General features: G+C 40.0%; 1 protein-coding gene and 1 long non-coding RNA gene across 2 annotated transcripts; one reads left to right on the forward strand and one right to left on the reverse strand.

Annotated features, from left to right (window-relative positions):
* Window positions 1-6,462: 6,462 nt before the first annotated feature.
* LOC128657036 (uncharacterized) lies at window positions 6,463-9,170 on the reverse strand. Its single transcript, XR_008402080.1, has 2 exons — window positions 8,948-9,170; window positions 6,463-6,807 (listed from the first exon to the last, which is right to left on the reverse strand). It is a non-coding gene; the product is annotated as an uncharacterized LOC128657036 (long non-coding RNA).
* Window positions 9,171-9,550: 380 nt separating this feature from the next.
* On the forward strand, window positions 9,551-63,540 carry LOC128657035 (zinc finger protein OZF-like). The gene is made up of 9 exons (XM_053711261.1): window positions 9,551-9,659; window positions 19,003-19,125; window positions 22,890-22,949; window positions 23,141-23,288; window positions 23,618-23,716; window positions 23,853-23,936; window positions 35,269-35,376; window positions 47,015-47,122; window positions 61,060-63,540. Exons 2-9 carry the CDS (start codon window positions 19,048-19,050, stop codon window positions 62,076-62,078), a joined length of 1,704 nt encoding a protein of 567 aa, XP_053567236.1. The 5' UTR covers window positions 9,551-9,659; window positions 19,003-19,047; the 3' UTR covers window positions 62,079-63,540.
* Window positions 63,541-144,179: the final 80,639 nt, after the last annotated feature.

Genomic DNA, 144,179 nt, shown 5'->3' on the forward strand with positions numbered 1-144,179 from the left:
ACAATCTGGGGCCAACTTTGCCACTTCATATATTTTATTTTATCTTATAAATTAAAAGTATTTAAAAAGAGTTAAAATCATTTGGGCCACTAATTTATGTGTGGATATATAGAGGGCATGAACCCCATTATAGAATAGACATGTTATCAACCTGGCCCAACGCTTTTTATAGCCAAAAAATTGCAGGCAACCTTGCCATTTCATATATTTTACCTTTTCTAAATAAGTAATTGGTATTTAAAAACTTTTAAAATCCTTTGGGACGCTCATTAATGTGTGCTTATATACATGGCATAAGCCTCTCTATAGGATATACATGTTTTCAGCCTGTCACAATGCTTTTTATATCAAACAATCTGGTGCCAACCTTGCCACTTCATATATTTTACCTTTTCTGAATAAGTAACTGGTATTTTAAGTGTTAAAATCCTTTTGGTCACTTATTTCTGTGATGATATATACTCGGCATGAACATCTTCATAGAATATACATATTTTCAGCCATGCCCAATGCTTATTATAGCAATTTTTTTGTGCCAACCTGGCCACTTCATATATTTTACCTTTTCTGAATAAGTAACTGGTATTTAAACTGGTATATAAAAAGGGTTGAAATCCGATGAGTCACTCATTTCTGTGTGCATATATACAGGGCATGAACCACTTCATATTTTTAAAGGGACAGTCTACACCATAATTTTTATTGTTTTAAAAGATAGATAATCCCTTTATTACCCATTTCCCCAGTTTTGCATAACTAACACATTTATAATAATATACTTTTAACCTCTGTGATTATCTTGTATCTAAGCCTCTGCAAACTGCCCCTTTTTCAGTTATTTTGACAGACTTGCAGTCTAGCCAATCAGTGCCTGCTCCCAGATAACTTCTCGTGCACGAGCACAGTGTTATCTATATGAAATACATGAACTAACACCCTCTAGTGGTGAAAAACTGTTAAAATGCAATCTGAAAGAGGTGGGCTTCAAGGTCTAAGAAATTGAGAACAAAGCAAAATTGGTGATAAAAGTAAATTGGAAAATTGTTTAAAATTACATGCTCTATCTGAATCATGAAAGTTTATTTTGGCCTAGACTGTCCCTTTAAGTTCTAAGCCTGACCCAATGCTTTATATGGCAAACAAACTTGTGCCAACCTTGCCACTGAATATATTTTACCTTTTTTAAAAGTAACTTGTATTTAAAAAGGTTTAAAATTATTTGCGACACTCATTTCTGTGTGGATATATGTTCTAAGCCTGAACCAACGCTTTATATGGCAAACAAACTTGTGCCAAACTGGAGCTCCACTCAAGATAGGAAACATTTGACCTCCACTCAATATTTTTTTTTATTTTTTAAATGGACTTTAACGTTTCAATAAATAGACACAATAATTCAGAAAACTAAATATTTTGCTTTCCTGTTCTTAATGTTCATTCACAGTGGTTTATGCTGATTGTTATTAATAAGGTTAAATAAGCACATTCTTTACATTAACTTATGTTCTGTTAGGGCAAAAGTATAAGCAAAAGTAATGATTATTGTAAGTTATAAATACATCATCTCCATAAATCACACCTGGCTGCCATCAGGGGGTTACAGGGGTGACTCCTGTCAGGGGCCAAATGGGCCAGGGTGCCCCATGAGGCAAGAACAACTATTATTTTCTTTAAACAATTTTGGCAGCCACCAGAGGGTACTACAGCAGAGTGCTACTGAGTGTGGTCAATTTTATTAAAATGAGTAAAGCATTAGCATTTGAGAGGATTTTTGAGTGTGCACTAAACCACTATGCGTAATGAGACAGACTTGGCACTTAAAAGGATACTAAACACAATTTTTTTCATTCTAGAATCAGATAGAGCATGCAATTTTAAGTAGCTTTTTAATTTACTTCTATTATCAAATTTTCTTTGTTCTCTTCCTATATTTATCTGAAAAAGAAGAAATAAAAGCGTTTGAGCCGGCCCATGTTAGTTTGAGAACCTGGGTTACCCTTGCTTATTGGATGGCTAAATGAAGGCACCTATTAGCAAGCTCTATCCAGGGTACTGAACAAAAAATAGTCATGCTCCAAAGCTTTCATTCCTAACTTTTCAAATAAAGATAGCAAGAGAACGAATAAAAAATTATAATAAGAATAAATTATAAAGCTGCCTAAAATTGCATGCTCTATCTGAATCATGAAAGAAAAAATGTGGGTCCAGTAGCCCTTTAAGTTTGTACAGTGTGTGTCTGAGTCAGATGGCAGAGCACTTTCATTTGCAGAGGAGGTAGGACTTACATAGTAATTTTTGTATTTCTTTGTGCAATTTTGGATTGTAACTTCAGTGTGGTAGTAGTATGGTGGGGCCAGGGGTCCATAAAAAAAAAACATTTTTTTTTTAGCAATCTGCAGCAGTGTATTTATGATTATTTGACAATGCTGTAGAAATTCTATATTTAAAGCCATGCATAAAGGTTTCCTCCTTAATACACAAATGATAGTTGCCCTTTTGAAAGATTTTTTTTTTTTGTAACATATACATTTCAACTACATTTCAGTTTACTGCCCCTTTATGCAAGGACTTTACAGATGCAAGGAGGCATTTTATCTATGATTTTTACATATGCATAAAAAGTTATACTTTCAAACTAAGATTTCTCAGTGTTTCAAATGATACAGGTTAACTTAACACTGTTCAGTTTACACTACAGCTGACTTAATTTTGAAATACATACAAACGAGCCTAAATCATGCATTTAACCAGACAGTGTGTGTCTGAGTCAGATGGCAGAGCACTTTCATTTGCAGAGGAGGTAGGACTTACATAGTAATTTTTTTTTTATTTCTTTGTGGAATTTTGGATTGTAACTTCAGTGTGGTAGTAGTATGGTGGGGACAGGGGTCCATAAAAAAAACTTTTTTTTTAGCAATCTGCAGCAGTGTATTTATGATTATTTGACAATGCTGTAGAAATTCTATATTTAAAGCCATGCATAAAGGTTTCCTCCTTAATACACAAATGGTAGTTGCCCTTTTGAAAGATTTTTTTTTTTTTGTAACATATACATTTCAACTACATTTCAGTTTACTGCCCCTTTATGCAAGGACTTTACAGATGCAAGGAGGCATTTTATCTATGATTTTTACATATGCATAAAAAGTTATACTTTCAAACTAAGATTTCTCAGTGTTTCAAATGATACAGGTTAACTTAACACTGTTCAGTTTACACTACAGCTGACTTAATTTTGAAATACATACAAACGAGCCTAAATCATGCATTTAACCAGACAGTGTGTGTCTGAGTCAGATGGCAGAGCACTTTCATTTGCAGAGGAGGTAGGACTTACATAGTAATTTTTTTTTTATTTCTTTGTGGAATTTTGGATTGTAACTTCAGTGTGGTAGTAGTATGGTGGGGACAGGGGTCCATAAAAAAAACTTTTTTTTTAGCAATCTGCAGCAGTGTATTTATGATTATTTGACAATGCTGTAGAAATTCTATATTTAAAGCCATGCATAAAGGTTTCCTCCTTAATACACAAATGGTAGTTGCCCTTTTGAAAGATATTTTTTTTAGTAATATATACATTTTAACTACATTTCAGTTTACTGCCCCTTTATGTAAGGACTTTACAGATGCAAGGATGCATTTTATCTATGATTTTTACATATGCATAAAAAGTTATACTTTCAAACTAAGATTTCTCAGTGTTTCAAATGATACAGGTTAACTTAACACTGTGCAGTTTACACTACAGCTGACTTAATTTTGAAATACATACAAACGAGCCTAAATCATGCATTTAACCAGATCTAATGGTATGAGACCTAGTGCCACGGCTTATGGTTCCACCAAGACCATATAGAGTACAGCATTTTCAAAATCCATAAGTACAGCTGACAGATGGGAACATGTTTACACCATAATTGAAGTGTTGCTCTTGTTTGGGGGACAAAACACAAACATATGTTAACCTTTTAAAAGTACTTTTCTTCATCTAGCCATCTACCGATAACATTAATCTACAATTTTGAATTCATAGTTTATTTTTTGTTTGCACATTTGCAAATCTGATTGTTTAAAAAGTGATCTCTTAATTTCTGCAATTTTTTATCATGCATGTCACACACTGTTTTGTTGTTGTTGTTTTTGTTGGTCTCTCTGTGAGAGTGGGTGTATATGTCTTTGTGCATTTTCTGTGTATGTCTGTGAGGGTGTGTGCGTATGTCTTTGTGCTTTTTCTATTTGTGTCCCTGTGAGGGTGTGTGTATGTATGTCTTTGTGTATTTCCTCTTGATGCCTCTGTGAGGGTGGATGTGGATGACTTTTTTTTAAATGTGGATGTCTCTTTGAGGGTGGGTGTGTGTATGTATGTATGTATGCGTTTTCTGTGGATGTCTCTCTGAGGGTGTGCGAGTATGTCTGTGTGTTTTCTTTGGTTGTCTCTGTGAGGGTGTGTGTATGTATGTGCAGTTTCTGTGGGTGTCTCTTTGAGAGTGTATGTCTCTGTTTTCTCTGGATGTCTCGGTGAGGGTGTGTGTCATACTTGCCAACTGTCCCGTTTTTGCCGGGACAGTCCCGGAATTTGGAACCCTGTCACGGCCATTTTAATGTCCCGGACTGTCCCGGCAAGTTAGTAACAGGCTGCAGCTTTGCTAAGCTAGCGCGATCATGTGCCACTCCTGACATCTCCTCCTCATTGAATTTATGATCTCTCTTGACTATTGCACATCAGGCAGCGTTGTCAGCACCTCCTCTACGTCACCATCACGTGACCACCCTCACCCTGCTTTGCCGCTCACTACAGTGGCACCAGCCCTTCTCACAGACATGCGGCGACAGGAGGACAGAGAGTGTCTCTCTGTTATCACACACCCTAAGTAAAGTTTCTCAGAATATAAGAGCCGATCATCAGTCACATCAGTGTGGACCAGCAGACAGAGGTGAGTCACTCTCAGCCGTAACTAAACCGGCAGGCTCCGGAGTCCTGCAAATAAAATATAATGTGCTGCTCACTCTGTTTTGTTAAGAGGTGACCGTGAATCACCAATGATTATTTTTTTTAAAAATGCAGCTAGCAGCCTGTGACTCTTTCTTGACTTGTCACAGTCTAGCCGATCAGTGGACCCAGCAATGCGGTGAGACTCAGGCTCAGCCCATAATTGAACCGGAGCTCCTGCAGTAAAAAATGTGCTCACTGCTCAGCTGTTGTTGTTAAGGTGACCAGACTGTGAATCACCTCTTTAAAAAAAATGCTGTGACTCAGACTGACTCCATCTTGACTTGTCACTCAGTCAGTGTTTATAAGGTAATTAAAAAAATATTATATAATACAATTTATAATAACTTATAAACTGTATATAATAACAGCACACATTGGTGCATCATTTGCTAATATCAGGGGTAATTAAAAAATGAAGCTTTACTGCAAAATGTACTACTACTTACATACAGTTTATTTGTTATTATAATTATCTGTTGGTTTTATAACAGTGCCAGATCATTTGTTACTATATCTGGGGTAATTCAAAAATGAAGAAGCTTTACTTAAAAATATCTGAAACTTATACAACCAGCAGCAGATATAATAACAAATAAACTGTATATAACACAGTGGTAGTGGTGGGGTTAAATGACAGTCACTTACAGTCATGACACATGTATACATGTCTCATGTGTCACCTGTCCCTGGGAAAGGTCAAATTGATCTTTAGACTGATAGAACTGTGTTATATGACTTCTAATTGGAATCTCTGATTAGTTTGCCTCAACATCCGATTGGGACCTCTCAGGGATATTTGGGATATGTGGTGCTTTTACCTATAATTAATTTGCAATAAAAAAACAATTCCATAAATGCAATACATGGGACATTTACACATGGGACAGCACATTACAACCAATGTCATCAGATTACAGACTAATTAATACCGCCCTCTAGGCACTATAGACTTCCTAATTTTTTTCTAAGGGAAAATAGAAACTCAGCAATGAACACACCATTTAGCTTTCTTGCAGATCTGATGCCCAAAGCTAATGCCCTTGATGGGCATATATATATATATATAATTATATTCAGAACCATTAAAAATAGGCGGAGCTAAATTATGCTAATTATGTGAGTTTGGCAAAGTGGGCGGGACTTTAGGGCAGGGGGTGTGGTTAAAAATTTCATGCAGGTAATTGATAGCTGCAAAGTGTCCCTGGAAATTTTTTTCAAATGTTGGCAACTATGGTGTGTGTGTCTCTATGTCTTTGTGTGTTTTATGTGTCTGTGTGTTGATGGGTATATTATGTTAGTGGGTGACTTGTAACCGACACATGAGGGCATTTTGAAACTCATATGATTGTCTGTAATACAGCAAACAACACCCACAACTTCCTTTAACATGTTTCTTATATACTGTTAACTATAATTATCTTGTACCTTCATACTTGTGGTAGTGTGTTATTAAAGCAATGACTCAGAAATGGTGTTAATTATCTTATTTTTTTATTATTATCAATAATTTAAACAGAAACACACCACCGCCCCTTGTCCATCAGTCATTTGTTGAACATGGCATTAACTTGGAGGCCCTGTTGGTCAAGACATGCCTGCAAAAACAACTCCATATCTTCTCTGTGCTGAAATACAAAGAGGAATGGCTCCCTTGCTTCTGGTTCTTCTCTTTACATCACGTTATCTATGGCCTTTTGGCGGTCATCTTCATTCATTGACCCATAACTTGGCATGGTTATGCGCCCACAGAACAGTGCCTCATTCTTGACAACCCATTGTATAGCAATGTGTAGATCTTTAATGATTGCTGGCTCCTGTGTCAAGCACATGGGAAACTTAGTCATAGTCAGAATCAAAACTGTTATTTCCATAATAAATAAAAAATCATTTAAGGGACACTCAAGTCAAAAACAGACTTTTATAAATCAGAAAGAACATGCAGTTTCCAATTTACTTTCATTATAAAAACTGCTTCGTTCTCTTATTATCCTTTGCTGAAGGAAAACATTGCACTACTGGCAGCAAGATGAACACATATAGGCCACGTTCGGGCAGCGCTCAGGAGCTAGTGGAGGCGCTTCACTTCCAGCGATGACGTGGCGCTAGGTGACGTCACAAGCAAGGGAGCTTAGAGAAAACGAACGTTTTTAAATAAGCTCCCTTGTAGCTGACTGTAAAAATGTTTAAATTGTGTCTCTCTTTATTAGTGGAGGATTATTTTTATTTAAGCTGTTTACACAACACCGTTGTTCGAGAATAGTTTCCCCTGCCTCTCGGCAAACATTGGAACTCTGACCCACCTTCATTCAGCTGTTCTTAGCTCAGCCCCTGTAGCTTATCCTGCCACATTAAGCTAATAATAGTACGGGTGCTGAGCTGAGAGGAGCTGACTGGAGGTGGGTCAGAGTTCCGATGTTTGCCGAGAGGCAGGGGAAACCAGAGACACTGGGGAAACAATTCTCAGCATAACACCAGATAAGCATGACAGCAGCATTTAGTACAGGGCAAATTGGAGATAGGTTACTTAACCTATCTCCAATTTTCCCTGTACTAAATGCTGCTGTCAGACTTATCTGCCTCACCTGTCCCTCCTCTGCTGCTTATACAAACAAGGCAGCCTCCACAGCAAAACGTGTGTGGAGGCTGCCATGTTGCCAAGCATCTGAGCTTGCTCTGAAAAGTGACAGCTTTTCCAGCACGATGGAAGCGCTGGGACTTACGTCATCAGAGCACTCAAAAAACGCCAGGCATCTCACTTGCAAATGTGAGGAAAACGCTTGGAGCGCTGCCCGAACGGAGCCATAGTCATCCAATCTCAAAAGACAAATGTGTGCAGGCAAAAATCAGCAGCTAGCTCCCACTAGTGTTGAATATGTGCTTATTCTCTTTCAGCAAGGGATAACAAGAGAACAAAGCACATTTAAAAATAGATGTGAATTTATAAGTGTCTTAAAATGACAGGTTCTATCTGAATCATGCAAGTTAAATTTTGAATTTACTATCCCTTTATCTCCTTAAGGACCTCAGCTGTAACAGATGAAAAAAAAATTAAATAGTAAAAATCTTAAAAATAAATAGTTATGTAGGGTCTAGGCTTAGTGGTAGATCTAGGAGGAGGGTTAGATCTAGGCTTAGTGGTAGATCTAGGGGGAGGGTTAGATCTAGGGTTGGGGTTAAAAGGTCACTGAAGGAGAAAAAGGTTAAATCGTAAAAATTGAAAATTGGGTATTTCAAAACTCAGGACAAAATGAAGAAACTGTTTAGCCATGTTGTTTTCTCGGGGGTTGTAGATGCGTAACAGATTTTGGGGGTAAAAGTAAAAAAAAAAGTGTGGTTTTTAATATTTTTAATCATAATTTATAAAAATATTTAGTAAAAATTATATGATATGATGAAAATAATGGTATCTGTAGAAAGTCAATCTTATGGCGAGAAAAACAGTATATAATATGTGTGGGTACAGTAAAGGAGTAAGAGGAAAAATACAGCTAAACACAAACACCGCAGCAATGTAAAAACAGCCTTGGTCGCTAACGCTAAAAAATTGGTACAACAGTCAGGTCACTACGGGGTTAAATATGGTAAAAAAAAAAATTAAGAGGGAAATTACAGATAAACACAAACACCGCAGCAATGTAAAAACAGCCTTGGTCGCTAACGCTAAAAAATTGGTACAACAGTCAGGTCACTACGGGGTTAAATATGGTAAAAAAAAATTAAGAGGGAAATTACAGATAAACACAAACACCGCAGCAATGTAAAAACAGCCTTGGTCGCTAACGCTAAAAAATTGGTACAACAGTCAGGTCACTACGGGGTTAAATATGGTAAAAAAAAATTAAGAGGGAAATTACAGATAAACACAAACACCGCAGCAATGTAAAAACAGCCTTGGTCGCTAATGCTAAAGGTCTCTACGGGGATAAATACGGTAAAAAAAAGAAAGCAGCAAACCTTCTTCTTGTTTAAAGAGAACTTCCCCATGGAGGTTCTGGATGTCACATTTTTGTTGTGTAGAGTGGAGCTTTAAATAGTTCAATATTGTTAATTTAAAACAGTAGATAATACATGAAAACTAAAGAATTAGTCCTGTGATTTCCTGAGATGATCTATTTATAACTTAGAATAATCATTACATTTGCTCATACTTTGCCTAATATAGAACAAAATAATAGAACGTTTTCTAAATGATTGTGCATAAAGTTTATTTTAAAAAAAAAAGTTTTCTGAATGATTGTGCATATTGGTTGTGTGCTACATTAAAGTTTTATTGAAAAAAAAAAAATTGCAGTGGAGGTCACATGTTTCCTGTCTAGAGTGGAGCTCCACTCTGCAGATAGACTACTTTGGTAAAAGAGGCGGTGTCCCAAGGTTGATACTTTTGTTCAATATAAACCTAGTACCTTATCTACAGGTATATAATATTATATAGATATTCCCATTGCCTCACATACAAATACCTCACCAGTGCATTATTTACAGACAAATATTATTATAAAGAGGATCCCTCTGCCTCACACACACAGCCTCCTTCCAGAAGTTCCAATACTTTATCTTCGAGTAGCAGCTAGATCCCTTGCAGCAAAAGGACCGTAAACTGCCAGAAGCCACGTGACTGCAGTGACCTCATCTGTCCTTTTACCGGACTGGATCTAGCTACTACCAGGTAATATATATGTGATTTAAGGAAGCGTGACAACTAATATTAAAGTGAAGGTCAATTCTGCCGTCCAGGATCGCATATTTCAATGTATACTAAAAAATCAATATGATGTTCATTCACCAAAATATATTAAAAAACAATAATAACCTTTATTTTTCACTTGTTGTACCCGCTCCGTTGATGCTTCACAATCCGCCCGCCATACAACATTCTGTGATTGACATATTTGATGTCCTATTGGTATTTTAACCCCATGGCGTCCAGCCCCTTTTCCCTTTTGTCATCGTTACCCTATGCGCATGCGTTTATAGAAACAGCGCATCATCATCGGCATGCTCGTTCATGTAACGCGCATGCGTTTTCTGTTCTAACACTATTTACATTGATTCGTCAGCATTGGTCTCGTTTAGGAATACATACAAACCGCTTGCAAACCTAATACTTGGTAATTAAATAGCACGGCACATCTCACATACTTATTGAATTGTATATAATTATTTTCAAGTTATTTATCTTGATTCTTGCTATAAATTATTTTATTAGTCCTGCACAGTGTCGGTGCTCATTGTTGCTGACAGTATACCTGCTCCCATGCCACTGCAGCTGTCAGTCGTGCCCAGAATTTGGAACGTTATTTATGGCACCTATGGAACGCATGCGCCGTGGATCGGAGGATACGCATGCGCAGTGCAAAACGATTGCGGGTGGACGAGCGTAGTCCTCTTCGAAACTACAAAGCAACGTCAACACAATCGAATAAGGAAGTGTGGAGGGGGCGGAGGATAAGGCAAAAACGGAGGTATAATAAATAAACTATTTATATGTATAGGAATATTTTTTGGGACATATGAAATAAGCGATTAAAATAAATTAAACATTCTTTATTAAAATAAGTATAGTATATAAGAAAAATTGACCTTCACTTTAACCTCCTATAGGTGAGGAGGGGGCTGTGGGTGCGGAGAGAGAGGGGTTACGTGGAGGAGGAGGGGTTTATGTGCCAGACAGAGGGGAGCTGAGTACTTGTACAGGCTGAGGCTGGCTGACAGCGGTGCTGTGGTTCTGTACAGGGGCTGGAGTGTAAGACAGAGAGGGACTGATGTTTGACCCAGAGGTGGCTAATTGTCTGTACAGGGGCTTAGGTGTGGGGCAGAGGAGAACTGTGAACCAGTATAGAATGGGCGGGATGTGAGAGAGAGGGGGGCTGATAATCTGTATAGGGGCTGGGGTGTGAGGAGGGCTTAACATGGGCTGGAATGTGATACAGAGGGGAGGGCTGAAAGTCTGTATAGAGGCTGGGGGGTGAGACAGGTGTGTGTGAGACAGAGGGGATTGTGTGAGGCAGAGGAGAGTGTGTGAAACAGAGGGGGGGAGTGAGACAGGGTGGGGTGGGTGAGACAGAGGGGGGGGGGGTGAGAGACTGTACATGTGCTTAGGTGGGAGGCAGAGGGGGACTGAGAACCAATATAGGGACTGGTGTGTTTGTGTGTAAGACAGAGGGGGGGGGGGGGTTAAGAGACTGTACAGGGGCTTATGTGTGAGGCAGAGGGGGACTGAGAACCAATACAGGGACTGGTGTATATGTGAGAGAGGTATCTGAGTCTCTACAGGAGCTAATGTGTGAGAGGGACTGAGAGTTGGTACAGGGGCAGGGGTGTGTGAGACAGAGGGGACTGAGAGTCTATAAAGGGACTGGGATGTGAGGAGGGCTGAGCATCTGTACAGTGGCTGGAGTGTGAGACAGAGGGGGCTAATATTTTTTATAGGTGTGAGGCAGAAGTTGACTGAGAACCAATACCGAGGCGTACGTGTGTGTGTGTGTGTGAGAGAGAGAGGTCTGTGAGTCTCTACAGGGGCTGTGGTGTGATTGGGGCTGACGGTCCCTACAGGAGCTGAGTTGTGAGATGGTGGGAGGCTGAGCGTCTCTACAGGGGCTTGGGTGTGAGACTGAGGAGGAGCTGAGAATCTAAACAGGGGCTGAGTTGTGAGGGTGGCTTAATGTCTCTACAGGAGCTGGGATGTGAGATGGAGGGAGGCTAAGAGTCTGTACAGGGACTTGGGTGTGAGATAGGGGGGCTGAAAATCTATGAAGGGGCTGAGCTGTTCGGGGTGCTGAGGGTCTGTACAGGGCTGGGGTGTAGGGGGGGGCTGATGGTCTGTACAGGTGCTGGAGTGTGATACAGAGGGGAGGGCTGAGATTCTGTACAGGGGCTGGGGTGTGAGACAAAAGAGGCTGAGAGTCTATAGAGGAGCTGGAGTATGAGACAGAGGTGGCTGAGAGTCTGCACAGGGACTGGGGTGTGAAACAGAGGGGGTTTAGAACTTTTACAGGGTATGAGGTGTGAAACAGAGGGGGATGAGAACCAGTACAAGACTGGGCTGTGAGAGAGAGTGGGACTGAGCTTCTTGTACAGGGTATGAGGTGTAAAACAGAGGGGGCTGAGAGTGTGCACATGTATTAGACTGTGAGACAGAGGGGACTGAGATTGTGTACAAGGGCTTAGGTGTGAGGCAGAGGAGGACTTAGAACCAGTACAGGACTGGGGTGTGTGAGAGAGAGGGTCTGAGAATCTGTACAGGGGCTGGGGTGTTAGACAGAGGGGAGCTAAGAGTCTGTACAGGGCTGGGGTGTGAGGGGGTCTGTGGGTATGTACAGGGGCTGGGGTGTGAGACAGAGGAGAGCTGAGATCTTGTACAGGGGCTAGGTGTGAGGCAGAGGGGGGCTTTGAACCATTATAGGAGTGCAGTGTGGGAGAGATACAGAGAGAGGGGTTGAGAGTTTGTACAGGGGCTGAGGTGTGAGACAGAGGGGGGCTGAAAGCATGTACAAGGGATGGGGTGTGAGACAGATGGGTTGAGAGTCTGTATAGGGGCTGGGGTGTGAGTCAGAGGAGGCTGAGAGTCTACACAGGGACTGGGGTGTGAGACAGAGGGGTTGAGAGTCTGTATAGGGGCTGGATTATAAAACAGAGGGGGCTGAGAACCTGTACTGGAATTGAGGTGTGAGAGAGAGCGAGAGGCTAAGAACCTGTACAGGGCTGAGACAGAGGGGGCAGAGAGACTTCAAAGGGACTGGGGACTGAATCAGAGGGGGAGGATACAGGGACTGTACAGGCCAGTACAGGAGCTAGGCGGTGAAACAGTGGGGTCTGAGAGCTTGTACAGGGGCAAGCTGTATTTTAGGGAGTGAGGACTTGATGACGCACAGTCTGTGTGTTAGGGTGATGAGTACAAGTCTGACCTGTTTATAATAATTGTATATTTATTACTTGTTTATGTGATGGGGTCACAGGAAGTCAGTCTGCATGGTTGCCCAAAACAGGATGTGACATAACTGGGAAAAAGTTTGTAAAAAAATGTTTCTTATTGCTATTAGATATTATTATTATTATTATTACTGTTGCTATAATTGACCATTTATGACTATCTCAATGGTTTTAAGAGAGGAGAAAAGTAAAGGGTGACATGAAGCCATTTAACTAACTATGAAGAGGAAACCACATCCCAGAGTAATGCAATATATATATATATATATATATATAATAAAATGAAGCACAAGCACAGCTGTTCAGTGGGTAGTAGGTAGAATATGGAACCAGTCTAACAGCACATGTAGTACGGCAAATACTTACTTGGTGCACAGTATTTGTTGCGTCCTAACCTTAGCAGCCTCACATAATTTGTAATTGTATCCTATGATCAAGGTAATATGTGGGTTATATGATTTGGGGCAGATTCCGGTGTGAGCATAAACAGCAGATGAAAAACTAGGGTGCAGCAGGACAGAGCTACCAGTTTGGTATAATTCCATAAATTACAGGATGCCTGGTAACCAGGGAGCTGAGGCACCTACGGCTAGATTTAGAGTTTTGTTGGTAACGACCCGCGTAGCTAACGCTGGCTTTTTTTCCCCCGCACATTTTAATTACTGCTGGTATTTAGAGTCCACAGAAGGGCTGCGTTAGGCTCCAAAAAGGGAGCGTATAGCATATTTACCGCCACTGCAACTCTCAATACCAGCGGTGCTTACGGACGCGGCCAGCTTCAAAAACGTGCTCGTGCACGATTCCACCATAGAAAACAATGGGGCAGTTTGAGCTGAAAAAAAACCTAACACCTGCAAAAAAGCAGCGTTCAGCTCCTAACACAGCCCCATTGTTTCCTATGGGGAAACACTTCCTATGTCTGCACCTAACACCCTAACATGTACCCAGAGTCTAAACACCCCTAACCTTACACTTATTAACCCCTAATCCGCCGCCCCCGCTATCGCTGACCCCTGCATATATTTTTTAACCCCTAATCTGCCGCTCCGTACACCGCTGCAACCTACGTTATCCCTATGTACCCCTAATCTGCTGCCCCTAACACCGCCGACCCCTATATTATATTTATTAACCCCTAATCTGCCGCCCCCAACGTCGCCTCCACCTACCTACAATTATTAACCCCTAATCTGCCGACCGGACCTCACCGCTACTATAATAAATGTATTAACCCCTAATCCGCCTCACTCCTGCCTCAAAAACCCTATAATGAATAGTATTAACCCCTAATCTGCCCTCCCTAACATCGCTGACACCTAACTTCAAGTATTAACCCCTAATCTGCCGACCGGACCTCACCGCTACTCTAATAAATGTATTAACCCCTAAAGCTAAGTCTAACCCTAACACTAACACCCCCCTAAATTAAATATAATTTTAATCTAACAAAATAAATTAACTCTTATTAAATAAATTATTCCTATTTAAAGTGAAGGTTAAGTTTAGTGGTTTCGTCGCCTGTAATATATTATATAAGTCCTAAATAACATGATCGCTATTTTTTTTTTAAATATAAGTATATAGATTATAGTGTTATAAACATGTTATATTTACTCTCCCGGCCGTTTGTTGCTCCTCCCTCCATTGATTTCCGGATTATTCATTACATTATGTACAGAGCAGTCCCACCCGCTCTGTACGTCATTCAAAAGCTCGTTCACGTTTTCATGAGCAATTGCGCATGCGCACCACTCGCCGTAATTTGTATTTGCGCCTGCGTGACCTATTTTGACAAAATACAAGACATATCCGGAGGAATCGAGGAAAGCGCATGCGCAAAACTAGAACGCGCGTTGAGCCTAACACATAGGAAGTAAATACAACGCATGCGCATTAGTTAGAGTTTTGCAGTGACGTAATTTGACGGCCGCCTAACGGCCAGTGTCTCTATTGGCTTAGAAAAAAACGTGACCAGGAAAAAAAAAAAAAAAAAACGGGCTGTTTAAACAGTCTAATGAATCGGATAAAGAAGAGGTAATAAATACATTAATATAGCGAAACGAAAATTTTGATGAATTAAACTCACATTTATTTGGATACTATTTAAAGGGAAAGAAGTTTAATAACTAAAACTTTACCTTCACTTTAAAGCTAAATACTTACCTGTAAAATAAACCCTAATATAGCTACAATATAAATTATAATTATATTGTAGCTATTTTAGGATTAATATTTATTTTACAGGCAACTTTTTAATTATTTTAACCAGGTACAATAGCTATTAAATAGTTCATAACTATTTAATAGCTACCTAGTTAAAATAATTACAAAATTACCTGTAAAATAAATCCTAACCTAAGTTACAATTAAACCTAACACTACACTATCAATAAATTAATTAAATAAAATACCTACAATTATCTACAATTAAACCTAACACTACACTATCAATAAATTAATTAAATAAAATACCTACAATTATCTACAATTAAACCTAACACTACACTATAAATAAATTACTTAAATACAATACCTACAATTATCTACAATTAAACCTAACACTACACTATCAATAAATTAATTAAATACAATACCTACAATTATTTACAATTAAACCTAACACTACACTATCAATAAATTAATTAAATACAATACCTACAAATAAATACAATTAAATAAACTAACTAAAGTACAAAAAATAAAAAAGAACTAAGTTACAAAAAATAAAAAAATATTTACAAACATTAGAAAAATATTACAACAATTTTAAACTAATTACACCTACTCTAAGCCCCCTAATAAAATAACAAAGCCCCCCAAAATAAAAAAATGCCCTACCCTATTCTAAAATTAAAATAGAAAAGCTCTTTTACCTTATCAGCCCTTAAAAGGGCCATTTGCGGGGCATGCCCCAAAGAATTCAGCTCTTTTGCCTGTAAAAAAAAACATACAATACCCCCCCAACATTAAAACCCACCACCCACATACCCCTAATCTAACCCAAACCCCCCTTAAATAAACCTAACACTAAGCCCCTGAAGATCTCCCTACCTTGTCTTCACCACACCGGGTCCCGATCGTTCCAGAAGAGACTCCGAAGTCTTCATCCAAGCCCAAGCGGGGGCTGAAGAGTGGCGTCCATCCTCCGGCTGAAGTCTTGATCCAAGCGGCGGCTAAAGAATTCCATCTTCGGCAGAAGTCTTCATCCTATCCGGGCAGAAGAGTAGATCCGATCTGTTCCGATCAGCCAATAGAATGCGAGCTCAATCTGATTGGCTGATAGAATCCTATCAGCCAATCGGAATTTGAGGGACACCATCTTGGATGACGTCCCTTAAAGGAACCTTCATTCTGTTTTAGGACGTCGGAAGAAGAGGATGGATCCGCGCTGGAGGTCTTGAAGATGGAGCCGTTCGTCATCGGATGGAAGAACATAGAAGATGCGGCTTGGATGAAGATGTTTGCCGGTCCGGATCTACTCTTCTGCCCGGATAGGATGAAGACTTCTGCCCGAAGATGGAATTCTTTAGCCGCCGCTTGGATCAAGACTTCAGCCGGAGGATGGACGTCACTCTTCAGCCCCCGCTTGGGCTTGGATGAAGACTTCGGAGGCTCTTCTGGACCGATCGGGACCCGGTGTGGTGAAGACAAGGTAGGGAGATCTTCAGGGGCTTAGTGTTAGGCTTATTTAAGGGGGGTTTGGGTTAGATTAGGGGTATGTGGGTGATGGGTTGTAATGTTGGGGGGGGGTATTGTATGGTTTTTTTTTACAGGCAAAAGAGCTGAATTCTTTGGGGCATGCCCTGCAAAGGGCCCTTTTAAGGGCTGGTAAGGTAAAATAGCTTTTCTATTTTAATTTTGGAATAGGGTAGGGCCTTTTTTTTATTTTGGAGGGCTTTGTTATTTTATTAGGGGGCTTAGAGTAGGTGTAATTAGTTTAAAATTGTTGTAATATTTTTCTAATGTTTGTAAATATTTTTTAATTTTTTGTAACTTAGTTCTTTTTTTATTTTTTGTACTTTAGTTAATTTAATTGTATTTATTTGTAGGTATTGTATTTAATTAATTTATTGATAATGTAGTGTTAGGTTTAATTGTAACTTAGGTTAGGATTTATTTTACAGCTAATTTTGTAATTATTTTAACTAGGTAGCTATTAAATAGTTATGAACTATTTAATAGCTATTGTACCTGGTTAAAATAATTACAAAGTTGCCTGTAAAATAAATATTAATCCTAAAATAGCTACAATATAATTATAATTTATATTGTAGCTATATTAGGGTTTATTTTACAGGTAAGTATTTAGCTTTAAATAGGAATAATTTATTTAATAAGAGTTAATTTATTTAGTTAGATTTAAATTATATTTAATTTAGGGGGGTGTTAGGGTTAAGGTTAGACTTAGCTTTAGGGGTTTATAAATTTATTAGAGTAGCGGTGAGGTCCGGTCGGCAGATTAGGGGTTAATACTTGAAGTTAGGTGTCGGCGATGTTAGGGAGGGCGGATTAGGGGTTAATACATTTATTATAGTGGCGGTGAGGTCCGGTCGGCAGATTAGGGGTTAATAAGTGTAGGTAGGTAGCAGCGACGTTGGGGGGGCAGATTAGGGGTTAATAAATATAATATAGGGGTCGGCGGTGTTAGGGGCAGCAGATTAGGGGTTCATAGGGATAATGTAGGTTGCGGCGGTGTGCGGTCGGCAGATTAGGGGTTAAAATTTTTTATTAGAGTGGCGGCGATGTGTGGGGGCCTCAGTTTAGGGGTACATAGGTAGTTTATGGGTGTTAGTGTACTTTAGAGCACAGTAGTTAAGAGCTTTATGCCCAGAAAGCTCTTAACTCCTGACTTTTTTTCTGCGGCTGGAGTTTTGTCGTTAGATTTCTAACGCTCACTTCAGCCAAGACTCTAAATACCGGCATTAGAAAGATCCCATTGAAAAGATAGGATACGCAAATGGTGTAGGGGGATCTGCGGTATGGAAAAGTCGCGGCTGCAAAGTGAGCGTTAGACCCTTTCCTGACTGACTCTAAATACCAGCAGTAGCCCAAAACCAGCGTTAGGAGCTTCTAACGCTGGTTTTGACGGCTAACGCCAAACTCTAAATCTAGACGCTAGTGTTTTAATTCTGCTTCCTGATTTATCAGATAACCGTGCATATTCCTGTGTACAGTCACCTTATTTTGCTTCTAATGAACTTAAAGGGACACTAAAATCAAAATTAAACATTCATGATTCAGATAGAGCATTCAGTTTTAAACACCTTAGCAATTTACTTTGATTAACAAAATGTGCACCGTCTTTTTATATTTACACTTCTGAGCATGTGCAAGAAGTCACAAAATATATGTATATGCTTTTGTGATTGGCTGATGGCTCTCACATGGTATGGGGGGAGTGGAAATAGATATAGCTTTGACATTTGTCAGAAAAAAATCTACTACTCATTTGAAATTCAGACTAAGTGCTATTGCATTGTCTTGTTATCATGCAAATTTACTGGCCCTTTAAAGGGACATGAAACCCAACTTTTTTCTTTCATTATTTAGAAAGAGCAAGCAATTATAAACAACTTTCCAATTTACGTCTATTAGCTAATTTGCTTCATTTTCTTGATATAATTTGTTGAAAAGCATATCTAAATAGGCTCACTAGCTGCTGATTGGTGGCTGCACATAGATGCCTTGTGTGATTCGTTCACCGATGTGCATTGCAATTTCTTTAACAAAGGATATCTAAAGAATAAAGCAAATTAGATAATAAAATTAAATTGGAATGTTGTTAAAAATTAGATTCTCTATTTGAATCATGAAATAAAAAATTTGTGTTTCATGTCCCTTTAATATTAAATAAATGTGTCGTCCCATAATGTCAAACATGCTATATAAAGATTGTTACATTTTATCACTTTATGTTATCTGCGGCATATGCAGCTAGTCACATGTGTACTATTAGATTGCTCATAAGTGAAATAAACATGTTTAATATCACATAATCATCTCTTTACCATAATATAAATACAGGAAGATTTTGGATTATTTCTGATCTCTCAAGCTGCCGTATTTCTTTCTTCTCACAGGTGTCACATTTATAGCATCTGACTCAGTCACTGACAAAGAACAAGATGAACACATGCAGGAAGCTGATGGCAGAGCAGTTCCTGAGTCAGGCCCTGGGCATCATCTGCCTGCTGACCGGAGAGGTAAGAGCTGCTGGGTAATGTCATGTGACACTGGTCCTATTTACTGTGCTGCTTCTGATACACCGGACCTATCTTACTAACTCTAGCTTCAGCTTACCCAGACCATCTCACTTAACCTCACCGACCGACCATCTCCTAACCCTAACTTTATCTCACCCAGACCGTCTCACTAACCCTAACTTTATCTCACCCAGACCGTCTCACTAACCCTAACTTTATCTCACCCAGACCATCTCACTAACCCTAACTTTATCTCACCCAGACTGTCTCACTAACCCTAACTTTATCTCACACAGACCGTCTCACTAACCCTAACTTTATCTCACCCAGACCGTCTCACTAACCCTAACTTCATCTCACCCAGACCGTCTCACTAACCCCAACTTCATCTCATCGAGACCAACCATCTCCTAACCCTAACTTCATCTCACCCAGACCGTCTCACTAACCCTAACTTCATCTCACCGAGACCGACAATCTCACCAACCCTAACTTCAGCTCACCCAGACCATCTCACTAACCCCAACTTCATCTCACCCAGACCGACCGTCTCCTAACCCTAACTTCAGCTCACCCGACCATCTTACTTAACCTCACCGAGACTATCTGACTAACCCCAACTTCAGTTCACCCAGACCATCTCACTAACCTTAACTTCATTTTTTTTAAATTTATTTATTTATCAGTTTTTCAGCATTACATAAAAAAGGCAACACAAATCAAACCAACAAAAAAAGAAAATGATAAATTGTGGAAGCGCAGCTCCTAGTCATATTGTAACTTCCATGGAGACACAGCTCCACATCAAAAAGGAAATAGAGATACAACAATCTACTCTACTGCATAGCCATTATCTTAACTTGTGTCACTTTTTCTATGTGCTGAGATTCAACTTTAGCTTCCCTTCAAGCAACCTTCTCTTATCTTAATTTTTGGACATAGCTAAACAGTGCGTTACCTTATTCTGTGTTACAATTTTAAGCTTTTCCTAACTAAACATCAATATAAACCTAAATTAAGGAGTTACTGCTCCAATTCACAATATCACATTCTTGAAGACGCAGCTCCACATCAAAAAAAATACAAAGCCAACCTTGATTAGCTCTCCTAGAAAACTATTGTCATAGATTACATTGCTTTTTCTGTCAACTAAAATTAATCCTCATATTACCATTTTCTTTGGAACTTGCGGCATGCCTTAAAAATAAATCAAAACCAAAGGAAACATAATATATCTATAGCAATACATAGAAAAGTAGTGTGTATCAACCTATCCTACTTGGGCCCTAAGTCAGATACAATGTAAGTCATTATATATTTATTAATACAATCCAAACGTAGGATACAAAAGTTAAGAAAAAAATGAACATGCGTTTTTTAAGTAAAAAATCTTAGACATCAGAGGTTTAACAAACAAAAAAATAAAAAATAAAAATAGGGGGGGAAGCAAAAAACACAAAACCTAAAAATAAAATAGAATCCCTACCCCCCTGTCTCCCCTAACATTGACCCCAGATTATGTCACGCTACTCCAGAACATGAGTTAGCTTACTGATTTTATAACTATTAGTATATTTCTCTATATAGAGAGATCCATGATGCAGGGAATTCATCTAATAACACCAATTCGGCAAAACTATTAGAACTCAAAAAAGGATTCAATATACGTTTTTGGATTTGGTGAGGGTAAGTTTTAATTATAGGGAGCCATCCTACTAAAAAAAAATATTTTTTGTTCCCCTAACAATTGTGTGTGGAATGATTCAAAAATGATCTGATTCTGTATTTCTCTAATAAAAAGTGAGAAACTAGGAGCTGTTCTACTCTTCCAGGCTTTCAATATTAGATGTCTGGACAACAAGATTACTGTATTCAGTATATTTCTATAAGGATTTTGATTATCTATTTGGGCTTCAAGAAATATAATCTCTTCAAGCCCAATAGAGACATCAACCCCATAGTTTTTATTAAACCAATAGGTGACCTTGTTCCAAAATTGGAAGATCTTTGGGCAAAGACCAAACATATGTAGAATGTCTGCATTTAAATATGAACAGCGTGGGCATAGAAATGATTGTACTAAAAACATTCTTTTCAATCTAGCGGGGGTAAAATAATAATTGTTCAGTAATTTCATGTGAGATTCTTTCCAATTTATTGAAACCCTGTATTTACCTAATACAGAGAAACTTGTCTTAATCTTCTCATGGTTCATACCTGGGAAATAAGGTGTACATGTATTACATATTTTATCTAAAAAAATTTGGCTCTGTTTAGCCAGCATAATGTTATATATCAAAGATATAGATGTAGTTCCCCCAACAGATTTTTGAATACATGTTCTAATATCTGACCATGAACCACTACTATCAGGTACCCAATCCTTACTATTAATAAAATGACGTATTTGCAAATAGGCAAACAGACTGTTTCTCGGGAGATCAAATTGCTTTATAAGAGAATCAAATCTTACTATCTGACCCGTATCCAGTGAAAATTGGTGTAAATATTTCAGGCCCTTCTCTTCCCATGTCTTAAATATTTTCTGGGTATTTCCACTATATTATTAATGGTAATTAGGTAATTAGGCTGGCAACATTACCAGGAATTTTACTTGGTGGATTATGTAAGATAGTTTTTAAAGAGAAGGGATAGATAATATGACTTTCAATATCATTTGAGGAAAACCAATTAGATTCTGCTAGCCAGTCAATTGCAATTTTGACTAAGGCTGCCAGATTGTAGAAATTAATATTGGGTAAGGCAAGACCAGCTGTATTACGTTTTTGAGTTAGCTTATCAATAGAAATACGTGACACTAACCTTAACTTCAGTTCAGCCAGACCATAACACTAACTTAAAGGTACGTTCTACTTGAAAATTGCTATTGTTTTAACATATTCACCAGTTTTGCATAACCATCACTGTTATACAAATATCCTTTTTGCTTTATTATTACCTGTATCTAAGCCTCTGCAGACTGCCACTTATCTCAGTGCTTTTTACAAACTTGCGGTTTCACCAACTAGTGCTGGTTCCTGCATAACTCCATAGGAGTGAGCACAATGATATCTATATGTCACGCATGGAATAGCACTGTCTTGCTGTGAAAAGCTAATAAAAAGCACTGAGATAAGAGGCGACCTGCAGGGGCTTAGACACAGGCAGAGATTTAGAGTTTTAGTGGTTATAAAGTATATTACATTGTTAGTTATGCAAAGATGGGGAATTGGTAGTAAAGGTGTTATCTATCTATCTTTTTAAATAGTAAAAAAAATCAAGTAGACTGTCCATTTAAGCTCACTCATCTGCACAACCCTCCTATACAAATCCTCTTCCAGCAAAAAAAAATATATATATACTAATCCTAGCATCCAAGACCCCTCCCACCATAAAGAAAAAGCCCACTCATACAAAGCCCTACTACATGACCTCTATTGCAAAAACTCACCCCAGACCCTAAAGGCCCCTCTGCATGACCCCAACTACAAAAAGGCTTAAAACCCAAGGGACCCTAGCACCAATGGAACCTTCTATCAACCAAGGGCTCAACATTTTGCCCCCCCATCACACCCTCTCAAATGTTCCAGCAATGTTGATGTTCTTGGGCTCATGTCCTCAGTCTTTAGCCGCTTTTATCCATATAGGCCACACAGAATTATCCACTATATTTTATTTATGTTTTGTGATGATCGAGAGAAGTAAGCAAGAACTTGTTAGTCCAGGCAAATGGAGTCTGATGAGCTTTCTCATACATATTATAGGAATACATTATTGTGAAGAAGAGGCCCTCCCACAGCAGCATACAACAGCTGAGCGGAGAGGTGAGTACTGCTGGGGAATGTGACATTATACACAGTGACTCACTTTACTGACCCATCTGGCCCTGTGTGTATTTCCTACCAGCTGTCTGTGTCTCTGTATGTTCTCAGTAACATTATCCTGGCTCTGTCAGTAAAAGTGTGTGACAGAACCAGTCCCTGTGTCAGTACTGAATGAGTTGTGTGTGTTTCAGGTTCCTATAAAGTCTGATGATGTTGCTGTGTATTTCTCTATGAAGGAGTGGGAGTATATAGAGGGACACAAGGAGCTTTACAAGGACGTCATGATGGAGACTCACCAAGCACTAAGGACTATGGAGATCCCAGGAAATGAGAGCTCAGGTAACGCTGTGTAGTAATAAATATCTCACTCGGGAAGTGCTCATACACTACTGACGTGACTGACACAGAGCAAATCTACAGTGAATCTGTCACATGTGATCTAATAAGCTGTCTGATTATAAACTAATGTTATACCCAACAAAAATAATAAAAACACAGTTAAAGGGTCAAGAGGAATTACTGCTAAAGCAATTTGTATATTCATTTATATATGTAAATGTTTAAGTGCAAAACAGATGCTTTGTTTTGTTCTTAATTGAATACATTTAAATATATATAAATTGTTTCATATCCATTTAACAAAATAAACTCATTTTATTCTTTATTAGAACTAACAGGTCACAGAGATGAAAATCTAGACACAGGAGCACATAGAGAACTTGTACAGAATATTCAGCCAGTGGAGACCCCATCAGACGTCTCTGCAGGTAACAGATCTATGGCAGAAGCTACTAGTAATGTTTTCTAATATTGATGTGTTGTGTAATATTACTGTATAATCAGTTTGTGTGAGATAACTGCACTTAAATCCATTTATTCAAAAAAACTCATTTTATTTATTAGAACTAACAGGACACAGAGATGAAAATCTAGACACAGGAGCTACTGAACTTGTACAGATTATTCAGCCATCAGATGTCTCTGCAGGTGAGTGATCTATGGTATAAGGTTCACAGTTAGAAAACTCAGATTATAAAATGTTTTCCTCCTATGTTAATGATGAGCCTCAGTACAGACAGATTGTAATAATAAAATCTATTTGGTTCACACCCCTACCTTGTCCTTTCTTCTCTCTCACCCTCTGCTTCATGTAAATTGTACACACACATGCTCTCTATTCTCTTCACTCTCACCCTCTGATTCATGTAAATGGTACAGATATGTCCTCTCTTCCCTTCTCTCTCACCCTCTTATTTATGTAAATGATACACACACATGCCCTCTCTTCCTTCTCTCTCACACTCTGCTTCATGTAAATGATACACACACACATGCCCTCTCTTCCTTCTCTCTCACCCTCTGCTTCATGTAAATGATACACACACACATGCCTTCTCTTCCTTCTCTCTCACCCTCTGCTTCATGTAAATGATACACACACATGCTCTCTCTTCCTTCTCTCTCACCCTCTGCTTCATGTAAATGATACACACACATGCCCTCTCTTCCTTCTCTCTTACCCTCTGATTTATGTAAATGATACACACACATTCCCTCTCTTCCCTTCTCTCTCACCCTCTGATTTATGTAAATGGTACACACATATGCCCTCTCCCTTCTCTCTCACCCTCTGCTTCATGTAAATGATACACACACATGCCCTCTCTTCCTTCTCTCTTACCCTCTGATTTATGTAAATGATACACACACATTCCCTCTCTTCTCTTCTCTCTCACCCTCTGATTTATGTAAATGGTACACACACATGCCCTCTCTTCCCTTCTCTCTCACCCTCTGCTTCATGTAAATGATACACACACATGCCCCCTCTCTTCCTTCTCTCTCACCCTCTGCTTCATGTAAATGGTACACACACATGCCCTCTCTTCCCTTCTCTCTCACCCTCTGCTTCATGTAAATGGTACACACACACATGCCCTCTCTTCCCTTCTCTCTCACCCTCTGCTTCATGTAAATGGTACACACACACATGCCCTCTCTTCCCTTCTCTCTCACCCTCTGCTTCATGTAAATGGTACACACACACATGCCCTCTCTTCCCTTCTCTCTCACCCTCTGCTTCATGTAAATGGTACACACACACAAGCCCTCTCTTCCCTTCTCTCTCACCCTCTGCGTCATGTAAATGGTACACACACACATGCCCTCTCTTCCCTTCTCTCTCACCCTCTGCTTCATGTAAATGGTACACACACACATGCCCTCTCTTCCCTTCTCTCTCACCCTCTGCTTCATGTAAATGGTACACACACACATGCCCTCTCTTCCCTTCTCTCTCACCCTCTGCTTCATGTAAATGGTACACACACATGCCCTCTCTTCCCTTCTCTCTCACCCTCTGCTTCATGTAAATGGTACACACACACATGCCCTCTCTTCCCTTCTCTCTCACCCTCTGCTTCATGTAAATGATACACACACATGCCCTCTCTTCACTTCTCTCTCACCCTCCGCTTCATGTAAATAATACACACACACATGCCCTCTCTTCTCTTCTCTCTCACCCTCTGCTTCATGTAAATGATACACACACATGCCCTCTCTTCCCTTCTCTCTTACCCACTGCTTCATGTAAATGATACACACACATGCCCTCTCTTCCCTTCTCTCTCACCCTCCGCTTCATGTAAATAATACACACACACACGCCCTCTCTTCCTTCTCTCTCACCCTCTGATTCATGTAAATGATACACACACATGCCCTCTCTTCCTTCTCTCTCACCCTCTGCTTCATGTAAATGATACACACACATGCCCTCTCTTCCCTTCTCTCTCACCCTCTGCTTCATGTAAATGATACACACACATGCCCTCTCTTCCTTCTCTCTCACCCTCTGCTTCATGTAAATGATACACACACATGCCCTCTCTTCCCTTCTCTCTCACCCTCTGCTTCATGTAAATGATACACACACATGCCCTCTCTTCCCTTCACTCTCACCCTCTGCTTCATGTAAATGGTACACACACATGCCCTCTCTTCCTTCTCTCTTATCCTCTGCTTCATGTAAATGATACACACACATGCCCTCTCTTCCCTTCACTCTCACCCTCTGCTTCATGTAAATGGTACACACACATGCCCTCTCTTCCTTCTCTCTTATCCTCTGCTTCATGTAAATGATACACACACATGCCCTCTCTTCCTTCTCTCTCACCCTCTGCTTCATGTAAATGATACACACACACATGCCCTCTCTTCTCTTCTCTCTCTCACCCTCTGCTTCATGTAAATGATACACACACATGCCCTCTCTTCCCTTCTCTCTTATCCTCTGATTCATGTAAATGCTACACACACATGCCCTCTCTTCCCTTCTCTCTCACCCTCTGCTTCATGTAAATGATACACACACACATGCCCTCTCTTCCTTCTCTCTTATCCTCTGCTTCATGTAAATGGTACACGCACACGCCCTCTCTTCCTTCTCTCTCACCCTCTGCTTCATGTGAATGATACACACACATGCCCTCTCTTCCCTTCTCTCTCACCCTCTGCTTCATGTAAATGATACACACACATGCCCTCTCTTCCCTTCTCTCTCACCCTCTGATTCATGTAAATGGCACACACACATGCCCTCTCTCACCCTCTGCGTCATGTGAATGGTACACACGCATTCCCTCTCTCACCCTCTGCTTCATGTGAATAGTACACATGCATGCCCTCTGTCACCCTCTGCGTCATGTGAATGGTACACACGCATGCCCTCTGTCACCCTCTGCGTCATGTGAATGGTACACACGCATGTCCTCTCTCAGCCTCTGCATCATGTGAATGGTACACACGCATGCCCTCTCTCACCCTCTGCATCATGTGAATGGTACACACACATGCCCTCTCTCACCCTCTGCGTCATGTGAATGGTACACACGCATGCCCTCTCACACCCTCTGCATCATGTGAATGGTACACACACATGCCCTCTCACACCCTCTGCTTCATGTGAATAGTACACACGCATGCTCTCTGTCACCCTCTGCTTCATGTAAATGGTACACACGCATGCCCTATCTTCCCTTTTTCTTTCTTCACCCTCTGCTTCATGTAAATGATACACACATGCCCTCTCTCTTCTAGTTCATTAAATGGTATTCTTGAAACTTTTATTTTATTGTGAACTCAGACATTTGGGCCATTAATAAAGATTAAATATAGGAATAAATTGGCATCTGGTACTTTGTAATATACTGTAAATATCCTTTTAATACAATGACAGTAGTGGAACAATATTTAATCTATAGACTATTATATATAAATTTAAAGGGACATTCCGGTCAAAATTTAAATGCTCATAGATTAATTAAATCTCTGAATTGAAACATTTTTGCGCTATACAAGAATAAGCAAAAATACTTATAGTAAAAGTTTTCACTGTTTTAGTGTTATTATTTTTTTCTGCACGTGCATGTGAAGCATAGCTGGATTTTCATTGTGCACCAGCATTTTAAATTCTACAGCTGCTCAGAGCACCTGCGGGAATTGTATCATGTCAGCAATTAACAAATTGAGTCATTACCAGATGGTAAAAGCACTTTAGGCTGTGTTTAAAATGCTGGTGCACAGTGCATACTGAAATACATGTTTGAAACAGCAATAGCTTTTATTAGAAGCATTTTCGCTAATACATCTATATTACAAAAATGTTTCTATTCAAAATGCATCCATGTGGATTCTAATTTTGGCTGGAATGTTCCTTTTAAGTTATGAAATATGTTTTGGGTGTGTATGCCTCATACTCATACCTTCAAATTTGCAATATATTTTAAATATTTAACGTAACATCTAAATTTACAAATCTAATAAAATTACATTTTTGATGTTATTGATCAACCTCAATATGCCCTAAATATTAAAGGGACAATCTACTTTATTTATTTTTTTTGTTTAAAAGCTATATAATGCCTTTACTACTTTGCTAGACATTTCCTAACATGTCATAACTCTAATACAAAAAGTTTTAAATGTTGGGGTCTAGAAAGAGCAGGAAACATAGAACCAATTCTGTTACAAAAGGAGACTAAATGGATATTCCCACTATATTCAATGATACTGTATGGCATGAATAGGAATAATAATTATTGGGTATATTTATGAATACTAAATAATTGGGGATTATATCTCAATCTAGTGTTTTTATAAATGATACCCATCTAGGTCACTAGCGTACAAAATACAATATGAATTAGTACCTCATTATTAGTCTTATAGGCAGGCTAAATATGCCTTTGGAATTGTAAAATTATGGAAGACTGTGCTGATTTGAATCATCAGGCCATTATAAACATTTTGTGAATATAAACCTTTATTTATAAATATGACAAATCCGCATTGAGGTATAATAAGGAAAATAAATTAGAGCTATGTTGTTTCAATCTATACATATTGTTGCTAAAATGTAGCTGTTATTGCAAGCTTTACAGCTAGACCTGCACATAAGATGGAATATCTTAGGGCTATACTCCCCAGATATACATTTTGCCCATCTATAATTATCTCTGGATTTCACATATAAATAGCTTTGTTTAATTTTAGCACTGCAGTCGGCATAAATAAACGCAGCGTTAGACACAATATCAGTGAATTCTTCATGCCTGCATTGAAGGAATATCGACCTGATAGGCACACGCCCCCTTAGCATGACCAATGGCAGATGCAAGTCTGACGTTATGAGGGGGCGTGTATGCTAAGCCACAATTGGCGGCCGTTAATGGTGGTTCTTTCCCTATATAAAACACTGGATTTGGACACTCGGTTTGTCTAACTAATATTGAAAAAGGACCTTGATACTGTTTGAAACAAGTCTATTTGCTATAGCTCTCGGTGTGCTCTTCACCACCGTCACCTGAAGTCGACATATCCAGTTATCGGCCAGGAAACATGAGAATAAATAGCTCCACTGTTTTATGTAGTGGAATTGTCCTTTTAAGGACAGTTACATACTGGTTACTAATAGATTTTAATAGCATATATTAAAAGTTATATTTTATCAGCTTACTCAAGCATAATACTGATAGTGAGTGCTTTAGCCCCCTTCTTTCTCTTGGTTATTTTTTAGGTCTTCATATTTACAGAGGGTGGCACCGGATATAGTACTTTTATAGTTACCTTATCCTTATTATCACATTTCTCACTGTCACAGTGAGAATATAAAACATTTTGTTTTTGTTATATTTACTACCCATTCCCCAGCTTTGCATAACTAACATTGTTATATTAATATACTTTATACTGAAATATTTGTATAGAAGTTTTCAGTGAATACAATTATACATGGATAATAACACTGGCTGTAATAATAAGCATATTTTCTCCATTACATCATCTTCAAATGAGACAATTTTGTATACATTAGTGATAACAAGTGTATCTAAGATCTATACTTTATAGCCTCAGTTTACCTGTTTCTAAGCCCCTGCAAGTCATCTTATATCCGTGCCTTTTATTAGCTTTTTATAGCCTTACAGTGCTAGTTCATATGGATAACATTGTGCTCACTCCCGTGTAGATTGATAATAACTATGCAGGAGCAGCACTAATTAGCTGAAATGCATGATTGTGAAAGAAACTGAGATAAGGGGGCCATCTACAAGGTGATCACAGAGGTAAAAAGTATACTAATATAACCGTGTTAGTTATGCAAAACTGTTGAATGGCTAATAAAGGCATTGTCTATTTTTAAACAATAACAATTTTCAAGTAGACTTTTCCTTTAAGTGTATGGCAATTAAGTACCCATTACTGTGTTAAATATTAGTTGCCTTTGGGGTGAGATAAAATCCTAAACTATTAAATGTTGTCTGCAATAAATGTTCTGACATAGAAACATAGATATTGACGGAAGATAAGAGCCATAGGCCCAGCAACTCTGCCAGATATTACCTAACAGTATAAACCTATCTAGTTCGTAGGATTATTATTATTATCATTTATTTGTATAGCGCCGCCAAATTCCGTAGCGCTGGGTACAATGATAGGGGTATACAATGACAAAGATTTGTGATACAATACAAAACATAACAAGACTAAACAAATCTAGCACAGGAGGAAGAGGGCCCTGCTCCGGAGAGCTCACAGTCTATAGGTTTAGGGTGCAGAGACATAAGGTTGGGGTAGCTTGTTACATCGTTGTATTTGCAGCAGTGAGTCAGGCAGTTCATGTACATGTATTAGCTTGGTTCGGATGCGGGATGGAGGAGAGATGGTAAGCCTCTCTGAATAGGTGGGTTTTCAAGGATCTTCTGAAGCTATACAAGGTTGGAGACAGTCTGATGGAGCGGGGTAGAGAGTTCCAGAGGACAGGAGCAGCACGTGCGAAGTCTTGGAGGCGGGAGTGGGATGTAGAGATAACAGGAGTGTAGAGACGTAGGTCAGATGATCGAAGAGGACGGGATGGGGAGTATTTCACGATGAGAGAGGAGATATAGTTGGGAGTTAGACTGTTGAGTGCTTTGTAGGTTAGGGCTAATACTTTAAATTGTATTCTGGAGTGTATGGGGAGCCAGTGTAGAGACTGGCAGAGCGGAGCAGCTGATGTAGATCGTCGGCTTAGGTGGATGAGTCTAGCAGAAGCATTCATAATAGATTGGAGGGAGGAGAGGCGGTGTTTTGGAAGGCCATTTAAGAGTAGATTGCAATAATCAATGCGTGACAGGATGAGGGAATGAATAAGTATTTTTGTAGTATTTTGAGTAAGGAAGGGACGAATTCTGGAAATGTTGCGTAGGTGTGACCGGCAGGATTTGGTAAGCGTTTATATATGTGGGTTGAATGTGAGTTCTGAGTCTAGTGTGACCCCAAGGCAGCGGACCTGGGGTGAGGTGTTGAGAGTAGAGTCTCCAACCATCAGAGAAATGTCAGGTGTCGGATGTCTCGAAGAGGGGGGAATAAGAAGCAGCTCAGTTTTGGACAGATTGAGTTGGAGGTAGTGTGAAGACATCCAAGAGAAAATTGCAGAGAGGCAGTCAGAAATCTGGTTGAGTAAAGAGGGAGAGATATCAGGAGAGGAAAGATAGATTTGGGTATCATCAGCATATAGGTGGTACTGGAATCCAAAGGAGGCTATAAGTTTTCCAAGGCAGGATGTATAAAGCGAGAAAAGCAAGGGACCTAAGACAGAGCCTTGCGGTACTCCAACTGAGAGAGGCATAGGATCACAAGATATGTTGTTAAAGGAAACTGAAAACGAGCGGTTTGAAAGATATATTGCAAACCAGGAGAGGGCTTTGTCTCGGATGCCAAATGAATGTAGTATTTTTAGGAGGAGAGGATGGTCAACTGTGTCAAAAGCTGCGGACAGGTCAAGAAGAATTAGTAATGAGTAATGGCCTTTTGCTTTGGCTGATAACAGGTCATTTGTTACTTTAGCAAGAGCGGTTTCTGTTGAGTGTTTAGGGCGGAAACCAGATTGTAGTGGATCAAGTAAGGAGTTAGTTGTGAGAAATTGAGTTAGCCGATTATAGACTAGTCGTTCCAATAATTTTGAAGCAAAGGGAAGTAAGGAGACCGGTCGATAGTTAGAAGGCGTGGAGGGGTCAAGCGAGGGCTTTTTTAGGATTGGTATGATTGACGCATGCTTGAATGTGTCAGGAAATGTGCCAGCAGTGAGGGATTGGTTAAAGAGATGAGTTAGGGTATGGATTAGTGAAGCAGAGAGAGGGGGAATAAGTTGTGAAGGAATAGGGTCAAGTGGGCAGGTTGTGAGATGAGCCGAGGATAGGAGTGCAGAGACTTCTTCCTCTGTTACAGGAGTGAAATAGCATAGATTTTTGTTAATAGAAGGGGTGGGTAGGATTGCTGGGTTTGCGGGTGCGAGGTGCAGATCTCTTTTCTAATGGTGTCAATTTTATTTTTGAAGTGATCAGCAATAATTTGAGCAGTGAGGTTGGTAGTGGGCGGGGGGGCAGGCGGACGTAGAAGGGAGTTAAAGGTTGAGAACACCTTTCTGGGGTTGGATGCGTGAGATGACACGAGAGAGGAGAAATAGACTTGTTTTGCCAGGCTGAGCGCAGAGCTGTAGGACTTAAGGGTGAATTTATAATGTTGGAAATCAGCAAAGGTGTGTGATTTCCTCCACTGCCGTTCAGCGGCCCGTGAGCATCGCTGAAGATATCTGGTCTGTTTAGTGTGCCACGGTTGCCGTCGAGTGATTGATGTACGTCGAAGACTGGAGGGTGCAGTTTTGTCAAGTGTTGATTTTAGTGCCGAATTATACTGTAGAGTCACGAGGGTTGGACAAGAGTCGGATGAAATGTCAGAGAGCAGAGGACTCAGTTGAGTGGAAAAGTCTGTGAGATCCAAGTCATTTAAATTCCTGTGAGGTAGCAGTTTTTTGGGGGCTTGCAAAGATTTAGCAGGTAGAGTGAGAGAGAAAGTTAATAGATGGTGGTCAGAGAGAGGAAAGGGAAAGTTAAGGGAGTTGGAAACAGCACAGAGATTTGTGAAGACCAGGTCTATGGAGTTGCCTTCACAGTGTGTTGGAGATGTTGTCCACTGGGACAGGCCTAAAGAGGTGGTAAGGGATAGAAGTTTAGAGGCAGCAGGTGTGTTAGGCTTATCAAGGGGTATGTTGAAGTCCCCTAAGATGAGAGAGGGGACATTAGAAGAGAGAAAATGTGGAAGCCAGGCTTCAAAGTGGTCCAAAAATTGTGATGCTGGGCCAGGGGGCCGATAGATAACTGCAACACGAAGAGCTATAGGGGAGAAGAGGCGGATAGCGTGAACTTCAAAAGTGGAGAAGGAAAGAGAGGGGGGTGAAGGAATGCAGTGAAAGGTACTGTGAGGAGACAGGAGAATTCCTCCTCCTCCTCCTTGTTTGTCTCCAGGCCTGGGAGTGTGACTGAAGTGCAGGCCGCCATAGGACAGAGAGGCTACAGCAGTTGTGTTAGAGGAGGAAAGCCAAGTTTCAGTGAGGGCTAACAGGTTAAGTGCACGAGAAATAAATAGGTCGTGAATAGATGTAAGCTTATTGCATACTGAGCGTGCATTCCAAAGGGCACACGAGAATTGGGGTGTACTAATAGAGGTGCAGTTAATGAGGTTTAGAGGGTTACGTGTGCAAGGTGTGTGAGGTGACATTTGGGGTAGTGATCTGAGGGAAGCAGAGGGTGGACCTGGGTTAGGCGAGACATCCCCAGCTGCAAGAAGAAGAAAGATGGTGAGTGAAAGGAGATGAGAATGTGTCTTATGTGAGTGTTTAAGTTTAGGATCAGTAAAGCATGGCTGGCTGAGGGATGTGAGATAGGAATAAAGTTCATGTGTGTTGTAGAGGGGGGAAGGTAGAAGGGAAGGAGAAATATGAATGTTCTGAGTGCTGTTTGTGAATGGAAGAGTTGTGACTTTAAAGAGAAGGGAGGAAAAGGTTAAAGCAGAGATTAGAAAGTGTAGCATGTTTGCATTTAATTGTTGGAATTTGATAGTACTTATTTCTGTTGTCCACTCCTTTGTCTAACTCCGTTGTTATAACTCTCTCTACACTTATGAACTAGCACACTTAGGGAACTACACACAGTGCTGCTATGATCTAACAAGCTAAGCTTGATGTAACAAGCTAGGGATGTTCAATAGTTCAGTAGGATGGCCTATGCTTGTCCCAGGCATTTTTAAAGTCCCCCACAGTGTTTGTCATTACTACCTCTTGAGGAAGTTTATTCCATAAATCAATCACTCTTTCTGTAAAGAAGTTCTTCCTCATATGACATTAATACTGATGTAGATGTCAAAGCAGAGTATCTGAGTGTAATGTGTCAGCTGGAAGCTCCATTGCAGGAAATGTGTGACAGTGACAGTGAAGGTAAGTGCACGTGTGTGACAGTGAAGGTAAGTGCACGTGTGTGACAGTGAAGGTAAGTGCACGTGTGTGACAGTGAAGGTAAGTGCACGTGTGTGACAGTGAAGGTAAGTGCACGTGTGTGACAGTGAAGGTAAGTGCTCGTGTGTGACAGTGAAGGTAAGTGCATGTGTGTGACAGTGAAGGTAAGTTCATGTGTGTGACAGTGAAGGTAAGTGCACGTGTGTGACAGTGAAAATGAAGGTAAGTGCACGTGTGTGACAGTGAAGGTAAGTGCACGTGTGTGACGTGTCTTCTGTTTATGGGGTATTGCCTGGTGTTTATAGCTTATTGTCTGTAAGTGCTGTACATTATATCACCAGTCAGGGTGTCACCTCAATCACACACTGAGTGTCACAGTACAATATAGCCTGATACTCACTGCCTAGTGTTTAGTTATCCTGATCACATGACAGCCAAGCCCTATACAGCTGCTGTCATTTATATCTGAGTATAATCATTACTGTTGTCATCTGATCAGCTGCAGAGACGTCAGTAGCACTTTGTAGGAGCATAAAATAAATCTCACAGCACTATATGATCTGCTCATCTGTATGTCCTGTCTGTATATTGTGAGTTAAAGGGGCATTGTACTTAAACCTTCTATAATACATGTGAAAGACCAGCAGAGAAACAGCTTTGTAATATTTATTTTTACGTGGATAATTTTAAAGGGACATTGAACTTTGCCAGCAAGCCACAACATTAAAGACAGAACCAACTAATTATTATTAGTGATAAATACCCAGTTGAGAAGTGGCAGCAGCGATGACTATGAAAATGTACAATAGTGTACGCAGTTGAATTGCATATTCTAATGAGCTGTGAAGACGCACGTGCAAATGCAGGGATGCAGCCCGTGGGTGAAACATTTATTTTAGATCCATTTAGGGCCAGATTACGAGTGGCGCGTTGGTTAACAGGGTATGAAATGGCTCAGTGGTGAAAAGGTTAAACTTGATAACTTGCATTATTCCTATTATTTTTACTCTAAGAGAAAATGCCTTTGTCTTGAACTATATAAATCCCTTTATATATCTGATGTCTCTATCATATCACTGTGGTACTCTCTCTCTCACACAGGCAATACAAGTTAAGATCATTAAATGGGCTATAGTGGGGTTTTAATAACCAGTGGGAAATGGATTTTATTTTTAAAACCTCACAATACCCTGTAATGCGTCTCATATGGGAATTCTGATTGGTTACAGTGAGGCTGTATTTGCAGCAAGTAAAGTAACTGATTCCCAGCTAACTCCCTTTACTGTATGACACAGGTTGTATTTACTGTTGTGCTGATGTCATTTCATGGGATGTTTCTTCCAGATGTGACTGCTACTGATGTAGGCTCAGGTTTATTTAACTTAAATTCCACAGTTTTTTCAAAAAAAATTTAAACTAACTTTTATAAAGATACCATGCAAAGAATGATTTATTTATTTATTTCTATTACTGATATTTTTTCAGATGTAAACAATGCTAAAATTGTATGTAACACGGAACAAACAGAAGATCAGTGGCTAAGTAATATGACAGAAGCTGCAGAGCAGGGAATATGTGACAATATAAGTACAGGTAGGTGTACTAGTGTGACGTGAATCTGTGGGAAGCAGGGCACAGGTGAATGTATTTGTATGGCATATGGGGGATGCAGGGCACAGGTGAGTGTACATATGTGATGTGTCTGAGGGATACAGGGCAGTAGGGCACAGGTGAGTGTACATATGTGATGTGTCTGAGGGATACAGGGCAGTAGGGCACAGGTGAGTGTACATATGTGATGTGTCTGAGGGATACAGGGCAGTAGAGCACAGCTGAGTGTATTTGTATGACATATGGGGGATGCAGGACACAGGTGAGTGTACATATGTGATGTGTCTGAGGGATACAGGGCAGTAGGGCACAGGTGAGTGTACATATGTGATGTGTCTGAGGGATACAGGGCAGTAGGGCACAGGTGAGTGTATTTGTATGACATATGGGGGATGCAGGGCACAGGTGAGTGTACATATGTGATGTGTCTGAGGGATACAGGGCAGTAGGGCACAGGTGAGTGTACATATGTGATGTGTCTGAGGGATACAGGGCAGTAGGGCACAGGTGAGTGTACATATGTGATGTGTCTGAGGGATACAGGGCAGTAGAGCACAGCTGAGTGTATTTGTATGACATATGGGGGATGCAGGACACAGGTGAGTGTACATATGTGATGTGTCTGAGGGATACAGGGCAGTAGGGTACAGGTGAGTGTACATATGTGATGTGTCTGAGGGATACAGGGCAGTAGGGCACAGGTGAGTGTACATATGTGATGTGTCTGAGGGATACAGGGTACAGGTGAGTGTAGCACCAAATTTAGTAGCGATCTCACTGAAAATGAGCAAGGAGAGAAGGTATATAGTATAAAAACGATCCTTTATTTCATCTGTTTAAAACCAGCATAAAGGCACAGCACAGCACAGGACACAGCTGAGGCGTTTCCTGCCTCAGAGGCAGTTCATCAGAGCTAATAAACAAGCGTTACTCACAGCTGTTAAATAGTCAAGGTAAGAGGTATTTCAGCCAATTGCAACTTGTTCAACACTTTTTCAGGTTTAACACATTCAGTACCTCCATTGCAATAATCACTATACTTCATACACAAATATACACAATCCTATAACAACTATTAAGAAAGCTCATTTAAAATGTAAAACATTAATAAAGAGAATAGAAATAATGCAAAACAATTTTTTCATACAATGTGATTTTAAATGATGATGGGAAAAGAAACACACAGAGGTTGCACATATTACATATGAATACAGTATAAACGTCAAATGCCATATAATAATTGATAACTGTCAATCTCTGCATATTTATTCCCCGAACATCATATCAGTTTTCAACAGAGAACATTATACTATATGGGATATCTGTTGTTGTATAATCACATGTGTCACATAGACACTTAGCAAAACCCAAAATGCTAAATCTATGTCAGATTTAATTTATATATAAATAATATAAGATCTAACATGGACTGGAATAATTATATCTAATTCCTATCTATAAGCAATTTGACATCGCTAATCTTGTTCATACCATTGGGGGATCCAGTTCTTAATGTATAGATCCAGAACACTTCCTTTCTACTTAAAGCTTGATATCTGTCTCCTCCACGTATTCCCAAGGAAACATGTTCTATTCCTTGGAAACTAAAATAGCATAAACTACTATCATGGAGTGCAAAGTGTTTAGCCACTGGTGTCTTAGGTATTTCTGCCTCTATTGATAGTAAATGTTCCCTTATCCTGTCCTTTAGTAATCTCGAAGTGAGTCCTACATATTGAAAAACATAATTTATGTAAGAACTTACCTGATAAATTAATTTCTTTCATATTAGCAAGAGTCCATGAGCTAGTGACGTATGGGATATACATTCCTACAAGGAGGGGCAAAGTTTCCCAAACCTCAAAATGCCTACAAATACACCCCTCACCACACCCACAAATCAGTTTAACGAATAGCCAAGAAGTGGGGTGATAAGAAAAAAGTGCGAAAGCATAAAAAATAAGGAATTGGAATAATTGTGCTTTATACAAAAAAATCATAACCACCACAAAAAGGGTGGGCCTCATGGACTCTTGCTAATATTAAAGAAATTAATTTATCAGGTAAGTTCTTACATAAATTATGTTTTCTTTCATGTAATTAGCAAGAGTCCATGAGCTAGTGACGTATGGGATAAAGACTACCCAAGATGTGGATCTTCCACGCAAGAGTCACTAGAGAGGGAGGGATAAAATAAAGACAGCCAATTCCGCTGAAAATAATCCACACCCAAAATAAAGATTAAATCTTATAATGAAAAAAAACTGAAATTATAAGCAGAAGAATCAGACTGAAACAGCTGCCTGAAGTACTTTTCTACCAAAAACTGCTTCAGAAGAAGAAAACACATCAAAATGGTAGAATTTAGTAAAAGTATGCAAAGAAGACCAAGTTGCTGCTTTGCAAATCTGATCAACCGAAGCTTCATTCCTAAACGCCCAGGAAGTAGAAACTGACCTAGTAGAATGAACTGTAATCCTTTGAGGCGGAGTTTTACCCGACTCGACATAAGCATGATAAATTAAAGATTTCAACCAAGATGCCAAAGAAATGGCAGAGGCTTTCTGACCTTTCCTAGAACCGGAAAAGATAACAAATAGACTAGAAGTCTTTCGGAAATTCTTAGTAGCTTCAACATAATATTTCAAAGCTCTAACTACATCCAAAGAATGCAATGATCTCTCCTTAGAATTCTTAGGATTAGGACACAATGAAGGAACCACAATTTCTCTACTAATGTTGTTAGAATTCACAACCTTAGGTAAAAATTTAAAAGAAGTTCGCAACACCGCCTTATCCTGATGAAAAATCAGAAAAGGAGACTCACAAGAAAGAGCAGATAATTCCGAAACTCTTCTAGCAGAAGAGATGGCCAAAAGAAACAAAATTTTCCAAGAAAGTAATTTAATGTCCAGTGAATGCATAGGTTCAAACGGAGGAGCTTGAAGAGCCCCCAGAACCAAATTCAAACTCCAAGGAGGAGAAATTGATTTAATAACCGGTTTTATACGAACCAAAGCTTGTACAAAACAATGAATATCAGGAAGATTAGCAATCTTTCTGTGAAAAAGAACAGAAAGAGCAGAGATTTGTCCTTTCAAGGAACTTGCAGACAAACCTTTATCCAAACCATCCTGAAGAAACTGTAAAATTCTCGGATTTCTAAAAGAATGCCAGGAAAAATGATGAGAAAGACACCAAGAAATGTAAGTCTTCCAAACTCGATAATATATCTTCCTAGATACAGATTTACGAGCCTGTAACATAGTATTAATCACAGAGTCAGAGAAACCTCTTTGACTAAGAATCAAGCGTTCAATCTCCATACCTTCAAATTTAAGGATTTGAGATCCTGATGGAAAAAAGGACCTTGTGACAAAAGGTCTGGTCTTAACGGAAGAGTCCACGGTTGGCAAGAGGCCATCCGGACAAGATCCGCATACCAAAACCTGTGAGGCCATGCTGGAGCCACCAGTAGAACAAACCAGCATTCCTTCAGAATCTTGGAGATTACTCTTGGAAGAAGAACTAGAGGCGGAAAGATATAGGCAGGATGATACTTCCAAGGAAGTGACAATGCATCCACTGCTTCCGCCTGAGGATCCCTGGATCTGGACAGATACCTGGGAAGTTTCTTGTTTAGATGAGAAGCCATCAGATCTATTTCTGGAAGTCCCCACATTTGAACAATCTGAAGAAATACCTCTGGGTGAAGAGACCATTCGCCCGGATGTAGCGTTTGGCGACTGAGATAATCCGCTTCCCAATTGTCTATACCTGGGATATGAACCGCAGAAATTAGACAGGAGCTGGATTCTGCCCATACCAGTATTCGAGATACTTCTTTCATAGCCAGAGGACTGTGAGTCCCTCCTTGATGATTGATATATGCCACAGTTGTGACATTGTCTGTCTGAAAACAAATGAGCGATTCTCTCTTTAGAAGAGGCCATGACTGAAGAGCTCTGAAAATTGCACGGAGTTCCAAAATATTGATTGGTAATCTCACCTCCTGAGATTCCCAAACCCCTTGTGCTGTCAGAGACCCCCAAACAGCTCCCCAACCTGTCAGACTTGCATCTGTTGAAATTACAGTCCAGGTCGGAAGAACAAAAGAAGCCCCCTGAACTAAACGATGGTGATCTGTCCACCACGTCAGAGAGTGTCGTACAAACGGTTTTAAAGATATCATTTGAGATATCTTTGTGTAATCCCTGCACCACTGGTTCAGCATACAGAGCTGAAGAGGTTGCATGTGAAAACGAGCAAAGGGGATCGCGTCCGATGCAGCAGTCATAAGACCTAGAATTTCCATGCATAAGGCTACCGAAGGGAATAATTGAGACTGAAGGTTTCGACAAGCTGAAATCAATTTTAGACGTCTCTTGGTCTGTCAGAGACAGAGTCATGGACACTGAATCTATCTGGAAACCTAAAAAGGTTACCCTTGTCTGAGGAATCAATGAACTTTTCGGTAAATTGATCCTCCAACCATGATCTCGAAGAAACAATACAAGTCGATTCGTATGAGATTCTGCTAAATGTGAAGACTGAGCAAGTACCAAGATATCGTCCAAATAAGGAAATACCACAATACCCTGTTCTCTGATTACAGACAGAAGGGCACCGAGAACCTTTGAAAAAATCCTTAGAGCTGTTGCTAGGCCAAACGGCAGAGCCACAAACTGGTAATGCTTGTCTAGGAAAGAGAATCTCAGAAACTGAAAGTGATCTGGATGAATCGGAATATGCAGATATGCATCCTGTAAATCTATTGTGGACATATAATGCCCTTGCTGAACAAAAGGCAGGATAGTCCTTATAGTTACCATTTTGAATGTTGGTATCCTTACATAACGATTCAATATTTTTAAATCCAGAACTGGTCTGAAGGAATTCTCCTTCTTTGGTACAATGAAGAGATTTGAATAAAACCCCAGTCCCTGTTCCAGAACTGGAACTGGCATAATTACTCCAGCCAACTCTAGATCTGAAACACATTTCAGAAATGCTTGAGCCTTCGCTGGATTTACTGGGACACGGGAAAGAAAAAATCTTTTTGCAGGAGGCCTTATCTTGAAGCCAATTCTGTACCCTTCTGAAACAATGTTCTGAATCCAAAGATTGTGAATTGAATTGATCCAAATTTCTTTGAAAAATCGTAATCTGCCCCCTACCTGCTGGGCTGGAATGAGGGCCACACCTTCATGTGGACTTTGGAGCTGGCTTTGGTTTTCTAAAAGGCTTGGATTTATTCCAGACTGGAGATGGTTTCCAAACTGATACCGCTCCTGTGGGTGAAGGATCAGGCTTTTGTTCCTTATTGTGACGAAAGGAACGAAAACGATTATTATCCTAAATATGAAACTGACTGTCTGAAATAAGGAACGTTGAACATCCTGAATCAAGGCAAATAAATGTTTGAACACATATATTTAGAACTTTATATAAAAGTGCCCAACCATAGCTTAGAGTGTCACAGAAAATAAGACTTACTTACCCCAGGACACTCATCTACATGTAGTAGAAAGCCAAACCAGTACTGAAACGAGAATCAGTAGAGGTAATGGTATATATAAGAGTATATCGTCGATCTGAAAAGGGAGGTAAGAGATGAATCTCTACGACCGATAACAGAGAACCTATGAAATAGACCCCGTAGAAGGAGATCATTGAATTCAAATAGGCAATACTCTCTTCACATCCCTCTGACATTCACTGCACGCTGAGAGGAAAACCGGGCTCCAACCTGCTGCGGAGCGCATATCAACGTAGAATCTAGCACAAACTTACTTCACCACCTCCATAGGAGGCAAAATTTGTAAAACTGATTTGTGGGTGTGGTGAGGGGTGTATTTGTAGGCATTTTGAGGTTTGGGAAACTTTGCCCCTCCTGGTAGGAATGTATATCCCATACGTCACTAGCTCATGGACTCTTGCTAATTACATGAAAGAAATTACAATATAGACAAGTGATAAGGTAAACAACATATGTAGAGTTACAATCTATACAATCCCTGATTTTAAATGATTTACCTGTGTTTGTTGAAATAAAACTGTCACTTGTTTTAGCAAATTCACAGCATTTACAAGGCCTGCCACCACATCTATAGAAACCAGCTTTTCTGGATAGCCAATTTTTATTTGTGTTCGTCTTATTTTGATTTCTTTTGGAACTGACATTCTTCATTATCTTTTCACCAATAGTTTCAGACCTCTTAGAGACAAAATTACACATGGCAGAAATAGATTGTAAATCTTTGTCATTTTCTAATATCGGCAAACTTTTTTTTTATAATGTTGCAAATATCATTGTACTGTTTACTGAATTTTGTAACTAAGTTTATACCACTATTATCTGAACTTTTTTTTTATATTATCTTTCAACAGATTGTCCCTATTGTAATGGGAGACCTGTTCAGATATTTTCTTTAGGTCATAAGGCTTATAACCCCTATCTATAAGTCGTGATGTTAAATCATTAGCATGTTTCCAATAATTTTCAAGATTAGTACAATTGCGTCTAAGCCTTATATATTGACCTTTGGGTATGCCCTTTTTTAAATGTGATGGATGTAATGAGTCTGCTCTCAGTATAGTGTTGCCTGTTATATCTTTTCTGTAAACCTCCGTGGTTACTTTATCTTCAGAATGACAAATTAGATCTAAGTATGGTATATTGTTTTCTGAGGCCTCAGATGTAAATCTTAGGTTCCCCACATTATTGTTCAGATAATCAAGAAATTTTTCTAAAGCTTGGTTGGAGCCATCCCACACTATCAAGATATCATCAATGTATCTAGTGTACATTTTAATGTTATCTCTAAACTCATTCTGTTCATTAAATATTGTCTCAGTTTCAAAGTTTGCAAGGTAAAGATTCGCATACGATGGGGCAAATTTTGCCCCCATCGCAGTGCCTCTTAATTGTAGAAAGAATTCTCCATTAAAGATAAAAAAGTTATGTTCCAATAAGAAGGAAATGGCTTGTAGAATGAAATTAATTAGATTGATGTCATAGTCTGAATACTTTTCTAACATTTTCTTGACTGCACTAATCCCCAACTCATGAGGAATACAAGAGTATAGGGATAAAGCATCGATGGTTACAAATTTGTAACCATCTCTCCATGTGAAATTTTGTAATAGTCTCAACAAATGTTTAGTGTCTCTGAGGAAACCTGGTAACGATTGTACAACTGGCTGAAGTTGTGCATCAACCCATTGTCCCAATCTCTCTCCCAGGGAGCCAATAGCAGAGATAATTGGCCTCCCTGGGGGATTTTCCAAGGATTTGTGTATTTTTGGTAAGATCTTAAATACCGGGACTCTGGGTGTTTCAACATAAATTAATTCTCCTGTTTTGACGGTCAATATAGACTCCTCTAATCCTATGTCTAGTAGATGTTTTAACTCTCTCTGGTATTTAATTGTAGGATTAAACGTTAATTTCTTATATGTATGTATATCATTTAGTTGTCTATAAACCTCAGTTAAATATTGATCTTTATTGAGTATCACTATTGAACCACCCTTGTCTGAATTGACAACTACCAAATTGGGATTATTTTTTAGAGTGTTAAGTCCAACTATCTCTTTTTTATATTTAGATTGTTATATGAATGTGTTTCCTTCTGATTCTTTATATTGATTTCTTCAGATAAAGTGATCAAATCTTGTTCTAGTATGGAATGAAACAGGTGAGTGTATGTGTGTGATGTGTGTGATGTGTCTGAGGGATACAGGGCACAGGTGAGTGTACATGTGTGATGTGTCTGAGGGATACAGGGCACAGGTGAGTGTACATGTGTGATGTGTCTGAGGGATACAGGGCACAGGTGAGTGTACATGTGTGATGTGTCTGAGGGATACAGGGCACAGGTGAGTGTACGTGTGTGATGTGTTTGAGGGATACAGGGCACAGGTGAGTGTACGTGTGTGATGTGTCTGAGGGATACAGGGCACAGGTGAGTGTACGTGTGTGATGTGTCTGAGGGATGCAGGGCACAGGTGAGTGTACGTGTGTGATGTGTCTGAGGGATGCAGGGCACAGGTGAGTGTATTTGTATGACATGTATGGGGGATGCAGGGCACAGGTGAGTGTACGTGTGTGATGTGCCTGAGGGATGCAGTGCACAGGTGAGTGTATGTGTGTGATGTGTCTGAGGGATACAGGGCACAGGTGAGTGTACGTGTGTGATGTGTCTGAGGGATACAGGGCACAGGTGAGTGTACATGTGTGATGTGTCTGAAGGATGCAGGGCACAGGTGAGTGTACGTGTGTGATGTGTCTGAAGGATGCAGGGCACAAGTGAGTGTACATGTGTGATGTGTCTGAAGGATGCAGGGCACAGGTGAGTGTACATGTGTGATGTGTCTGAAGGATGCAGGGCACAGGTGAGTGTATGTGTGTGATGTGTCTGATGAACGCAGAGCACAGGTGAGTGTACGTTTGTGACATGTCTGTGGGAATCAGGGCACAGATGCTTTTACGTGTTTTCCTGTGGGAAACAGGAGAGTGTACGTGTGACATGTCTGATGGATGTGTGGCACAGGTGAGTGTACGTGTGTGGCATGCCTGAAGGATGCAGGGCACAGGTGAGTGTACGTGTGTGATGTGTCTGATGGACGCAGGGCACAGGTGAGTGTACATCTGGGACATGTCTGAGGGACGCAGGGCACAGATGATTCTACGTTTGTGACATGTCTGTAGGAAACAGGAGAGTGTACGTGTGACATGTCTGAGGGATGCAGGCCATAGGTTAGTCTACATGTGTGTGACATGTATGGGGGATACAGGGCACAGGTGAGTGTACGTATGTGATGTGTCTGAGGGATGCAGGGCACAGGTGAGTGTACGTGTGTGATGTGTCTGAGGGATACAGGGTACAGGTGAGTTTACATGTGTGTGTGACATGTATGGGGGATGCAGGGCACATGTGAGTGTACGTATGTGATGTGTCTGAGGGATGCATGGCACAGGTGAGTGTACATGTGTGTGACATGTATGGGGGATGCAGGGCACAATGGAGTGTACGTATGTGATGTGTCTGAGGGATGCATGGCACAGGTGAGTGTACATGTGTGATGTGTCTGAGGGATGCATGGCACAGGTGAGTGTACATGTGTGATGTGTCTGAGGGATGCATGGCACAGGTGAGTGTACATGTGTGATGTGTCTGACGGATGCAGGGCACAGGTAAGGGTATGTTTGTGACATGTAGGGGGGATGCAGGGCACAGGTGAGTGTACATGTGACATGTCTGACTTATGCAGGGCACAGTTGAGTGTATGTGTGTGATGTGTCTGAGGGGTGCATGGATTTTGTTTTAAAAAACCTCACAAAACCCTGTAATACGTCTCATATGGGAATTCTGATTGGTTACAGTGAGGCTGTATTTTGTAGCAAGTAAAGTAACTGATTCCCAGCTAACTCCCTTTACTGTATGACACAGGTTGTATTTACTGTTGTGCTAATGTTATTATATGGGTTTGTTTCATCCAGATGTGACTGCTACTGATGTAGGCTCAGGTGTTTTTAACTTAAATTGCACAATATATCACACTAAACTAATTTTTAAATAGAGCCCATGTAAATATGGATTTTATTGATTGATTATTTTTTTTTAGGTGTAAAAGATGCTAAGATTTCATGTAACACAAAACAAACAGAAGATCAGTGGCTAAGTAATATGCCAGAAGCAGCAGAGCAGGAAATATGTGACAATATAAATACAGATGAGTGTACGTGTGTGACTTGTCTGTGGGATGCAGGGTACAGGTGAGTGCATGTGTGTGATGTGTCTGAGGGACGCAGAGCAAAGGTGTGTGTACGTGTCTGACCATGGAACTCCAAGTAAGGTGAGTGTACATGTGTAGCATATCTGAGGGATGCAGGGCACAGGTGAGTGTAGATGTGTGAAATGTCTGAGGGATGCAGGGCACAGGTGAGTGTACGTGTGTGATGTGTCTGAGGGATATAGGGCACAGGTGAGTGTACGTGTGTGATGTGTCTGAGGGATACAGGGCACAGGTGAGTGTACGTATGTGATGTGACTGAGGGATACAGGGTACAGGTGAGTGTACGTGTGTGATGTGCCTGAGGGATACAGGGCACAGGTGAGTGTACGTGTGTGATGTGACTGAGGGATACAGGGCACAGGTGAGTGTACATGTGTGATGTGTCTAAAGGATACAGGGCACAGGTGAGTGTACGTGTGTGATGTGTCTGAGGGATGCAGGGCACAGGTGAGTGTACATGTGTGATGTGTCTGAGGAATACAGGGCACAGGTGAGTGTACGTCTGTGATGTGACTGAGGGATACAGGGCACAGGTGAGTGTACATGTGTGATGTGTCTGATGGGTACAGGTGAGTGTACATGTGTGATGTGTCTGAGGGATACAGGGCACAGGTGAGTGTACATGTGTGATGTGTCTGAAGGATACAGGGCACAGGTGAGTGTACGTGTGTGATGTGTCTGAGGGATACAGGGCACAGGTGAGTGTATGTGTGATGTGTCTGAGGGATACAGGGCACAGGTGAGTGTACATGTGTGACGTGTCTGATGGGTACAGGTGAGTGTACATGTGTGATGTGTCTGAGGGATACAGGGCACAGGTGAGTGTACGTGTGTGATGTGTCTGAGGGATACAGGGCACAGGTGAGTGTATGTGTGATGTATCTGAGGGATACAGGGCACAGGTGAGTGTACATGTGTGATGTGTCTGATGGGTACAGGTGAGTGTACATGTGTGATGTGTCTGAGGGATGCCAGGCACAGGTGAGTGTACGTGTGTGATGTTTATGTGGAATGCCGAGCACAGGTGTGTGCATGTGTGTGATTGTCTGAGGGATGCCGGTCACAGTTGTGTGTATGAGGCCGAATTTTCAAGCTCCGAATTGAGCTTGATGTCCCGTGTTTCTGGTGAGCCTTCAGGCTCGCCAGAAACACAAGTTATGAAGCAGCGGTCTAAAGACCGCTGCTCCATAACCTGTCGGCCTGCTCTGAGGAGGTGGACAGACATCACCTGAAATCAACCAGATTGAATGCGATTGGGTTGATTGACACCCCCTGCAGGGGGCAGTATTGCACCAGCAGTGTACCAGAACTGCTGGTGCCATGATAAATGGCGAGAGCGTATGCTGTCAGAATTTATCGATGTGCAGCGGACATGAGCCGCAATATCGGATCATGTCCGCTCACATCATGATAAATAGGCCCCTATGTGTGTGAAGTGTCTGAGGGATACAGGGCACAGGTGAGTGTATGTGTGTGATGTGTCTAAGGAATGCAGGGCTCAGATGAATGGATTTTATTTTCAAAATCCTCACAAAACCCTGTAATACGTCTCATGTGGGAATTATGATTGGTTACAATGAGGCTGTATTTGCAGCGAGTAAAGTAACTGATTCCCAGCTAGCTTGCTTTACTGTATGACACAGGTTGTATTTACTGTTGTGCTAATGTCATTATATAATTTGTTTCATCCAGATGTGACTATTAATGATGTAGGCTCAGGTGTATTTAACTTAAATTACACAATGTATCACACTAAACTAATTTTTAAATAGAGACCATGTAAATAGTGGTTTTTTTTATTTATTCTTTTTTTTTCCAGTTGAAAAAGATGCTAAGATTTCATGTAACACAGAACAAACAGAAGATCAGTGGCTAAGTAATATGCCAGAAGCAGCAGAGCAGGAAATATGTGACAATATAAATACAGGTGAGTGTACATGTGGGACGCAAGGTACAGGTGACTGCACGTGTGTGAAGGGTCTGACCATGGAACTCTCCCAGTAAAGTAACCTACAAGTTTCTAATAAAATTGTGCATAGATAAATTGCATTATAAACACATTTTTCAAAGAAATTCATTGTTATTTGACTGCTGTGCTAGCTTAGCCCTAAACATGTCAGTAAGTCTCCTTTTTACTGGTTGCTAGGCGCCTCTATGGACAAGTTTACACCGTGCGCCAGTAATGATTCTGTGACATTTATTGTTTGCTCGTGTGCTATAGATCGTCAGCAAGACCTAAGTTATTATATGGCACAGCACTGCAGAGGGTACGTGTGCATTAGCAGTACATTTCAAAATGCTAGATTTCTGATATAGTATTATTTTACATTTTTTATATTTATAGGCCATGTTCTCATTTTAATTTACCTTCTAAATAATACATGATTTATTGAGACTGGTGTACAGTTCTTTGGAAAATCAAGGGTTTAAGTCCTCATGTACAAGAAAGGAAAAGAGAAACACAGTGCATCCGCGATACACAGTAAGGTTTATTCTTACAGCTAATCACACATGAACAAAACACACTTACAAGATAACAGTGTGAAAGAAGCACTTTGCCCACTGGCCTGATGATATAGCCTGCTGTACTCTTCGAGGGAATCCCAGAGACGCCGACCTGCAGCCCCTGGTTTCCCACTCCTCTCCGCAGCTAAGTGTAACAAACTTTCCACTGTTCAGCACAGTCCTGATGTTTCCTGTAGGTACATCCTCCCTACGCGTTTCCTCTGCTCACAGGCAGACTTCTTTTTATGCTCCTTTTCGTACGTCCTACATACGTTTTTTCACATTTACATTTAGTTGAGCACTAAGTTTGACTTAGTGCTGACAAAGCAGGCTGGATCTTAAAGCCTCCAGCTGGCTGTCACCAACAGCAGATTATTGTTGTTCCCTCTAGGCTGTGGGTTCAGCTCTCTCCAGTCTGATCACGTGACCTCTACCTCTGGATAGCTGATCTTTCACAGAGTAAATCCTTGCTCTTTCAGTTTATCTGTGCTGTGTAAAGTCACCTGCAAAGCTGCATCGTGCAAACCACGATACCTACAGGAAACGTCAGGACTGTGCTGAACAGTGGAAAGTTTGTTACACTTAGCTGCGGAGAGGAGTGGGAAACCAGGTGCTGCAGGTCGGCGTCTCTGGGATTCCCTCGAGGAGTACAGCAGGCTATATCATCAGGCCAGTGGGCAAAGTGCTTCTTTCACACTGTTATCTTGTAAGTGTGTTTTTTTCATTGTAAGAATAAACGATACTGTGAATCACGGATGCGCTGTGTTTCTCTTTTCCTTTCTTGTACAGCTTGCCGCCTCGGGACTTACACAGCTGGAGCCCTGTGAACTATCAGCTGCTCCGGATAAGATTCTAACATTATCATCATATTCAGAGGTTCTTTGAGTCAGTGTTTCATTACCTAGACTTTCAGCCACTTACAGGACTGGGACTAAGCTTATCAATTTTTATACACTTTGACCTTTTTTCATACATTTTGTTGTATGATTTTGCCATTTGCATTTGTATTTATTAGGTGGACTACTAGTATTATTCGTTTAATTGTTAATTAATTTTTTATGTATTAATTTTTGTATATATATATATATATATAGATATATATAGATATATATAGATATAGAGATATATAGATATAGAGATATATAGATATAGATATAGAGATATATAGATATATATTTATAAATATATAATTAGAGCTGCAACAACTAATCGTCATAATCGATAATAATCGATTATGAAAATAGTTGTCAACGAATCTCATAATCGATTAATCTATTAGTTGGTTTGCAATTAGTTGGTCTGTGCACAACACTAGCTGCTTCACTCAAATGAACTCCTACATATGGTATTGTGTTTTATGGTTATGTCCTTAGCCTAAAGGACATCTACAGAAGTCTACTTTTCACTTTTTCAGGACAGTATACGTTTACAACTACCCCAGGCTTATGTGCAACCCAGATATAATAGTCATCATTTGGATTGTTTATATTAAATCTGGTGATTTGGAACTATGCTTTGCATAATATAGTGCTGAGCTTGTAATTTACACCTAGCCCCTAGACTGATGGGAGTTATTTAAATTGATGTGCACTATTATCTGTTTGCACAATTATTAGCGTATTGCTTGTTATTGCTAAATATATGTACTGTAAAAATAAATGTGTAAGGCTTTGTCCTGTTATTGATATACAGTCCTTAGTGCGTTTGATTTGTTTTTTTATATTTTTAATATATTGTGATAATATGTACCAGATTCAACCTATATGTATATATCTGTTATTTTTAGAGCGGACTAGATATTTCCCCCTAACATTATAGCTGGTTATTTACCATTGAATATAGATATATTTTATGTAAGAATGAAGTAAAGGGTTACTTTATTGAGAGGCCCCTTGCCAAGGTGAAAACCCCTTTGCATTGGTGAAGAGCTAACAAAGATAAATATCCCACTTTGGTGAAATTGGCAAAGCCCTACTTATACATCTCAAGCACCTCAACACCATCTTAGTGCCTTTTCTCTGCTGCAGGAAATATAGCTGCAAACAGAGAACCAGCCTTAGCCAGAAGCATATGGACATGTTGAGATTTTTGCATTTCAATGCAAAGTTTCTGAAAGAGTGAATAACAGAATGTTATTAACAGTGATAGTCTCTTTCTAGTTCTACCTCTTTTCAAACAGGTTTTGTTTTTGTTTTGTTTAATTATAAAACTGTTCTCTGCTGCTTAAAAATTGGACAAACAGTTGTATTAATGCAAAGTTTTAGTCTGAAGTTTATATTTGTAACACTCAGTATGTGGATTTTATTTAAAATATAGGAAACAATTATTGATTCTTTTTTTTTATCCGATTAGTCGATTAATCGAAAAACTAATCAGCCGATTAATCGATTATGAAAATAATCGTTAGTTGCAGCCCTATATATAATTTTTGTTCATCCCCTGATATGGTTGTTCAACTGACATTGGTGTAGTATATTGGAAGTGTTGCTGCAGCGCGGGTCTTCTTGATTCATATTCCGCTGTTTATTGTTTTTCCTATTTTAAGTCCTCATGTAGCCACAATTTGGGCTGTCTCATTGTTTTGTAAAAAATTCTTAGCCTTACAATACCCCATATAGAAAAAGACACTCATAGATAGACAGATATTTAACATTTACATACATTTTAATGCATCAAATGGACATACATTTTATTTTAAAATTACATTCTTAAAAAAAAAGATTAAAAGTAATAACTGTCTGAAACCTCATACCTTGCTTCATTTTCGTGCACGCAAGCAATAGTTATAAAATCTAGTTTTCTGACTGAAGTAATTTTATGACATTATAATACTTTTGATAACATACAGCTAGTTTTGAGCGCTATAGGGAAAATAACGAACTCAACAAAAGTTGCATTATTTAATCCCCTATAGCGCTGCCATTACAAGTTTTAAAAAACCTGGCTTGTGCGGGCGATATGGAGATTTTGAGCTCCATACCGCAGCAAAAACAAGCAGTGTTTTGACGTGCTCGTGCACGCTTTCCCCATAGATATCAATAGGGAGAGCGGGTCAGAAAAAAGTCTAACACCTGGAATGAAAAGCTCCGTAATGCAACCCCGTTGATGTCTATGAGGGAAAAAAAAGTTAATTTTAAACCTAACACCCATAAACCCCACGTCTAAACTACCAAGGGCCTTTTGGGGGGCCCTTAAAAGGGCCTTTTGTAGGGCATTGCCCTAAGTTAAACAGCTGCTACAAAAAAACAAATACCCCCTAACAGTATACCAATAGGAGTTAAGCGGCTCTCATTCTATTGGCTGATTCATCAGCCAATATAATGAGAGCTGCTTAAATCCTATTGGCTGACTTGAACAGCCAATAGGATTTCTTTTTTAAGATACGATGAGTCCACGGATCATCTTAATTACTAATGGGATATTCACCTACTGGTCAGCAGGAGGCGGCAAAGAGCACCACAGCAGAGCTGTTAAATAGCTCCTCCCTTCCCTCCCACTCTAGTCATTCTCTTTGCCTACGTTAGTGATAGGAAGTGGTAAAGTGAGGTGGTATCTTTTAGGTTTAAACTTGAACACCTCCGCCTGTTACTTAGGGAGGTTTTGATTACTTTGGATGACTTTGACTCCACGGTAGTGGTTGCCCCTACGAAGTCTAGTAAATTGGACAGATATTTCGAAGTTCCTTCTTACTCAGACATATTTCCTGTTCCAAGGCGAGCTTCAGAGATCATTACTAAGGAATGGGAGAGACCTTTTACTACGGACGCTTCCCTTCAAATTATTAAATTGGGAGCTAAAAGTTCTGGGTTTTCTATTCTGGCACGTAGAGCCTTATGGTTAAAGCCTTGGTCTGCGGATGTATCATCTAAGTCTAAGCTTCTAGCGATCCCTTACAAGGGGAAGTCCTTGTTTGGACCTAGCCTGACAGAAATTGTCTCTGATATCACGGGAGGTAAGGGTAATCTCCTACCTCAGGATAAGAGAAATAAACAAAAGGGGCGACAGAGTAATTTTAGTTCCTTTCGAAATTTCAAGGAAAATTCTTTCTCTTCCTCCTCTAAGCAGGAACAATCTAAGCCTACATAGAAACCCAACCAGTCTTGGAATAAGGGTAAACAATCCAAGAAGCCGGCTACTGAATCCAAATCAGCATGAAGGGCATGCCCCTGATCCGGGTCCGGATCTTGTAGGGGGCAAACTTTCCTTCTTCATTCAGGCTTGGGTTCGGGACGTTCTGGATCCCTGGGCAATAGAAATAGTGTCTCAGGGATACAAATTGGAGTTCAAAAGATTTCCTCCCAGAGGCAGGTTTCTTCTTTCAAGATTATCTGTAGACCAGACAAAAAGAGAGTACCGTTCTTACTTTGTGTAGAACACCTCTCCGCCCTGGAAGTAATTGTTCCCGTTCCAATTCTGGAACAGGGTCAGGGGTTTTATTCCAAACTGTTTGTTGTTCCCAAAAAGGAGAGAACCTTCAGACCAATTTTAGACCTCAAAAGTCTAAACAGATTTCTCAGAGTTCCGTCATTCAAGATGAAAACTATTCGTTCCATTCTTCCTTTAATCCAGGAGGGTCAGTTTATGACAACAGTGGATTTAAAGGATGCGTACCTTCATGTCCCTATTCACAGGGATCATCACAAGTTTCTAAGGTTTGCCTTCCAGGACAAACACTTCCAGTTCGTGGAGCTTCCTTTCAGCCTGGCCACTGCTCCCAGAATTTTCACAAAAGTTCTGGGGTCTCTGTTGGCGGTAGTTCGGTCAAGGGGCATTGGAGTGGCGCCTTAGCTGGGAACTCCATCCGGAAGTGTTTTCCCATCTGATTCTCAAGTGGGGTCAGCCGGAATTGGATCTTATGGCATCCTGACAGAATGCCAAGCTCCTGAGATACGGGTCGAGGTCCAGGGATAGATGCTCTGGCGGTCCCTTGGACCTTCAGTCTAGCATACCTATTTCCTCCGTTTGCTCTTCTTCCTTGGGTTATTGCTCGAATCAAAGAGGAGAGGGCGTCTGTGATCCTCATAGCGCCGGCCTGGCTGCGCAGGATTTGATATGCAGATTTGGTGAAGATGGCATCTCTGCCACCCTGGAGACTTTCGATGAGGAAGGACCTTCTAATACAGGGACCCTTCCTTCACCCAAATCTAGTTTCTCTGAAGCTGACTGCTTGGAGATTAAACGCCTAATTTTATCCAAGCGGGGGTTTTCTGATTCGGTCATAGAGAACATGATTCAGGCACGTAAACCTGTTACTAGAAGGATTTACCATAAGATTTGGTGTAAATATCTCTTTTGGTTTGAAGCCAAGGGTTACTCATGGAGTAAAGTTAGGATTCCTAGAATTTTGTCTTTTCTTCAAAAAGGTTTGGAGAAAGGTTTATCGATGAGTTCCCTAAAGGGTCAGATTTTGGCCTTATCTATTTTGTTACACAAATGTCTGGCGGATGTCCCAGATGTTCAATCGTTTTGCCAGGCCTTAGTTAGGAACAGGCCTGTGTTTAAACCAGTTACTCCTCCATGGAGTCTTAATCTTGTTCTCAAAGTTTTTCAAGGGGCTCCATTTGAGCCTATGCATTCCTTAAATATATATATATATATTTTTTAATAACTTTATTTATAGCAAATAAGAACAAGAGATCCAATACATACATGACAAATAACAAAGAAGAGTAGAATGACAAAAGACCTTTGTTGGTTCCACAAAATCCATCATAATAATAGATATGAGTACAGCGAATAATAACAGGATCACTAGTTTGTCATGCAGAGGCAAGGAATCAAATGTTCCCTAATGTTGTTTATACATTAAATAAGAAAAAAAACAAAAAAAAAAACAATAAATATATAACACTTACCCGGAGCGCCTCCTACTCACCTCGCAGACCAGTGCTCAGGAAAAAAGAAGAGCAATAAAAAGACAATCCAAATTACGTTTATGGTTGCTTGGGGGCCTAGTTGGGCCTAGCCATCAGATAAACACCATTTACCTCTGAGGTTCTCATTTAGAACATAAAGACTGTTTGTTTATAAATGGGAAAATAACTCTATATCTAACACTAGCCGTTAAAAATAATAGATAAGCCTCCCATTTGTGAAGAAATCTCTTAATCCGTTTTTCTGGGTCTCACTTTGTGTCTGCTTGTTCAATCAGCATCTGGGTGTATATCTTACTAATTAATTGTCGGAAGGGAAGAGATCTTTCACTAGCCCATCCTGTCAGAATGACTTGTCTAGCGAGCATAAGGACTGTGATTATGAAAATGTCAAACTTATATTCTCTGTCCTTGGGGATCAAGAAAATCACATGCTGTGCTGTGAGTGTTACCTGTTCTTTTGTCACCCTTGTCAGCCAGTAAGCAGTTCTGTGCCAGAATCCTTTCAATTTGGGACAATCCCATAGCAAATGAGTCCAGTCGGAAAGTTGGTATCTACACTTGTTACAAATGTTCTTCGCCCCCGGCACCCATTTTGAACGCAGACTAGGAGTAATGTAAGCTTGATGTATGAATTTCATATGTGACTCCCTCAGCTGTGCAGAGACTGTACTTGTATGTGCCTTTCTAAAACTGGCTTTGAGGAGATCAGGGTCTATCTGTAGCTCTCTGTGATTTGACCACTTTAGTAAAATCCCCTGTACAGTAGATTCCTCAAAATGTCTAAGGAAAATATCATATATGTAGGAGATTTTGTAAGATCCTTGCTTGGCTAATGCGCATACCTTTTCAATGTTAGAGGGTTCGTTAGTTAACAGCTTATCTGAAATCAACTGGTATAGGTAATGTCTACACTGAAAGTACGCAAACCTGTGTGAGTTAGGGAGACCATACACATTTTGCAATTCCTGAAAAGATGTATTTGCTAAAGTTAGCAAACACCTCTGTCGTGTATTCCGGAAGGAAGTGTAAGTTGTCTTGAATCGGTAAATATTTGCTCAATGAGTTCTGCACCCCCCATAGTTTACAAATCTTGGACCATGCCCTCAGGGGATCCCTAAATAATATATGGGATTGTATACACGGGGGAAGAGAGTTGAAGTTTGCATGAGGCAGAAATGCCAAATGTATTGGTTTAATGAGGCTAGTCTCTAGGTTAGGGATGGTAAAGTGATTGTTGCCCACAAGCCAATACAAAGTGATCTTAGCCATGGTGGCCCAGTTGTTCCACATTATTGTCAGTATATTTATGAAAATCTTAGCAGTATTCTCTAAACAATGTGTAAGTATATGGCAGGGAATATATTTAACAATCTTCCTTTAAACTAAACCTGCAATCAAACATACATTTGCTAAGACAATAAAATTAATCTAAATATCTGAATTCTTTATTATTAGTAAATAACTATGAACATGTTGATACGTAAATATTTGTAATGATTAGAATATGAGTCAATATTATATGCGTTAAAACAAAAACTATTTAAAATATGCTATGCAAAGCTCATGCCAATTTACTTTAAAACCAATCTTTCACTCAGAGCTGCATTTAAAATATTACAATGAGACCTAAAATAGCAGTTACAAACATTCAGCAATATGATTTACAGTGCTAATTTAAGCAATAGTACAATATACACTTCTATAAAAAAAACATCAGAAATTGTATGTATTATTTATGTAAAGATCCAATTCTGAGTTATAACTCTACAGTTGTATAGAAAAAAACAATTTAGCATCAAGGATATGTATTTAACAATATACAGACTGAATATAAACTACAGCTATTATGCATATGTCTGTGTTAAAATATTGATTTCAACCCTCTTTCTTTTTATATATATATATATATACGTTACCAAAATAGATAGTTCAGTTACCAAGGATTCCTTGTTTCATCTCAGAAAATATTTAAGTAAATTTTTGCAATCACTGAGAAAAAGGTAGATCGCTTGTTTAGAATGAATGTATTTTGGACGCCCAGCAGTGTATCATTCAAGTCAGCAAAATCTGTCTCTTTCTCCTTCATGCGTTCACTTAAATAACTTTTTCATTCATTGATGAAACCATGGGAGTGGCCCTACGAGATCTGACCATCCCATTGGTTAGGTGGGATGTCTATTTGGATTGGCCCTTGGTCACCATGGAAACGCATCCTTTAAGCAGTTAAATTTCAACTGCTATACCGGTATCAGCCCTTCGGTGGCAGCAGGCAGCAAAAACAAATTCCTCCTTAACATTTCTAAACATTTTTAGACAGTGAAATATTTCTTTAAACTATGTAATAACTGCCATAATTTCTTGCATGAACCCCTCAGAATATCAATCATAGATGAGGCAAATCTATATCACCTCTCTGGTCATTTTGATATCAAATATGTTATATTATTAACATTTTATTATATTATGGCAATTTAATACTGCTAATTATTAGCTTAAAATGCATTTATATATCCTGTTATATATGTTTTCATGTGATATAATATGTTCTATGTCTCCGACAATTTCTGCATATATGAATTGATGCCTGCAATAGAAATGGAAACAATTATCAGAAATAGTTTAAGCATTCATATGTCTATGGTCCAAGTATTATTAATCATTTACTTTTAGGTCCACAAATATTTATTTATATTCTTAAAAACATAGTGGCTAAGTAAGATCTTTTATGTTTTCAAAACATATATATATATATATATATATATATATGCACTTCAAATAAGGGATTATCAAAATGGTCATTCAATCTATACTAATTCTGAATTTATTTCCTATATAAATATCCCCTGTAGCAATCATCCACCTAATACAATGTGCTTAATTTCAATATATATATATCATGAATCATTCCAAACATACATGGAAAACTGGCATTGTTCCCCTTGCAAAATGCATCCAACTCTATCTGTGTCACCTTCCCCCTAGCTGTGTATTTGCAACACATCTTACTTTGAAATCACAAAACTTAGGTGACAAATTCCAGAGGGGTCCTTGAACACATTCTTTTCTCTCACCAAATGTCCTGGAGTTATAAAACTCTGCATATATAGTCAAATGAGTAGGGAAAAAAAATGTTTGTATGTTTTACACCACAGGAGGTGGTTCTTCAAAAGCTATGCTGATTCTCAATCCTGATAAACGTGTATTCACCCAGCTAACCCATATGGTAGGGGGTTGGGACCACGGTGGATTAAAAGCTGTGTTCAACAAACTCATGTTCAATTAATCCTGAGGTCTCATCTAACATATACAGTGTATAAAATATACATATATATATATCATATATATATATATATATATATATATATACACACACACACATGTATACACATGTAATATTCATCATGATATTCATATACTCTGACATTATATTTGGGAGGCGAAGCCCACCCCTACACAATGACATTGACAAATACGATCTGCTTATCCTATGTTTTTTACCCTGCCATATGAACTGTCCAAGAGAGGCCTGGAGTGAGTCAGTGTCTTGTCGAGTGAGGAGGAGGGGTAACATCTTTAGAGGGTAGAGTTGCTTAGGCAGAGCAACCATTTTAAAAAGGTGAACCCTGCCAGAGAGGGAGAGGGGAAGCCTCGCCCAACTCAGGAGCATTTGTTTGATGTTAGCAATAATGTCACTAAAATTGAGGTGGTACAACTTAGAAGGGTTGACATGTATCCATATCCCTAGATATTTGAAAAGGCCCTCCGTAAACCTTGAGACCTGTGTCTGTCAATGTAGTTTTGTGGGCGTTCTGCAAACAGGTAACTTCGGACTTATCGATATTGATCTTATAGCCCGAAAAGGTCCCAAAATTGTTAATAATATCTAGGAGTGGTTGTAGATTGTTGAGGGGGTTACCCACAAAGCATTCCTTAGATATTAAGTTGTTATCTTGGAAGGTTGTATTTCTTGTTGCTATTTCCTATGCTCGTAGAGTATCAGAGCTCTCTGCCTTACAGTACAAGTCTCCTTACCTTATTTTCCATTCAGATAAGGTAGTTTTACGTACTAAGTTAGGATTTCTTCCTAAGGTTGTTTCTAACAGGAACATTAATCAGGAGATTGTTGTTCCTTCATTGTGTCCTAATCCTTCTTCTCAGAAGGAACGTCTTCTACACAATTTGGACGTGGGCCGTGCTTTAAAGTTTTACTTGCAGGCGACTAAGGACTTTCGTCAGTCGTCTTCTTTGTTTGTCATTTTTTCAGGAAAATATAAGGGACAGAAAGCTACAGCAACTTCTCTTTCTCTTTGGCTGAAGAGTATCATACGTTTTGCTTATGAGACAGCAGCCTCTTGAGAGAGTTATGGCTCATTCCACAAGGGCTGTTGCTTCCTCATGGGCATTCAAAAATAAAGCTTCTGTGGAAGAGATTTGCAAGGCTGCACACTTTTTCAAAATTCTATAAATTTGACACTTTTGCCTCGGCTGAGGCCGCTTTTGGGAGAAAGGTTCTTCAAGCCTTCCGTTTAGGTTCCCTGTCATGTCCCTTCCGTATCATCTGTGTACTCTAGCTTTGGTATTGGATCCTATTAGTAATTAAGATGATCCGTGGACTCATCGTGTCTTAAAAAAGAAAAGAAAATTCATGCTTACCTGATAAATTTATTTCTTTTTTTGACACAATGAGTCCATGGCCCGCCCTGTTCTTGTAAGACAGGTTTTTTGATTTTTATAAACGTCAGACACCTCTGCACCTAGGCTTTTCCTTTCTTTCCTTAACTTTGGTCGAATGACTGGAGTGGGAGGGAAGGGAGGAGCTATTTAACAGCTCTGCTGTGGTGCTCTTTGCCGCCCCTGCTGACCAGGAGGTGAATATTCCATTAGTAATTAAGATGATCCGTGGACTCATCGTGTCAAAAAAGAAATAAATTTATCAGGTAAGCATAAGTTTTTGATACAATTACATTTTCTTTTTAGCAGCTGTAATTCCTGTTGGCTGATTCAAAATTTTCAGCCAATAGGAATGCAAGGGACGCCATCTTGAATTGTATACCTTGCATTAAAGATTCAGTGTATGGCGGTGACCATATGAAGAGGATGCTCCACCTCGGATGTCTTTAGGATGGACCCGCTCTGCGACACCGGGATCAAGATAGAAGATGCCGTCTGGATGAAGATTGAAGAGGCCGCCTGGATGAAGATTGAATAGGCCGCCTGGATGAAGACTTCTCTCCGCTTGGATGAGGACTTTGCCGCCGGGGTGAAGATTGAAGGGCCTGGATGAAGACTTCTCGCCACCTGGATGAGGACTTCGCCGCTGGGATGAAGATTGTTCAAGCGGGACTTCAAAAACTGTAAGTGGATCGTCAGGGGTTAATGTTAGGCTTTTTAAGTTTTTTTTGGATTTTTTTTTTTTTAGTTTTAGGGTTTGGGCAGTAAAAGAGCTCAATGTCCATACAAATGCCCTTTTCAGGGCAATGGATAGCTTAGCTTTTTTATATTTAGGTTTTTTATTTTGGGGGGATTGTTGGGTGGTGGGTTTTACTGTTGGGGGTCTTTGTATTTTTTTTTTTACAGGTAAAAGAGCTAATATCTTTGGGGCAATGCCCCACAAAAGGCCCTTTTAAGGGTCATTGGTAGTTTATTGTAGGCTAGGGTTTTTTTTTATTTTGGGTGGGCTTTTTTATTTTGATAGGGCTATTAGATTAGGTGTAATCCTTTTTTTATTTTGGATAATTTTGTTTATATGCCGTAATTTAGTGTTTGTTATTTTTTGTAACTTAGTAGTATTTTTTTGTAATTAGATACTTTGTAATTTTTAGAGTAGTGTTAGGATTTTTTTAATGGTAGTTTAGTTTTTTTTTTAATTGGTAGTTAGTTTAATATTAATTTAATAGTTATTTTACTTTAATTGTTAGTTTAAACTTAGTTTTTTTAATTTGACAGATAAGTTTTAATTTAAAAACTACTGCTGTAATACCTACATATCCAGCTCCAGGGGGCGCTAAGATATATTATGGCACAGAAACGTTATTATTATAACATATATAACAATAGTATGTATACAGATGTATATATAATTTATATTAGTGCCTTAACTGAGTCCTTTAATGTTAATAGGATCGGATGTAAGATGACGTCCAAAAAGATTATTCACTATGATTAAAGTGCAGGTATGCAGAGTGCGGGCAGTGCCTCTCATAGGCAACAAAGAAATCCAAAAATCTGTGAGAAAAATCACAAAGAGGGCGCCTCCTAGTGCAATATTGCAGTGGTGCTGACAACTGACAATTATTGTATTAAAATAATACTCACAAGGGTTTGGCTGTGTGCTAAATGATGCAGGCTGGGGACTCACAGTGGTCCAGCAACACTGATCCGACCATCGGATAAACAGGAATACACAGGAACTCCAGGTGGTGGGAGAAGCAATAGATGCTCAGGCTTCCAATAGATACAACAAATATTTATTAAAATCTTATAAAAACAATGGGTATAGTGTGCACCCAATAAAGTTAAAAAAACAACAATAGTGGTAACAGATTGCAACGCGTTTCTCAGCTTGTCTAGCTGCTTACTCAGGCATCTGTTAACAATAAGGAAGCTCTAGATTTAAAACCTGATACAGAGCCCATATGCTCCTCCCTGCACCTGATAGACAGGTGTGACAAATCAACGATCTACCTAATTAATATGTGTCATATGATACCCTAAACAAAGAATAGTACATGTTGTTATTTTCAAACAACCTGTAATCCTTTTAAAAAACATTCCAAAAAGTCCTAAACAGTTAAACAACTGGTGCCAGAGTTCCTCTACCAAATGTTTGAAACACCAGTGAATGCCTATAGTGCAACCACATACCTCATAGGAGTTCCCCTTCCTAGGCAAACCTCAATGTTTCACTGATATGTAAGTAAATATATACCATCATATCTGGCGTCTGTTCATTTCCCTCAGGAGATATTGATGCCAATATGCGCTTATGTTAATGTAAGCTTTGTTGGTGATAATATTTTTTCGGTAGATGTGATACTTATATGTTTATGATGGGGCCGTTTTACTTTTCTTTTGTTGTTTTAGAGTTATCCTTGTTTTAACTACAAGCACACAAGAAGTAGTTATAAAGATTTGTTTTGGGACTAAAATAATTGTATTACTGAAATTTTCTGAGATCACAATTTTAAAAGGCTCTAAATAATACATTTAAGAAAAATAATAGGAACAAAATTACAACATTAATTTTAATTTAGTTCAGTGATTGGTGTATATGGTATATTTGTGAGTCCTTTAAAAATAGTCACTGATGTCCAGTAAACTGTTGTTAAGCCTTAGCATGGAGCTGGGTAAAGGTGTAGGGGTTACGGAACGCCCCCTACCTTTGTAGTATACACTAACTTAGAACAGTTAAAATTTCTCATGATTAAATATTTATTTATTAATAAATAAATAACATTACTTCCGTTGTCTTTCTTATTGACAGGTGAATTCACAAACCACAATAATCCTAGTCATGATCAGAGTGCAGATGCTTCTTTAAATCTTCATCAAAGAAGCCAAGTGGGAAATTTATGTTCTGAATGTGGGAAATATTTTCTCAAGAAATCACATCTTTATAGACATCTGAAAGTCCATAAAGGAGAAAATCCATCTTCCTGTTCTATATGTGGGACATGTTTTAACCGTAAAGGGAATCTTGTTGTTCATCAGAAAATTCATACAGGAGAAAAAAAAAAGTCATGTTCTGTATGTGGGAAATGTTTTACTCGGAAGTCATATCTTATTGTCCATCAGAAAATTCATACAGGAGAGAAAGAATTTTCATGTTCTGACTGTGGGAAATGTTTTACTCAGAAATCAAATCTTATTACGCATCAGAAAATTCATACAGGAGAGAGAGGATTTTCATGTTCTGACTGTGGGAAATGTTTTACTCGGAAACCGTATCTTATTGATCATCAGAAAAGTCATACAGGAGAGAGAGCATTTTCATGTTCTGACTGTGGGAAATGTTTTACTTGGAAACCACATCTTATTCGTCATCAGAAAATTCATACAGGTGAGAGAGAATTTTCATGTTCTGACTGTGGGAAATGTTTTACTCGGAAACCACATCTTACTGATCATCAGAAAATTCATACAGGAGAGAGAGCATTTTCATGTTCTGACTGTGGGAAATGTTTTACTCGGAAACCACATCTTATTTGTCATCAGAAAATTCATACAGGAGAGAGAGCATTTTCATGTTCTGAGTGTGGGAAATGTTTTACTCAGAAATCAAATCTTATTACGCATCAGAAAATTCATACAGGAGAGAGAGGATTTTCATGTTCTGACTGTGGGAAATGTTTTCCTTTAAAATCATATCTCATTGATCATCAGAAAATTCATAAAGGAGAGAGAGCATTTTCATGTTCTGACTGTGGGAAATGTTTTACTCGGAAACCACATCTTATTCGTCATCAGAAAATTCATACAGGAGAGAGGATTTTCATGTTCTGACTGTGGGAAATGTTTTACTCGGAAACCACATCTTATTCATCATCAGAAAATTCATATAGGAGAGAGAGCATTTTCATGTTCTGAGTGTGGGAAATATTTTACTTTAAAATCAAATCTCATTGATCATCAGAAAATTCATAAAGGAGAGAGAGCATTTTCATGTTCTGACTGTGGGAAATGTTTTACTCGGAAACCACATCTTATTCGTCATCAGAAAATTCATACAGGAGAGAGGATTTTCATGTTCTGACTGTGGGAAATGTTTTACTCGGAAACCACATCTTATTCGTCATCAGAAAATTCATACAGGAGAGAGGATTTTCATGTTCTGACTGTGGGAAATGTTTTACTCGGAAACCACATCTTATTCATCATCAGAAAATTCATATAGGAGAGAGAGCATTTTCATGTTCTGAGTGTGGGAAATATTTTACTTTAAAATCAAATCTCATTGATCATCAGAAAATTCATAAAGGAGAGAGAGCATTTTCATGTTCTGAGTGTGGGAAATATTTTACTCTAAAGTCAAATCTTACTAAGCATCAGAAAAGTCATATTAAAGGAAATAAGAACATAACCACTTAAAGGACCTTTCATTGCAGAAGAATTGCATAATAAACAAGTGCATAATAAAAAGACAATTATTTAACACCTACTCTGAATTTCAAATAAGCAGTTGATTTTCTTCGGACAAATTAATTTTTCTCCCATTTTCCGGCACCATGTATCATGTGACAGACATAAGCCAATCACAGACTAGTATGCGTAAACCCTGTGAGCTTGTGCACATGCTCAGTAGGATCTTGTTCCCCAGAAAGTGTGAAGATAATTTGATAATGGAAGTACATTGTAAAGTGTCTTTAAAACTTTTATGATTCAGAAAGAGCATGCAGTTTTTTTTTACTTGAGTTTCCCTTTAAGAGAAGAGTGGCATGTAGTTATCACCCACACAATAACTATTAATGATAATGACTACATGTTATCCTTGGGGGGCGCTTTTGAAGTAGTTTGAGGCTCCTTCTGCACTGCAAGAATTTACTAGGTGGCTTACTGTATTTGTCATACCTGGGGGCATCATGAGTCCCTAAATTGGTTTTAATAGCCAAGTGATCACATGGCACAAATAAAATGCCCTGTTGATGAAGCCGTCTTTGCAATTTAGGTACTGTTGAAGGCATTCTAGTCAGTTTATCACTGAGGTGACAGAGTTCGGAATTTAAATTGACCAGTTGTTTAGGATAAGCCCTTGTCTGGAATAGGAGTGCCCCCCTTGTTGCATACAATGATAACACTACATTTTTTTTTTTCATTTTTGATGTTTAATTGCAAAATTATATATTGTAAATATATTCTTTATTTATGCTATGATCCAGAACAGTTTTGACTAGAGTTGAGAAAAAATACTATTTTTACACTGTATTGTTTATGACCTTGTTTATTAAAATGGTTATAAAAACAAAAATATGCTTTTTTTTTACCTTTTGATGCAGAGTCCTCATATAAAATAATAGTATAGTTTGGGTGTGTTTCTCATTGGAAAATTACTTCTAGTAGGGCTTAATTAAATGTAAGCAGATTTTAAAAGCTCAAAACATCTCAGCACAGGGGTGTAAAATGGTTCCGCAGCTAAGGGGTGAACACGACATGAAACACATTAAAATATAAAATATTTCATTGTGTTTATTAGGACTACTTTGTAATATACTTTCATTTTTTCATTTGTGTGGATCCATGGATGTAATAACCACTGTAATAAGGATAATTAAGACACCCTCCTTTAGCAACCACATGATCAAACCAAACAGGTATATTTAGTTCAGTGGAATAATTAGCTCTATTTGTGTCCATCAAGCTGAAGAACCCATTTATATTTTTATGGGCCGAAAAACATCTCCTAACCTGTACAACATTCAGGTGAACCAGAGACCTTATTGCCTTGACACAGCTCACCATTCCTTTGATATTGTGGGTGTTGTTGTAATCTTAAAGAAACTCATTACACATGATCACAAAATACTGCTATACTCTTCTGGTGACATAAATAAGCCTGATCAAGAAACCATTTGTTACATATCCATTTTATCTGGGGGGTCTATGGAAAATTGTGCACCATATGATATCTAATAAAATTTAATTGGGAGGGTAGTGCCAGCCACTAAAGCATCAGGACACAGTTTGAAGGAGCTCCTGCTCCATTTTACCTACTTGGTTTAGTTAGCATATCCATGTGAAGTTTTATTCCAGCAAGTCTGAAAGCATGAAACAAGTCTTCATACCTGACCTATGTTCTTTAGTGAAACTTTATGGTTCCAAAGAGAGTCCATTACTTCTGCAACGTTGCCTATTTGTTTCGATCAATGGTGACCAGAGTCTATGCTGCCACACATTACCTCCCAGGAGACTGGGTTATCGAGCAGTGAGACTCATAATAGCATAAGTAAAATTGCATCACATATTTAGCTGCAGAGTTATATTTTAAACTTGAGCACTCCCTGAAAGGTTTCCAGAAATTTTCCAGAGCTATTTAGTTAATCTTTGATGGTTTTGAGAGGAGGGTCTGCAAGAGTATTGATCGCCTAGTTTTATGTTGTTGGGGCGGGAGAAAGCGATTTAGCCCCTACTTCTGAGGTGGCTGGGGAAGACACCAATCCGCTATACAGCATAGAAAACAACTTCAGATTTCCTGCACTAAGACCTCTGGATAACATGTCACGGGTTCCTAAAACCGGGAATGTAGAACAAAGTACACCTAAGCAACCCCCCAAGATTCCTTCTTTGCCCCCCCCCCCGTACTACAGAAAAGTTTGTAAACTTTGCTGAGAATGGCTTAGAGGTGGAAGAAGGGTCACCTGTTAGTTTGCTATCTACAGACAGGGGGATGTTACTTGGGAGTGTAATGATTTGGTACACTTTTGATATTGCAACTATGGAGGGTGGGACCAACACAACCTAAACTGTTCTGGCAGTCCTGTGTAACAGTGTCATCTGTGAAATTTTTATGATACCCTTTATTGCACTTGACTGGAGGAAATATAATGGGCCTGAGATCCTGGAGGTCTTGCATATGGTAAGTCTGTATTTCTCCCACGAGATTGCTTTCCTTTGTTAACACGGCAGGCTCCTTGAAACCCAGGTATTTTTTTATAATGGCTAAACGTTTCATTCTTTAAGCCTTTAATTGCTCTATATATTTTTTTAGCTTTGCAGCTTTTTAGTGACTCTTAGAGCTGTTAAATGAGTTAACCCCTCATTAATGTTTGGAGACTATCCATTGCTTTAAATCAGGGGTTTTCAAGGTCTTATGCTATGGGCCTCCCCTCTTATAAAATTTTTGAGACAGCAACTCCCCCCCCATCAAAACATTTTTACTTAATTTTTTTCTCTTGTAAATTGTAATATTTATTTTTGTTGATTTAAAGTGAGGGTAAACAATGTATTTATCGATGCTGCCATTATAAAGTTTAGCAAAAATTAAGTAAAAGTATAAAAAAAAAATTTAAGTAGTATTTCCAAACCCTTATTTTTGTTACATATTTTCTTAGTGGTCATGTGCGCTGCAAAACCGGCCCTGCTCTTTTGTCCTCTTTTTGGTTTTTGTTGTTGTTGTTTTTGTTGTTTTTTTTTTTTTTTTTTTTTTAATCATCATCCACCAATCCTAAACTGAGTCAGCTGCCTGGCTGTTTTCTGTGAGTAAACGGACCGGAAAATCACGCATCCGTATTACCGCTCTCTATTCCTGCAAACCCCACGAAGTCAGCCATCTCGTTCATGTGAAATTTTCGCTCATGCGTGCTAATTGTAGTGGGCATAACATAGTGACGCAATTGCAAACTCTGAATTGTAGATACTGTTACAATTCAGTGTTTACTTGAAAGAAAGCCAGTGACAAAATTAGAGCCTGCGCTTTGTAACAAGTAGCGCATTGAGTGATGTCAGTAACTCCGCTTAGTACAGCCCAATTTTGAGACGTGCCAATAGATCAATTCACCATGTACTGTACGTCATGGAAAGGAATAATGGGGTTTCTAAGTGGGAGGAGGGAAGCTGTTGATGGACAGGTAATGAAATGTATTATTTGAAGAAAAATAAAAAAAATATTGCGATTAGCATCCGAAAAATAATTAGAATACATGCATATAAGATTAGTGATAGTTTACCATCACTTTAATGTGGGGAATTTACACCTGATCCAAGGTTTACACACAGCTCTCAAGAGCGGTTTCTGCTCAACCAAATGAGTGCTTCACTCACGCTTAAATTTGCACTTTTACTCCTGTGTTAAACTCAAGTTACTGATCAAGACAAATGATGCAATGCAATCTGAGCGATTCCAACCTCAGTGCTTCTGCTTGTGGTTTCAATCCGATAGTGTGAAGTTTCACCGCTACCCACGCCTCCCCTTATCTGTTCTAATGCCCCCTGAAGAGGCCCGCCTCACACGTTAATAACCACAGATTTAAATAATAGCATTTACAGACATTTATAATGTTATCAGAACTATATGTATACTTATTTCTGCGCTTTTGCGGTCCAGATGGGGTCTTTATGGGGGACCCATACAATAATGACAGGTTGCCCTCCCTGAATTCCAACACATAGCAGCGTACACTACTTAACCTGAGTTTGCTGAAGCTTATTGTTCTACGCTTATATATTTATAACATTTTTGTAAGTAATCTGTTTTACTAATAATTCTAGGATTTCTTATTTTCAAGAATGACCAACTTGAGGTGTTGAGGAAATGTGCATCCTAGGTTATACAATTTCCTCAGTTAAACGGTGGGGCTTAGTTGGATATATGAGTCATTGCCTTATGCCCATTACAATAAAGACTACAGGTCTCAATAGCCTTTTACCTTTACAAATGCTCACAGCATGGCTTATCTTTAGGCTGCTATTTATAAGAATTTTTTAATCCTTAACATTTGTTTTTTTTATAGTCCGAGAAACACTATGAGCAGTTTTAAAGGGTGACTTCTGAGTCAGATGTGATGGATATATTGAGAGTCATTTTGTCATTGGGGAAGTTGTAAATAGCCATACTTAGGGCTAGATTTAGCAAAGCTGAGGCGTACAGGGGCACGTATACGCGGGACGAAATTACCCGCAGGTAATCAACATTGCACACGAGCGCATTTTTGCGCTTGCGTGCAATCCTGCCCGTGCACAGCCAATCACGCGCGGGCAGGAGCTGTCAATCTCCTCGGTCGGACTCGACCGCGGAGGATTTAATTTTGCCACCTTAGTGGTGGCGAAGAGGTTAAGGAAGCGGCGGTCTGGTGACCGCTGCTTGATAAATTACGGCAAGCAAGTTCTTGTGATAACTTGCAGCCGTAGGGCTTTGGTAAATCGAGCCCTAAGCATTAGAACGGTACCAAGAGCTTTTTGGCTCCTACTATTGCCTTCCTTTTAGTCCTCCAGAAGACAGTGCCCCGCTCTAAACCATCAATATGACGCTAGTATTTATTTTTATTTGCAGTGCAGTTTCTATGCCTACTCCAGGTCATTTGATTATAGTGCCTTTTAACCTTGATATGAAGAGGTGCACCTTTCAGGCTTACAGATATCCTAATTGTTGGCTAAATAAGTGGAATTGCATTTCTTTATGTTGTATATATGTGTTTCTTAAATAAATGTATATCATATTGTATATCATAGCTAGCTAAAGAGACTAAGCTTATCCCTCCTATGAGACTTCTGTTATAATTGTGCTCTACTTCTACAAAAATGTGGATGTGATTGCAGGTCCCTTCTTCTACATTTCTTTATATTAATAATGGAGTCCATAAGTAACTTGTTGAAGAGCTTGTTGAAGGAACAACTATTTATTATGATAGCTGTAATATACCTTTATGTTTCTCATTGCAGGTTCCTTCTGCTATATTCGTATATAATATTAGTTAAAGGGACAGGAAAGTGAAAATTAATCTTGCATGATTCTGATAGAGCATTTAATTTTAAGGCGCTTAAATTTCTCTTATATTATCAAATGTGCTTTGTTCTCTTGGCATCCCTTGTTGAAAAAGAATACACACATATCCTACACTAGTGGGAGCTGCTGCTGATTAGTGCCTACATAAATTTGTCTTTTGTGATCGGCTAACTAGATGTGTTCATCTAGCTGCCAGTAGTACAAAGCTGTTCCTTCAGCAAAGGATAACAAGAGAATGAAGACAATTTGATAATAAATAGTAAATTCAAAACTTATTTAAAATTGTTCTATCCAAATCATGAAAGAAAATGTTCATGTTTCCTGTCCCTTTAAGTCCATAAGTGGCTTCAGGAATCTATGGAAAGAACAAGCAGTTGTTATGATAGTTATAATGTATAGTTCTGTATTTAGTAAGGTCCATAAGCGGCCAATTATATAAGTTTCCTCCAAGCATTTTGTTTGAGTTGCGGTGAGGCCCAAAAGTGGCTGAAATAAAAAAATCTGAGGTTTGTTCTGCTCTTTTAGGTAAATATTTATACAGACGTTGTCACGGATACGGGGCTGCAAGGGTTAAACCCCTACCCCCTACAACCTCACCCCTGTTGTTTCTCAGTGCTTTTGGGCTCCTCAGAGCAACCACAATCTCTGAAAGCTTTTTGTTTGCTTGTTTTTGTGTTCTAAACTTGTTGAGAAGAGCTGGTCTATGACTGAGAAAACCCTCCTAGGCTGGCCGTGCTCCTGGAACTCCCAGTCGGCCGCCTCCCAACTGACACTCGCCTAACCCCTCTCAGGCTGGCCAGGCTCCTGTAACTCCCTGTCAGCCACAGGACAGCAGGACACCCGCTAAATTTACCCCTATTCGCTCCAGCAGCCCTTTGCCCCAGAGCTCGGCTCTTTTGGGGATTGGTAGCCCCTAGGGAGGACAAGCGCTGGGGGAATTATCGGAGGGGAGCTCCTTTGGCAACCATGGGTTTTGGACATCCCTAACCCCATAACTTCAACGGACTGTAACTCCGGTCCCCAGTAATGAATCATGCTGATTTTTGGACTGTGGCATCTGGGGACGGAGAGCTTTAAAATGACACACTGGAAGTGCCACTCCACCGGGATCAGTCTGAAACCGCCACCCCTAGTTACTGGTATTCTGTGGAACTGTGGCTTCTATGGAGGTGCCGGTCGGTCTGGAGGGGCAGGAATGGCGGGAAAATTGTGGGATTGTCCAGGGTCTTTAAAGATGCGTATAAAAGGAGTGTGTGTTTTACAATAAAATCAGTTCCTGTTTCACCTGAATGCTAGTATGTCTAGTTATTTGGGTGGGCTCCAGCTAAAATCACTTTTCTGGGCTACATAGCAGCCGGTTACACGCAGAGGAAGGACCCTCTGGCAGAGCTACCCAGTCTGGGTAGCTGGAGTCTGCCACAGGGTGGGACCCTGAATACTGGTGCTGTCGGGCATCAAGGGTGGCTACAGGCTGTGGTCATTTGCCAGCTACATAGCTGCAGTCGGCAGGGAGGAAGCAGGACCCGTTTGGCGGATCTCCCCAGTCCGGGTAGCCGGGGTATCCGTCACATTGGCTGGCAGCGGTGGGATGCTTCCAACTTCCTGGGACATTCAAACCACCAGCTAGAAGTAATCTTGAATGAAGACTCGAGGAAAGACTGCGGGTACCAGGAGCAAAACGACCCCACCAAAGAAATGCTGGGAGAGGACCAGGTGGCCGGTGGGTCGGATGATGACCAGGGCAATGAGCCATCCGTTACAGCACCAAGTACAGTATCCAACCCAGGGATGTCCACGTCTGATATACAGCGGGAAGTGCAGTGGCGGTTGGCGTTGTATGACACCCGGCCACCAGAGGAGGTCATCACCAAGATCATCTCGGATGTTACCCAGCTCAAGTTAGTGAAACTCCACCAGTCCATAGGAGGGGCTCCATCAGCCCACGGAGTGCAGGCTCCCGATCACCCAAGCTACCCCATGGGGCCTTCCGAGCCTACAAGAAAGAGGAGGATATTGAATGTTATCTTCAGGTCTTTGAGACCCAATGTGAACTGCAGGGGGTAGCCTTTGCCAATAGATTGTCTGTCCTGATCGGTAAATTGTCAGGGCGGGCGGGCTTTGGCAGCTGTTCACGCTACCCCTTCGGAGGACCAAAAGGATTATAACAAAATGAAAGACTGTATCCTTACCTGATATGGGCTCACGCCGGTGGCCCACCGACAGAAATTCCGGGCACTAAAGAAGCAGGACGGACAGCCTTTCACAGAATGGACCCATCAATTCACCCAGTCGACGGCTTACTGGCTAGCCGGCTGCAAGGCCGCCACTGGGGCCAAAGTGGCACAGATTTTCCTACTGGAGCATTTCTATAACCATGTTCCAGTCGAGATTAAAGAATGGGTCCATGACTGTCAGCCCACCACAGCAGACCAGACGGCCGTCCTGGCAGATCAATACACAGACGCCCACAGCCAAGTTTGCTCTGCCCCGCAATTGATTCTCCGCCCGCTTCAGTTGTAATCCAACCCCCAAGTACTACCAATAAACCCCAAGGCTGCCCGGCCTTTGTCCCTCCGGTCAGGGTCAGGGACTCACGGGGATGTTTCTCCTGCGGGCACCCTGGCCAGCTCAGGCGGGAATGCCCGAGTCGCAGCCAGCAGCCCTAACAGCCTGGGTGAGCGCTCCAGCCCCGACCTACTCAGCCACTGCTTACTATGCTTATGCACCGGCATCGGCTGACTACCCTGAATGGGCTGAAGAGGAGGTTGGCACTCTACAAGAAGCCCACCTTGTGTCCACAGACAACCGTCAGCACCACTGCCAGACCAATTGGGTCAATGGAAAGGCAGCCCAGAGATTACGGGACACCTGCCCAGTGACCACCCGCAGGCATCCTGGGCCTCCCCCTCTAAATCCGCCCAAGAGACCCTGAGCGACCCGACCCTTGCCCCCTTCCGAGACCGAGTAGGGACTGATCCCCAGGGCCCCGGGGAGGAACTGTTCCAATTGGGAAACGGCCTGTTGTATCGGGTCTCCCGGAGGAAGAAAGGGCCAGTGCCCAAACACCAGCGGTGGTACCAAAACAATATCGGTCCGATCTGCTGCGAATAGGGCATGATATCCCCTTGGCCGGGCATTTAGGCAACTCCCAAACACACCACCTCCTTACTCAGGTCTTTTTCTGGCCCAGAATCATGAGATAAGTTAGGGAATATTGTAGGACCTGCGTGGTGTGTCAGAAGGTAGGGAAGACCGGGGACCATACGAAAGCCCCCATTAACCCTCTCCCCATTATTGACGAACCCTTTAGCAGAATCGCTGTGGATATAGTAGGGCCCCTACCTCAACCTAGTCCCTCCAGGAAAAAATAAATACTCATAGTAGTAGACTATGCCACTAGGTATCCAGAGGCAATACCTCTGGTAAATATACAGGCGGAAACAGTGGGCAAGTGCTTTGCTCCAGATATTCACCAGGGTAGGCTTCCCCCGAGAAATGGTCTCTGACCAAGGGACGTAGTTTACAGCGGAGGTCACCCAAAAATGATGGGAACTGTGTGGGATAAAACCCCATATCACCCCCACACCAATGGGCTTTATGAGCGGTTTAACGGGACACTGAAGCAATTGCTTCGGACGTTCTCGGCCACTCACAAAGACTGGAAAAAATTCCTGCCGCACCTCCTATTTGCCTACAAAGAGGTGCCCCAGGGATCCACCGGGTTTTCACCCTTTGAGCTGCTGTATGGCTGGAAAATAAGGGGGCCCCTAGACTTGTTGAGAGCCCACTGGGAGGGATCAGCTGGGGAGGAAGGCCCCTCCATTGTGGAGTATGTCCTGAAGTTCAGGGATCGGCTGAAGGACCTCACTGCCATGGTGCGGGAGAACCTTCAGGGCGCTCAAAGGAGACAGAAACGGTGTGTTAGGTGTTATTTTCAGTGGGGGAGTGTGTCAGTCAGCAATTGGCCTGGATCCTATACTGCCACCTGGAAATGAATGGGTTACTTGTTGACGGGATATCCCAGAGAACAGGAATCAGCCCACGCAGCAATCAGTCTAACATCTGTTTATTAGAAGATGAACAACACTTTTATAGGCGATAGTTACAGCATATAGGGTTAAACAGTGACGTGTTCATAACTACATCATCTTACATAGTATTTTTGCAAGAACAAAGAAGCTCATTTAAAATATAATTGGTAGAAAGGAGTGTTAGGGAGTCATTTCTACAGAAATACCTAACTTCAGATAACAGTAAATCTGAGCCTTATAGCCTAGCACAAAGGCCGTTTGACATCTCGTAGAGATAACAGTGCATCCAAGCACATTGTCAGGGTCATTCCCAGGGCCATTCTAGCTATGCAAGTCTCCCTAAAATCAGCATATTTCTCACTACATAATAAACTGTTATAATAAACCCTTCTTAGACAAAATGGATGCCCAAGACAAAATGGCAACTAGGACAAGATGGCGTCGGTAATGCTAACATATCCTAACATACCACTCTTTTATTCTAACAGAATAACATAAAATAGAAAAGCACAGAAAATTAGTAAATCCTTTAACAATAGTATAAGCCTAATACTTTGGTATAACATGAATCTATGTGAGAATACTATAGAGAAATGTATTCACATTTACTGCTATAATGTTATAGGCCAATAGGGCACAATTGGTGACTGCACATAGGTATGGCCCCTCCAATACTCTCTGTCTACCTCTGAGCATCCTCAAACTACTGGTCTATCTGCACAAAGACCCAACCAGCCCCCTATCTACCCCAAACAACGCTGCATCCTTATTTATTTCATGTAATTGGCAAGAGTCCATGAGCTAGTGACTTATGGGATATACAATCCTACCAGGAGGGGCACAGTTTCCCAAACCTCAAAATGCCTATAAATACACCCCTCACCACACCCACAATTCAGTTTTACAAACTTTGCCTCCTATGGAGGTGGTGAAGTAAGTTTGTGCTAAGATTTCTTTGTTGATATGCGCTTCTCAGCATTTTTGAAACCCGATTCCTCTCAGAGTACAGTGAATGTCAGAGGGATGTGAAGGGAGTATCACCTATTGAATGCAATGGTTTTCCTCACGGGATCTATTTCATAGGTTCTCTGTTATCGGTCGTAGAGATTCATCTCCTACCTCCCTTTTCAGATCGATGATATACTCTCATATTCCATTACCTCTACTGATAACCATTTCAGTACTGGTTTGGCTATCTGCTATATGTAGATGGGTGTCTTTTGGTAAGTATGTTTTCATGACTTAAGACACTCTCAGCTATGGTTTGGCACTTTATGTATTTATATAAAGTTCTAAATATATGTATTGTACTTATATTTGCCATGATTCAGGTTTTCAGTATATTTCCTTTTTTTGCAGACTGTCAGTTTCATATCTGGGAAATGCTTTTTTTTATAAAAAATTATTTCTTACCTGGGGTATAGTCTCTTTTTCAATTGACTGTCTTTTAAATTTGCGGGCAGAATTAGGCTCGCAAGGGCGCAAAATGCCAAAATGTATTAATTTTTGGTGCGAGATTTTTCTGCGCGAAATTAAGTTTGTTACAAACTGCTATTTGTAACTGGCCCTTTAAATGAAAAATTGCCCTGCTTCCATGGATCGTGGAGAAGCCTATTTGCCAGCCTCCTTCCTCATGACTATGGCCCCTGGAAGATTGTACCCCTGAAAACCTATTAACTTTTATTGGGTGTGTATGGCCCTTTAAGAACCGTCTGGGGACATATTGTGACTTTGGTGAACAATGCCCCTTTAAGACTATGTCCCCAGACCTGTAAAATAACTTGTCCCTGGCTTTCTCCCACTTGGTTCAGTAAATAGGACTTACTGAACCAAGTACCACACAGGCAGAGTGTTCCACAGAAAGGGAGCACTGTTACAAAAGCATTAGTTTTCATTGTGTGCCATTAAGAGTTAATTTTGTTCAGCTTCAAGAAGCTATTCTAAATACAAGTTTGCTGGGATCAGCTCTAATTAAGTTTAGTGATAAACATTCCCATTGTCTAATCAGACTGCTAGTGATAAGATGGACTGCATTGTTTTCTTGTTATCTGCTGAAGAAATGTAATTCTACTATGGCCTGTCAAAGGGCGTTGTCTCTCTATCTAAATGTATCAAATGTGTGATTGGGGATTTTATGCCTCCCCCTGAGAGTGTCCTTTTTTTGCATGTAACCTCAATAAAAAGCAGGCTGTGTGTTCCAGCACATCAGACCTCTTCTGACCCTCTAACTTGCAGCCTTGACTCATGTTTGTAGGGGACAGCTATAATCACTACAGGGATTGCTATGCTCTTCATACTACCTTAGCTACTGAGCTCTTGTAAGAGCTCTTGTTCCTGATCCTGCTTCACGCTACAGAAGGAAGAGGTTCACCTACTGGAGCCTGGTCGTAGGTCCAGGGCGCAGAGCAGATGGCGAGATACCAGCCCAGCAGTGGTGGTTCGTAGAGTTTGCATTACGTATGGTGGCTTCGCAGTAGTTATAGTGTCTACGGTGTTGATGATCCGTTGGTGAGCGCTAGGAGCATCCTTTTCTACGGTCCAACTTCCAGCCAGCCTGGAGGCAACCGTAACAAAGTTCATTGACACAAATTCGTCACTTCCGGGGTCTTAGTTGACGCCGAGTCCATGAGCTAGTGACTTATGGGATATACAATCCTACCAGGAGGGGCAAAGTTTCCCAAACCTCAAAATGCCTATAAATACACCCCTCACCACACCCACAATTCAGTTTTACAAACTTTGCCTCCTATGGAGGTGGTGAAGTAAGTTTGTGCTAAGATTTCTTTGTTGATATGCGCTTCTCAGCATTTTTTTAAACCCGATTCCTCTCAGAGTACAGTGAATGTCAGAGGGAGGTGAAGGGACTATCACCTATTGATTGCAATGGTTTTCCTCACTGGGATCTATTTCATAGGTTCTCTGTTATCGGTCGTAGAGATTCATCTCCTACCTCCCTTTTCAGATCGATGATATACTCTCATATTCCATTACCTCTACTGATTACCATTTCAGTACTGGTTTGGCTATCTGCTATATGTGGATGGGTGTCTTTTGGTAAGTATGTTTTCATTACTTAAGACACTATCAGCTTTGGTTTGGCACTTTATGTATTTATATAAAATTCTAAATATATGTATTGTACTTATATTTGCCATGATTCAGGTTTTCAGTATATTTCCTTTTTTTGCAGACTGTCAGTTTCATATCTGGGAAATGCTTTTTTTATAAAAAATTATTTCTTACCTGGGGTATAGTCTCTTTTTCAATTGACTGTCTTTTAAATTTGCGGGCAGAATTAGGCTCGCGAGGGTGCAAAATGCCAAATTTTATTGCGTCATTTTTGGCGCAAGATTTTTTGGCGCGAAATTACGTTCGTTGACACAAATTTGTCACTTCCGGGGTCTTAGTTGACGCCGAGTTCTTCACAAGGTTGCGTCATCTATGACGTGAGTGTTTAGTTTCCGGAAGTTTTTGGCACCAAAAAAATATTTTTATGTTTGTTGTGCGTCATACTTGGTGCCAAATATTTCCATTATTTTAAACCCCATTCCTCTTTTAGGAACCGGGAGATGGAAAAAGATGCTTTGACATCCAGTACAGGTCGTTCTCCTTCCGCCGTTTTATACGAGGGTCCAGGACCCTCAACAGCATGAAACACCACATATGCCATCCTTTAGCACAATAGAGTACAGGTATGGCATCGATTATAATAACCCAGAGATTATTTTTAGGAACCGGGAGATGGAAAAAGATGCTTTGACATCCAGTACAGGTCGTTCTCCTTCCGCCTTTTTATAAGAGGGTCCAGGACCCTCAACAGGCACAACAGCATGAAACACCACATATGCCATCCTTTAGCACAATAGAGTACAGGTATGGCATCGATTATAGGAACCCGAGGATAATTTTTAGGAACCGGGAGATGGAAAAAGATGCTTTGACATCCAGTACAGGTCGTTCTCCTTCCGCCTTTTTATACGAGGCTCCAGGACCCTCAACAGGCACAACAGCATGAAACACCACATATGCCATCCTTTTGCACAATAGAGTACAGGTATGGCATCGATTATAGGAACCCGGGGATAATTTTTAGGAACCGGGAGATGGAAACAAAAAAACTCCTCGGCACTCCAAAGGTGAGGTAAGATAAAAGCAGTCCTTTATTTGTTTAGCCTTTAAAAACATAGACCACATACAGCGACTTGTTAAAATCAAATGTAGAGCAGAAAAGCAGGGGGAACATCACCCTCCTGTGACATCATACGCATTTCATGCCTCTGGGGCACTTGTTCACTGATAGGGAACAGGTGGTGAGAGGGTTCATTATATACATACTTGTATCCAATGAATGTAACTCAATTAACACACTTCATATTAACCCCTTAGATTCTGTATTATACATAGTTGATAACAAAATTAATTGGCGACTATATTTAAAGATACAAAATACTTAGAAAATTTCTTACACTAATGGTTAGACCACATTATAAATGAATTACACTTAGATTGCAAATGTTAAACATCATTAATACACGTCATTCATACATGTATTATGCAGCTGGATATAAATGACAAAGTAAAATATATTATTACCCATCTACATTTATAGAGTATATATTCAATATGATATCTAAATTTACCCATATCCTTCAAGTCTGTTAAGTGTTATATATAATGTGTTTTAGTTTGCATGTTGCTTCTTTTTTATGTGTTTTACCATTTTAATAGATTTTGTATACTTGTCAGTATTGAACAAACATATTGACATCCATCCTAGAATTTAGACCAGTGGGTACTCACGTTTTAAGGTGGAGAATCCAAAAAACCTCCCTTTCTTCTAATTTCTTTTCCCTATCACCCCCGCGGGGGTGTCTAGGAATGAAATCAATACCCTGAACCTTGAGAAGTGAATTGTCTGAATTATGATTGTGTCTGAAATGCTTAGCTATAGGGGTTTTTGACTCAGGATCCTCTATTGATCTTAGGTGCTCCATGACCCGGTCCTTTAAGGACCTCTTGGTACGCCCTATGTATTGAATCTTGCATCCCTGACACGTCAGAAGGTAGACTACATGTGTGCTATTACAGTTTATAAAATATCTTATATCGCACACTTTATCAAGTGCTTCTGATCTGCAAGTATTGCCTTGAATGATGTGTGAACATGTCTTACATCGTGAGGCATTACACTTGTAGCAACCATTACGTTTTTGTAGCCATGTACCACTCGTGACTCTGGGCAACATGGAAGGCGATAATATGTTTCTTAGAGTTTTCGCCTTGCGTGACACAAATTTGCATCCACCCTCTATAATCTGACTCAATTTTTCATCATTCTGCAATATGGGTAAATTTTGTTTTATCAATTTGCAGATTTTTCCATATTCCTGTCAGAGTATATGAATATCATGATGAATATTACATGTGTATACATATGTGTGTGTGTATGTATATATATATATATATATATATATATATGATATATATATATGTATATTTTATACACTGTATATGTTAGATGAGACCTCAGTATTAATTGAACATGAGTTTGTTGAACACAGCTTTTAATCCACCGTGGTCCCAACCCCCTACCATATGGGTTAGCTGGGTGAATACACGTTTATCAGGATTGAGAATCAGCATAGCTTTTGAAGAACCACCTCCTGTGGTGTAAAACATACAAACATTTTTTTTTCCCTACTCATTTGACTATATATGCAGAGTTTTATAACTCCAGGACATTTGGTGAGAGAAAAGAATGTGTTCAAGGACCCCTCTGGAATTTGTCACCTAAGTTTTGTGATTTCAAAGTAAGATGTGTTGCAAATACACAGCTAGGGGGAAGGTGACACAGATAGAGTTGGATGCATTTTGCAAGGGGAACAATGCCAGTTTTCCATGTATGTTTGGAATGATTCATGATATATATATATTGAAATTAAGCACATTGTATTAGGTGGATGATTGCTACAGGGGATATTTATATAGGAAATAAATTCAGAATTAGTATAGATTGAATGACCATTTTGATAATCCCTTATTTGAAGTGCATATATATATATATATATATATATATATATATATATATATATATATATATGTTTTGAAAACATAAAAGATCTTACTTAGCCTCTATGTTTTTAAGAATATAAATAAATATTTGTGGACCTAAAAGTAAATGATTAATAATACTTGGACCATAGACATATGAATGCTTAAACCATTTCTGATAATTGTTTCCATTTCTATTGCAGGCATCAATTCATATATGCAGAAATTGTCGGAGACATAGAACATATTATATCACATGAAAACATATATAACAGGATATATAAATGCATTTTAAGCTAATAATTAGCAGTATTAAATTGCCTTAATATAATAAAATGTTAATAATATAACATATTTGATATCAAAATGACCAGAGAGGTGATATAGATTTGCCTCATCTATGATTGATATTCTGAGGGGTTCATGCAAGAAATTATGGCAGTTATTACATAGTTTAAAGAAATATTTCACTGTCTAAAAATGTTTAGAAATGTTAAGGAGGAATTTGTTTTTGCTGCCTGCTGCCACCGAAGGGCCGATACCGGTATAGCAGTTGAAATTTAACTGCTTAAAGGATGCGTTTCCATGGTGACCAAGGGCCAATCCAAATAGACATCCCACCTAACCAATGGGATGGTCAGATCTCGTAGGGCCACTCCCATGGTTTCATCAATGAATGAAAAAGTTATTTAAGTGAACGCATGAAGGAGAAAGAGACAGATTTTGCTGACTTGAATGATACACTGCTGGGCGTCCAAAATACATTCATTCTAAACAAGCGATCTACTTTTTTCTCAGTGGTTGCAAAAATTTACTTAAATATTTTCTGAGATGAAACAAGGAATCCTTGGTAACTGAACTATCTATTTTGGTAACGTATATATATATATATAAAAAGAAAGAGGGTTGCAATTAATATTTTAACACAGATATATGCATAATAGCTGTAGTTTTATATTCAGTCTGTATATTGTTAAATACATATCCTTGATGCTAAATTGTTTTATCTATACAACTATAGAGTTATAACTCAGAATTCGGTCTTTACGTAAATAATACATACAATTTCTGATGTTTTTAATAGAAGTGTATATTGTACTATTGCTTAAATTAGCACTGTAAATCATATTGCTGAATGTTTGTAACTGTTATTTTAGGTCTCATTGTAATATTTTAAATGCAGCTCTGAATGAAAGATTGGTTTTAAAGTAAATTGGCATGAGCTTTGCATAGCATATTTTAAATAGTTTTTGTTTTAACGCATACAATATTGACTCATATTCTAATCATTACAAATATTTACGTATCAACATGTTCATAGTTATTTACTAATAATAAAGAATTCAGATATTTAGATTAATTTTATTGTCTTAGCAAATGTATGTTTGATTGCAGGTTTAGTTCAAAGGAAGATTGTTAAATATATTCCCTGCCATATACTTACACATTGTTTAGAGAATACTGCTAAGATTTTCATAAATATACTGACATATTGTATGGAGGCACTTGCGTAAGATATTATAAATAATTATCATATTGATATAGTATATTTGTGGTAAATATATAGAAGAGAGAAGAAATTCCATATTTCAAATTGATATTTTGAAAATATAGAAGTTTTTTTTTGAAAATTGAAATATTGATTTTCGTGTTCAAGACTGATATTAATATTTTGAAATATTATTAAAAATTAATTTTTGAAAAATTGATAAAAATATTAATTTTTCATATTTCAAAATTCATAAAAATATTAATTTTCATATTTCAAAATTCATAAAAATATTAATTTTTCATATTTCAAAATTCATAAAAATATTAATTTTTCATATTTCAAAATTCATAAAAATATTAATTTTGTCATATTTCAAAATTGATATTGATATTTTGAAGATATAATTTTTATATTTTTCTCTCTCTCTTATTGGTCAAAATTGTATTAGTGTTTTATCTTATTAAGTACAACCCTAAAATAACGATGTCTTCAGCAAAAAGTAATGCTAGCGTTTCTGTGCAAGACGAAATTGTGTCCTCCCCAATGTCCTCCGTCAATGAAGTGATTCAGAAAAAAACGCTCAAATTAGACGCCATGAATCACATCATGACTAGACTTGATATTGGGGACGATGTCTCCAGGTATATTAATGAGTGTAAAGATAAGGCCAAAGATTTAGTTAAAGATATGTGGTTTGAAGATGGGGAATTATACCAAATGTTACTGCAACTTAATAGATGCACGGAACTTAGGGGGCGTGATGAATTAATTTTCGAAACTTGGCCGATCCTAATGTATTTGAGCTGTGAAATGTCTAACCAAATGGCAGGACAGAACAGACAATTAGGGCGGCTAAGGGATGAGAATAATTCATTACGAGAATTTCAAGATGCCTTTATTCAGACAAAGACAGAGGTTTTCCATATTAGCCAAAAGGCTTCTGATTTAGATAAATATAATCAGGAACTAATGGCTGATTTGAAAACTTTCGAAGAAGAATATCAAAAGTGCCAAGATGAAAATAAAACTTTAAGAGCTAGATATCATGAGGCTGAAAAAGCATACGAGCATGCAATAAATAAATTACAGAGACAAATTAGCAGCTATAAGGACTGGGACAGAAATGATAGTCAAGATCCCAGGCGGGAGGATAGACAAAGATACCCAAACTATAGCCCTAATGCAGGCCCAGAGATAACTTTTTCCCCTAGACAACTACATAACTCTGGGGGACCAGAAAATTATTACGCTTCAAATGAAAGGCACTCTAGCTCAAACAATAAGTCCCCAGTAAGGTCCAGTGATATACCAAATAAAGTGTATGACACCCCCACAATAATTAAATTCCTAAAGAATACAGTACGCCCATTTTCTAAAGGGGGGGCCACTTCCATAGTTGACCACTTAGAGGCCTTTGAAAACGCATTATCTATAATGAGTGTTACAGGTGAGCAATTAAAAATTGAATTTCTACCCTGGGTATTTGAAAGTAAGCATCACAAATTCTTTGCTTCACTAAAGGATATGAATATTCGTTCCTGGAGTGAAACAAAATGACAATGCAGAAAAGAATTCGGACAACATCGCACTAAAACGGCAGCGAGAATAGCTGTATATGGTTTAAAATGTAGTGCGAATCAAAGTCCAATCGAGTTCCTTTCTGTATTGAAGAATGCGTACAGCATGGCTGAGGATGATCCCATATTTGAAGGTTCAGAGTTTGTGAATATATTTTTTGAAGCGCTCCCCACACCCATCAAAATCAACTTAGCTAGAGATTTTCAGGAGAACTGTTCATTGGAATGGCTGATCAAAGAGAGTACAAAGTTATACTCTATTCAGCAGTCCAGTGAATAGGGGGATAAAAGGGAGAAAAAGCCCAATCCTAAAATAGTGGCCGAATCTAGGGTGTCACCTGAACCCCTAAATTTGGAATCTAAAAAGAAAACCTATGCAGAAGTGGCCAGAGAAAACGGGCCACCTCCACAGAGGTTTAACTCTACCCCTCCCCCAACACGGGATGAGACGCTGAGAGACTATAGCCAAAGCGGGGGACATACTCAGGCGAATAATTACGCCCAAAGAGAATACCCACAGAATAATGGGTACCCCCGCAAAGGTAGATACAATAGACGGCGAAGGTATTCTCAGGATAACCAGACACCCCAGGTATATAATGCTCCCCAAGGTACTAATACTGAGCAAGCTGAACCCCAGGGGCAACCACGCCAGTGTAGAAATAGCGGCCCTGATTCTGAGGGAACCCAATGGTCCAGGAATCAGTACAATGGGGCACCAGGAGATAGGCCCAGGGGTAGAGGTAACTTGTACAATCAGGTAGATATGCTGTTTACCCAGTTAAATCGGTTGAGTGAACAAATCGCTAATATGAGTCAAAAATCTACGGCTCAGCAACCGAACAATACTTTTTTAGGGGTACAGCCAGTAGTCAGCAGTGGACCACAGGCACAGTCATAAATACTGCAGTATCACCTGAAGGGGAGGGGAGAGATGTACAAAATGTAATAATAAATATCAATGATACTAATCATGTTCTCTCACCACAGACCGAAAACGGACGATTTAGCCGTGATGACAAGCAACCTCATCCGGGAAAAATTAACAAATCTCTTCCTTTGCAGCACTCTCTTAACCTTATTTCCACAGATGCAGTACAAAAGAATCCAGCCGACCCTGTCATAGAGGAAACAGGTAGGTATGAAGGTTCCTCTGCATCGAATGACATGGCAAACTCAGGTAACACGTGGCGAAGCCCACAAATGTATGCTAACGCCAACTTTATGTGTGAAATGGTAGAAACTGCAGGAAGATATTATGTATTAGTTGAGCTGCAAGATTCAGTCTCCAACCCTATCAGGGGATTAATTGACACTGGGTCACAGGCAACTATCTTATCCCACAGGTACTACACACAGCTAAATGAGCTAACACCCCACAAACCTAAAATAAAAGAATTTGACGGTTCTCTAATAGGTGTTGGGGGTGACTCCCTAAAAGTCTACGGTACTGCCTGGTTAAAATTTAAATTAGGGAACAGGGTCATAAGACACCCTGTGATTATAGTGGATCTGCCAACTGATCGTTTAATTATTGGTAGTGATCTCCTGAAGCGATTAAGCACCATAATTGATTGCATAAATAATGTAATTTGGTCACAAGTTAGACGGCCTATCAATTATGAAAAATCTGGTATATCTCGCGCCCGACATAGCTGTCACGTGGTGGAAGAGAAACCAGATGCTGTGGAGATTCATTTCAGAAATAACTCTGTACCTGAAATCACTATTCTACAAATAGATGATCAGACTCCTTTTAGTGGCTCTGATGGTAATACTTTTAAAATTTCGCCTGGAAAGATAGCGAATATTTCCCTAGATGGCGATGTATTAACCATATTACTCCACAAGGGGGATCATAAAATCCCTAAGGGGGGAGGCCACGCTCAATACCTCACAGGGATTGAGAGAGTTAAAGAGGATCTATTTATCCCTATACAAGTGCATGACCTTGGTAAAACCAAGTATGCTAAAATAAACTTAAAACAGGAAGCTAGCTATATAAGCGAAGGTTTATTAGCGCAGATAGCTGAACCTAAAGTGATTAAATATCTTTCTCCCCAAGACCACTGTGTCAACGGCCTGGATGACAGGTCTGAAAGCTATAACATCACAGCTAAGTGCTTATTATCTATCTCTATTGGTAATAAATCAGTGAAGCACCTGTTTTTAGTTTTAAATACTCCCCATAATCAAATATACATTGGCAATGATATCTTACATAGATATGCCATACAAATAGATTTGATTAATTCTTGCCTCTGGAGCAGGTTAAAGGGGGACCCTGAAGTATTTCAGGATGAAAATGCAGCCCTGAAATCAAACCAGCAATTGCCATATGCTGTGAATATGCAGGTATCTAGCGATGTTATAATTCCTGCTGGGGCTGATAAATTTCTTTTACCCTTACAGGTAAAGAGAGGTCAGAAATTAAAAACTTCTGAAACACTAATTTGCCTCTCCCATAGAATACAAAATCTGGGTGTCACAGTAACCTACACTCCTATGGTGAATATTGTTCCAATACATATTATTGTACATAACATGACCCCACAGGATATAACCTTATCCAAGGGAACTACCATAGGATATGCACTGGAATCAAGTTATTACACTTTTGGATTCCAGAATAATGTAATTGGGCTAATACCTGAAGGATACCTAACTGAAGAACAATTAATAGAACAATCCTTTGCATCCATACCAGAGGGTCTATTTAATATTCAGTCCATTTATCCCTTCAGCTCAGAGGAAGGCATCTGTAAAATTGAAGAAGCCTCTCTAGTGTTTGATCAGCCAATCAAACAGCAAGATTACCCCAATCCCCAGAGTCATGGGAGCAATATAAATTATAATCAAGGGGATCTCACCTCTAGGTTGGAAGAAGCCTATGAAATAGGACAGCCTGAAATCTTTCCAGGATTTCAGCAAATAGTCGAAGAGCAAATATCCTTAGCTAATGGCTGTTCCAGCGATGATTAACGCCAACAGCTGCGAGAACTCCTAATGGAATACAAGGATATTTTCGCTAAGGATTCTTATGACTGTGGTACTACAGACTTGCACATTGCAAGAATACAAACAGATCCTGATGCGCCACCTGTATTTGTCAAACAATACAGACTTCCCTTAGCCTCATATGATTCTCTTGCAGAGATCATAAGGAATTTGGAAGAAAGAGGTATTATCAGACAGGTGCACAGCTCTTATAATAATCCTATTCTAGGTGTCCTTAAGCCCAATGGACAATGGCGTTTGTGTGCTGACTTAAGACAGCTACACAAACGAGTATACATGTCTGGCTGGCCTGTACCATACATTGACCAGTGCCTAACACAAATGCAGGGATCCAAAATATTCACTGCCATTGATTGTGCACAGGGATATTGGACCATAAAGGTACATGAAGAGGACCAATATAAGCTAGCATTCTCCTTCCAAAAGGTTCAGTATGCATTCCAGAGACTTCCATTTGGATACATAAATTCTGGACATGAATTTGCTGTATTCATGCATAAGGCTATGCCTGACGCACTGGAAAGGGGGACCTTATCTTATGTTGATGATGTTTTAATCAAAAGCACAGATTTTGAAAAACACATCGCAGAGCTTAAACACATCCTCAGCCAACTTAAAAGGGCAGGTGTCAAATTATCCCTACAAAAAGCTCAATGGTGCCGCACTCGTGTAAACTTCTTGGGACATGAAGTTACCTCTGACGGATTAAATCCCCAGAAGAAAAAGGTGGAAGCGATAGTGAATTCTAAAAACCCAACTAATTTAAAGGAATTGAGATCATTCCTGGGTATGGCAAATTATTCTCGCAAATTCATTGATAATTATGCGGAATTAGCTAAACCACTACTACTTCTTCTAAAGAAAGATGTGAAATGGCACTGGAGTGAGTCTCAAGAGACAGCCATCAGAGAGCTGAAGAGAAAACTCACTCAAGCACCTTGCTTAGCGTACCCTGAAGGTGGTAAACCTTTCTTCTTAGAGACAGGTTACACAGATATAAGCATGAGTGCTGTTTTATACCAAAAGCATGATAATTTGAACAAAGCCATTGCTTATGCGAGCAAAAATCTATCCCCAGTAGAAATCAAATTTAGCGATTGAGAAAAAGCCCTCTTATCTACTGTATGGGCTCTACAAAATTTCCGCAGCTATATACAGGGCGAGAAAATTATTGTAGAAACGGCCCACCAGCCTTTGCTATATTTGCAAAGTGAAAGAATAAAAGATGGGAATTTGTCAAATAGCCGCATAACAGCGTGGACTCTTTCCTTGCAAGGCTGGCCATTAGAAATTCGCTACAAGCAGAATAAAAAGAATCCAGTCGCACAAGGGCTTGCTGAGCTCCACGACTGTACTGCTAGAGATCCTGGGGAAGAATTATCAGAAGATGATTTTCTGGAGGAACAATTGCTTTCCCCATATAAAATATACAATGAGGACCATTGTCAAACATTACCTTGGGTGTATGTTGATGGTTATTCTTACCATGCCACTATAGATAATGAGCGCAGATTAGTCGCTGGCATTGGTATAACTTGGGCAAATGGATTCTCAAATATATCTATAGGTTTCAACATTGGACCAAGATCCAGCCAAGTTGCGGAACTAACTGCTGTTTTCAAAACCATTGAAATGGCTATTAAACATGGTATTCATGAATTTGTGATCATAACTGACTCAAATTATGTGCGTGACAGTTTTGTTGAATACCTGCCAACTTGGAAAAGAAATGGCATGCAGAAAAGCAATAACAAACCAGTCAAGCATGGCAAGTTGTTCTGCGAGATTGATAATCTGGTGGTATCCAATGATTTAACCATACACTGGAAAAAGACCAAGGGTCATTCCAGGGTTCTAGGTCCGGATAAGGAAGGCAATGACCTTGCGGATTCATTAGCCAAACAAGGAGCCATAACTGGAGAACTCCTTAATATTGACCACTTAATGGGTGCAGTTCAGGTAGAAGCCATTACCAGAAACCAGGCAAAACAACAGAGTGAGCCTAACTTGGTACAATGGAGTCAGGATTCTCCTAGTGAGGACCTGATCACTAGTCAAAAAGAAGACCCCATTGTAGGCATCTTCTATAAACACATAGAAGATCCTGAAAGCAACCCCATCTCAAAAGATGATTGTATTGGCAAAGAAGATCTGAGAATCTTAATAAAATCTAGATCACAATTCAAGTTACAGGATGGTTTGTTAATTAGAACTTCAAAAACTGGCATCCAGCAGTGGGTAGTACCCACCAAGTTCAGAGGTCTAATGCTTCAACATGCCCATGATGCTCCCACATCTGGTCATCGTGGTGCCAAACTCACGTACGAAATATTGCGTGACTACGCTTTTTGGCCACACATGTTGAAAGATGTTCAAACCTACTGTCAAGGGTGTTTAATCTGCCCACAGTTACAACCCACTGCACCAACGCATAGAGCGCCATTGCAGAAAAGGGGGATGGTAATGCCATGGTCAGATATACAAATTGATTTTATTGGCCCGGTAACAAGATCATCAAGAGGTAACAAATACATGTTAACCGTAACATGCCTGTTCACTAAATGGGTAGAGTGCATTAGTGCACCTATCAATAGTGCTGAAACATGTGCAGCATTGCTCATCAACCATGTATTTTCCAGATTTGGTTTACCCCAAAGAATCGAGTCAGATCGGGGGACCCACTTCACTAGCGAAGTGATGACCAAAATGTGGAAAATACTAGGGGTTAAAAGAAAGCTCCATATTGCTTATAGAGCTGCCTCAAGTGGTGGTGTAGAGCGTTACAACCAGTCCATTGTTAAAATCCTCAAAAAGTTTGTGAGTGAAACGGGTAAAGACTGGGATGTAAAACTACCTCTAGTCTTAATGGCATTAAGAGCAACTCCAAGTAATGCTACCAAGATGTCACCTTTTGAACTGATGACTGGTAGAAGAATGGTTCTACCTCAGCATCTGCTGTACCGTACATCAGACCAAAACTTGATAAACGCTGCCAATACACATCAATATGTGGAGAACCTAAGAAAGCATCTGCAATATGCATTTGCATTTGCTCAAAGGAATTTAGAAAGAGCCGCAACTACCACTAAAACCTATTATGATCTCAAAACGTCCAAAAAGGAATATGAAATAAATGATAAAGTTTATCTTTATAACTTTGGAAGAGATCAGGTTAGGGAGAAGAAATTTCTTCCCTCATGGAAAGGTCCTTTCGTCATTACTGACAAAATATCTCCAGTGGCCTATACAATAAGGATCCCCAAAAATGAAAGTTTCATAGATAAATGGGTCCATATCAATCAATTGCGGGCATGTCATCCCAGATCCCAACTACAATTCATAGAGGGAGAATGAAGTGTCATATCCCCAAATGAACTAAAGACATACTGTAGTTTAAAGGTGCCCAACTGATAAACATGAAGGCTCAAAATAACAAACTTTCTACATAAGAGACTGTCTATGAGGTATACGGTTGATCCTCATCAAATACCACTGACTTTAAGCCAATTCAAATACATGTGTCCTACATCTATTTGAAGTTGGAAGGGGGATTTATGTCAGAGTATATGAATATCATGATGAATATTACATGTGTATACATATGTGTGTGTGTATGTATATATATATATATATATATATATGTATATTTTATACACTGTATATGTTAGATGAGACCTCAGGATTAATTGAACATGAGTTTGTTGAACACAGCTTTTAATCCACCGTGGTCCCAACCCCCTACCATATGGGTTAGCTGGGTGAATACACATTTATCAGGATTGAGAATCAGCATAGCTTTTGAAGAACCACCTCCTGTGGTGTAAAACATACAAACATTTTTTTTTCCCTACTCATTTGACTATATATGCAGAGTTTTATAACTCCAGGACATTTGGTGAGAGAAAAGAATGTGTTCAAGGACCCCTCTGGAATTTGTCACCTAAGTTTTGTGATTTCAAAGTAAGATGTGTTGCAAATACACAGCTAGGGGGAAGGTGACACAGATAGAGTTGTATGCATTTTGCAAGGGGAACAATGCCAGTTTTCCATGTATGTTTGGAATGATTCATGATATATATATATTGAAATTAAGCACATTGTATTAGGTGGATGATTGCTACAGGGGATATTTATATAGGAAATAAATTCAGAATTAGTATAGATTTAATGACCATTTTGATAATCCCTTATTTGAAGTGTGTGTATATATATATATATATATATATATATATATATATATATGTATATATATATATATATATATATATATATATATATATATATATATATATATATTTCTTCTGTTATGTGTGATCAGTCCACGGGTCATCATTACTTCTGGGATATAACTCCTCCCCAACAGGAAATGCAAGAGGATTCACCCAGCAGAGCTGCATATAGCTCCTCCCCTCTACGTCAGTCCCAGTCATTCTCTTGCACCCAACGACTAGATAGGATGTGTGAGAGGACTATGGTGGTTATACTTAGTTTTTATGACTTCAATCAAAAGTTTGTTATTTTAAAATAGCACCGGAGCGTGTTATTACTTCTCTGGCAGAGTTTGAGGAAGAATCTGTCAGAGTTTTTTACTATGATTTTAACCGGAGTAGTTAAGATCATATTGCTGTTCTCGGCCATCTGAGGGAGGTAAAGGCTTCAGATCAGGGGACAGCGGGCAGATGAATCTGCATTGAGGTATGTAGCAGTCTTTATTTTCTGAATGGAATTGATGAAAAAATCCTGCCATACCGTTAAAATGACATGTATGTATACACTTCAGTATTCTGGGGATGGTATTTCACCGGAACTACTCTGTTAAAGGTCACTAATCCTTTTTAATAACTATTTATCATGTTAAACGTTTTTGCTGGAATGTAGAATCGTTTACATTGCTGAGGTACTGTGTGAATAAATATTTGGGCATTATTTTCCACTTGGCAGTTTTTTTGCTTTAATTGTGACAGTTTCGTTTCTCTTCACTGCTGTGTGGGAGAGGGAGGGGCCGTTTTTGGCGCTCTTTGCTACGCATCAAAAAATACCAGTCAGTTACTTTTATATTTCCTGCATGATCCGGTTCATCTCTGATAGATCTCAGGGGTCTTCAAACTTCTTTGAAGGGAGGTAAATTCTCTCAGCAGAGCTGTGAGAATTCTTATAGTGACTGTGAATAAAAACGTTGCTTTGTATTTTTTATGTCAAATTTAATTATTGTTATTTTACTAATGGGAACAAACCTTTGCTAAAAGTTTTGTTGTTTTAAAGTTTGATGCTATAACTGTTTTTCAGTTCATTATTTCAACTGTCATTTAATCGTTAGTACCTCTTTGAGGCACAGTACGTTTTTTGCTAAAAAAGATTATAACCAAGTTGTAAGTTTTTTTGCTAGTGTGTTAAACATGTCTGACTCAGAGGAAGATATCTGTGTCATTTGTTCCAATGCCAAGGTGGAGCCCAATAGAAATTTATGTACTAACTGTATTGATGCTACTTTAAATAAAAGTCAATCTGTACAATGTGAACAAATTTCACCAAACAGCGAGGGGAGAGTTATGCCGACTAACTCGCCCCACGCGGCAGTACCTGCATCTCCCGCCCGGGAGGTGCGTGATATTTTGGCGCCTAGTACATCTAGGCGACCATTACAGATAACATTACAAGATATGGCTACTGTTATGACTGAAGTTTTGTCTAAATTACCAGAACTAAGAGGCAAGCGTGATCACTCTGGGGTGAGAACAGAGTGCGCTGACAATGCTAGGGCCATGTCTGATACTGCGTCACAGCTCGCAGAGCATGAGGACGGAGAGCTTCATTCTGTGGGTGACGGTTCTGATCCAAACAGATTGGACTCAGATATTTCAAATTTTAAATTTAAATTGGAGAACCTCCGTGTATTACTAGGGGAGGTCTTAGCAGCTCTCAACGATTGTAACACCGTTGCAATACCAGAGAAACTGTGTAGGTTGGATAAATACTTTGCGGTACCGGCGAGTACTGACGTTTTTCCTATACCTAAGAGACTAACTGAAATTGTTACTAAGGAGTGGGATAGACCCGGTGTGCCGTTCTCACCCCCTCCAATTTTTAGAAAGATGTTTCCAATAGACGCCACCACTCGGGACTTATGGCAAACGGTCCCCAAGGTGGAGGGAGCAGTTTCTACTTTAGCTAAGCGTACCACTATCCCGGTGGAGGATAGCTGTGCTTTCTCAGATCCAATGGATAAAAAATTAGAGGGTTACCTTAAGAAAATGTTTGTTCAACAAGGTTTTATATTACAACCCCTTGCATGTATCGCGCCGATTACGGCTGCGGCAGCATTTTGGATTGAGTCGCTTGAAGAGAACCTTAGTTCATCTACGCTAGACGACATTACGGACAGGCTTAGAGTCCTTAAACTAGCTAATTCCTTCATTTCGGAGGCCGTAGTACATTTAACCAAACTTACGGCTAAGAACTCAGGATTCGCCATACAGGCACGTAGGGCGCTGTGGCTAAAATCCTGGTCAGCTGATGTTACTTCTAAGTCCAAATTACTTAATATACCTTTCAAGGGGCAGTCTTTATTTGGGCCCGGTTTGAAAGAGATTATCGCTGACATTACAGGAGGTAAGGGCCACGCCCTACCTCAAGACAAAGCCAAAGCTAAGGCTAGACAGTCTAATTTTCGCCCCTTTCGGAACTTCAAAACAGGAGCAGCATCAACCTCCACTGCACCAAAACAGGAAGGAGCTGTTGCTCGTTACAGGCAAGGCTGGAAGCCTAACCAGTCCTGGAACAAGAGCAAGCAGGCCAGGAAACCTGCTGCTGCCCCAAAGACAGCATGAACCGAGAGCCCCCGATCCGGGACCGGATCTAGTGGGGGGCAGACTCTCTCTCTTCGCCCAGGCCTGGGCAAGAGATGTTCAGGATCCCTGGGCACTAGAGATCATATCTCAGGGATACCTTCTAGACTTCAAATTATCTCCCCCAAGAGGGAGATTTCATCTGTCAAGGTTGTCAACAAACCAGATAAAGAAAGAAGCGTTTCTACGCTGCGTACAAGATCTGTTAATAATGGGAGTGATCCATCCGGTTCCGCGGTCGGAACAAGGACAAGGGTTCTACTCAAACCTGTTTGTGGTTCCCAAAAAAGAGGGAACTTTCAGGCCAATCTTAGATTTAAAGATTCTAAACAAATTCCTAAGAGTTCCATCGTTCAAAATGGAAACTATTCGGACAATCTTACCCATGATCCAAGAGGGTCAGTACATGACCACAGTGGATTTAAAGGATGCTTACCTTCACATACCGATCCACAAAGATCATCACCGGTATCTAAGGTTTGCCTTCTTAGACAGGCACTACCAGTTTGTAGCTCTTCCATTCGGATTGGCTACGGCTCCAAGAATCTTCACAAAGGTTCTGGGTGCCCTTCTGGCGGTACTAAGACCGCGAGGGATTTCGGTAGCTCCATACCTAGACGACATTCTAATACAAGCTTCAAGCTTTCAAACTGCCAAGTCTCATACAGAGTTAGTTCTGGCATTTCTAAGGTCGCATGGATGGAAAGTGAACGAAAAGAAGAGTTCTCTTTTTCCTCTCACAAGAGTTCCATTCTTGGGGACTCTTATAGATTCTGTAGAAATGAAGATTTACCTGACAGAGGACAGGTTAACAAAGCTTCAAAATGCATGCCGTGTCCTTCATTCCATTCAACACCCGTCAGTAGCTCAATGCATGGAGGTGATCGGCTTAATGGTAGCGGCAATGGACATAGTACCTTTTGCACGCCTACACCTCAGACCTCTGCAATTATGCATGCTAAGTCAGTGGAATGGGGATTACTCAGATTTGTCCCCTACTCTGAATCTGAATCAAGAGACCAGAAATTCTCTTCTATGGTGGCTTCATCGGCCACACCTGTCCAGGGGGATGCCATTCAGCAGGCCAGACTGGACAATTGTAACAACAGACGCCAGCCTACTAGGTTGGGGCGCTGTCTGGAATTCTCTGAAGGCTCAGGGACTATGGAATCAGGAGGAGAGTCTCCTTCCAATAAACATTCTGGAATTGAGGGCAGTTCTCAATGCCCTTCTAGCTTGGCCCCAATTAACAACTCGGGGGTTCATCAGGTTTCAGTCGGACAACATCACGACTGTAGCTTACATCAACCATCAGGGAGGGACAAGAAGCTCCCTAGCAATGGTGGAAGTATCAAAGATAATTCGCTGGGCAGAGTCTCACTCTTGCCACCTGTCAGCAATCCACATCCCGGGAGTGGAGAACTGGGAGGCGGATTTCTTGAGTCGCCAGACTTTTCATCCGGGGGAGTGGGAACTTCATCCGGAGGTCTTTGCCCAAATACTTCGACGTTGGGGCAAACCAGAGATAGATCTCATGGCGTCTCGCCAGAACGCCAAACTTCCTCGCTACGGGTCCAGATCCAGGGATCCGGGAGCGGTTCTGATAGATGCTTTGACAGCACCTTGGAACTTCGGGATGGCTTATGTGTTTCCACCCTTTCCGCTTCTTCCTCGATTGATTGCCAAAATCAAGCAGGAGAGAGCATCAGTGATTCTAATAGCGCCTGCATGGCCACGCAGGACTTGGTATGCAGATCTAGTGGACATGTCATCCTGTCCGCCTTGGTCTCTACCTCTAAGACAGGACCTTCTGATACAGGGTCCATTCAAACATCAAAATCTAACTTCTCTGAAGCTGACTGCTTGGAAATTGAACGTTTGATTTTATCAAAACGTGGTTTTTCTGAGTCGGTTATTGATACCCTGTTACAGGCTAGGAAGCCTGTTACCAGAAAGATTTACCATAAAATATGGCGTAAGTACCTATACTGGTGCGAATCCAGACATTACTCCTGGAGTAAGGTTAGGATCTCTAGGATATTGGCTTTTCTACAAGAAGGGTTAGAAAAGGGTTTATCAGCTAGTTCATTAAAGGGACAGATTTCAGCTCTGTCCATCTTGTTACACAGGCGTCTGTCAGAAAATCCAGACGTCCAGGCTTTTTGTCAGGCCTTAGCTAGGATCAAGCCTGTGTTTAAAGCTGTTGCTCCGCCATGGAGTTTAAACTTAGTTCTTAACGTTTTACAGGGTGTTCCATTTGAACCCCTTCATTCCATTGATATAAAATTGTTATCTTGGAAAGTTCTGTTTTTAATGGCTATTTCCTCGGCTCGAAGAGTCTCTGAGTTATCAGCCTTACATTGTGATTCTCCTTATCTGATTTTTCACTCAGACAAGGTAGTTCTGCGTACTAAACCTGGGTTCTTACCTAAGGTGGTCACTAACAGGAATATCAATCAAGAGATTGTTGTTCCATCCTTGTGTCCAAATCCTTCTTCAAAGAAGGAACGTCTTCTACACAATCTGGATGTAGTTCGTGCCCTCAAGTTCTACTTGCAGGCAACTAAAGATTTTCGCCAAACTTCTTCCCTGTTTGTCGTTTATTCTGGACAGAGGAGAGGTCAAAAAGCTTCTGCTACCTCTCTCTCTTTTTGGCTTCGTAGCATAATACGTTTAGCCTATGAGACTGCTGGTCAGCAGCCTCCTGAAAGAATTACAGCTCACTCCACTAGAGCTGTGGCTTCCACTTGGGCCTTTAAGAATGAGGCCTCTGTTGAACAGATTTGCAAGGCTGCAACTTGGTCTTCGCTTCATACTTTTTCCAAATTTTACAAATTTGACACTTTTGCTTCTTCGGAGGCTATTTTTGGGAGAAAGGTTCTTCAGGCAGTGGTTCCTTCTATATAATGAGCCTGCCTATCCCTCCCGTCATCCGTGTACTTTTGCTTTGGTATTGGTATCCCAGAAGTAATGATGACCCGTGGACTGATCACACATAACAGAAGAAAACATAATTTATGCTTACCTGATAAATTCCTTTCTTCTGTTGTGTGATCAGTCCACGGCCCGCCCTGTTTTAAGGCAGGTAAATATCTTTTAAATTATACTCCAGTCACCACTTCACCCTTGGTTACTCCTTTCTCGTTGATTCTTGGTCGAATGACTGGGACTGACGTAGAGGGGAGGAGCTATATGCAGCTCTGCTGGGTGAATCCTCTTGCATTTCCTGTTGGGGAGGAGTTATATCCCAGAAGTAATGATGACCCGTGGACTGATCACACAACAGAAGAAAGGAATTTATCAGGTAAGCATAAATTATGTTATATATGTTTTGAAAACATAAAAGATCTTCCTTAGCCTCTACGTTTTTAAGAATATAAATAAATATTTGTGGACCTAAAAGTAAATGATTAATAATACTTGGACCATAGACATATGAATGCTTAAACCATTTCTGATAATTGTTTCCATTTCTATTGCAGGCATCAATTCATATATGCAGAAATTGTCGGAGACATAGAACATATTATATCACATGAAAACATATATAACAGGATATATAAATGCATTTTAAGCTAATAATTAGAAGTATTAAATTGCCTTAATATAATAAAATGTTAATAATATAACATATTTGATATCAAAATGACCAGAGAGGTGATATAGATTTGCCTCATCTATGATTGATATTCTGAGGGGTTCATGCAAGAAATTATGGCAGTTATTACATAGTTTAAAGAAATATTTCACTGTCTAAAAATGTTTAGAAATGTTAAGGAGGAATTTGTTTTTGCTGCCTGCTGCCACCGAAGGGCCGATACCGGTATAGCAGTTGAAATTTAACTGCTTAAAGGATGCGTTTCCATGGTGACCAAGGGCAAATCCAAATAGACATCCCACCTAACCAATGGGATGGTCAGATCTCGTAGGGCCACTCCCATAGTTTCATCAATGAATGAAAAAGTTATTTAAGTGAACGCATGAAGGAGAAAGAGACAGATTATGCTGACTTGAATGATACACTGCTGGGCGTCCAAAATACATTCATTCTAAACAAGCGATCTACCTTTTTCTCAGTGGTTGCAAAAATTTACTTAAATATTTTCTGAGATGAAACAAGGAATCCTTGGTAACTGAACTATCTATTTTGGTAACGTATATATATATAAAAAGAAAGAGGGTTGCAATTAATATTTTAACACAGATATATGCATAATAGCTGTAGTTTTATATTCAGTCTGTATATTGTTAAATACATATCCTTGATGCTAAATTGTTTTATCTATACAACTATAGAGTTATAACTCAGGATTGGGTCTTTACGTAAATAATACATACAATTTCTGATGTTTTTAATAGAAGTGAATATTGTACTATTGCTTAAATTAGCACTGTAAATCATATTGCTGAATGTTTGTAACTGCTATTTTAGGTCTCATTGTAATATTTTAAATGCAGCTCTGAATGAAAGATTGGTTTTAAAGTAAATTGGCATGAGCTTTACATAGCATATTTTAAATAGTTTTTGTTTTAACGCATACAATATTGACTCATATTCTAATCATTACAAATATTTACGTATCAACATGTTCATAGTTATTTACTAATAATAAAGAATTCAGATATTTAGATTAATTTTATTGTCTTAGCAAATGTATGTTTGATTGCAGGTTTAGTTTAAAGGAAGATTGTTAAATATATTCCCTGCCATATACTTACACATTGTTTAGAGAATACTGCTAAGATTTTCATAAATATACTGACATTCCATACTATATGGTGTAGAAAAAATTGGTATGGAAAAATAGGTTTTCTTGTTGCTAGTTTTCCTATCTATTTTATCTTTTTTGTTTGTTAACAATTCAGACCTAGAAATTTTGTCTACATCCATCTTTGCTTGTGTCAATACCGTTTTGGGATATCCACGTAATTTAAGGCGTTCCATAGTTTCAACTGCTTTTTGTTCATAGATGATAGGATCTGAACAATTACGTTTAACCCTAATAAGCTGGCTTTTGGGAATAGATTTAAGAAGATGTGAGGGATGACAAGAATTATATTTGAGAATGCTATTACCCGAAGTGGGTTTACGGTATAATTCTACCTGTATATCTTCGCCAATAGGTCTCATTGTCACATCCAAAAATTTTAAAGATTCCGTACTAGATTCAATTGTGAAACTTAGGTTCAACCTATTTTGTGACACATACTGATGAAAATGATTAATAGACTCACTGGTTCCTTCCCAAACAAATATCAAGTCGTCAATGTATCGCCCATAATAGGCGATGTTTTTGCGAAAAGGGTTTCTATCTCCAAAGATGTGGAAGAGCTCCCACCAACCTAAAAAAAGGTTGGCGTAAGATGGCGCGAATTTGGCGCCCATAGCTGTTCCACATCTTTGGAGATAGAAACTACCCTCAAAAAGGAAAAAATTGTGAGTAAGCAAGTACTCAGTGGCCATAAGCAAAAATGATATCATTGGCTCATGGAAAAAGATGCTTTGACATCCAGTACAGGTCGTTCTCCTTCCGCCTTTTTATACGAGGGTCCAGGACCCTCAACAGGCACAACAGCATGAAACACCACATATGCCATCCTTTAGCACAATAGAGTACAGGTATGGCATCGATTATAGGAACCCAGAGATAATTTTTAGGAATCGGGAGATGGAAAAAGATGCTTTGAAATCCAGTACAGGTAGTTCTCCTTCCGCCTTTTTATACGAGGGTCCAGGACCCTCAACAGGCACAACAGCATGAAACACCACATATGCCATCCTTTTGCACAATAGAGTACAGGTATGGCATTGTTTTTAGGAACCCGGAGATAATTTTTAGGAACCGGGAGATGGAAAAAGATGCTTTGACATCCAATACAGGTCGTTCTCCTTCAGCCTTTTTATACGAGGGTCAAGGACCCTCAACAGGCACAACAGCATGAAAGACCCAATATGCCATCACTTCCTTTTGCACAATCGAGTACAGGTATGGCATTGTTTTTAGGAACCCAGAGATAATTTTTAGGAACCGGGAGATGGAAAAAGATGCTTGTTCGGTCCTCCTACTTCAAATTTGGGGCACTGCGCGTGCAATCTACTGTGCCACCAGATATTAGTGGTGTGTTAATGAGTACTATTCTTAACAGTTTAATCACTGTTATGTGCCTTTTTTTTGTTTTTGTAGCCACAGTGCATCACCAGAGGCCAGAAAAATTAGGCATGTCCAAATGCCTGAAAAATAAGGTATTGTTGCAGCCGTAAGCTTTAGCAGCGGCAAGAAAAATTGATGTATGTAAAACGTTAGAAAGTGCACTAAAACCTTGAGGCTTGAACACTAGTTGTTGGCGGATAAGTCACGCAAGTCATCCACCATTCGAAGATAAAATACAGCAGCGTGTGTACCTTTTGTAGCCATGGGCAGCTCATCTTATCAGGCCTTTTTTACTCAAATGTATCGCCCAATGTCAGTCCCTTCGGGATCCATCCCTCATTCATTTTAATAAAGGTGAGATAATCAAGACTTTTTTGACCTAGGCGACTTCTCTTCTCAGTTACAAAACCTCCTGCTGCACTGAAGGTCCTTTCTGAAAGGACACTTGAAGCAGGGCAGGCCAAAAGTTCGATTGCAAATTGGGATAGCTCAGGCCACAGGTCAAGCCTGCACACCCAGTATTCAAGGGGTCCATCGCTCCTAAGAGCGTCGAGATCCGCAGTTAATGCTAGGTAGTCTGATACCTGTCGGTTGAGTCTTTCTCTGAGGCTGGATCCCGAAGGGCTGTGGCGATGCATAGGAGTTAAAAAGGTCCACATGTCCTCCATCAACAACACGTCTGGAAACCGTGCTGTCCTTGCCGGCGTGGTCGTGGGAGGCGGAGTATTAATTTCATCTCTTCCCCTGTTAGATTCCCGTTGTGCTGCTGTGACATCACCCTTATACGCTGTGTAAAGCATAGTTTTTAATTTATTTTTGAACTGCTCCATCCTTTCCGACTTGCGGGAATTTGGTAACATTTCAGTTACTTTATGCTTATACCGGGGGTCTAGTAGCGTGGACACCCAGTACAGGTCGTTCTCCTTAAGCTTTTTTATACGAAGGTCCCTCAACAGGCACAACAGCATGAAAGACCCCATTTGCACAAGGTTGGATGCCGAGCTAGTCATGTCTCGTTCCTCGTCCTCACTGATGTCACTGAAGGTATCTTCTTCCCCCCAGCCACGTACAACACCACGGGTACCAGATAGGTGACAACAACGAGCACCCTCGGATGCCTGTTGTGCTTGGTCTTCCTCCTCCTCCTCAAAGCCACATTCCTCCTCTGACTCCTCTTCCTCACAATCCTCTTCCTGCGTTGCCGCAGGTCCAGCAAGTGATGCTGATAAGGCTGTTTCTGGTGGTGATGGAGACCACAACTCTTCCTCTTCACGCTCATCTACGGCCTGATCCATCACTCTACGCAGGGCACGCTCCAGGAAGAAAACAAATGGTATGATGTCGCTGATGGTGCCTTCGGTGCGACTGACAAGGTTTGTCACCTCCTCAAAAGGATGCATGAGCCTAGAGGCATTGCGCATGAGCATCCAGTAACGTGGAAAAAAAATCCCCAGCTCCCCAGAGGCTGTCCTAGCACCCTGGTCATAAAAATACTCGTTCACAGCTCTTTCTTGTTGGAGCAGGCGGTCGAACATTAGGAGTGTTGAATTCCAACGTGTCAGGCTGTCGCAAATTAAGCGCCTCACTGGCAGGTTGTTTCAACGCTGGACAAGTGCGCCATGGCCGTGTAGGAATGCCTGAAATGGCCACACACCTTCCTGGCCTGCTTCAGAACGTCCTGTAAGCCTGGGTACTTAAGCACAAAGCGTTGTACAATCAGATTACACACATGTGCCATGCACGGCACATGTGTCAACTTGCCCAATTTCAATGCCGCCACCAAATTACTTCCATTGTCAGAAACAACCTTGCCAATCTCCAGTTGGTGCAAAGTCAGCCACTGATCCACCTGTGCGTTCAGGGCGGACAGGAGTTCCGGTGCGGTGTGACTCTCTGCTTTGAGGCAAGTCAACCCCAAGACGGCGTGACACTGCCGTATCCGGGATGTTGAATAGTAGCTGGGGGGGTGCCGTTGATGTGGAGCAAGACGCCGCAGCAGAAGAGCAATCAGCCGAGGAAGAGGTTATGGAAGAGGATGGAGTAGGAGGAGTAGAGGAGGTAGTAGCAGACCTGCCTGCAAGTCGTGGCGGTGTCACCAACTCTTCAGAAGAGCCACGCATTCCATGCTTGTCAGCCGCCAGCAGGTTTACCCAATGAGCAGTGTAGGTGATATACCTGCCCTGACCATGCTTTGCAGACCAGCTATCAGTGGTCATATGGACCCTTGCCCCAACGCTGTGTGCCAGACATGACATTACTTTCTTTCGCACATTCGAGTACAGGTTGGGGATTGCCGTTTGAGAAAAAAAAATTCTGCCGGGTACCTTCCACTGCGGTGTCCCAGTAGATACAAATTTTTTGAATGTCTCAGACTCCACCAGCTTGTATGGTAAAAGCTGGCTGGCTAAGAGTTCTGACAAGCCTGCTGTCAGACGCCGGGCAAGGGGGTGGCTTTGAGACATTGGCTTCTTACGCTCAAATATGTCCTTGACAGACACCTGACTGTGGGCAGATGAGCAGGAACTGCTACGTAAGAGAGACCGAGTGGCGGATGTTTGAGAGGGGGCAAGGAGGACAGCAGTGGTTGACGTGGCTGAAGATGCTGGAGCAGGAGGAGGATGGCGGCTTTCAGTTTGGGTGCTGCTTCTACTCATGTGTTCATCCCATCGGCGTTTGTGATGTGAGACCATGTGCCTTCGCAAAGCAGTTGTACCTAGGTGGGTGTTGGACTTCCCACGACTCAGTTTCTTTTGGCACAGGTTGCAAATGGCATCGCTGTTGTCAGAGGCAGACACACACAAAAAATGCCACACTGCTGAGCTCTGCGATGACGGCATTCTGGTGGTGCCAACAGCATGCGTTGATTGGCGTGCTGTCTGGCTGACCCCGGGTGCCGATGCATGCTGTCTGACTGTGATTGTGCCCCTATCTCCTTGCGACGACCTCCCCCTGCTTCCAACTCGTCTCCTCCTCCTCCTCTCTGTCTCCCCATCTGAACTTTACCCCTCTTCTTCTTCTCTTCTAGCGGGCAACCACATGACATCCACGGACACATCATCATCAACCGCTTCACTTGTATCTGACAAATCAACAAAGGAAGCAGCAGCGGGTACAACATCATCATCATCATCACACCGTTTGTCCATGTCTGTAATGCTGCCTGACTGAGACATTAACTGGTATCTACATCCGCTGTCAATGATGGTTGCGCATCACTCATTTCTTCCAACTGATGTGTCAATAACTCCTCTGACAGATCAAGTGAAGCGGCTGTGGTGCTAGTGTTGATGGTGGCGGCAGGCGGGCGAGTGGCACTGGTCACTTGCGAGGTGCCCGAAGCTATGCTGGAGGTGGATGGTGCGTCAAGGTTACGAGCTGAAGCTCTAGAAGATTGGGTGTCCTGTGTTATAAAGTCAACTATTTCATCAGAACTTTTCGGGTTCATGGTACGTGCCCTAACACTGGGCATTATTCTATGGCCAAAGGGAATCACAGCACCACGACCATGACGGCACCTGCGGGGTGGCCTGTCTCTGCCTGTCATTTTTTTTTAAATGTAGACTTACACTACTATTAAACAAAATATGAGTGGTGCCACTTGGCAAGTGGGCACAGTATACACTGTGAGCCTGAAACAAAAAAGCAGACTGATGTTTCACAATCCAAAAAGTTTATTTTTTTTAAATGCACACTTACACTACTATTAAACAAGATTTGAGTGGTGGCACTGGGCAAGTGGGCACAGTATACGCTGTGAGCAGGAAACAAAAAAGCAGACTGATGTTTCACAATCCAAAAAGTTTTTTTTTTTTTTAAATGTACACTTACACTACTATTAAACAAGAAGATATGAGTGGTGGCACTGAGGATGGAAGTAGGCACAGTATATGCTGGGAGCCTGACACACAGGCTGGCACTAGGCTGACCTGGCAACTAAAATTAAATAACACTACCAGACTGATGTAAAAAATAAATCTAAAAAAATTTACACTAATGTTACTACAGATGAGTGGGGGAACAGAGCAATTAATCACAGTATATGCTGTGTGCCTGAGAGACCCAGGCCTGATGGAAAATGAACAATAATGTTCCGTTACACCACCAGATATGAGTGGTGGCACAGAGGAATTAATCACAGTATATGCTTGCTGTGGGCCTGGCACACAGGCCTGATGGAAAATGAAATTAGATTAAACTTGCAATTAGCAAACTAATGTAAAAGTTTTTTTTTTTAAATTTAAAATAATGTTACACCACCAGATATGAGTGGTGGCACAGAGGAATTAATCACAGTATATGCTTGCTGTGGGCCTGGTACACAGGACTGATGGAAAATGAAATTAGATTAAACTTGCAATTAGCAAACTAATGTAAAAGTTTTTATTTTTAAATTTAAAATAATGTTACACCAGATATGAGTGGTGGGGGTGGCACAGAGAAATTAATAACAGTATATGCTGTGTGCCTGAGAGACCCAGGCCTGATGGAAAATGAAATTAGATTATACTAACAAACTAATGTAAATTTGTTTTAGTTTAAATTTACAATAATGTTCCGTTACACCACCATATATGAGTGGTGGCACAGAGGAATTAATCACAGTATATGCTTGCTGTGGGCCAGGCACACAGGCCTGATGGAAAATGAAATTAGATAAAACTTGCAATTAGCAAACTAATGTAAAAGTTTTGTTTTTTAAATTTAAAATAATGTTACACCAGATATGAGTGGTGGTGGCACAGAGCAATTAATAACAGTATATGCTGTGTGCCTGAGAGACCCAGGCCTGATGGAAAATGAAATTAGATTACACTAACAAACTGATGTAAATTTTTTTTTTTTAATTTACAATACAGGGAGTGCAGAATTATTAGGCAAGTTGTATTTTTGAGGATTAATTTTATTATTGAACAACAACCATCTTCTCAATGAACCCAAAAAACTCATTAATATCAAAGCTGAATAGTTTTGGAAGTAGTTTTTAGTTTGTTTTTAGTTATAGCTATTTTAGGGGGATATCTGTGTGTGCAGGTGACTATTACTGTGCATAATTATTAGGCAACTTAACAAAAAACAAATATATACCCATTTCAATTATTTATTTTTACCAGTGAAACCAATATAACATCTCAACATTCACAAATATACATTTCTGACATTCAAAAACAAAACAAAAACAAATCAGTGACCAATATAGCCTCCTTTCTTTGCAAGGACACTCAAAAGCCTGCCATCCATGGATTCTGTCAGTGTTTTGATCTGTTCACCATCAACATTGCGTGCAGCAGCAACCACAGCCTCCCAGACACTGCTCAGAGAGGTGTACTGTTTTCCCTCCTTGTAAATCTCACATTTGATGATGGACCACAGGTTCTCAATGGGGTTCAGATCAGGTGAACAAGGAGGCCATGTCATTAGATTTTCTTCTTTTATACCCTTTCTTGCCAGCCACGCTGTGGAGTACTTGGACGCGTGTGATGGAGCATTGTCCTGCATGAAAATCATGTTTTTCTTGAAGGATGCAGACTTCTTCCTGTACCACTGCTTGAAGAAGGTGTCTTCCAGAAACTGGCAGTAGGACTGGTAGTTGAGCTTGACTCCATCCTCAACCCGAAAAGGCCCCACAAGCTCATCTTTGATGATACCAGCCCAAACCAGTACTCCACCTCCACCTTGCTGGCGTCTGAGTCAGACTGGAGCTCTCAGCCCTTTACCAATCCAGCCAAGGCCCATCCATCTGGCCCATCAAGACTCACTCTCATTTCATCAGTCCATAAAACCTTAGAAAAATCAGTCTTGAGATATTTCTTGGCCCAGTCTTGACGTTTCAGCTTGTGTGTCTTGTTCAGTGGTGGTCGTCTTTCAGCCTTTCTTACCTTGGCCATGTCTCTGAGTATTGCACACCTTGTGCTTTTGGGCACTCCAGTGATGTTGCAGCTCTGAAATATGGCCAAACTGGTGGCAAGTGGCATCTTGGCAGCTGCACGCTTGACTTTTCTCAGTTCATGGGCAGTTATTTTGCGCCTTTGTTTTTCCACACGCTTCTTGCGACCCTGTTGACTATTTTGAATGAAACGCTTGATTGTTCGATGATCACGCTTCAGAAGCTTTGCAATTTTAAGAGTGCTGCATCCCTCTGCAAGATATCTCACTATTTTTGACTTTTCTGAGCCTGTCAAGTCCTTCTTTTGAACCATTTTGCCAAAGGAAAGGAAGTTGCCTAATAATTATGCACACCTGATATAGGGTGTTGATGTCATTAGACCACACCCCTTCTCATTACAGAGATGCACATCACCTAATATGCTTAATTGGTAGTAGGCTTTCGAGCCTATACAGCTTGGAGTAAGACAACATGCATAAAGAGGATGATGTGGTCAAAATACTCATTTGCCTAATAATTCTGCACTCCCTGTAATGTTACGTTACACCACCAGATATGAGTGGTGGCAAGAGGAATTGATCACAGTATATGCTTGCTGTGGGCCTGGCACACAGGCCTGATGGAAAATGAAATTAGATTAAACTTGCAATTAGCAAACTAATGTAAAAGTTTTATTTTTTAAATTTAAAATAATGTTACACCAGATATGAGTGGTGGTGGCACAGAGCAATTAATAACAGTATATGCTGTGTGCCTGAGAGACCCAGGCCTGATGGAAAATGAAATTAGATTACACTAAAAAACTAATGTAAAATTGTTTTTTTTTTAATTTAAAATAATGTTACACCACCAGATATGAGTGGCGGCACTGAGCAATTAATCACAGTATATGCTTGCTGTGGGCCTGGCACACAGGCCTGATGGAAAATGAAATTAGATTAAACTTGCAATTAGTAAACTAATGTAAAAGTTTTTTTTTTTTTAATTTAAAATAATGTTACACCACCAGATATGAATGGTGGCACAGAGGAATTAATCACAGTATATGCTTGCTGTGGGCCTGGCACACAGGCCTGATGGAAAATGAAATTAGATTAAACTTGCAATTAGCAAACTAATGTAAAAGGTTTTTTTTTTAAATTTAAAATAATGTTACACCAGATATGAGTGGTGGGGGTGGCACAGAGCAATTAATAACAGTATATGCTGTGTGCCTGAGAGACCCAGGCCTGATGGAAAATGAAATTAGATTACACTAACAAACTAATGTAAATTTGTTTGTTTTTTAAATTTACAATAATGTTCCGTTACACCACCAGATATGAGTGGTGGCACAGAGGAATTAATCACAGTATATGGTTGCTGTGGGCCTGGCACACAGGCCTGATGGAAAATGAAATTAGATTAAACTTGCAATTAGCAAACTAATGTAAAAGTTTTATTTTTTAAATTTAAAATAATGTTACACCAGATATGAGTGGTGGTGGCACAGAGCAATTAATAACAGTATATGCTGTGTGCCTGAGAGACCCAGGCCTGATGGAAAATGAAATTAGATTACACTAAAAAACTAATGTAAAATTGTTTTTTTTTTAATTTAAAATAATGTTACACCACCAGATATGAGTGGCGGCACTGAGCAATTAATCACAGTATATGCTTGCTGTGGGCCTGGCACACAGGCCTGATGGAAAATGAAATTAGATTAAACTTGCAATTAGTAAACTAATGTAAAAGTTTTTTTTTTTTTAATTTAAAATAATGTTACACCACCAGATATGAATGGTGGCACAGAGGAATTAATCACAGTATATGCTTGCTGTGGGCCTGGCACACAGGCCTGATGGAAAATGAAATTAGATTAAACTTGCAATTAGCAAACTAATGTAAAAGGTTTTTTTTTTAAATTTAAAATAATGTTACACCAGATATGAGTGGTGGGGGTGGCACAGAGCAATTAATAACAGTATATGCTGTGTGCCTGAGAGACCCAGGCCTGATGGAAAATGAAATTAGATTACACTAACAAACTAATGTAAATTTGTTTGTTTTTTAAATTTACAATAATGTTCCGTTACACCACCAGATATGAGTGGTGGCACAGAGGAATTAATCACAGTATATGGTTGCTGTGGGCCTGGCACACAGGCCTGATGGAAAATGAAATTAGATTAAACTTGCAATTAGCAAACTAATGTAAAAGTTTTATTTTTTAAATTTAAAATAATGTTACACCAGATATGAGTGGTGGTGGCACAGAGCAATTAATAACAGTATATGCTGTGTGCCTGAGAGACCCAGGCCTGATGGAAAATGAAATTAGATTACACTAAAAAACTAATGTAAAATTGTTTTTTTTTTTAATTTAAAATAATGTTACACCACCAGATATGAGTGGCGGCACTGAGCAATTAATCACAGTATATGCTTGCTGTGGGCCTGGCACACAGGCCTGATGGAAAATGAAATTAGATTAAACTTGCAATTAGTAAACTAATGTAAAAGTTTGTTTTTTTTTAATTTAAAATAATGTTACACCACCAGATATGAATGGTGGCACAGAGGAATTAATCACAGTATATGCTTGCTGTGGGCCTGGCACACAGGCCTGATGGAAAATGAAATTAGATTAAACTTGCAATTAGCAAACTAATGTAAAAGGTTTTTTTTTTAAATTTAAAATAATGTTACACCAGATATGAGTGGTGGGGGTGGCACAGAGCAATTAATAACAGTATATGCTGTGTGCCTGAGAGACCCAGGCCTGATGGAAAATGAAATTAGATTACACTAACAAACTAATGTAAATTTGTTTGTTTTTTAAATTTACAATAATGTTCCGTTACACCACCAGATATGAGTGGTGGCACAGAGGAATTAATCACAGTATATGGTTGCTGTGGGCCTGGCACACAGGCCTGATGGAAAATGAAATTAGATTAAACGTGCAATTAGCAAACTAATGTAAAAGTTTTTATTTTTAAATTTAAAATAATGTTACACCAGATATGAGTGGTGGGGGTGGCACAGAGCAATTAATAACAGTATATGCTGTGTGCTTGAGAGACCCAGGCCTGATGGAAAATGAAATTAGATTATACTAACAAACTAATGTAAATTTGTTTTAGTTTAAATTTACAATAATGTTCCGTTACACCACCAGATATGAGTGGTGGCACAGAGGAATTAATCACAGCATATGCTTGCTGTGGGCCAGGCACACAGGCCTGATGGAAAATAAAATTAGATGAAACTTGCAATTAGCAAACTAATGTAAAAGTTTTGTTTTTTAAATTTAAAATAATGTTACACCAGATATGAGTGGTGGTGGCACAGAGCAATTAATAACAGTATAGGCTGTGTGCCTGAGAGACCCAGGCCTGATGGAAAATGAAATTAGATTATACTAACAAACTAATGTAAATTTGTTTTAGTTTAAATTTACAATAATGTTCCGTTACACCACCAGATATGAGTGGTGGCACAGAGGAATTAATCACAGTATATGCTTGCTGTGGGCCTGGCACACAGGCCTGATGGAAAATGAAATTAGATTAAACTTGCAATTAGCAAACTAATGTAAAAGTTTTGTTTTTTAAATTTAAAATAATGTTACACCAGATATGAGTGGTGGTGGCACAGAGCAATTAATAACAGTATATGCTGTGTGCCTGAGAGACCCAGGCCTGATGGAAAATGAAATTAGATTACACTAAAAAACTAATGTAAAATTGTTTTTTTTTTTTATTTAAAATAATGTTACACCACCAGATATGAGTGGTGGCACTGAGCAATTAATCACAGTATATGCTTGCTGTGGGCCTGGCACACAGGCCTGATGGAAAATGAAATTAGATTAAACTTGCAATTAGCAAACTAATGTAAAAGTTTTTTTTTTAAATTTAAAATAATGTTACACCACCAGATATGAGTGGTGGCACAGAGGAATTAATCACAGTATATGCTTGCTGTGGGCCTGGCACACAGGCCTGATGGAAAATGAAATTAGATTAAATTTGCAATTAGCAAACTAATGTAAAAGTTTTTTTATTTTATTTAAAATAATGTTACACCACCAGATATGAGTGGTGGCACAGAGCAATTAATCAGAGTATATGCTTGCTGTGGGCCTGGCACACAGGCCTGATGGAAAATAAAATTAGATTAAACTTGCAATTAGCAAACTAATGTAAAAGTTTTTTTTTTTAATTTAAAATAATGTTACACCAGATATGAGTGGTGGCAGTGAGCAAGTTGGCACAATATATGCTGTGAGGCTCACACACAGGCTGGTGGCAGGCAGGCAAATGCAAAAAAAAATAAAAATACTGGAGTTCTAGCCCTATGCAAAAAAAAAAAAAAAGACTGAAAAAAAAAAACAACAAAAAAAACGACTGATGTAGCCCTAAAAAGGGCTTTTTGGGGTGCTGTCCTTACAGCAGAGATCAGATGAGTCCTTCAGGACTTTAGTGGAGACTGAATACACTAGCCTAGCTATCAATTTCCCTATAAAATCTGGAGCTGCAACACTAAACCTCCTCTCTCTTCAAAAGCTGCATCACAATGATTCTAAAATGGCTGCTGCCCGGGACCTGGGAGGGTCTGGAAGGGAGTGTCTGCTGCTGATTGGCTGTAATGTGTCTGCAGACTGTGAGATACAGGGTCAAAATTTACTCAATGATGACGAATAGGGGGCGGATCGAACATTGCATATGTTCGCCAAACGCGGTGAACGTGAACAAGCTATGATCGCCGGGAACTGTTCTCCGGCGAACTGTTCGCGACATCACTAGTCCCCAACGGTTCTTAAAAAACCTATCTCACAGGCCAGTTCATGGCTTACAAGTAAGGGGTCCTTCAGGTGCGGTAGCTCCAGATGTGATGCCTGTGATTACCTAATTGTGTCTGACTCCTTCAGGTCATCTGTTACAAGGAGGACATAGGACATTAACTTTTGTTTAAACTGTACCTCCATTTATGTTATATATTGTATAACATGTACAAAATGTTGGAAACAGTACGTCGGACTCACGACAAGAGATGTTAGATCTAGAATGAGGGAACATCTCTCCACTATCCGAGTGGGTAAAGCTACCACCCTCCTGGTATATCATTTTGCACAGGTTCATAAGAAGGATTTATCCTGCTTCTCCTGGCAACCCATTGATATGATACCCTACCCTAAAAGAGGGGGGGGGATAGAGACATGATCTTACAGAAGAGGGAGATGCTGTGGATTTTCAAATTGGAGACTAAGGTTCCTCAAAGACTAAATTCTGAATTTGGCCTTATTAATTATTGGAAGCAACTTGTTTACACCCCCACCTACTCTTTGATATCCACAGCATCTCCCTCCTACCCTTATCATGTATTATGTAGTTGCTTGCAGTCAACATCTTTGAATGGGTTTCCCGTGATTATTTACCAGGTGGTTAATATTTATAGCTATATGGTGGCTATCTGTGTAAGACAAGTACAGGGGGGATATATTAGGTTAAGGGATGTTCAGTATACATCTACATAAACATCCACACCATACCTTGATGCCATTAGGCATTCTAATCAGCCCACCCCGCAATAGCTAGTCAACTACTAATAATAATAATAATTTTTATGTGTATCATGTAGGAATTTTTTGTCTTGCTGCATTTTTCTATTCTATTTTAGTTGACCAGAGCCTATGTAAGTTATTTCCAGCTATACTTACAGGGAGCATAGACTATTAGACTAGTATACTAGCATGTAGTGGCTATCTGTGTAAGACTAAATACAGGGTGGAGGTAAAAGAGTAAGGGATACTCTGTATACATTTACATATATATCTATACCCACCCTGATGCCATCAGGCATCCTAAGTAGCACACCCCACTATAGCTAGTTAACTATTAATAGTTCTTATGTGTATTTCATAGGGATTTTTATCTCGCTGCAGTTTTCTATTCTATTTTAGTTGATCAGAGCTTATGGTAGTTATTTCCAGTTATAACTATATGGAGCATACTCGAGTATACTAGCATGTTTATATATCTTTATAGCTCTCCTATCCCCACCCCTACTAGTATGCTTATACACCTCTACAGCTCTCCTATTCCCACCCCTACCCGGTCTCATCTTATCTTTAGTGTACATGGCATGAATTTCTATAATTTCTAAACATATGTGTTATGTTCCATCTACCAAATCCATTACATCTGTATATATGTCATCTTTATAGATACTAAACAAATTGTAACACTGTAATTCAGGGCTTATCTGTTTTAGGCGCACAATTTAAAATAATCACCTTAAGGGAGTGACTTTGGTTTTAATTAAGTTTGGATTAGTGACGTCACTGTAATTTGTGTATATAATGTGCACCTGGAATGGGCTACCCTATGCTATGACTACGGCTTGATGCCGAAACGCGTAAGCTGGCCTATCCCTAGGTGCTTTTGCGTTCTCAACATGTGTGTTTTTTACTTTTGTGACCATCTGTTTTTAACAAGAAGTTTAGAATAAAGGACTATGTTTTATATAACCATTTTGTAGCCGATCGCTCTCTGTTCTATTGTTTGGTAAAGTATTTTTCATCCCTCCCTCTTGCGTGGAGTTCCACATCTTGGGTATTGCTATCCCATACGTTACTAGCTCATGGACTCTTGCCAATTACATGAAAGGCAACATAATTTATGTAAATGGATTCATTTCTTTCATATTGGCAAGAGTCCATGAGGCCCACCCTTTTTTTGGTGGTTATGATTTTTTTGTATAAAGCACAATTATTTCCAAATTCCTTTGTTGATGCTTTTTACTCCTTTCTTTATCACCCCACTTCTTGGCTATTCGTTAAACTGAATTGTGGGTGTGGTGAGGGGTGTATTTATAGGCATTTTGAGGTTTGGGAAACTTTGTCTCTCCTGGTAGGATTGTATATCCCATACGTCACTAGCTCATGGACTCTTGCCAATATGAAAGAAACAAATTTATCAGGTAAGTTCTTACATAAATTATGTTTTCTCAACCTGCATAGCTAGCACCCCCCAATATTTCCGACAGTTTCCTGCTCTGTACACTCTCCACAGTGAAGCATGACATGGGAACAGCACAAGTGTCTCTGGGTGGCCTCTGATCACTTTAAGAACAGTCTTTGTTCTCTTAGAGCTCCACCTTCCTCAGACACCCTGCATCAATACCATAGTCCATTTGCAGTAGGGGTGCTTATCCAGTGTTCTTCTGCAGGTAGATGCGGGACGTCCGATGGTTTGTTCATGGGGTAGACCAGGAAAGCCAGTGGATCCTCATAGCAAGCAGACACTCAAGGTAGAAGGAGTCTAAGAAGGAAACAAAACAGCACAAGATGAGCACACACCCTGATACAATCACAATTATGTCCAAATAAAACTTTTTTCATCTTTTTGTAAGCATCACAATTCCTTTAATAGCTTAACTTATCCTATGTCATTTAAAACCAGGAAAACATTGTGGATATATAATACAAACTAAATACATTGAAACTTTTACAGATATTAACTCACAGCTTATCTATACAATTTAAATAATACTTTAAACATAAATACTGAGCAAGTAAAAACTGCTAGACTTCATCAAGAGGCTGCATGGCTATGCTAAGTAACGTATGCTAAGGCCTGCTCTGCAACAAAAATGAAAAGTAAAACAGTCAATAAAAATATTTTCTTTAAAATAAATTTCTTCACGCTTTCTCTTTGAACTACTAAAAGAAATAAAATAACCTAGTGTTCCTTTATTCTGCAAAGCTACTATATGTAATGTTTATAATTCTCCAACTAGGATCTTAATAGTCAGCAGTCTCATCTGATATAAACACTACTAGTTTACCAATTATTTTATGCAACCTAAATTCTCTTGCACTCCTGTATGAGGAAAGAATACAATCATAACATTATTAAAACTACAAAATCTTTTAAAGGTAAACACATCCTTATGGTAAGATAATTCCTTTCATTGACAAACATTTACAAAACTCAAATTGCAGATACCATACCAGTTAATAAAAGGGAAACCTACATTTGCTTTCATAACACAGCTCCAATAAGAGCCATTGTAGGTAGAAAATATACCATCAATATAACTATAATTATGCTGCTCCCTAAACAAATATTTCTCTGTATAATTAATATAAATTTCTAGCTGAGACGTGTCCTCACTGTGTTCCACAAGGGTGAAGGGTCTAAAATATTCTGAGATATTGCAGCATTTTCTTTAAACTATACAGGTGCAAACATATTCTCTATACTCAGAGGGCCATTCAATAGGTTACAATACTGCAAGGTTTACAGTTACACTTATCTAGAGGGTTATTTTGTTTAAGTACATAATCTACAATGTGTACTAATACAAATAAAGCATACTTTTCTGCAGAAAAAGTTATATGACTTCTTATAACTAATATGATCAACAAAAATAACACAATTACAAGAGAATACAACACAAGCAATATAAGTAAACAAGTTAAAACAATACTCCCCTAATTTAACTGTGGATGACTCTGTAACAGCGTAACAGATCCTCAATTCCAACAGGCAAGGCACAGTCCACAGAAGGATAGTCTTTATGTTCTGAAGACACACATCATAGGAAACAGTCAGAGATTACCCAGAGTCCAGTTCTAGGGCTGGTACCAGCATGCAAAGCAAAGAATGGATCCAAAGATAGTTCAGCAACTTTTACTGCAGTATGGTGGTTAAAACAAACTTGACAAAAGTTCTTTTATCTTCTTTTTTTCTTTTCTTCACCTAGGCACCAGGCATTTCTTTGTTTAAAAGGTTTACTTGCATTCAATCTTCAATTTTTTTGGAGAGTGCACTATGGAATTTTATCTGTACAGATTTTACCTAAATATGAAAAACTCAAAAATAATTTAGTTAGTGTTTTACTCTCTGGATACAGCTTCATGATCTCATCCTGCAAATACAAATATTATGTTAAGAACAAAATAGAAAAATAAAAACATTTCTCCAACATAGGTGTGTCCGGTCCACGGCGTCATCCTTACTTGTGGGATATTCTCTTCCCCAACAGGAAATGGCAAAGAGCCCAGCAAAGCTGGTCACATGATCCCTCCTAGGCTCTGCCTACCCCAGTCATTCTCTTTGCCGTTGCACAGGCAACATCTCCACGGAGATGGTTAAGAGTTTTTTGGTGTTTAAATGTAGTTTTTATCCTTCAATCAAGAGTTTGTTATTTTAAAATAGTGCTGGTATGTACTATTTACTCTGAAACAGAAAAGAGATGAAGATTTCTGTTTGTAAGAGGAAGATGATTTTAGCAACCGTTACTAAAATCGATGGCTGTTTCCACACAGGACTGTTGAGATGAAGTAACTTCAGTTGGGGGAAACAGTGGGCAGACTTTGCTGCTTGAGGTATGACTGGCCACATTTCTAACAAGACTTTGTAATGCTGGAAGGCTGTCATTTTCCCTATGGGAACCGGTAAGCCATTTTCTTAGTTAAGTAAAAGAATAAAGGGCTTCATAAGGGCTTTAAAGACTGGTAGGCATATTTTTGGGCTAATACGATTACTTTCTAAGCATATTTGGTGGATTATAACTATTAATAGTTCTTATAATCTTGGGGATTGTTTTAAAAAAACGGCAGGCACTGTATTGGACACCTTTTTCACTGGGGGCCTTTTCTAGTCATAGGCAGAGCCTCATTTTCGCGCCACTAATGCGCAGTTGTTTTTGGAGAGCAAGGCATGCAGATGCATGTGTGAGGAGCTAAGAACCACTGAAAAAGCTTATTGAAGGCGTCATTTGGTATCGTATTCCCCTCTGGGCTTGGTTGGGTCTCAGCAAAGCAGATACCTGGGACTGTATAGGGGTTAATTGTAAAAACGGCCCCGGTTCCGTTATTTTAAGGGTTAAAGCTTTCAAATTTGGTGTGCAATACTTTTAAGGCTTTAAGACAATGTGGTGAAATTTTGGTGAATTTTGAACAATTCCTTCATACTTTTTCACATATTCAGTAATAAAGTGTGTTCAGTTTAAAATTTAAAGTGACAGTAACGGTTTTATTTTAAAACGTTTTTTGTGCTTTGTTATCAAGTTTATGCCTGTTAACATGTCTGAACCATCAGATAAACGATGTTCTATATGTTTGAAAGCCAAGGTTTCTCCCCATTTAAATATATGTGATGATTGTGACATAGTGTCCAAACAAAGTAGGGACAATGGTGCCACTGATAATGATGTTGCCCAAGATGATTCCTCAAGTGAGGGGAGTAAGCATGGTACTGCATCATCCCCTTCTGTGTCTACACCAGTCATGCCCACACAAGAGGCCCCTAGTACATCTAGTGCGCCAATACTTATTACTATGCAACAATTAACGGCTGTAATGGATAATTCTATTAAAAACATTTTATCCAAAATGCCCACTTATCAGAGAAAGCGCGATAGCTCTGTTTTAAATACTGAAGAGCAAGAGGACGCTGATGATAATTGTTCTCACATACCCTCACACCAATCTGAAGGGGCCAGGAGGGAGGTTTTGTCTGAGGGAGAAATTTCAGATTCAGGAAAAATTTCTCAACAAGCTGAACCTGATGTTATTACATTTAAATTTAAATTAGAACATCTCCGCGCACTGCTTAAGGAGGTATTATCTACTCTGGATGATTGTGACAATTTGGTCATTCCAGAGAAATTATGTAAGATGGACAAGTTCCTAGAGGTTCCGGTGCCCCCCGATGCTTTTCCTATACCCAAGCGGGTGGCGGACATTGTAAATAAGGAATGGGAAAGGCCCGGCATACCTTTTGTTCCTCCCCCTATATTTAAGAAATTATTTCCTATGGTCGACCCCAGAAAGGACTTATGGCAGACAGTCCCCAAGGTCGAGGGGGCGGTTTCTACTCTCAACAAACGCACTACTATCCCTATAGAAGATAGTTGTGCTTTCAAAGATCCTATGGATAAAAAATTAGAGGGTTTGCTTAAAAAGATGTTTGTTCAGCAAGGTTACCTTCTACAACCAATTTCATGCATTGTTCCTGTCACTACAGCAGCGTGTTTCTGGTTCGAAGAACTAGAAAAGTCGCTCAATAAAGAATCTTCGTATGAGGAGGTTATGGACAGAGTTCAAGCACTTAAATTGGCTAACTCTTTTATTTTAGATGCCGCTTTGCAATTAGCTAGATTAGCGGCGAAAAATTCAGGGTTTGCTATTGTGGCGCGCAGATCGCTTTGGCTAAAGTCTTGGTCAGCGGATGTGTCCTCCAAGACCAAATTGCTTAACATCCCTTTCAAGGGTAAAACACTGTTTGGCCCTGACTTGAAAGAGATTATTTCAGACATCACTGGGGGAAAGGGCCACGCCCTTCCTCAGGATAGGTCTTTTAAGGCTAAAAATAAGCCAAATTTTCGTCCCTTTCGCAGAAACGGACCAGCCTCAAATTCTACACCCTCTAAGCAAGAGGGTAATACTTCTCAACCCAAACCAGCCTGGAGACCGATGCAAGGCTGGAACAAGGGTAAGCAGGCCAAGAAACCTGCCACTGCTACCAAAACAGCATGAAGTGTTGGCCCCCGATCCGGGACCGGATCTGGTGGGGGGCAGACTTTCTCTCTTTGCTCAGGCTTGGGCAAGAGATGTTCAGGATCCTTGGGCGCTAGAAATAGTTTCTCAAGGTTATCTCCTGGAATTCAAGGAACTACCCCCAAGGGGAAGGTTCCACAGGTCTCAATTATCTTCAAACCAAATAAAAAGACAGGCATTCTTACATTGTGTAGACGACCTGTTAAGAATGGGAGTGATTCATCCAGTTCCATTAGGAGAACAAGGGATGGGGTTTTACTCCAACCTGTTCATAGTTCCCAAAAAAGAGGGAACATTCAGACCAATTTTAGATCTCAAGATTCTAAACAAATTTCTCAGGGTTCCATCGTTCAAAATGGAAACCATTCGAACGATCCTTCCTACCATCCAGGAAGGTCAATTTATGACCACGGTGGATTTAAAGGATGCGTACCTACATATTCCTATCCACAAGGAACATCATCGGTTCCTAAGGTTCGCCTTTCTGGACAAGCATTACCAGTTTGTGGCACTTCCATTCGGATTAGCCACTGCTCCAAGGATTTTCACAAAGATACTAGGGTCCCTTCTAGCGGTGCTAAGACCAAGGGGCATTGCAGTAGTACCTTACTTGGACGACATCCTGATTCAAGCGTCGTCTCTGTCAAAAGCAAAGGCTCATACGGACATCGTCCTAGCCTTTCTCAGATCTCACGGGTGGAAAGTGAACATAGAAAAAAGTTCTCTGTCCCCGTCAACAAGAGTTCCCTTCTTGGGAACAATAATAGATTCCTTAGAAATGAAGATTTTTCTGACAGAGGTCAGAAAATCAAAACTTCTAAGCTCTTGTCAAGTACTTCATTCTGATCTTCATCCTTCCATAGCGCAGTGCATGGAAGTAATAGGTTTGATGGTTGCGGCAATGGACATAGTTCCTTTTGCACGAATTCATCTAAGACCATTACAACTGTGCATGCTCAGACAGTGGAATGGGGATTATACAGACTTGTCTCCGACGATTCAAGTAGATCAAAAGACCAGAGATTCACTCCGTTGGTGGCTGACCCTGGACAACCTGTCACAGGGAATGAGCTTCCGCAGACCGGAGTGGGTAATTGTCACGACCGACGCCAGCCTGGTGGGCTGGGGCGCGGTCTGGGAACCCCTGAAAGCTCAGGGTCTATGGTCTCGGGAAGAATCTCTTCTCCCGATAAACATTCTGGAACTGAGAGCGATATTCAATGCTCTCAAAGCTTGGCCTCATCTAACAAAGGCCAAATTCATAAGGTTTCAATCAGACAACATGACGACTGTTGCATATATCAACCATCAGGGGGGAACAAGGAGTTCCCTGGCGATGGAGGAAGTGACCAAGATAATTCAATGGGCGGAGGATCACTCTTGCCACTTGTCTGCAATCCACATCCCAGGAGTGGAAAATTGGGAAGCGGATTTTCTGAGTCGTCAGACCTTCCATCCGGGGGAGTGGGAACTCCATCCGGAAATCTTTGCCCAAATAACTCAATTATGGGGCATTCCAGACATGGATCTGATGGCCTCTCGTCAGAACTTCAAGGTTCCTTGTTACGGGTCCAGGTCCAGGGATCCCAAGGCGACTCTAGTGGATGCACTAGTAGCGCCTTGGACCTTCAACCTAGCTTATGTATTCCCACCGTTTCCTCTCATTCCCAGGCTGGTAGCCAGGATCAATCAGGAGAGGGCTTCGGTGATCTTGATAGCTCCTGCGTGGCCACGCAGGACTTGGTATGCAGACCTGGTGAATGTGTCATCGGCTCCACCATGGAAGCTACCTTTGAGACAGGACCTTCTTGTTCAAGGTCCATTCGAACATCTGAATCTGGTTTCCCTCCAACTGACTGCTTGGAGATTGAACGCTTGATTTTATCAAAGCGTGGGTTTTCAGATTCTGTAATAGATACTCTTATTCAGGCTAGAAAGCCTGTAACTAGGAAAATTTACCATAAAATATGGAAAAAATATATCTGTTGGTGTGAATCTAAAGGATTCCCATGGAACAAGATAAAAATTCCTAAGATTCTATCCTTTCTACAAGAAGGTTTGGAGAAAGGATTATCTGCAAGTTCTCTGAAGGGACAGATCTCTGCTTTATCTGTTTTACTTCACAAAAAGCTGGCAGCTGTGCCAGATGTTCAAGCTTTTGTTCAGGCTCTGGTTAGAATCAAGCCTGTTTACAGACCTTTGACTCCTCCTTGGAGTCTAAATTTAGTTCTTTCAGTTCTTCAAGGGGTTCCGTTTGAACCCTTACATTCCGTAGATATTAAGTTACTATCTTGGAAAGTTTTGTTTTTGGTTGCAATTTCTTCTGCTAGAAGAGTTTCAGAGTTATCTGCTCTGCAGTGTTCTCCTCCTTATCTGGTGTTTCATGCAGATAAGGTGGTTTTGCGTACTAAGCCTGGTTGTCTTCCGAAAGTTGTTTCTAACAAAAATATTAACCAGGAGATAGTTGTGCCTTCTTTGTGTCCGAATCCAGTTTCAAAGAAGGAACGTTTGTTACACAATTTGGACGTAGTCCGTGCTCTAAAATTCTATTTAGAGGCTACAAAGGATTTCAGACAAACATCTTATTTGTTTGTTGTTTATTCTGGTAAAAGGAGAGGTCAAAAAGCAACTTCTACCTCTCTTTCTCTTTGGCTTAAAAGCATCATCCGATTGGCTTATGAGACTGCCGGACGGCAGCCTCCTGAAAGAATCACAGCTCATTCCACTAGGGCTGTGGCTTCCACATGGGCCTTCAAGAACGAGGCTTCTGTTGACCAGATATGTAAGGCAGCGACTTGGTCTTCACTGCACACTTTTGCCAAATTTTACAAATTTGATACTTTTGCTTCTTCAGAGGCTATTTTTGGGAGAAAGGTTTTGCAAGCCGTGGTGCCTTCCATTTAGGTGACCTGATTTGCTCCCTCCCTTCATCCGTGTCCTAAAGCTTTGGTATTGGTTCCCACAAGTAAGGATGACGCCGTGGACCGGACACACCTATGTTGGAGAAAACAGAATTTATGCTTACCTGATAAATTACTTTCTCCAACGGTGTGTCCGGTCCACGGCCCGCCCTGGTTTTTTAATCAGGTCTGATGAATTATTTTCTCTAACTACAGTCACCACGGTATCATATGATTTCTCCTATGCATATTCCTCCTTTACGTCGGTCGAATGACTGGGGTAGGCGGAGCCTAGGAGGGATCATGTGACCAGCTTTGCTGGGCTCTTTGCCATTTCCTGTTGGGGAAGAGAATATCCCACAAGTAAGGATGACGCCGTGGACCGGACACACCGTTGGAGAAAGTAATTTATCAGGTAAGCATAAATTCTGTTTTTAGGTTCTTCTTACTTAAATCAATCACCCAAATCAAAGATACTCATCAATACTCATCAATACTTCCCCCTTTGTTCGTGTGAAACACCCTATGGGGCCTATTTATCAAGCCGCCAACCTCAAATACGCTGGAATTCCGCAGCGTAATTGTGGCGAGCCTGATTCACCTTATTTATCAAAGGCTACAGACCGGCAAAAGTAGAATTTTGTGACGTAACATACGATCCGCCGGTCTCAGTCCGACACAGATCGATGCTTATGTCACTACAGATGTTCCGAATGCAAATTCGGCACTATCTGACTACTTTTGTACCTGGTTTTTAATCCGCTGCCCTGGAGGCCGTGGATGCCATAGGAATCAATGGGAGTCTGAAAGCAGCGAAAGCTCATGTTTGATGCTGCCCGATATCCCATTGATTTCTTAGGCAGAATAAAAGTTATGTTTACAACTAACATCCTAACATAAACCCCGAGTCTAAACACCCCCTAATCTGCTGCCCCCTACACGCCCCCACCTACATTATACTTATTAACCCCTAATCTGCCACCCCAACACCACCACCACCTAAATAAAAGTTCTTAACCCCTATCCCGCCGCTCACGGAGCCCACCGCAACTAAATAAAGTTATTAACCCCTAAACCCCTGGCCTCCCACATCACTACCACTTACTAAACCTATTAATCCCTAAACCGCCAGCCCCTCACATCACCATAAACTAAATTAAACTATTAACCCCTAAACCTAACAACCTGCTAACCTTACATTAAATATTAACTCATCTTTATCTTATAAAAAATTTAAACTTACATTTAGATTTAAATTCAACTATATTAAACTATGAATTAATCTACCCTAACTATTATACTAAATTACATTAAACTATATTAAATTAATAATTAAACTACCCTAACTATTATAATAAAATTACATTAAACTATATTAAATTAATGACTAATCCAACCTAACTTTTAAACTAAAATTACATTAAACTATATTAAAATAAAATTTAATCGCTAGCCAGGATCTGTAATGGCTGCATTTTAACAGAGCTCCGTAGTCCCTAGTGCTATATCGCAAATAACCTGGTTGACCCAAGCTTGCTAAACCCACTCACTGGATCAAGAAAAACTCCCTGAACTTGGGAGAACCACAAGATACCTTCCCTTTCGAGATGTGGTGAGTCTTGGAGGAGCATAAACAGAAGCGGTCTCAAGTGCCGAGACGCCTGCTGGGCCTGGTGTCAGATGGCATAGAACCCCAGCATACATACCCCGGAGGAGTCATCACCGCGACCACTGTAAGGCGGCACATACAGGAGACCTGAAGAGCTGAGGATACAGACCCGCATTATTGTGTTGCCGTTCGTGACGGCAGGGCCGCGACCACGTGGCTCAGACATTGAGGAGAGCAACGCACGCAGCATACCGCCGCTGCAGGCGGCTATACACACAGCAAGAGCCGACACCGGAGCATAACCCTCCACGATCCAGAACACGGCTAGCAGAAGGGCTCAGTGTGACTGATTGGAGCACAAGCAAGGAGTGAGGGTGAGTCCCGGAGGCGGCCTCCATACTGATACTGATATTGATACCACTACCCACGAGCGGGCCCTCATTACATAATCTAGCCAAAGAACTTTTAGCTAACAGAGCTCTGAGGTCACAAACGCCAGAGATAACAGACCTGATGGTAGAGACACAGGGGATCCCAAAGCACAAGCAGTTTGACTCAAACAGGGGATAAAAAAAAAAACAGGCCCTCTTAGAGAGAAAAAAAATGAAAAAAATTAGGCCTCAGTGATATACCAGGTGCGCAACCACAAACCACATTTGAGGATATATAAATAATAAAGATACGCACAACAAAGGTGCAATACTGAGCCTTTACAGATATATATATAGTCTCTCTGCCTGCAATGTCTACCAAAAGAAACCCTAAACCTTCCAAAAGCACACAACCTACCATGATGGAGAACTTTTTGATACCATCAGACTCTGCCCAAACGCCTAACAAAACTATACAGGACTCTCAGGGGCCCTCAGTGAATGCACAGGTCCATGAGCATAGGCCTAGCACTAACTCTAATAGCTATCTTACAAAAGAGGATATATTACACCTATCATCCAAGGAGGACATTAAATGTGCGATGCATGAATTTAAAAGTATGTTCAGGGAGGTTAAAAGGGACATTGCAGCTATGGATCACCGTGTCACGCAGGTAGAGGAGAAACAGGAATCTCTTAGCTCCGATGTACAACATCAAGCTAGCTTACAGCAGGCTTAGGAGGGCATGGTTCACTCCCTTATGGACCACTTAGAAGACCTAGAAAATAGGAGCAGAAGGAGCAATCTGCGCCTTCGGGGTATACCTGAATCAGTTGACCCCCCAGAAATACCACTTTATATACAGGAATTTATCAGATATCTAAAAAATAACGCCTCAGCACAAGATGTACAAATAGAGCGAGCACACAGAGCTTTACGCCCTAAACCACCAAATAGGGCCCCACCCAGGGACATAATTAATAAATTTTTGTATTTTCGGGACAAAGAAGAAATCCTCAAATTAGCTAGAACCAGGCACCCAATCACTTTTAGAGGTACAGAAGTTCAAGTATACTCAGACTTGTGTCCCACTACACTGCAAAAGAGGAGAGACATGCGATACATCACATCAGTGCTGAAGGAGAAGGGGATCCCATACAGGTGGGGATTCCCCACTTGCCTAATTGCAACTAAAAATAATGCATCTCACATCCTCCGAGGCCTGGGGGATCTCCCCAACTTTAACCAAGCACTTGGACTGGAAATTGAACCGCCACATCAGGAAGAACCAGCTCGCAGAGCTCCGAATGCCATAATTCAGGAAGAAATCCAGCAGATCCGTGGGTGAATCCAGAAAAATTGTCATGGATTTTGCTGTTGCTCCTTTTTTTTCATTTTTTTTTTTTCTCAAACTACTTTCTGGGACATTTACAGTTGGTCTCAGGCAGCACTGGTTCCTGATGAACTTTTCCAGGGGCAGGATCCTATGCCCCTCTGTGAAACTATCAGGTCGTATATAACATGCTATGTACTACCACATTTATGTTTACCAAAAGTATTGCACCAAAAGTAATATAGGAATGTTTAATTTCGGCATTATCACCGGAAATACTATTACTGTTGTTAAAACCCGATATACAGCTAAGCTAACCGATATTGTTCTTATCTAGCATCCCTCTTGATTCAGTGACTACATTAATGCCCATCTCCCAATAGCAGAGGGTAGGGACTAATGTAGCAAATTACAGTAGAATACACAAAAGGGTCACCCATTCGATATTTTAAGAAGGTATGTGCTTTTATAATCAGGGCCCCCATGTTAGAGTGGTTGGCGAAGACATGAGCAGGCTACACTGTACTATTAACCCTCCCACTTGATTGATATAAGCACTTATACATCCTGTCCCGATCCTTCACTGAGATACGGGAGCTTGTGGGATAAGCGGGAGGGAGGACATATAGCGTTAAGGTTGTCAGAGGATTAGCAATAGATAACCTACGGGGACACCTGTAAACACCTTCACATGGGTTAACGTATGACCAACACTAAAAGCCAATTAGATCCAGATAGTATGGAACCTGGAGAAGTAGGATGTATAGCTGAGTGGTAACATTATGTTGCTAACTAAGTTATTTAGATATAAGGAAAGCACTTTAAGCCCTTCAAATTCACCTAAAGGGTCAACCAGATTTCAAAGCACAATGTTATCTAATTAAGTTCATAAGCGATATGCACAGGGACAACTACCCCTGATTTTTTGAAGTAGTTGTGACAGAATTTATTTGTTTTAGGAACTGTTATTGATTGTATTTGATGTTTAAGGTTATGTTTTTCAGTTCTTACTAAGTGATACACATTCACTGTTGTTTGAGTCTTCTTAGAGAAGACTCCCCTATTTCACGTCCCCTACACCCTCTAACCTTCTCGCCCCCTCTCTTTCCCCTTTCACGTACCTCCCCCCCCTTCCCCCTAAACCTCTCCTCCCCCCCCTTTTTTTTTTTTTTTTTTTCCTACCCCTTCCTCCCTTCTTCTCTCTCTTTCTCTTTGCCTTTCTCTCTTCTATCTCTCTCTCTTTTTTCTTCCTTTCCTCCCTGGGATTGCCGTCTCCTCTCTCTCTCCCACGACGCACTATTGGACACACAGGGTGGCCATGGCGTCTCAAACTAATAGAGGTAAACCCCGGCCAATTGAACTTATTACTGTTAATGCCAAGGGGCTTAATAGTCCCTCCAAGCGTGCCATAGTTATGAGGGACCTACAGAGAATGAATGGGGACATAGTCCTCATACAGGAAACACATTTTGCAATAGCTCACAAACCAACTTGGCATAACCGACGATACGCAGTGGCATACTTTGCCTCAAGCTCCAAAAAAAAAATGGGGTGGGGATACTCTTTGGTGCAGGGGTTCCCTTCCAGCTCTCACAAAGTTACAAAGACCCTGAGGGCAGATTTCTGATACTTACGGGCACTTTGTTTAACAAACCCATCACACTAGCCAATGTATATTGCCCGAACTCCTCCCAGCATCTCTTCCTTCAAAAAGTCTCCCGCAAACTACTTGAAATGCAAATGGGCATTTCGTACCTTGGTGGGGACTTCAATGCTCCCTTGAATCCTGTCCTTGACACCTCCAACGGTCTCTCCAGCGCCCCACATAAAACACTTAAACGCATGTCCTCTACACTGGCTGAATTAAAGATTCACGACATTTGGCGCACACATCACCCAACAGACAAGAATTTTACTTTCTATTCACATCCCCATCGAAAATATTCCAGGATAGACTATTTATTTACAGATTCCACGGGATTAATCATCACTAAAACTAGCAGAATTTCTGCGATCACATGGTCCTACCACGCACCAGTGAACTGTACCATTCAATGGCCTAGCAAGCCTGTCACTCCCTTTATATGGAGACTTGATGACACTCTTCTGGATGACCCAGTGTTTAACACTGAATTGATAAAATCCATGACTGAATACTTCAGCTTAAACGCGACTGATGGGATTGACGAATCCGTTATATGGGAAGCGCATAAGTGCACTATAAGAGGCCTCCTCATAACACGCAAAGTGAGGTTAAACAAAATGCGGAAAGAGCAATATAACAGACTGTTGCTGCAGGTAAAAACATCCGAGCAACATCACAAACAGCACCCCCGAGACGACTTGGGGCTAGCACGATTAATCACGGCTAGGAAGGACCTCCTGCAATTTTTGCAAGAGGACTATCAAAGACAGGCTCTCAAGTTGCGTCAGCTTTACTTTGAACAGGGTGACAAACCTGGGAAACTCCTGGCAAGAGCCATAGCCAGGAAAAAACTAAAAGCCCATGTACACCACATAGTGGACGCAGGTGGAGGCATAAGGGCGGATGGCGATTCAATCGCTGCAGCCTTCAGGTGCTATTATGAATCACTCTACAACCTGACAAACCCTGGCAGAGAGCAGGCGGCTCCTCCCGCACATCAGACAGCAGATGATGACACACTTCAATATTTGCAGTCCACTGACCTCCCGGAAATTTCAGAGGCTGACAGAGAGCTCATGGAACAGCCAATCACACTTGAGGAAGTACAGAAGGCCATTAAAGACCTCCCGACGGGCAAAAGCCCCGGGCCCGATGGCTTCGGACTGAAGTATTATAAAAAGTACTTGGATATCCTTGCCCCAAAGCTGACAAACTTGTTCGCAACTTTGTCTGAAACTCCCAGGCTTCCCAGCACCATGCTGGAAGCTTACATTACGGTCATCCCTAAACCTGGGAAACCACCTGACAAGCCTGAAAATTTCAGGCCGATATCTTTGCTCAACTCAGATGTAAAGATCTTGGCGAAAGTTGTGAACAGACTTCTCCCGGGTCTCGTCTCTGCTGACCAAGTAGGATTTATTCCTGCACGGGAAGCCAGGGATAACACCCTTAAAGTACAACAGCTGATAACTTATGCCCATATACACAAACTGCCTCTTGTCCTGGTAACAACAGACGCGGAGAAGGCTTTTGACCGGGTCAGCTGGAGGTTTATCCGATTGACACTGCAAAGGTTCGGATTCGGGCCCGGTATCATAAACGTCATCATGTCCTTATACTCGACACCAAACGCGAGGGTGAGGGTGAATGGGACCCTCTCGGAAACATTCCTGATTAAGAACGATACGAGGCAGGGGTGCCCTCTGTCACCTCTCCTCTTTGCTCTCACAATTGAGGTCCTTGCCAGTAGGATCAGGGCCAACACAGCAGTGGGGGATCTGACAGTTGGCGGCGTTGAGCATAAACTCTCAATGTACGCCGATGATGTCCTCCTGACATTAGAGGACTCAGACACATCTCTGAGGGAGGCTTTGATTGTTTTCAAGAAATACGGTGAGATCATAAATATCACTTAACACCCGGATAGGTTTGCAGCCTCGACGATAAACTGCCCAATTAAAATAGCCAGGAATAATATAAAATACCTGGGAATAATTATCACGCCTAGTGCCCCAGAAATTATTGAGCTTAATTACAAAAAAATCAGGGACGAAGTTCTTAGAGACTTGTCCAATTGGAAAAAGAAAACAATCTCATGGTTGGGAAGAATAGGGATTGTTAAGATGAATGTACTCCCGAGGATCCTTTACATCATGCAAACGATCCTGTCACTGTCGGCTTCTCACTACCTTCAACATCTGCAAAAGGGCATTGAAACCTACATATGGAATGGAGTCAGACCAAGAGTCAGAAAGTCCACCATATACCTGTCCAGAGATAGAGGCGGCCTAGGAATCCCGCTCTTAAGAGTGTACCAAAAAGCTATATCCCTTCAGAGGATCGTGGAATGGAGTCGGAACTCACTTGATAAGTTATGGATACAAATAGACAATGAAATCTTGCAACGCGGAAACACTGGGGCACTGGCCTGGATTTCTGCTAAAAACCGCCCGTTATCCCTTGCACTGTACCCAATGATAAGTGATATGTTCAAGTTGTGGGACAGGACAATAGAAGAGAGCTCCTATGTGTCAACACACACCTCACCAAATATTCCCATACGGGAGAACCCTGACTTGGGCATGGAGTTTCCAAAACGCGCTAGGGGGACAACATACACTCTAGCTGATACAGCTTTTTCGAATGTTGTGCAACAAAATAAGCTCAAATCGCAAACAGATTTGGTAGAATGGGACCGGACGGTCTTCTCGTCCTGGTTCAGAATGGCGCAAATCACTCACTACTTCATCACCTGCAAAGATCAAGCTGGATTGCTTAGGGACAGAACGCCCTTTGAGGCCCTGTGCACTATGCAACACCCGCCGACACATTTAATCTCTCTCCTATACAAACTTCTGATGAGTAGGGGAGGCACGGCTTTGCCGGCATACACTTCCGCTTGGCAGGTGGAATTGGATCTTGATATAACTGTCGCAGACTGGATGAAAATATTCACAAAGAACAGGAGAGCATCTGTGTCCGCAAGGATACAAGAAATGCATTATAAACTACTCAGCAGATGGTACCTGACACCCCAAAGACTGCGGAAAATTTACCCTAACACAGACGGAGGGTGCTGGAGGGGCTGTGGAGAGGAGGGATCACTTCTGCACATCTGGTGGACTTGCCCGCGAATAAGACCATTTTGGGAGGAGGTGTTGGGAGAGATGAGCAAAATTCTCAGACTCATTATCCCCCCCAAACCATCTTACCTACTCTTTCACGACCTACCTAAAGTGGTGGGAGAGCACAGACATATACTTTTTCTCATTATGCTGGGTTGCGCGAAGGGACTAATTCCCGCCCATTGGAAGGTCCCCGAGACACCGACAATCCAGGAATGGAGACACAAAGTAGGGGACCTACTCAAACTAGAACAATATCACTTTCTCAAAACAGGAAAACTTGTCACCCATGAGATGATGACGTTGACTTGGGAGGGCCGGGAGCTGTGACGGCGGTCCCTGTGACTTCTTATGGAGTGTCTCTCCAGTCTTTCTTTGCGCTTCACTCCCTCCTGTTTCTTCTTCCCCCCCACTCTCTTCTCCCTCCCCTCCCCTCCTTTCTTTTTTTTTTTTTCTTCTCCCTTCCAATTCCCTGTTCTCCTCTTTATTGTCTTCTTATACTTGTTACTGGTCGTGACATCAGACTATATGGTTTATCAGCAACATGTAGAAAACGTGCTGAAAACACACATGAGTAAACTATCTTAATTATCTGATGTCAAGCTTCTAATTTGATACTCTAATTTTTGATAATGTTTGTCCTATATTGCCGAACTACTAGTTCGTGGAAACAAGCTCAGACTATCTACATTGTTCCTAATATAAAGTTGACAAGACATTGAGAGATTTGCTGGACTTTGAATATAAAATATCTTCTCTCTGTATTAAATATACTTAATCATTGTGATATTGATGATGGGAAAATATTTGATACTTTGCACTATGTAAGAAAATAGTATGTAATATTCAAGCAAACACTGTATATGATTTTTTGCTATATGTCATTTTTGTCAACCTTAATAAAGCTTGTTTGGAAAAAAAAAAATTTAATCTAACCTAACTTTTATACTAAAATTACATAAAACTACAAATTAAATTAACTATTATTATATATTTAAACACCTAACCCTACTCAAATAATTTAGATCTACACTAAAAAATTTCAAAGTTACAAAAAACTAAGTTACAAAAAATAACAAACACTAACTAAGTTACACAAAAAAATAAACACTAAGTTACAAAAAATAAAAAAGAAATTATCAAAGCTTTAAACTAATTACACGTATTCTAAGGGCCCTATGAAAATAAAAAAGCCCCCCAAAATAATAAACCCCCTAGCCTACAATAAACTACAAATAACCCTTAAAAGGGCCTTTTGCGGGGCATTGCCCCAAAGTAATCAGCTCTTTTACCTGTATAAAAATTTACAAATACCCCCCAACAGTACAACCCACCACCCACACAACCAACCCCCCAAATAAAATACTATCTAAAAAACCTAAGCTCCCCATTGCCCTGAAAAGGGCATTTGGATGGGCATTGCCCTTAAAAGGGCATTTAGCTCTTTTGCAGCCCAAAACTCTAATCTAAAAATAAAACTCACCCAATAAACCCTTAAAAATCCTAGCACTAACCCCTGAAGATCAACTTACAGTTTTGAAGATCCGACATCCATCCTCCAAGAAGCCGGGAGAAGTCTTCATCGAAGCGGCAAGAAGTCAGCCGAAGTTTTCATCCAAGCCCGCAGAAGTCTTCACCCAGACAGCATCTTCTATCTTCATCTATCCGGCATGGAGCGGGTCCATCTTCAAGACATCCGACGCTGAGCATCCTCTTCTTCCTTCGGGCTAACGACGAATGAAGGTTCCTTTAAATGACGCTGTCTGGGGAGCTTATGTATTTTTAGTTATTTTTTTGGGGGGGGTTTGGTTGTGTGGGTGTTGGGTTTTACTGTTGGGGGGTTGTTTGTATTTTTTATTTACAGGTAAAAGAGCTGATTACTTTGGGGCCATGCCTCGCAAAAGGCTCTTTTAAGGGCTATTTGTAGTTTATTGTAGGCTAGGGGGTTTATTATTTTGGGGGGGCTTTTTTATTTTCATAGGGCCCTTAGATTAGGTGTAATTAGTTTAAAGCTTTGATAATTTATTTTTTGTAACTTAGCGTTAATTTTTTTGTGTAACTTAGTGTTTGTTATTTTTTGTATCTTAGGTTTTTGTAACTTTGTATTTTTTTAGTGTAGATTTAAATTATTTGAGTAGGGTTAGGTGTTTAAATATATAATATAGTTAATTTAATTTGTAGTTTTATGTAATTTTAGTATAAAAGTTAGGTTAGATTAATTTTCATTTTAATATAGTTTAATGTAATTTTAGTTTAAAAGATAGGTTGGATTAATCATTAATTTAATATAGTTTAATGTATTTTTATTATAATAGCTAGGGTAGGTTAATTATTAGTTTAATATAGTTTAATGTAATTTAGTATAACAGTTAGGGTAGATTAATTAATAGTTTAATATAGTTTAATGTAATTTTAGTATAATAGGGTAGATTAATTATTAGTTTAATATAGTTTAATTTAAATCTAAAGGTAAGTTTAAATTTATTATAAGATAGGAATGAGTTAATATTTAATATAAAGTTAGCGGGTTATTAGGTTTAGGGATTAATAGGTTAATTTAGTTTATGGCGATGTGGGGGGCTGGTGGTTTAGGAGTTAATACATTTATTTCGTTGCCGTGGGCTCCGGGAGCGGCAGGATAGGTGGCAGCGGCGGTATAGGGGGTAGCAGATTAGGGGTTAATAAGTATAATGTAGGTGGCGGTGGGCTCCGGGAGCAGCGGTTTAGGGGTTATTAACTTTAGTTGCGGTAGGATAGGGGTTAAACAGTTTAGTATAGTGGTGTTGTTTAGTGACAGTATACAAATAAAGCTGTGAAAAAGCCGAAGAGCAGCGAGATCGATGACTGTTAGTTATCAACAGTCCGCTGCTCATCGCCCTGTACTTGGTGCGCAGCTTTTTGACAGCTTTTTTGTTAAATATGGAGAACGTATTCAGGTCCGCGGCAGCGATGTTAGGCGAGCGTATTGGTGCCGGCGAATGCAGCATAGTTGACGGCTTGATAAATAGGCCCCTATGTGTCACGCAAACACAATATAACAGGAAACTAAAAGACAATTCATGCACTCCGTAGTATACTATTGTTAACATCAAGCAAAATCAAATACACCTAAATATTCAATGTTCCATTCATACAGCACCCTTCCACATGCATTCACTAAAAATAAAAACATATCATTCTCTTACAGAACACTTAAAACCAACTGTCCATTCCACAAAACATTAACAGCCGGCACAAACTTTTAACAACCAGAATCAACCTGAAATTCAACACATATACTTACACTCACTGAAACACAGCACTGAAAAATCCTACATTCTAGCAAAACACTACAAATAATTAAAATTCTATAACAACTTTCTATGCCCTAGATTTGCAAATTCTACCATGCACAATACTATGAGATCACACTAATAATGCGATCACTTCAGAAGATCAATAATCTCTAGTTGCATATTTACAAATAAAATCCTTAACGATAACTTTACAAAGGAACACACAAACACCTAAGTACTATATTCTGGGAAAGGTCAGATAATAATGGTACAGTCACTGTTCTATATAGTCCCTGCTTGCATGCACAGTGCAAACCCACTGTTAAATAAATCATGTTTGGCACAAATAATTTGTGAAAAGCTCTAGAATCCAGTCTATACTTTTACATAACCAATATTTTAATAAATACACAATTATTTGATTTAATTTTTTTTTTATATAATTTGATATTCACCATTTTGCAGCTCTCTGACTAAATATAACAATTGTATACAACAAAATGAGCTTTCTACAAAAGAATAATAAGAATGTACACTAATAGATTAAAAGGACAGTTTGTCCAAAAATTTGTTCCCAATGAAATTTGTTCCCAATGATCCACTGTCCTCACTTATAATAAAAATGTATACTGACGTCCATTGTATAATTGAAACTGCTGACATAGTTAAATATACTAGTGCTTGGCATACAATAAACCTCATTTTCTTTCTCTGTAAATATTTCTTTGAAATCTCAGATTTTATATATGTTTGCCTGTACCCCTTTAAATATTTTCTCTTTTTTTTCGCTAGTCTCACAGATCACAACACAAAGATTGCAGGCAGCTGTCATCAGTTCAGTTTGCCTTACAGAGAGGATTGATTTACACTGCGTAAATGTCTGCTATCTAAACGGCAGATTTTATATAATATATACAAGGAAAGGTCTCTGCACAAGGTGGAGATGTAACCAAAGTATTGTAAAACAAACATAGAAATTCATCCAGGTCTGATGCAAATAGCACTGCCCTTTTATCAGGGTGTTCTAGGGACATTGAGCTGAACTTCAAAGAAGGAGGACAAAAAATTAAAAAAATATATATATTTTACAAACTACTACATTTATGTTTTATCTCCTTTACTTGTTAATACTTGTTAATACAGTGTTATTGCTGCTCATGAACTCCTTTCCCATGAGTGAACTGATCCTTTAAGTAATAAAATGACAATTTTCAATTGCTCTGTCTAATCACTGAGCTCCGGTTTTACAGACAAATATAAGATAAGGAACACAATGAGATATGCTTATTATCCGAAATTCAACCCATTGCAATAAACTGTGTTTTGAAAGCAGAAAACCAGCTACTTCATATATACAAATAAACTCGCAAATGCAATTTCTCCTACATTTTATACTATGCAGCTTGTATAACAAGTCATTGAAAATACATTAATATAAAAACAATTTTACAGTGTACTGTCCCTTTAAGGACTAGCCATTTATAACATGTATATTACATATGTATACCCTAGCCATGATTAGGAAGCTTGTATTATTTACCATTACAATTCTACTTCTTTACTGTATCATAGCCTGCATATTTAAATGAGAACCATCACAGCATAAATAATATTACACAGTAATATGTTACCAATTTATATTAAAACTCTACAGAATTACTCTACTTGCAGCAGAAACAGACCCAAATACTGTAGATAAATGTAATAGCATACAGCATATAGTCGTTTCTATTCTCCTGTGTTTAACTTCTTGCATGAATCTTACATTACTCCCACAACATACTTGAATAAACCTGTTAATCTTTTTCATTTACCAGAACATGACCGAAAGTCACACAAACATCCGCACATTTACAAATCCCTTAATTAGTTCACTTGCAAAAACAATATATTTATATGCCGCAACAGGTTGGCAGTCTTTATTTGCATAAAACAAATAACACTTAAAACTAAAAAATGCTATTAATAACACACATAATTAAGAACATACATATGACTTTAAAATCAAGTTACAACACTAACACTTCAAAATACCTCATTACAACATCCGATTTCTTAGCTAAGAAACTAGCCGGAATAATTACCATTATGACTAAAAATGCACCAAGGTCATTTTTACAGCGATACACACACAAGCTCATATTTAACTTGCATACCATAAATTCACTCCCAACATTTATTCTAAAACAATTTCAACATACATCAAACTTTTAGCGACACAGAAAACACATTAACAGTTTCTTTCTTTCAGGAAAACATATATTTCATAACATACCAACAACATTAATGAATACAATAAGATTAACTTTCCACCAAATTTAAAATGTATTTGAAAGTGTCCGAATTTGCAAGGAATGGCCATTTTCCCAACAGATTGAGACAAACAAATTTCAAACAGGATAATACAACCTCTTTTGGTTTAGAGTAAATCTTTTACACGTCATACAAGGCACAATGAGAACCGACAGACCAACACTCATTACACAGCACTGCCCCCCCCCCCTTTCTCTACTCATAACTTTTCTGAATGCAGGAGAAAACTTCAGCATGCACAGCTCCCTGACTTGAAATGAAACTGTTAACCCCTTTGTAGACATAAACAAATGTAGACATAAAAAATGCAATAACATTCTCCTTTTCTCTATGCATTATTATCAATATTTTGCTATGAGCAGCCCTCATTTTTTAACAACACAATAATAGCAGCAAAATAACAGCATCAATGATAAAATGCACAGTCACTTAATATCTTCTAAGCACAGCACAGCACATATATATGGCAATAAAAGCAAGCAAGCAAAAGCAGCACCAAATACCAATTCAAGTCCAGTGATAGGTAACAAAACTCTACTAAAGGAATATATAGGGAAAACTTCAACACAGATGAGACTCAAACTCACCATAAAACAGCGATGCCAACTTGCACAGGGAACTTAAACCGCCCGTCAAATACATGCTACCTTTTTAGCTCTTGTGCGCTTCACCAGACAGGACTGCACACCTGTCTAAACTAGCAGGACTTTAAACCTGTCTAGAGGGGTTAATACAAATGCCGGCAGGACTGGAACCTCCACAAAAAACCCTGCACTTTTACCACAGGAACCCCTTAACTCTTTATATATATATATATATATTACCAACACCTATTATAAATAAATTTAGGTTCAGATTCACAGAGGGAAAAGTAGAGTAAAAAAACCACTCATCTACTTACCCAGTGCGAATCCCACGAGCTGACACCAGAATTGTTAGGTGTTATTTTCAGGGGGGGGGGAGTATCAGTCAGGGCTTGGCCTGGAACACACCATATCAACTGGAAATGAAGAGGTTATTTGATAATCAGGATATCCCAGAGAACAGAAATCAGACCACGCAGCTTTAGTCTAACATCTATTCTGTTTATTGAAAGATGAACAACACTTCTTATAGGCAGTCATTATAGCATATAGGGTTAACATGATGACACTTCATGACCGCATCATTTTACACTGTGTTTGTCAGGAAAGAAGTAAGCACATTATTATAATTAGGTAAAAGAGAGTTTTGAGAAGCAATGTTTCTATAACCATAATAAAAGGTACATCTGGGCCCAAAGCAAGGCCGTGTGAGCATCTTATAGAGATAACAGCTTCCAGGTGCATCGCCAGGAACATTTACAAGGCCAACCTAGCTATACAAATATTCATAACATCTACATCTTTCCACTACATAATAATTGCTATAAAATGTTTCTTAGACAAGATGGAAACTAGAAACAAGATGGCGTTGGTAATGCTAACAATTCCTAACAAGAGCCAAACAGCATGAGCGGCCGCCTTCTTCCTCACAAAGGATCTGAATGCACATATCTAGACTAGGGTTCCCCCCTCAGCGATGTTTTCCTGGACACTTATGAGTTACGCATGCTGCAGGGTGTGCAGAAGACAACATGCATTGCACACCTAAACAGCACATTAATAGTGACCCTAGAAAGCACTATTCATGTTCCTCCCTGAAACATGTGTAACTCATAAGTGTCCAGGAAAGCATGGCTGAGGTGTCAACCCTAATCTAGCCTATATATATATATATATATATATATATATATATATATATATATATATATATATGTGTATATATATATATATATGTCAAAGTGATATAAAACAGTTGCAACAATCATTTTAATAAAACATATCTTATTTGCTCATACATCAACTGCACAGTATGGTAAAACACTCACAACATCAAAAAAATGTGCATTCTATGAAGTTTATTACCTATATATTCTCCTTTGCTAGCAGGCTCCATAGCTTCTGGTAGCAGCCCTGCAACGGGGCTGGTAGCTGTACAGGAAGTGGGCAGTGCTAACAAGTGCACAGAGACTTATTTAAAAAGTAATTTAAGTTAAAATTAAATAAATATTGTTTATAAGCTTCACATTAAAAAAATATATGTATTGCCTTCTGTCTTACAATAGTGGTGTGTGTGTGTGTATCACCATATTCAAAAACGGAGAGGGACTGGTCTGGGGTAGGGTGGTAATTGCCTCCTGGTCAATATTTATGGACTAAATCAGGGTCAATTGTTAATAAAAAGAGTGTACTGGGGGGGCGGAGCCGGCCACGGAACAGCATGGCCGCAAAAATATAGTGCTCCGAGTAGCTGACTCCTGCCGCATTACTTAACGGCTGTCGAGGAGAGTACTTCTACGTTTAAAACTGGGCAAGTGAAGGATGAACCTCTGGGGGACAAAACCCCGTCATGTGAGAATCTGACAATTCACCGGAGGCAAGGATACTAACCCCTGAACTGCTAAAACCCGGGCCCAGTGAAGTCTCGTCAGTGGCGCGAATCGCCATTACCGCCGGAGTTAAACAGAACAAAGGAGAAGAGAGGGGTATAGGTCCGACCTTCCCGGAATCTCAACGACAGTTGGTGCAACACACCGGTGCTGAGAACAAAGAGTGGCCACATTGATAGATCCCACTACCGCACCGCTTTGAAAGGTAAAGAGAGGGGAAGGTGGGGGTCCACCATTTTAAATAGCCAAACGGATCAGACGTTATGGCACCTGACACAAAGGAGACATGAATAGAGAGAGTTGGAGGTGAGAACTTTTACTGCAAATCATTGCTTTGTTCATAGTTTTTATCTGGGAACATTAGAGGCCTAAGCTGCGAACTGCAACATAGAGATTTTCACATTTACATGATACAGTCAAGTTAGTAAGCGGCAGCAGTCACGTCAAACCTGGTTAAATGTTGTAAGGCCTAAAATACAACTCTACAGTTACGCAGGAGAAAGTAATGTTATAAACAGGATAAAAGACACTCCCAGCAATCAAACATTAAAGAGTGTTGGGCATGCAAACTCAGTTTACTGGGGAACAACCTTAGCTGTATACCACTTCTCTGAACACAGTCATAATCGGGAACATTAAGAAACTAAACAGTGGGCTGCTATATAGAGACTATCACATTTATACCACTCAGACAAGCTAGCAGTCGACAGCAGCCACACCAAACCCTGTCAGAATACAGAGATATTCACAGCACTCAAGCAACAAAGAGAGAAGAAAAGTGCATGCAAACATAATAATTGTAGCTACAGGGAGTACCTTTATTTATGAAGTGAACTTTCAAGTACAAAGAGGTATAATTTGTCTAAACAGTTGCACCTTATAAAGCATCCTATCACTTGATACTGGTGCCATACAGAGCAATCACACAAACATGGCGTCTAGAAGACAACAAAAAATGGATAAGCCTCAAAAACTAGCAAGCTCTGCGGGCTCTAAGATGAACTCTTTCTTTAAGACAGTAGTTACACCTAATGCAGCATCACCGGCCTCTCCCATCTCTGAGACTGAGGAGGGTAGTGTAGATGACATCTCTCCTGAAGATGAATCTCCCCTCACTAGAGCAGACCTGAGTGTGCTGCCCTCCAAGGAGGATTTTACAACCTTTATGCAACAGGTCAGCCAAATAATACGGGATGGTCTAGCGGAAGTGAAAAAGGACATCACTGAGCTGGGGAATAGAGTAGTACAGCTTGAGGAATACGCTGAAGAAGTGTCGGAAACCACAAATCTTACAACACTGCAACTTCAACACCAAGCCACAGAGATCACGCATTTGCAAAGATCCAAAGATTTGGACAATAGGGGCCATAGACAGAACTTAAGAATCAGGGGAATCCCGGAAACCACCCTGCCCGCTGCACTACCACAATACCTGCAGAACTTATTTCGCTTCTTGCTTGACACAGACCCAGACTAGGATATATTACTAGACAGAGCCCACAGGGCGTTGAGGCCGAAACCACAGCCTTCTGCACCGCCTAGAGATGTCATCTTAAAATGCCATTATTTTCGAGACAAGGAGAACATTTTGGCAGCAGCAAGAAAAAAGTCACCTGTCCGCTATCTGGACACCGCCCTTCAAATATATGCGGATTTAAGCCCTCTTACTTTATCAAAGCGCCGAGAAGTGGGATTTTTAACAACGCACCTAAGAGAATTGGGGGTACCATATAGGTGGGGATTCCCCTTCTCACTGAGAGCACTATAGGACAATAAAGAAGCCATTTACAGAGATCTGGAAGACTTAGACTCTTTCTGCACGAAACTAAATATTGCACAACCAAAAATACCTGCAGAGGGTAACAAAGGGCAGATAGAAGATCCAACACAATACCCACCACCGAAAGCGCAGAGGCAGAAATGGACAATGGTCCAGCGGAAAAATAAGTCGACGACGCTGAAGCATGTACATAAAGACCCCAAAGACACAGTTCCACCATGAAGATATAAACAATAACATTTACAGGTTTTACCCTTTAAAAAAAAAAAAAACAGACCCAATATGAACATGGGCCAGGACAATAGAATATATAATCTATGTGGCTTATGAAACAGTATTAAGCCACTTATTATCCATAACCGTTTTATAATTGTTTCCCTTTCTCCCTTTTCCCCATTTCCACCGCAAGTGAATAGTCAAGAACCCAGACATAAGTATTTAAACTCTGGACTCACATGCAATCTTTATTAATAGGCAGGAGCGGCAGGAGCGGCAGCAGCATCAAGACTGCTATTTCCTCCCATTTGTACTAGTATGAGACTCTATGATAAGTTAGATATTATTGTCTTCTTTATTGTTAAGTTTATTGTTAAAAAGTTATTAGGTATTAAAGTGTTCCTTTTGACTCAATTACAGAAACATTACTATGGAACAGCGGTTATCTCTTGCAACTGCCCGGGTTTTTTCCTGGTCCTTCGGGCCGGGGGGAGAGCCAGACACCTTCAGGGGACGGTAACACTCTGCAAGGTAAGACTACACACTTATTTTTAGTGAGACACAATGCATAGAAAAATCTGCATAATATCACAGAACACTAAAGGACTAAACTCCCCCTCAAAAAGGTCTATAGCGCTAAATTGGTTTGCGAAGCAGGAAAGCTCGGTCATATTTATACAGGAAACCCATTTTGCAAAAAACTCAGAACCCAAATTCTATTCACGAAAGTTTCCCACGGGGTACTTTAATTCCAACGAGAAGAAAAAAAATGGGGTGGGTATCTTGATACACCGCAATACACCCTTCCAGTTGATAAGCAAAGTGTGGGATAAGGAAGGCAGAATAATCATTGTGACTGGTTTAATACATAACAGACCTGTGACGTTAGTTAACGTATATGCACCAAACGCTAACAGGACACCTTTTTTTAAAAGACTACTCTCACTAGTTCTAGAAAATAAGAAGGGCCTATTGATTTTAGGGGGGGACCTCAACGTGACTATGGATCCTCTGCTAGACACGACATCCCATAACACAAACACAGCTCACAGACCCCCAGACTCAGTATATCGTAGTTTTCGACAATTAGGGTTAATAGACATTTGGAGGATACAACACCCCCAACAACGGAACTATACATTTTACTCCCATCCCTGGGCTTCCTACTCACGGCTGGACTATCTCTACATAGACCAATCAAACCTATCCCTTGTGGATGACTCCGACATCCAACCAACCACGTGGGCTGATCATTCAGCAGTCTCTATCTATCTAAATTGGCCAGAAGCTCCGGTTAGTCCTTACATTTGGAGATTAGACGAATACCTTTTACGCCACCCCCCAACGTGCCAATCCCTAACTACATCTATCACTGAATACTTCCAGTTCAACACTAGTACAGAGGTATCACCACTTAACATATGGGAAGCACACAAGGCGGTAATCCGTGGGGAGTGCATCAAACATAGAGCTTATATTAAAAAAGCACACAATCTGGCAAAGAACTCACTACTCTCTAGGTTACAGGACTTAGAAATAGAACATAAACAACGACCTACAGACTCAAACCTCCTATCATTAATAACTAACATTAGAACGGATCTCAACAGTATACTCACGAAGGAGGCTCAGAGGTTGGCACTAAAACTAAGGAAAACATTCTTTTTTGAGGGAAATAGAACAGGCTCAATGTTAGCAAAAGCTTTGAGGACTAAGACTGGCCAAACACATGTATACAAAATACAAAAACAGGACGGGACAGAGACCCATGACAGTAGGGACATAGCGGAATGTTTCAAAGACTTTTACGCTAGACTATACAACTTAGAACAACTAGAAACCCAGAAACATATAGAGGGAATGGAAGAATATATTCATGCTGCTGGCCTCAACCCCTTGACAGAAACCCAAAAAAGAGACTTAGGTACGCCAATAACTCTAAAAGAGGTCCTGACTGTTATCTCCCATCTCCCAGGGGGGAAAAGCCCGGGCCCTGACGGGTTCACCAATTCGTATTATAAAACTTTTAAACATCTTCTAGCCCCCCACCTCCTGACACTGTTCCAGGCAATAGATGGTGACTTAAAATTCTCACCAGACATGCTATTGGCACACATAGCGGTTATATTAAAACCAGATAAGCCACAGGAATTACCGGGTAGCTATAGGCCCATTTCTTTACTTAACTCGGACATAAAGATATTTAGTAAAATTATAGCAAACCGCATAAACACGATATTGAATGACATAATACATACCGATCAGGTAGGCTTTACGCCTCGTCGTGAAGCACGAGACAATACAATACGGGCTTTATTGCTATCTTCATATGCGAAAGTTCATGATATACCAGCGGTGATAATGACAACGGATGCAGAAAAAGCGTTCGATAGGACAAATTGGCTTTTTCTTAAAAAAACACTAGAGATATTTGGTTTTGGACCCAAACTGACTGAGAGAGTTGGTAGCCTTTATACATGCCCTGGCGCCAGAGTCAGAGTGAATAGCATGCTCTCAGACCCATTCCCCATTCGAAACGGCACACGGCAAGGGTGCCCCATTTCGCCTATCTTGTTTATACTAACAATGGAAGTATTTGCAGCCCACATACGCATTAACAAAGAAATAAAAGGTATCACAATAGGACCCAATGAATTTAAAATCGCAATGTATGCGGATGATGTCCTTTTTTCAGTAACTTCCCCTAGTAGCACCATACCAGCAATACTTAGTGAGATTGAAAGATTTGGTACTTACTCACACTTTTTAGTGAACCAAACCAAGTCAGAGGTTCTAAACATTTCACTTAGCCCACCAGCATTTCGTAAACTTTCACAAATTTGCCCTTTACGCTTACAGTCAGAGTCAGTCAAATACTTGGATATTCATCTCACCCCCAACCCCCTCACTCTCTTTAAGAAAAATTACGAGTCCTTACTTAACTCTATATCAAGAGACCTTAACACTTGGGCAACCAAAACGCTTACGTGGTGGGGTAGGATACACTCCATTAAAATGACAACATTACCCAAGATCTTATACTTACTGCAAGCCCTACCAATATACCTTCCCACCTGGTTCTTAGCCCAGGTACAAGGACAGATAAACAACTATGTCTGGGGCAAGATCAGACCCAGGGTCAATAGACACACTTTATATAGGTCCACGATCACAGGTGGAGTGGGACTGCCCAAGCTAGAGGAATACTATCACACGGTAACTCTCCAGAGGGTACTAGACTGGCATGGATCAACATCACATAAAGCGTGGGTGTCAATTGACTCCCATATACTACAGGTCCCCTTCGTGAGGGCATTATGTTGGGTCCCCCCAGACCTAAGACCAAAACAATGTGGACACTTAGACTTACACAAACATTTCTTCAAAGAATGGGAGAAAATAAAAACCCTGTACCCTCACATCTCTTCTATTAGATCCCCATTGTTCCCAATAGCTCTTAACACAGAAATGACGGGGGGCTTGGATAGGGGATTTAGGAGTAGTAGAGAATGGGGATATACAATCCCACTAAGCAGATTCTTGGAGGGTGGGAAATTAATGGACAGGCACAGACTAAAGACTATAGCAGACGGACGGTACGCACAATGGCTCAAATATGCACAGCTTCAGCATTTCCTACAGACAACTCCCCATAGGCAGGAGTTCCTTCGCTCACTGACCCCTTTTGAAAAACTATGTGACAGGGAGACAGCGATTCCGGGCTCCCTATCCCGGTCTCGCAGTCTTCTACTAGAATCTCAAAACAACACATTACCAAACTTCACAGTCAGATGGGAACATGACCTTCACATGGAAATTGATAGGGAAGCCTGGCACATCATATTCCAAAGAACGAAAAAATCATCTTCCTCCCCACAAATACTTGAAATGAATTATAAGCTTTTATCTCGCTGGTACCTAACCCCAACTAGACTGAGCACCATATACCCTGACTCTTCACGTATGTGCTGGAGGGGATGTGGCGAACAGGGAAGTTTGTTACATATGTGGTGGGATTGTCCCATAATAGTAAGACTGTGGGGGGAGGTGGAGGCAGACTTTCAGAGACTAGTGGGAGACGGGTTCCGACTAACAGCTAGAATAGCATTACTAAACGACACTACTCACATCACATGCAAGTTGAGATCCCTCATAATTCAAATAGGACTGAATGGAGCCCGATCCTTAATTGCTAGAGCTTGGAAGACACCACTTTCCCCAACTAAAGAGATGTGGTTAGAAAGAACTACCGAACTCATACGTTTAGAGGAATACGGGTTCTTAAAGAGGGGTAAAATCCCATTTTTCTTAGATGCCAAATTCCTATGGGAAGACATACATCCACCATCTCAATATGCAGCACAATAATAAGATTCACACAAGTAAAGAAATCACCGGATGGAGGACTGGCCTGTTTCTCCCCCTCCTCCCGGCCCAGGGACTAGGAGTAACCCAACGGAGGTACACCGACAACGGGTAAGTTAGTATAGCAGGAGATATAAGATAAGATAGATGTCTTTCATGATTTTGAGTAATGTAGCATTGACGTGTAATATTTACTACTTATGGAACACTGAGTTAGTTAAGAAAGTAGTAGTTAAGTTGGTTATGTATTATTATCGAAGCAGTTGATTTGGATATAATGTCCTACTAATATGATGTACAACGACTGTATGACATCTTATGTAAAATGAAAATATAACAAATAAAAAAAAAAAAAGAGTGTACTGTTTGATTTTTTTTGTGTGTATGTCAGCAGCCACGATAGAGAATTGCTGCAGACTGTTTCTCAGACAGTTCTGAATCTGATATCTTGCACACCTGTCAGGGTTTTTTCCCTGTTTGTTTGCCATGTGCTGCTCAATTTCTGCACTTCCTTTTATGGCCAGACTGGTGTGCATCATCCATGTGAGACAGGATGCAGTCTCAGAATTGTGATGTCATCACTTATTATTTAAAGGGCCTCTGTTCAGTATGCTTTGCCTTTGTGTTGTCTCAGACCTGTTTGTGTGAGTTCCTGTGTATTACCTGGCTGCCTGACATCCTTCCTGGTTCCTGATCCCTGGCTTGTTTCAGACTCTGCTGTTTTCCTTGTTCCTGATTCCGGCTCGTCTGACTATTCACTTTGGCTCCTGACTCGGCTCGTCTGACTACCAGCTCTGGTTTTGACTCCTGGCTTGTTATTTGACTTGTGGACGTTTTATTATTTTTTGCTATTAATAAAGGTGTTATTATTTTTGCACTTCTCGTCTCAGTCTGATTCCTGGCACCCTGACAACACCCCTCTTTCCCTCTCCCTTCTCTCTGCCCTTATGCAGTGCTGACAGCCTATAACTTGAGGCAGGCACTGCATGCAGCGTATATTGTACAGGAAATCAATTAATCTTTATCTAAAAGGGTCAGGGGGGCTGCTAAACTAAGGTAGGATGACCAGACATCTTGTTTTTAATGGGATTATCCCACTTTTTCATACACTGTCCCAGTGTCTCCATAACATTTTGAATTGTGCCAAATCGTCCTTTATTTTTTTTTTTTTACATGAGTAGTAGTCATTCACGCACCTAGTAGACATGTGCACGGCTAAAAAATTCGGTTCGTTTTCGGTTCGGATCGATTCGGACTTTTCGAATTTCGGATCGAATCGGATTCGGCAAAATTTGAATAAATTCGTTTCGGATTTATTCGGATCCGAATAAATTCGTTTCGGATTTATTCGGATTCGGCTGAATTCGGTTCTATTCGGTTCCGAAATTCGGTATGTTTTAGTACACTAAGTCACTAACACCCATAAACTACCTATGAACGACTAAACCAAGGCCCCCCCACATCGCAAACCCTATAATAACATTATTTAACCCCTAATCTGCCGATCGGATATCGCCGCAACCTACATTATAGCTATTAACCCCTAATCTGCTGTCCCTAACACAATCTAACTACAAGTAATAACCCCTAATCTGCCGACCGCAAATCGCCGCCACTATAATAAATGTATTATCCCCTAAACCGCCGCACTCCCACCTCGCAAACACTATAATACATTTTATTAACCCCTAATCTGCCCTCCCTAACATCGCCGCCACCTACCTACAATTATTAACCCCTAATCTCCCGCCCCCAACGTCGCCGCTACTATAATAAGGTTATTAACCCCTAAACCTAAGTCTAACCCTAACACTAAAACCCCCTAACTTAAATATAATTTAAATAAAACGAAATAAGTTTACTATAGTTAAATAAATGAATCCTATTTAAAACTAAAGACTTACCTGTAAAATAAACCCTAATATAGCTGCAATATAACTAATAGTTACATTGTAGCTATTTTAGCATTTATATTTATTTTACAGGCAACTTTGTATTTATTTTAACTAGGTACAATAGCTATTAAATAGTTATTGACTAATTAATAGCTACCTAGTTAAAATAATTACAAAATTACCTGTAAAATAAATCCTAACTTAAGTTACAATTACACCTAACACTACACTATCATTAAATTAATTAAATAAATGAATCATATTTAAAACTAAATACTTACCTGTAAAATAAACCCTAATATAGCTGCAATATAACTAATAGTTACATTGTAGCTATTTTAGCATTTATATTTATATAAATTTACCAGACATCTTGTTTTTAATGGGATTATCCCACTTTTTCATACACTGTCCCAGTGTCTCCATAACATTTTGAATTGTGCCAAATCGTCCTTTATTTTTTTTTTTTTACATGAGTAGTAGTCATTCACGCACCTAGTAGACATGTGCACGGCTAAAAAATTCGGTTCGTTTTCGGTTCGGATCGATTCGGACTTTTCGAATTTCGGATCGAATCGGATTCGGCAAAATTTGAATAAATTCGTTTCGGATTTATTCGGATCCGAATAAATTCGTTTCGGATTTATTCGGATTCGGCTGAATTCGGTTCTATTCGGTTCCGAAATTCGGTATGTTTTAGTACACTAAGTCACTAACACCCATAAACTACCTATGAACCACTAAACCAAGGCCCCCCCACATCGCAAACCCTATAATAACATTATTTAACCCCTAATCTGCCGATCGGATATCGCCGCAACCTACATTATAGCTATTAACCCCTAATCTGCTGTCCCTAACACCGCCGACCCCTACATTATAGTTATTAACCCCTAATCTGCCCCCCCCAACGTCGCCGCAATCTAACTACAAGTATTAACCCCTAATCTGCCGACCCGATATCGCCGCCGCCTACATTATAGCTATTAACCCCTAATCTGCTGTCCCTAACACTGCCGACCCTACATTATAGTTATTAACCCCTAATCTGCCCCCCCCAACGTCGCCGCAATCTAACTACAAGTATTAACCCCTAATCTGCCGACCCGATATCGCCGCCGCCTACATTATAGCTATTAACCCCTAATCTGGTGTCCCTAACACCGCCGACCCCTACATTATAGTTATTAACCCCTAATCTGCCCCCCCCAACGTCGCCGCAATCTAACTACAAGTATTAACCCCTAATCTGCCGACCCGATATCGCCGCCGCCTACATTATAGCTATTAACCCCCAATCTGGTGTCCCTAACACCGCCGACCCCTACATTATAGTTATTAACCCCTAATCTGCCCCCCCCAACGTCGCCGCAATCTAACTACAAGTATTAACCCCTAATCTGCCGACCCGATATCGCCGCCGCCTACATTATAGCTATTAACCCCTAATCTGGTGTCCCTAACACCGCCGACCCCTACATTATAGTTATTAACCCCTAATCTGCCCCCCCCCAACGTCGCCACAATCTAACTACAAGTAATAACCCCTAATCTGCCGACCGCAAATCACCGCCACTATAATAAATGTATTATCCCCTAAACCGCCGCACTCCCACCTCGCAAACACTATAATACATTTTATTAACCCCTAATCTGCCCTCCCTAACATCGCCGCCACCTACCTACAATTATTAACCCCTAATCTCCCGCCCCCAACGTCGCCGCTACTATAATAAGGTTATTAACCCCTAAACCTAAGTCTAACCCTAACACTAAAACCCCCTAACTTAAATATAATTTAAATAAAACGAAATAAGTTTACTATAGTTAAATAAATGAATCCTATTTAAAACTAAAGACTTACCTGTAAAATAAACCCTAATATAGCTGCAATATAACTAATAGTTACATTGTAGCTATTTTAGCATTTATATTTATTTTACAGGCAACTTTGTATTTATTTTAACTAGGTACAATAGCTATTAAATAGTTATTGACTAATTAATAGCTACCTAGTTAAAATAATTACAAAATTACCTGTAAAATAAATCCTAACTTAAGTTACAATTACACCTAACACTACACTATCATTAAATTAATTAAATAAATGAATCATATTTAAAACTAAATACTTACCTGTAAAATAAACCCTAATATAGCTGCAATATAACTAATAGTTACATTGTAGCTATTTTAGCATTTATATTTATTTTACAGGCAACTTTGTATTTATTTTAACTAGGTACAATAGCTATTAAATAGTG

Source organism: Bombina bombina, chromosome 4 (assembly GCF_027579735.1).
Source record: "Bombina bombina isolate aBomBom1 chromosome 4, aBomBom1.pri, whole genome shotgun sequence".
In the NCBI taxonomy this organism is placed as follows: domain Eukaryota; kingdom Metazoa; phylum Chordata; class Amphibia; order Anura; family Bombinatoridae; genus Bombina; species Bombina bombina.

What these genes read in the sequence shown, in the direction of transcription:
- LOC128657035 (XM_053711261.1), top strand. Translation starts at nt 19,048, where the DNA reads ATGAACACATGCAGGAAGCTGATGGCAGAGCAGTTCCTGAGTCAGGCC. An exon ending in CCCAGGAAATGAGAGCTCAG is followed by an intron (nt 23,289 to 23,617) that starts GTAACGCTGTGT and finishes ATTCTTTATTAG; the next exon opens with AACTAACAGGTCACAGAGAT. An exon ending in CCCATCAGACGTCTCTGCAG is followed by an intron (nt 23,717 to 23,852) that starts GTAACAGATCTA and finishes TTTATTTATTAG; the next exon opens with AACTAACAGGACACAGAGAT.